At 45.5% G+C, this 144,179-nt stretch overlaps 7 protein-coding genes across 7 annotated transcripts; all 7 read right to left on the reverse strand.

The window, feature by feature from the left end:
- Nucleotides 1-29,264: 29,264 nt before the first annotated feature.
- On the reverse strand, nucleotides 29,265-30,123 carry LOC125554914 (uncharacterized). The gene has a single exon (XM_048718287.2). The coding sequence runs from the start codon at nucleotides 30,079-30,081 to the stop codon at nucleotides 29,422-29,424; it is 660 nt and encodes a 219-aa protein (XP_048574244.1). The 5' UTR covers nucleotides 30,082-30,123; the 3' UTR covers nucleotides 29,265-29,421.
- Nucleotides 30,124-46,708: 16,585 nt separating this feature from the next.
- LOC125552956 (cell number regulator 10) lies at nucleotides 46,709-47,754 on the reverse strand. The gene is made up of 2 exons (XM_048716679.2): nucleotides 47,531-47,754; nucleotides 46,709-47,424 (listed from the first exon to the last, which is right to left on the reverse strand). The coding sequence occupies exons 1-2, from the start codon at nucleotides 47,637-47,639 to the stop codon at nucleotides 47,060-47,062; spliced, it is 474 nt and encodes a 157-aa protein (XP_048572636.1). The 5' UTR covers nucleotides 47,640-47,754; the 3' UTR covers nucleotides 46,709-47,059.
- A 5,976-nt stretch (nucleotides 47,755-53,730) lies between these two features.
- Nucleotides 53,731-54,562, reverse strand: LOC125552957 (cell number regulator 10). The gene has a single exon (XM_048716680.2). It carries the CDS (start codon nucleotides 54,481-54,483, stop codon nucleotides 54,016-54,018), a length of 468 nt encoding a protein of 155 aa, XP_048572637.1. The 5' UTR covers nucleotides 54,484-54,562; the 3' UTR covers nucleotides 53,731-54,015.
- Nucleotides 54,563-55,213: 651 nt separating this feature from the next.
- LOC147976816 (auxin response factor 17-like) lies at nucleotides 55,214-57,145 on the reverse strand. The gene is made up of 3 exons (XM_087519858.1): nucleotides 56,986-57,145; nucleotides 56,671-56,818; nucleotides 55,214-56,564 (listed from the first exon to the last, which is right to left on the reverse strand). The coding sequence occupies exons 1-3, from the start codon at nucleotides 57,055-57,057 to the stop codon at nucleotides 56,068-56,070; spliced, it is 717 nt and encodes a 238-aa protein (XP_087375984.1). The 5' UTR covers nucleotides 57,058-57,145; the 3' UTR covers nucleotides 55,214-56,067.
- A 1,667-nt stretch (nucleotides 57,146-58,812) lies between these two features.
- On the reverse strand, nucleotides 58,813-59,790 carry LOC125552955 (cell number regulator 10). Its single transcript, XM_048716678.2, has 2 exons — nucleotides 59,598-59,790; nucleotides 58,813-59,500 (listed from the first exon to the last, which is right to left on the reverse strand). Exons 1-2 carry the CDS (start codon nucleotides 59,701-59,703, stop codon nucleotides 59,130-59,132), a joined length of 477 nt encoding a protein of 158 aa, XP_048572635.1. The 5' UTR covers nucleotides 59,704-59,790; the 3' UTR covers nucleotides 58,813-59,129.
- A 14,900-nt stretch (nucleotides 59,791-74,690) lies between these two features.
- On the reverse strand, nucleotides 74,691-75,601 carry LOC125554318 (uncharacterized). Its single transcript, XM_048717897.2, has one exon. It carries the CDS (start codon nucleotides 75,599-75,601, stop codon nucleotides 74,993-74,995), a length of 609 nt encoding a protein of 202 aa, XP_048573854.2. The 3' UTR covers nucleotides 74,691-74,992.
- Nucleotides 75,602-77,841: 2,240 nt separating this feature from the next.
- LOC125554317 (pectinesterase 1-like) lies at nucleotides 77,842-78,703 on the reverse strand. The gene has a single exon (XM_048717896.2). It carries the CDS (start codon nucleotides 78,628-78,630, stop codon nucleotides 78,022-78,024), a length of 609 nt encoding a protein of 202 aa, XP_048573853.2. The 5' UTR covers nucleotides 78,631-78,703; the 3' UTR covers nucleotides 77,842-78,021.
- Between the last annotated feature and the right edge of the window lie 65,476 nt (nucleotides 78,704-144,179).

Here is a 144,179-nt window from a genome sequence, read left to right on the forward strand (position 1 = left end):
TGCCCCGGGTGCCTCTCCCCCACCTCCTCCTCCTCTAGGGGCTCTCCCCCACCCCCTCCTCCTCTATGGTATCCTCCCCCGACCCCTCCACCTCCCTATGAGGTGTCATCCTCGCGTAGTCGGTAGGGAACCTTGTGGGATCGTCCACTCCGAGTAAGTCCGTTGAATTTACTGAGGAAACTAGCGCCGCTGGACTTGCCCATGATTAGCAAACCTGCATCGAGAAGAGAATAAACAACTAGTAAGGATATCAAATAAACAAGCATACAGGAAAGAACATTAATAACAGAAGAGCACATGAAGCACATTACCAACACCTCCAACGTCAAAGATCACTCCACAGAGATGAAACACCACAAATCCTGTAAAATTGACCGAGTGAAAAAAATTTAGCTCATCACATATCACATAAAGCATTGACACTATATTATGAAACAACATGAAACAACATCTCAAATTACAAAAAAGCTTCATTAAGTGTCCTATGAAACAACATGACCTAACACTAAACATGACAAATAACGTGTCATATGAAAAAACATGACCAAACACAAAACTTACAAATATTCATCAATACATCCATCTAACAAAATTTCATCATTCCATCTATCACAAATCCATCTAACAAATTCATTAATCCATCCATCTATCACAAATCCATCTAACAAAAGATAACAACATTCATCAATCCATCCATCTACCAATATTCATCAATTCATCTACCAAAATTTAATCCATGCATCCATGCACATAACAAATAGTAACAAAATGCAAAAAATAATAATGAAAAAATAGCTCACCGGGGGCATTTTGGGCACCGATGCAGCGGTCGAGCAGGGAAGAGGGGGGCAGGGGTCGGGGAAGGGTGACAGGCGCCGGGGCCGCCGCTGCAGGGGTCGGTGGAGGAGGGCTCCAAGCCCTGGCCGGCACGACGAGGGGCACCGATCCGCCGAGGCCCGACCTGGTGAGGGAGGGAGCGAGGTTGGGGCGGCGTGGATGCAGGCCGGCGAGCAGTGGTAGGGCGGACGGGGGTGGTGGTGGGGTGAGGGGGCGGCGGCGGCGGTGGTGGGGGTCGAGTGGGGCGGCGGTGGTGGCAGCGGCGCCAGATGGGGTGGAGCTGGGCGGTGGTGGCGAAGGGGGTCAGAGTCGGGGTGGATCTGGGCGGCGGCGGCGCTGGTGGGGGTCGAGTGGGCCGGCGGCGGCGACGCGGGTGGCGGTCCTGGGGCGACGGCGGAGGGACGGGTTGGGGCGGCGAGAGTCATGATGTGGGAATGAGCAGAATGAGTGGAGGGGGTTGCATCCCGTGTGGATAAGGAGGGGTATGCCGACAGCTTTGCCGTCGGCATAGGTATCTGATACGTCTCCAATGTATCTATAATTTTTTATTGCTCCATGCTATATTATCTACTGTTTTGGACATTATTGGGCTTTATTATCCACTTTTATATTAATTTTGGGACTAACCTATTAACCGGAGGCCCAACCCAGAATTATTGTTTTTTTGCCTATTTCAGGGTTTCGAAGAAAAGGAATATCAAACGGAGTCCAAACGGAATGAAACCTTCGGGAACGTGATTTTCTCATCGAATACAACTCAGGAGACTTGGACCCTACGTCAAGCCACGTAACAGGAGGCCACGAGGCAGGGGGGCGCGCCTGCCCCCCCAGGCATGCCCTCCACCCTCGTGGGCCCCCCTGTTGCTCCACCGACGTACTTCTTCCTCCTATATATACCCACGTACCCCCAAACGACCAGGGACGGAGCCAAAACCCTAATTCCACCGCCGTAACTTTCTGTATCCACGAGATCCCATCTTGGGGCCTGTTCCGGAGATCCGCCGGAGGGGGCATCGATCACGGAGGGCTTCTACATCAACACCATAGCCTCTCCGATGAAGTGTGAGTAGTTTACTTCAGACCTATGGGAACATAGTTAGTAGCTAGAAGGCTTCTTCTCTCTTTTTGGATCTCAAAACAATGTTCTCCCCCTCTCTTGTGGAGATCTATTCGATGTAATCTTCTTTTTGCGGTGTGTTTCTTGAGACCGATGAATTGTGGGTTTATGATCAAGTCTATCTATGAATAATATTTGAATCTTCTCTGAATTCTATTATGTATGATTGGTTATCTTTGCAAGTCTCTTCGAATTATCGGTTTGGTTTGGCCTACTAGATTGATCTTGCTTGCAATGGGAGAAGTGCTTAGCTTTGGGTTCAATCTTGCGGTGTCCTTTCCCGGTGACAGTAAGGGCAGCAAGGCACGTATTGTATTGTTGCCATCGAGGATAAGAAGATGGGGTTTTCTTCATATTGCATGAGTCTATCCTTCTACATCATGTCATCTTGCTTAAGGCGTCACTCTGTTTTTACTTAATAATCTAGATGCATGCTGGACAGCGGTCGATGAGTGGAGTAACAGTAGTAGATGCCGGCAGGAGTTGGTCTACTTGTCTTGGACGTGATGCCTATATACATGATCATACCTAGATATTCTCATAACTATGCTCAATTCTGTCAATTGCTCAACAATAATTTGTTCACCCACCGTAGAATACATATGCTCTCGAGAGAAGCCACTAGTGAAACATATGGCCCCCGGGTCTATCTCTATCATATCAATCTCCTACTACTTAGTTATTTACTTTGCCTTTATTTTACTTTGCATCTTTATCATAAAAATACCAAAAATATTATCTTATCATATCTATCAGATCTCACTCTCGTAAGTGTCCCTATAGGGATTGACAACCCCTATTTGCGTTGGTTGCGAGGATTTATTTGTTTTGTGCAGGTGCGAGGGACTCGCCCGTAGCCTCCTACTGGATTGATACCTTGGTTCTCAAAAACTGAGGGACATACTTATGCTACTTTGCTGCATCATCCCTTCCTCTTCGGGGAAAACCAACGCAGTGCTAAAAGAGGTAGCAAGAAGGATTTATGGCGCCGTTGCCGGGGAGGTCTAGGCAAAAGTCAACATACCAAGTACCCATCACATACCCTTATCTCCCGCATTACATTATTTGCCATTTGCCTCTCGTTTTCCTCCCCCCCCCACTTCACCGTTGCCGTTTTATTTGCCCTCTCTCTCTCTATCCTCCCTCTCTTTCCGCTTGCCCTTCTTCTGCTATGTCTGAATCAAAAAGGATTGTGGGTTCTCTCCAGAGTTTTAGTTCTTTGGACAACCCCTCTGTCCTCGCTAAACTTATAAATAAGGATATATGGAAAACCTACCAGAGTTATCAATGAGAGTCTTAATAATTTTGATGAAGAGGATTCTGGAATTTTTCGTTATTGACTTGATGAATCTTTAAAAGATGCTTGGTATAGACTATTAAGGATCAGGGCTAACTATGTTCCCCAATATCAAATTGAAGTTTACCTAAAAAGCTTTTATATTGCCCTTCCTTCCTCTTTTAAGCATGTCTTAGATTCTATATTTGAAGAAGGTTTCCTTGAAGGGGATGTCGTAGACACTTATGAAAAAAATGAAAACTATATTTGGTCACCCCATGAATGAGAAAGTTGAATCTACATCTCTTTTGCTCTCTTAACAAAATGAATCTATTAAAGAGATAAAAGCTAGCCTAGATACAAACTTCCGTAACATGCTTAATCTTTCTTCTACCATTAATAGCCATGTGCTTTATCAAAATAGAAGGATTAATTCTATAGATAGCAAGTTTGCTCTTTTCTTTCCTAATACCAAAGATGGCAATACCTAGATCTATTCTTGCTTGTTATGCCTAGCTATGGGCGTTAAACGATAGCGCTTGTTGGGAGGCAACCCAATTTTATTTTAATTCCTTGCTTTTTGCTCCTGTTTAGTAATAAATAAATTATCTAGCCTCTGTTTTGGTTGTGTTTTTTTGTGTGTTTAACTAGTGTTTGTGCCAAGTAGAACCGTTGGGAAGACTTGGGGAAAGTCTTGTTGAACTTGCTGTAAAAAACAGAAACTTTAGCACTCACGAGAACTGCTGTCATTTTTATTTGGAAAGTGATATTTAGTTAATTCCTTTTTCAGACGATTAATAGATAAATTCCACACGTCCAGCAATTTATTTTAGAATTTTTGGGGTTCCAGATCTTGCGCTAGCTACAGATTACTACAGACTGTTCTGTTTTTGACAGATTCTGTTTTTCGTGTGTTGTTTGCTTATTTTGATGAATCTATGGCTAGTAAAATAGTTTATAAATCATAGAGAAGTTGGAATACAGTAGGTATAACACCCATATAAATAAAGAATGAGTTCATTACAGTACCTTGAAGTGGTCTTTTGTTTTCTTTCGCTAACGGAGCTCACGAGATTTTCTACTTTAAGTTTTGTGTTGTGAAGTTTTCAAGTGTTGGGTAAAGATTTGATGGATTATGGAACAAGGTGTGGCAAGAGCCTAAGATTGGGGGTGCCCATGGCACCCCCAAGATAATCTAAGGACACCTAAAAGCCAAAGCTTGGGGATGCCCCGGAAGGCATCCCCTCTTTTGTCTACTTCTATCGGTAACTTTACTTGGAGCTATATTTTTATTTACCACATGATATGTGTTTTGCTTGGAGCGTCTTGTATTATTTGAGTCTTTGCTTGTTAGTTTACCAAAATCATCCTTGCTGTACACACCTTTTGAGAGAGCCATACATGATTTGGAATTTGTTAGAATACTCTATGTGCTTCGCTTATATCTTTTGAGTTATATAATTTTGCTCTAGTGCTTCACTTATATCTTTTAGAGCATGGTGGTGGATTTGTTTTATAGAAACTATTGATCTCTCATGCTTCACTTAGATTATTTTGAGAATCTTAATAGCATGGTAATTTTCTTAAATCTTAATATGCTTGGTATGCAAGATTAATAATAAAACTTTCTTATGAGTGTGTTGAATACTATGATAAGTTTGATACTTGATAATTGCTTTGAGACATGGAGATGGTGATATTAAAGTCATGCTAGTTGAGTAGTTGTGAATTTGAGAAATACTTGTGTTGAAGCTTGTGATTCCCGTAGCATGCACGTATGGTGAACCGTTATGTGATGAAGTCGGAGCATGCTTTATTTATTGATTGTCTTCCTTATGAGTGGCGGTCGGGGACGAGTGATGGTCTTTTCCTACCAATCTATCCCCCTAGGAGCATGCGCGTAATACTTTACTTTGATAACTTGTAGATTTTTGCAATAAGTATATGAGTTCTTTATGACTAATGTTGAGTCCATGGATTATACGTACTCTCATCCTTCCACCTTTGCTAGCCTCTGTAATACTGCACACCTTTCGCCGGTATCATACACCCACCATATACCTTCCTCAAAACAGCCACCATACCTACCTATTATGGCATTTCCATAGCCATTCCGAGATATATTGCCATGCAACTTTCCGCCGTTCCGTTTATGACACACTCCATCATTGTCATATTGCTTAGCATGATCATGTAGTTGACATAGTATTTGTGGCAAAGCCACCGTTCATAATTCTTTCATACTTGTCACTCATGCATCATTGCATATCCCGGTATACCACCCGAGGCATTCACATAGAGTCATATTTTGTTCTAAGTATCGAGTTGTAATTGTTGAGTTGTAAGAAAAATAAAAGTGTGATGATCATCATTATTAGATCATTCTCCCAGTGAGGAAAGGATGATGGAGACTATGATTCCCCCACAAGTCGGGATGAGACTCCGGACGAAAAATAAATAAAAGAGGCCAAAGAAGCCCAAATAAAAAAAGAGAAAGAAAAGAGGCCACAAAAAGAGAAAAGGCCCAAATAAAAAATAAAAAAGAGAGAAAAAGAGAGAAGGGACAATGTTACTATCCTTTTACCACACTTGTGCTTCAAAGTAGCACCATGATCTTCATAGTAGAGAGTCTCTCATATCACTTTCATATACTAGTGGGAATTTTTCATTATAGAACTTGACTTTTATATTCCAATGATGGGCTTCCTCAAATTGCCCTAGGTCTTTATGAGCAAGCAAGTTGGATGCACACCCACTAGTTTCTTTTTGAGCTTTCATATACTTATAGCTCTAGTGCATCCGTTGCATGGCAATCCCTACTCACTCACATCGATATCTATTGATGGGCATCTCCATAGCCCGTTGATACGCCTAGTTGATGTGAGACTATCTTCTCCTTTTTTTTCTTCTCCACAACCACCACTCTATTCCACCTATAGTGCTATATCCATGGCTCACGCTCATGTATTGCGTGAAGATTGAAAAAGTTTTGAGAATGTAAAAAGTATGAAACAATTGCTTGGCTTGTCATCGGGGTTGTGCATGATTTAAATATTTTGTGTGGTGAAGATAGAGCATAGCCAGACTATATGATTTTGTAGGAATAACTTTCTTTAGCCATGTTATTTTGAGAAGACATAATTGCTTTGTTAGTATGCTTGAAGTATTATCATTTTTATGTCAATATGAACTTTTGTCTTGAATCTTTTAGATCTGAATATTCATACCAAAATTAAGAAGAATGACATTAAAATTATGCCAAGTAGCACTCCGGATCAAAAATTATGTTTTTATCATTTACCTACTCGAGGGCGAGCAGGAATTGAGCTTGGGGATGCTTGATACGTCTCCAACGTATCTATAATTTTTGATTGCTCCATGCTATATTATCTACTGTTTTGGACATTATTGGGCTTTATTATCCACTTTTATATTAATTTTGGGACTAACCATTTAACCGGAGGCCCAGCCCAGAATTGCTGTGTTTTGCCTGTTTTAGGGTTTCGAAGAAAAGGAATATCAAACGGAGTCCAAACGGAATGAAACCTTCGGGAACGTGATTTTCTCATCGAATACAACTCAGGAGACTTGGACCCTACGTCAAGCCATGTAACAGGACGCCACGAGGTAGGGGGGCGCGCCTGCCCCCCTGATGACCCACAAGTATAGGGGATCTATCGTAGTCCTTTCGATAAGTAAGAGTGTAGAACCCAACGAGGAGCAGAAGGAAATGATAAGCGGTTTTCAGCAAGGTATTCTCTGCAAGTACTGAAATAAGTGGTAACAGATAGTTTTGTAATAAGGTAAATTGTAACGAGCAACAAGTAACAAAAGTAAATAAGTTGCAGCAAGGTGGCCCAATCCTTTTTGTAGCAAAGGACAAGCCGGAACAAACTCTTATAATAGGAAAAGCGCTCCCGAGGACACATGGGAATATCGTCAAGCTAGTTTTCATCACGTTCATATGATTCGCGTTCGATACTTTGATAATTTGATATGTGAGTGGACCGGTGCTTGGGTGCTATTCTTACTTGAACAAGCATCCCACTTATGATTAACCTCTATTGCAAGCATCCGCAACTACAACAAAAGTATTAAGGTAAACCTAACCATAGAATGAAACATATGGATCCAAATCAGCCCCTTACGAAGCAACGCATAAACTAGGGTTTAAGCTTCTGTCACTCTAGCAACCCATAATCTACTTATTACTTCCCAATGCCTTCCTCTAGGCCCAAATAATGGTGAGTGTTATGACGTTCACATAACACCACTAGAGGCTAGACAACATACATCTTATCAAAATATCAAACGAATACCAAATTCACATGACTACTAATAGCAAGACTTCTCCCTTGTCCTCAGGAACAAACGTAATTACTCACAAAGCATATTCATGTTCATAATCAGAGGGGTAATAATATGCATAAAGGATCTGAACATATGATCTTCCACCAAATAAACCAACTAGCATCAACTACAAGGAGTAATCAACACTACTAGCAACCTACTAGCACCAATCCCGGACTTTGAGACAAGAATTGGATACAAGAGATGAACTAGGATTTGGAGATGAGATGGTGCTGGTGAAGATGTTGATGGAGATTTCCCTCTCCCGATGAGAGGAGCGTTGGTGATGATGATGGTGATGATTTCCCCCTCCCGGAGGGAAGTTTCCCCGGCAGAATAGCTCTGCCGGAGCTCTAGATTCGTTCCGCCTCGGTTCCGCCTCGTGGCGGCGGAGTCTCGTCCCGAAATGTTGCTTCTTATTTTTTTCTCATCGAAAGACTTCATATAGGAGAAGATGGACGTTGGAGACCCACCAGGGGGCCCACGAGGTAGGGGGGCGCGCCCTAGGGGGGGCGCCCCCACCCTCGTGAGAAGGGTGTGGGCCCCCTGGCCTTCATCTTTGGCATGGATTTTTCTTTATTTCTTTTAAGACGTTCCGTGGAGTTTCAGGACTTTTGGAGTTGCGCAGAATAGGTCTCTAATATTTGCTCCTTTTCTAGCCCAGAATTCCAGCTGCCGGCATTCTCCCTCCTTATGTAAACCTTGTAAAATAAGAGAGAATAGCCATAAGTATTGTGATATAAAGTGAAATAACAGTCCATAATGCGATAAATATCGATATAAAAGCATGATGCAAAATGGACGTATCAACTCCCCCAAGCTTAGACCTCGCTTGTCCTCAAGCGAAAAGCCGATAACAATAAATATGTCCTCATGTTTAGAGGTAGAGGCGTCGATAAAAATAAAATACGGACATGCAGGCATCATGATTATTCTTATAACAGCAACATATATAGGTTTTGTCATATGATTACTTATGTTCAAGTGATGATCTATTCACAATGCAAAAGTATAAATCATAAACCTTATTGGGTTCCAACAAACTATAATCTCAGTCACTGAAGCAATTGCAATTTATCATAATATCGGAAAGAGTCTATGTCAGAGCTAAAAAACAAGTCCACATACTCAACTATCATTCAGTCCTCCATAATTGCTAACACTCACGCGATACTTGTGGTTACAGAGTTTTAATCGGACACAGAGAAAGATAGGGGCTTATAGTTTTGCCCCACAACCTTTTACCTCAAGGATAATGTCAACAATAATGGTTCATGCTCCCCTACATCCAATTAGATATATATATATATATATATATATATATATCATGTTCTTTCCAACATGCTGAGCTTGCCAAAGGATAAAATGAAAAAGGAAAGGTGAAGATCACCGTGACTCTTGCATAAGGTAGAAGATAATAATAAAGGATAGGCCCTTCGCAGAGGGAAGCAGAGGTTGCCATGCGCTTTTATGGTTGGATATATAAAATCTCAATGCGAAAGAACGTCACTTTATATTGCCCCTTGTGATGTGAACCTTTACTATGCAGTCTGTCGCTTTTATTACTTCCACATCACAAGATCGTATAAAGCTTATTTCTCCCACACCAATCAATCATACATATTTAGAGCAATTTTTATTGCTTTGCACTGATGATAACTTACTTGAAGGATCTTACTCAATCCATAGGTAGATATGGTGGACTCTCATGGCAAAACTGGTTTAAGGGTATTTGGAAGCACAAGTAGTATCTCTACTTAGTGCTGAGAATTTGGCTAGCATGAGGGGGAAAGGCAAGCTCAACAAGTTAGAGGATCCATGACAACATACTTTATCTCATATATAAGAAAGACATAACTCATTACGTTGTCTTCCTTGTCCAACATCAACTCTTTAGCATGTCATATTTTAATGAGTGCTTCCAATCATAAAAGATGTCAATGATAATATATCTAATAGTGAAACCTCTCTTTCCTTATTACTTCCTATTAATTGCAACAATGACCAAAGCTATGTCTGCCAACTCCCAACAACTTTTAATCATCATACTCTTTCTATGTGAAGTCATTACTCTCAATAAGATCAATATGAACTTGTTGTTTCTTTTTATTCTTTTTCTCTTTTCTTTTATTCACCCAAGATCATGGAAAAATAATCAGGCCCTTGACTCAACACTAATCTTTATTATATATAACTCACGGACTTGATTACATAGAGAGATCATAAAACAAAACTCAAAACTAGATCATGCCATAAACTTTATTCTACTAGATCAAGATACTACTAATAGGATCAAACTAAGGAAAACGGTAAAGATAGGAGATGTGATTGTGATACGATACCGGGGCACCTCCCCCAAGATTGGCAGTTGCCAAGGGGAGTGCCCATACCCATGTGATTATATCTCCTTGGTCGGTGAAGAAGGTGGTGGTGATGGATAATCGCACATCGAGCGTAAGAGGTCCTCCAGCTTGCGGATAATGCCCTTGAGTGCGGCAATATGCTCCTTCAACAAAATATTTTCTTGTGTGAGATACTTATTCTGTATACGAGCTAACTCAATCATCTTGAAAGCTTCGATCTCAGTTGGGGTAAGAAGGTTATGATCAAGTTGAAGGATGTCTTTTGCTGCCGGAGCTTGATCCTCCGTGGCCTTCTTGATCCTTTCATCCTTGTTGACCTTCGTGGGTTCTTCCCCCTTCAGATCTATCCTCATTAGCCAAGCATCGTTGTCACCATTGTTGGAGGAGGGGGACGACATGATGCCTGGCCTTGAAAACCCTAACAGAAAATAGCTTGAAACAAGAACATAGGAGATTTGCGTGATACGGGAGTCAAAGCCTTCGAGAGAAAATATAATGAATTTTTACCAACCAAAATACGTATCGTACAAGAAAACGAAGTCCGGAAGGCACACGAGGTGCTCACGAGGTAAGGGGGGCGCGCCCAGAGGGGTAGGGCGCGCCCACCACCCTCGTGGGGCCCTCGTGTCCTTCCCGGAATGCTACTTATTTTTCTATTTTTCTAAATATTCCAAAACGGAGAAATATTGCCTTAGAAATTGTTTTGGAGTCAGTTTACTTACCGTACCACATACCTATAACCTTTCGGAGTCTGAAACGTTTCGGAAAGTGTCCCTTATGTATTCCTCCGGGGTTACGGTTTCAATAATATTGGTTTCAACATTTATGGGATTACCTGAGATATAATGTTTGATTCTTTGACCGTTTACCACCTTCGGATTTGTGCTTTCGAAGTTGTTGATTTTTATTGCACCGGAACAATAGACCTCCTCGATAACATAGGGGCCTTCCCATTTAGAGAGAAGTTTTCCTGCAAAAAATCTTAAACGAGAGTTGTATAGAAATACATAATCACCTACATTAAACTCACGCTTTTGTATCCTTTTGTCATGCCATCTTTTAACTTTTTCTTTAAATAACTTGGCATTTTCATATGCTTGGATTCTCCATTCATCAAGTGAGCTAATATCAAATAACCTCTTCTCACCGGCAAGTTTGAAATCATAGTTGAGCTCCTTAATAGCCCAATATGCCTTATGTTCTAGTTCGAGAGGTAAGTAACATGCTTTTCCATATACCATTTTATATGGAGACATACCCATAGGATTTTTGTATGCAGTTCTGTATGCCCATAATGCATCATCAAGTTTCTTAGACCAATTCTTTCTAGACCTATTAACAGTCTTTTGAAAAATTAATTTGAGCTCTCTATTGCTCAACTCTACTTGACCACTAGACTGTGGGTGATAAGGAGATGCAATTCTATGATTAACATCATATTTAGCAAGCATTTTACGGAAAGCACCATGAATAAAGTGTGAACCACCATCATTCATTAAATATCTAGGGACACCAAACCTCGGAAAAAATAACTTCCTTAAGCATTTTGATAGAAGTGTTATGATCAGCACTACTAGTTGGAATAGCTTCTACCCACTTAGTAACGTAATCAACAGCAACTAAAATATGTGTATATCAATTAGAGGCAGGAAAAGGTCCCATATAATCAAAACCCCAAACATCAAACGGTTCAATAACAAGAGAATAATTCATAGGCATTTCTTGACATCTACTAATATTACCAATTCTTTGACATTCATCACATGACAAGACAAACTTACGGGCATCCTTGAAGAGAGTAGGCCAATAAAAACCAGATTGCAATACCTTATGTGCAGTTCTATCTCTAGCGTGGTGTCCTCCATAAGACACGGAATGACACTTGCGTAGGATCTGTTCCTTTTCATGATCAGGTACACAACGTCTAATAACACCATCTACTCCTTCTTTATAAAGATGTGGGTCATCCCAAAAGTAATGTCTCAAGTCATAGAAGAATTTTTTTTTCTTTTGTTGGTATGTGAAGCTAGGTGGTACAAACTTAGCAACAATATAATTAGCATAATCATCATACCATGGAGTACTACGAGAAGTACTTATAACATTTAATTGTTCATCAGGAAAGTCATCATTAATAGGTAGTGGGTCATCAAGAATATTTTCTAACCTAGATAAGTTGTCTGCAACGGGGTTCTCAGCTCCCTTTCTATCAACAATATGCAAATCAAATTCTTGTAGCAAGAGAACCCATCTAATAAGTCTAGGTTTAGCATCTTTCTTTTCCATAAGGTATTTAATAGCAGCATGATCAGTGTGAATAGTTACTTTAGAATCAACAATATAAGGTCTGAACTTATCACAAGCAAATACAACTGCTAGAAGCTCTTTTTCAGTAGTAGCATAATTTCTTTGAGCATTGTCTAGAGTCTTACTAGCATAATGAATAACATTTAATTTCTTCTCAACTCTTTGCCCTAGAATAGCACCTACAGCTTAATCACTAGCATCACACATAATTTCAAAGGGTAAATTCCAATCAGGTGGCTGGACAACAGGTGCAGAGACTAATGCTTCCTTAAGTATTTCAAATGCTTCTACACAATCATCATCAAAGACAAATGGTATATCTTTTTGCAATAAATTAGTCAGAGGCCGAGAAATTTTTGAGAAGTCCTTAATGAACCTCCTATAAAATCCAGCGTGACCAAGGAAACTTCTTATACCTTTGACGTCCTTGGGACATGGCATCTTTTCAATAGCATCAACCTTGGCTTTATCAACTTCAATACCTCTTTCAGAAACTTTGTGCCCCAAGACAATACCTTCATTAACCATAAAGTGTCACTTTTCCCAATTCAAGACAAGATTAGTTTCTTCACATCTCTGCAAAACTCGATCAAGATTGCTCAAGCAATCGTCAAAAGAAGAACCATAGACCGAAAAGTCGTCCATGATAACCTCACAAATCTTTTCACAAAAGTCAGAGAATATAGCCATCATGCATCTTTGAAAGGTAGCAGGTGCATTACATAAACCAAAAGGCATACATCTATAAGCAAAAGTACCAAAAGGGCATGTAAAAGTAGTCTTTGATTGATCTCTAGCCGACACAGGTATTTGAGAGAAACCAGAATAACCATCTAGAAAGCAATAATGTGTATGTTTGCATAATCTTTCTAGCATTTGATCAATAAAAGGTAAGGGGTAATGATCTTTCTTAGTAGCTTTATTTAATTTGCGGAAATCAATTACCATCCTATAACCTGTGATAATTCTTTGTGGAATCAATTCATCTTTATCATTAGGAACAATAGTAATACCTCTCTTCTTAGGGACACAATGGACAGGACTTACCCACTCACTATGAGCAACGGGATAAATTATACCTGCCTCCAGAAGCTTAAGTATTTCTTTTCTTACCACTTCTTTCATTTTAGGATTCAGACGTTGTTGAGGATCACGAACTGGTTTGGCATCTGCTTCCAAATTTATTTTATGTTGACATAGAGTGGGACTAATGCCCTTAAGATCATCAAGAGTATATCCAATAGCAGCACGATGCTTCTTCAGAGTTTTCAATAATCTTTCTTCTTCATGCTCTGAAAGGTTAGCACTAATAATAGCAGGATATATCTTCTTTTCATCAAGATAAGCATATTTAAGATTATCAGGCAAAGGTTTAAGCTCAAACACGGGATCACCCTTGGGTGGAGGAGGATCTCCTAAAATTTCAACAGGCAAATTGTGTTGCAGAATAGGTTCCTGTTTAAGGAATACTTCATCTATTTCCCTTCTTTCATTCATGAACATATCATTTTCATGGTCTAGCAAATAGTGTTCTAAAGGATCACTAGGAGGTACGGCAATAGAAGCAAGACCAATAATTTCATCCTTACTAGGTAATTCTTCCTCATGATGTTGTTTACTAAATTTAGAGAAATTAAACTCATGAACCATATCATCCAAACCAACAGTAACAATATACTTAGTGCAGTCTATGGTAGCATTGACAGTATTTAAGAAGGGTCTACCAAATATAATGGGACAAAAGCTATCTTGTGAAGAAGTAAGAACAAGAAAATCAGCAAGATATTTAGTTTTCCCACACAAGACTTCAACATCTCTAACAATTCCAATTGGTGCAATAGTATCTCGATTAGCAAGTTTAGTAGTAACATCAATATCTTCTAACTCAACAGGTGCAATTTCATTCTTAATTTCTTTGTATAAGTCATGAGGTATAACACTAGCACTAGCACCCATATCACATAAGCCATGATAACAATGATCTCCTATTTTAACAGAAATAACAGGCACGCCTACCACAGGTCTATGTTTATCCTTATCACACGGTTTAGCAATTCTAGCAGTTTCACCTTCGAACTGAATAACATGCCCATCAATATTATCAGACAAGAGATCTTTAACAATAGAAATATTAGGTTCTACTTTAACTTGCCCAGGAGGTGTATAAGTTCTAATATTGCTTTTACGAACAAGAGTTGAACCTTTAGCATGATCCTTTATTCTAACAGGGAAAGGTGGTTTCTCAATATAAGAAGTAGGAACAATAGGATCACTATAAGTGACAGTCTTTTCTTCAACTTTAATAGGTGCAGCTACTTTTACTTCTATGGGAGGATGATATTTAAACCACTTCTCCTTAGGGAGATCAACATAGGTAGCAAAAGATTCACAGAAAGAAGCTACTATCTTAGAATCAAGTCCATATTTAGTGCTAAACTTACGGAAAATATCGGTATCCATAAAAGATTTGACACAATCAAACTTAGGTGTCATACCTGACTCCTTACCTTCTTCAAGGTCCCAATCTTCAGAGTTGCGTTTAATTCTATCCAATAAATTCCATCTGAATTCAATAGTATTCATCATAAAAGAGCTAGCACAAGAAGTGTCGAGCATGTTGCGATTGTTTTCAGAAAGTCGAGCATAAAAACTTTGCATAATTATTTCTCTCTGGAGCTCATGATTGGGGCATGAATATAACATTGATTTAAGCCTCCCCCAAGCTTGAGCGATGCTTTCTCCTTTGCGAGGCCAGAAATTATATATATAATTGCGATCACGATGAACAAGATGCATAGGGTAATACTTTTGATGAAATTCCAGCTTCAATCTTTTATAGTCCCACGATCTCATATCATCACATAGCCTATACCATATCAATGCATCTCCCTTCAAAGATAAAGGGAAGACCTTCTTCTTAGCAACATCATCGGGTATACATGCAAGCTTAAATAATCCACAAACTTCATCCACATATATTAAGTGCTCATCAGGATGTTTTGTTCCATGTCCTGTAAAAGAATTAGCTAGCAGTTTTTCCATCATAGCCACAGGAAATTCAAAAGGAGTTTCATTAATAGGTTCAGTAGGTTGAGGAGCAACTCTTTGCTCTACTGGATAGGGTGAAGATACCCCGAACAAGCCCCTCAGAGAATTACTTTCCATAGTAACAAGTGACGGTAAATTTCAGCACACTATATAAATTTTTCCTTACCAAATTCCACTTACCAAAGGTGCTACACTCCCCGGCAACGGCGCCAGAAAAGAGTCTTGATGACCCACAAGTATAGGGGATCTATCGTAGTCCTTTCGATAAGTAAGAGTGTCGAACCCAACGAGGAGCAGAAGGAAATGATAAGCGGTTTTCAGCAAGGTATTCTCTGCAAGTACTGAAATAAGTGGTAATAGATAGTTTTGTAATAAGGTAAATTGTAACGAGCAACAAGTAACAAAAGTAAATAAGGTGCAGCAAGGTGGCCCAATCCTTTTTGTAGCAAAGGACAAGCCGGAACAAACTCTTATAATAGGAAAAGCGCTCCCGAGGACACATGGGAATATCGTCAAGCTAGTTTTCATCACGTTCATATGATTCGCGTTCGATACTTTGATAATTTGATATGTGGGTGGACCGGTGCTTGGGTGCTATTCTTACTTCAACAAGCATCCCACTTATGATTAACCTCTATTGCAAGCATCCGCAACTACAACAAAAGTATTAAGGTAAACCTAACCATAGCATGAAACATATGGATCCAAATCAGCCCCTTACGAAGCAACGCATAAACTAGGGTTTAAGCTTCTGTCACTCTAGCAACCCATCATCTACTTATTACTTCCCAATGCCTTCCTCTAGGCCCAAATAATGGTGAAGTGTTATGATGTTCACATAACACCACTAGAGGCTAGACAACATACATCTTATCAAAATATCAAACGAATACCAAATTCACATGACTACTAATAGCAAGACTTCTCCCTTGTCCTCAGGAACAAACGTAATTACTCACAAAGCATATTCATGTTCATAATCAGAGGGGTAATAATATGCATAAAGGATCTGAACATATGATCTTCCACCAAATAAACCAACTAGCATCAACTACAAGGAGTAATCAACACTACTAGCAACCTACTAGCACCAATCCCGGACTTTGAGACAAGAATTGGATACAAGAGATGAACTAGGGTTTGGAGATGAGATGGTGCTGGTGAAGATGTTGATGGAGATTGCCCTCTCCCGATGAGAGGAGCATTGGTGATGGCGATGGTGAGGATTTCCCCCTCCCGGAGGGAAGTTTCCCCGGCAGAACAGCTCTGCCGGAGCTCTAGATTGGTTCCGCCTTGGTTCCGCCTCATGGCGACGGAGTCTCGTCCCGAAAGGTTGCTTCTTATTTTTTTCTCATCAAAAGACTTCATATAGGAGAAGATGGACGTCGGAGACCCACCAGGGGGCCCACGAGGTAGGGGGGCGCGCCCCCACCCTCGTGAGAAGGGTGTGGGCCCCCTGGCCTTCATCTTTGGCATGGATTTTTCTTTATTTCTTTTAAGACGTTCCGTGGAGTTTCAGGACTTTTGGAGTTGCGCAGAATAGGTCTCTAATATTTGCTCCTTTTCCAGCCCAGAATTCCAGCTGCCAGCAATCTCCCTCCTTATGTAAACCTTGTAAAATAAGGGAGAATAGCCATAAGTATTGTGATATAAAGTGAAATAACAGTCCATATGCGATAAATATCGATATAAATTCATGATGCAAAATGGACGTATCACCCCCCAGGCACGCCCTCCACCCTCGTGGGCCCCCCTGTTGCTCCACCGACGTACTTCTTCCTCGTATATATACCCACGTACCCCCAAACGATCAGGGACAGAGCCAAAACCCTAATTCCACCGCAGTAACTTTCTGTATCCATGAGATCCCATCTTGGGGCCTGTTCCGGAGCTCCGCCGGAGGGGGCATCGATCACGGAGGGCTTCTACATCAACACCATAGCCTCTCCGATGAAGTGTGAGTAGTTTACTTCAGACCTACGGGTCCATAGTTAGTAGCTAGATGGCTTCTTCTCTCTTTTTGGATCTCAATACAATGTTCTCCCCCTCTCTTGTGGAGATCTATTCGATGTAATCTTCTTTTTGCGGTGTGTTTGTTGAGATCGATGAATTGTGGGTTTATGATCAAGTCTATCTATGAATAATATTTGAATCTTCTCTGAATTCTATTATGTATGATTGGTTATCTTTGCAAGTCTCTTCGAATTATCAGTTTGGTTTGGCCTACTAGATTGATCTTGCTTGCAATGGGAGAAGTGCTTAGCTTTGGGTTCAATCTTGCGGTGTCCTTTCCCGGTGACAGTAAGGGCAGCAAGGCACGTATTGTATTATTGCCATCGAGGATAACAAGATGGGGTTTTCTTCATATTTCATGAGTCTATCCCTCTACATCATGTCATCTTGCTTAAGGCGTTACTCTGTTTTTACTTAATACTCTAGATGCATGCTGGATAGCGGTCGATGAGTGGAGTAATAGTAGTAGACGCAGGCAGGAGTCGATCTACTTGTCTTGGACGTGATGCCTATATACATGATCATACCTAGATATTCTCATAACTATGCTCAATTCTATCAATTGCTCAAGAGTAATTTGTTCACCCACCGTAGAATACTTATGCTCTCGAGAGAAGCCACTAGTGAAACCTATGGCCCCCGGGTCTATCTCTATCATATCAATCTCCTACTACTTACTTATTTACTTTGCTATTTACTTTGCCTTTATTTTACTTTGCATCTTTATCATAAAAATACCAAAAATATTATCTTATCATATCTATCAGATCTCACTCTCGTAAGTGGCCCTATAGGGATTGACAACCCCTATTTGCATTGGTTGCGAGGATTTATTTGTTTTGTGCAGGTGCGAGGGACCGCGCGTAGCCTCCTACTGGATTGATACCTTGGTTCTCAAAAACTGAGGGAAATACTTACGCTACTTTGCTGCATCATCCCTTCCTCTTCGGGGAAAACCAACGCAGTGCTAAAAGAGGTAGTTGTATCGTTTCCACGTGGCCACCTATGCTGACGGCCAAGCCGTAGGCATACCCATTTTTCAATATTTTTTAACCTCAACTTTAATTTTTAAAAACTCCTACCATTTTTTTAAAACACCCACAGTCCTTCCTACCCTCCGAAAGCTATCGACGCGTCGGTTTCACCCCTCCAAGTGTCGGCGACATCGCCGTCTGTGAGGGGGGCCAGACCCCAGAGCCTATATATGTATACTATAGAATGTTTACCTGTGTCATTGCCGTCCGTGATCGGTGAGCCATAGCAAATAAATGGATCTTTAAGAAGAAGACAGATGCAGATGGTAATGTGACCATCTACAAGGCTTGGCTTGTCGCTAAGGGTTATCGACAAGTTCAAGGGGTTGACTACGATGAGACTTTCTCACCCGTAGCGAAGCTGAAGTCCGTCCGAATCATGTTAGCAATTGCAGCGTTCTATGATTATGAGATATGGCAAATGGACGTCAAAATGACATTCCTTAATGGTTTCCTTAAGGAAGAATTGTATATGATGCAGCCAGAAGGTTTTGTCGATCCTAAGAATGCTGACAAGGTGTGCAAGCTCCAACGCTCAATCTATGGGCTAGTGCAAGCATCTCGGAGTTGGAACATTCGCTTTGATGAGATGATCAAAGCGTTTGGGTTTACGTAGACTTATGGAGAAGCCCGTGTTTACAAGAAAGTGAGTGAGAGCTTTGTAGTGTTTCTCATATTATATGTGGATGACATACTATTCATGGGGAATGATATAGAATTCTTGGAAAGCATAAAGGCCTACTTGAATAAGTATTTTTCAATGAAGGACCTTGGAGAAGCTGCTTATATATTAGGCATCAAGATCTATAGAGATAGATCGAGATGCCTCGTTGGTCTTTCACAAAGCACATACCTTGACAAGATATTGAAGAAGTTCAATATGGATCAGTCAAAGAAGGGGTTCTTGCCTGTATTGCAAGGTGTGAGACCGATGAATTATGGGTTTATGATCAAGATTATCTATGAACAATATTCAAATCTTCTCTGAATTCTTTTATGTATGATTGGTTATCTTTGCAAGTCTCTTCAAATTATCAGCTTGGTTTGGCCTAATAGATTGATCTTTCTTGCAATGGGAGAAGTGCTTAGCTTTGGGTTCAATCTTGCAGTGTCCTTTCCCAGTGACAGTAGGGGCAGCAAGGCACGTATTGTATTGTTGCCATCGAGGATAACAAGATGGTGTTTTTATCATATTGCATGAATTTATCCCTCTACATCATGTCATCTTGCTTAAGGCGTTACTCTGTTTCATGAACTTAATACTATAGATGCATGCTGGATAGCGGTCGATGAGTGGAGTAATAGTAGTAGATGCTGGCAGGAGTCGGTCTACTTGTCTCGGACGTGATGCCTATATACATGATCATACCTAGATATTCTCATAACTATGCTCAATTCTGTCAATTGCTCAATACTAATTCGTTCACCCACCGTAAAATACTTATGCTCTTGAGAGAATCCACTAGTGAAACTTATGGCCCCCGGGTCTATCTTCATCATATTAAATCTTCCAATACTTAGTTACTTCATTTGCTTTTTTACTTTGCTTTTATTTTGCTTTGCATCTTTATCATAAAAAGACCAAAAATATTATATTATCATATCTATCAGATCTCACTCTCGTAAGTGACCATGAAGGGATTGACAACCCCTTATCGCGTTGGTTGTGAGGAGTTATTTGTTTTGTGCAGGTACGAGGGACTCGCGCGTAGCCTCCTACTGGATTGATACCTTGGTTCTCAAAAACTGAGGGAAATACTTATGCTACTTTGCTGCATCATCCTTTCCTCTTCAAGGAAATCCAACGCAGTGCTCAAGAGGTAGCACATGTCAACATAAACGTCATGTAATTACTTTACTTTATTGCTAAATCGTTAGCCATAGTAGTAGAAGTAATAGTTGGCAAGACAACTTCATGAAGACACGATGATGGAGATCATGGTGTCATGCCTGTGACGATGATGATCATGGCGCCCCGAAGATGAAGATCAAAAGGAGCAAAATGATATTGGCCATATCATGTCACTATTTGATTGCATGTGATGTATATCATGTTTTACATCTTATTTTCTTAGAACGATGGTAGCTTAAATAGGATGATCCCTCGCGATAATTTCAAAAAAGTGTTCCCCCTAACTGTGCACCATTGCGAAGGTTCGTTGTGAATACCTCTTGAGCACCATTGTGAATACCCCACGTGATGATCGGGTGTGATAGATTATAACGTTCGAATACAACGGGTGTAAGCCAGATTTACACACGCAATACACTTAGGTTGACTTGACAAGCCTAGCATGTACATACATGGCCTCAGAACACGGAAGACCGAAAGGTCGAACATGAGTCGTATAGAAGATATGATCAAAACGATGATGTTCACCGATGATGACTAGTCCGTCTCACGTGATGATCGGACATGACCTAGTTGACTCGGATCATGTATCACTTAGATGACTAGAGGGATGTCAATCTGAGTGGGATTTCATTAAATAATTTGATTAGATGAACTTAATTATCATAAACATAGTCTAAAACTTTGCAATATGTCTTGTAGATCAAATAGCCCACGCTAATGTTGCCCTCAACTTCAACGCGTTCCTAGAGAAAACCAAGCTGAAAGACGATGGTAGCAACTACACAAACTGGGTCCGTAACCTAAGGATTATCCTCATAGCTGCCAAGAAAGCATATGTCCTTGAAGCACCGCTAGGTGATGCACCTGTTTTCCCAGCAACTCAAGACGTTATGAACGCTTGGCAGTCGCGTAGTGATGATTACTCCCTGGTTCAGTGCGGCATGCTTTATAGCTTAGAACCGGGGCTCCAAAAGCGTTTTGAGCAGCACGAAGCATATGAGATGTTCCAAGAGCTGAAAATGGTTTTCCAAGCTCATGCCCGGGTCGAGAGATATGAAGTCTCCAACAAGTTCTACAATTGTACGATGGAGGAGAATAGTTCTATCAGCGAGCACATACTCAAAATGTCTGGGTTGCACAACCGCTTATCTCAGCTGGGAGTTAATCTCCCGGATGATGCGGTCGTTGACAGAATCCTTCAGTCGCTCCCACCTAGCTACAAGAGCTTTGTGATGAACTTCAATATGCAGGGGATGGAAAAGACCATTCCTGAGGTATATTCAATGCTGAAATCAGCGGAGGTGGAGATCAAAAACGAACATCAAGTGTTGGTGGTGAATAAAACCACTAAGTTCAAGAAAGGCAAGGGTAAGAAGAACTTCAAGAAGGACGTCAAGGGAGTTGCTGCGCCCGGTAATCCAGTTGCCGGGAAGAAGCCAAAGCATGGACCCAAGCCTGAGACTGAGTGCTTTTATTGTAAGGGAAACGGTCACTGGAAGCGGAACTGCCCCAAGTACTTAGCGGATAAGAAGGCCGGCAATACCAAAGGTATATGTGATATACATGTTATTGATGTGTACCTAACCAGCGCTCGTAGTAGCTCCTGGGTATTTGATACCGGTGCCGTTGCTCATATTTGTAACTCAAAACAGGAGCTGTGGAATAAGCGGAGACTGCCGAAGTACGAGGTGACGATGCACGTCGGGAATGGTTCCAAGGTCGATGTGATCGCCGTCGGCACGCTACCTCTACATTAACCTACGGGATTAGTTTTAAACCTCCATAATTGTTATTTAGTGCCAGCTTTGAGCATGAACATTGTATCTAGATCTCGCTTAATGCAAGATGGCTACTCATTTAAATCTGAGAATAATGCTTGTTCTATTTATATGAGAGATATGTTTTATGGTCATGCCCTGCTGGTCAATGGTTTATTCTTATTGAATCTCGAACGTGATGTTACACATATTCATAGTGTGAATGCCAAAAGATGTAAGGTTGATAATGATAGTCCCACATACTTGTGGCACTGCCGCCTTGGTCACATTGGTGTCAAACGCATGAAGAAACTCCATGCAGATGGACTTTTAGAGTCTCTTGATTATGAATCATTTGATACGTGCGAACCATGCCTCATGTGCAAAATGACCAAGACTCTGTTCTCTGGAACAATGGAGCGAGCAACCAACTTATTGGAAATCATACATACTGATGTGTGCAGTCCAATGAGCGTTGATGCTCGCGGTGGTTATCGTTATGTTCTCACCCTCACTGATGACTTGAGTAGATATGGGTATGTATAGTTAATGAAACAACGGTCTGAGACCTTTGAAAAGTTCAAGGAATTTCAGAGTGAGGTTGAGAATCAATGTGACAGGAAAATAAAGTTCTTACGATCAGATCGTGGAGGAGAATATTTTAGTCACAAATTTGGCACGCACTGAAGGAAATGTGGAATTGTTTCACAACTCACGCCGCCTGGAACACCTCAGCGTAATGGTGTGTCCGAACGTCGTAATCGCACTCTATTGGATATGGTGCGATCCATGATGTCTCTTACCGACCTACCGCTATCATTTTGGGGCTATGCTTTAGAGACTGCCGCATTCACTTTAAATAGGGCTCCGTCGAAATCCATTGAGATGACACCGTATGAATTATGGTTTGGGAAGAAACCTAAGCTGTCGTTTCTAAAAGTTTGGGGATGCGATGCTTATGTCAAGAAACTTCAACCTGAAAAGCTCGAACCCAAGTCGGAAAAATGCGTCTTCATAGGATACCCTAAGGAAACTATTGGGTATACCTTCTACCTCAGATCCGAAGGCAAGATCTTTGTTGCCAAGAATGGATCCTTTCTGGAGAAAGAGTTCCTCTCGAAGGAAGTAAGTGGGAGGAAAGTGGAACTTGATGAAGTACTGCCTCTTGAACCGGAAAGTAGCGCAGCTCAAGAAAATGTTTCTGTGGTTCCTGCACCGACTAGAGAGGAAGTTAATGATGATGATCAAGGAACTTCGGATCAAGTTACTACTGAACTTCATAGGTCCACAAGGACACGTTCCGCACCAGAGTGGTACGGTAACCCTGTCCTGGAAATCATGTTGTTAGACAATGGTGAACCTTCAAACTATGATGAAGCGATGGCGGGCCTGGATTCCGACAAATGGCTTGAAGCCATGAAATCCGAGATAGGATCTGTTGGGGATATTACTGTTGGACGTAAACTGGCCAGGAGTAGCGGATTAACTCCAAGAAGACGAGAAGCCCATGAAGACGTAAGGATGGTGGTGCTTTACGAAGGCCCAAAGGCCCAAAGGCGAATTAAGACCTGTAGATGTAAACTGACTTTCTCATGTAACTTACATTGTAATATAGGAAGGAAAGAGAACGAGCCGGACACGTTTATGATATGGCCTCGGGACTCTGTAAACCGGTGGGCGTCAACCTGTATATATAAAGGGATGACCCGGAAGCGGTTTAAGGACAACAGACAACAACTCGAGAGCCAGGCAAAGCGGATTCGCTCCCTGGTCATCGAAACCCTAGCAATACCAACACAACTAGACATAGGCTTTTACCTTCATCGAAGGGGCCAAACTAGTATAAAAACCCCTCGTGTCCCTTGTCCGGTTTAACCCCTTTAAGCTAACCTGTAGCGATGGCTCCACGACTAAGTCCTTTCACGAGGACATCTGCCGTGACAAACCCACGACAGGATCCATGTATGAAAACAAAGTATGGACTTTGACTGACTTGCCCGATGATTGGCGAGCCATAGAAAATAAATGGATCTTTAAGAAGAAGACAGACGCGGATGGTAATGTGACCATCTATAAGGCTCGGCTTGTCGCTAAGGGTTATCGACAAGTTCAAGGGATTGACTACGATGAGACTTTCTCACCCGTAGCGAAGCTGAAGTCCGTCTGAATCATGTTAGCAATTGTCGCGTTCTATGATTATGAGATATGGCAAATGGACGTCAAAACGGAATTCCTTAATGGTTTACTTAAGGAAGAATTGTATATGATGCAGCCAGAAGGTTTTGTCGATCCTAAGAATGCTGACAAGGTGTGCAAGCTCCAACGCTCAATCTATGGGCTGGTGCAAGCATCTCGGAGTTGGAACATTCGCTTTGATGAGATGATCAAAGTGTTTGGTTTTACGCAGACTTATGGAGAAGCCTGTGTTTACAAGAAAGTGAGTGGGAGCTCTGTAGCGTTTCTCATATTATATGTGGATGACATACTATTGACGGGGAATGATATAGAATTCTTGGAAAGCATAAAGGCCTACTTGAATAAGTGTTTTTCAATGAAGGACCTTGGAGAAGCTACTTATATATTAGGAATCAAGATATATAGAGATAGATCGAGACGCCTCATTGGTCTTTCACAAAGCACATACCTTGACAAGATATTGAAGAAGTTCAATATGGATCAGTCAAAGAAGGGGTTCTTGCCTGTATTGCAAGGTGTGAGATTGAGCGCGGCTCAATGCCCGACCACGGCAGAAGATAGAGAAAAGATGAGTGCCATCCCCTATGCCTCGGCCATAGGGTCTATTATGTATGCTATGCTGTGTACCAGACCTGATGTAAACCTTGCCGTAAGTTTGGTAGGAAGGTACCAAAGTAATCCCGGCATGGAACACTAGACAGCGGTCAAGAATATCCTGATGTAGCTGAAAAGGACTAAGGATATGTTTCTCGTTTATGGAGGTGACAAAGAGCTCGTCGTAAAGGGTTACGTTGATGCTAGCTTCGAGACAGATCTGGATGACTCCAAGTCACAGACCAGATACGTGTATATTTTTAATGGTGGGGCAGTCAGCTGGTGCAGTTGGAAGCAAAGCGTCGTGGCGGGATCTACATGTGAAGCGGAGTACATGGCAGCCTCGGAGGCAACACAGGAAGCAGTCTGGATGAAGGAGTTCATCACCAACCTAGGAGTTATTCCCAATGCGTCGGGCCCAATGACTCTCTTCTGTGACAACACTGGAGCTATTGCCCTTGCCAAGGAGCCCAGGTTTCACAAGAAGACCAAGCATATCAAGCATCGCTTCAACTCCATTCATGAACATGTTCAAGATGGATACATAGATATTTGTAAAGTGGATACGGATCTGAATGTAGCAGATCCGTTGACTAAACCTCTTCCACAAGCGAAACATGATCAACACCAGAACTCTATGGGTGTTCGATTCATCACAATGTAACTAGATTATTGACACTAGTGCAAGTGGGAGACTTGTGGAAATATGCCCTAGAGGCAATAATAAAATGGTTATTATTATATTTACTTGTTCATGATAATTGTCTATTGTTCATGATATAATTGTGTTATCCGGAAATTGTAATACATGTGTGAATACATAGACCACAACATGTCGCCAGTGAGCCTCTAGTTGTTCGGAGTCCTGGATGAGATCCCGGACATCAGAGGAGTTCCGGAATGGTCCAGAGGTGAAGATTTATATATGGGAAGTCCAGTTTCAATCACCGGAAAGGTTTCTGGGTTTGTCGGTATTGTACCAGGACCACCGAAGGGGTTCCGAGGGTCCACCGGGAGGGTCCACCTGCCCCGAAGGACCTAATGGGCTGTAGTTGGGTGGGAACCAGCCCCTTAGTGGGCTGGTGCGCCCCCCAAGTGCCCAAGGCGCCTAGGGCTGGAAACCCTAGGGGGCGCTGCCCTCCCCCCCGGGGGCGGGCGCCCCCCTAGTTGGAAACCCTAAGGGGGCCGCTCCCCCCCCCCGAGGGGCCGCCGCCCCCCTCTAGATGGATCTAGGGGGGCGCCCCTCCCCCTTCCCCTATATATAGTGGGGGTTTTGGAGCTGCCAGAGACACGACTCTCCCTCTCTCTTGGCGCAGCCCTACCCCTCTCCCTCCTCGTCTCTCGTAGTGCTTGGCGAAGCCCTGCTGGAGTGCCATGCTCCTCCAACACCACCACGCCGTCGTGCTGCTGCTGGACGGAGTCTTCCCCAACCTCTCCCTCTCTCCTTGCTGGATCAAGGCGCGGGAGACGTCACCGGGTTGCACGTGTGTTGATCACGGAGGCACCGTTGTTCGGTGCTTAGATCGGAATCGGTCGCGATCTGAATCACTTCATGTATGACTCCACCGACCGCGTTCTTGCAATGCTTCCGCATCGCGATGTTCAAAGGTATGAAGATGCACTCCCCTCTCGTTGCTAGTAAACTCCATAGATTGATCTTGGTGATGCGTAGAATTTTTTTAATTTCTACAACAATCCCCAACACCAGGGCCCCCGTCCCGCCTAACCCTGGAGCGGTTGACCACAAGATCTAACCCTTTGACTTCCCAAGGACGGGCTTTGACCAGTGGACCTGTTGTGATGGCCTGGCTTATTATGGATGATAGACTACTCATATCAATAAGGAATTCCTTCTTTTCCGGGAGCCCATTCGGACAGAACTCCAAAGTTAAGTGTGCTCAGCTTGGAGTAGTGTCAGGATGGGTGACCGGTCGGGAAGTTGCTCCCGTGTGCGCACGAGTGAGGACAAAGTGTGCAGAAAATACTAGTAATGATCTGTGGGGCCAGTCTAGATCCTTCCAGGAGTAACGACCACCGGCGGGTGTGTCCAGGGCGTTACAAGTTGGTATCAGAGCCAGGCCTCGCGGTTACACGGATGTTTGCGGACAGGTGCGCGGTCATGTTGTTCATGACGTTTGTGACCCGTCGTGGCACCCGGCATGGCACATGTACCGGACTGGATGAACAATCGTATGTGCCAAGAGGGAACGTTCTTGTGGCCTGACGAGGACATCGGTTTCTGTGAGTGGGGGTGTATTTGATGGCCTGGCTTATTAGGGATGATAGACTACTCATATCAATAAGGAATTCCTTCTTTTCCGGGAGCCCATTCGGACATAACTCCAAAGTTAAGCGTGCTCATCTTGGAGTAGTGTCAGGATGGGTGACCGATCGGGAAGTTGCTCCCGGGTGCGCATGAGTGAGGACAAAGTGCGCAGAAAAGACTAGTATTGATCTGTGGGGCCAGTCTAGATCCTGCCAGGAGTAACGACCACCGACGGGTGTGTCCGGGGCGTTACACCTGTCCACCCAGTTGTTTTAGGTCAGCCCAAAGGGACACCTGGGAGCAACATCCGGGCCAAATCCACAGCTACATCCCCTTCATGTAGACCCGACACGTCTGTTTCCCCCTACAGGTGCCGGCGGCGGCGCCGTCGATGAGGGGGGCCACACCCCGGATACGCGTGCCGCCTCTTCAGACATGCCACAACACCACCCCGCATGTATGAGGGGCCGGTGCGATGCTTCGGTGGCATTGCTACCCCCCCCCCCCCCAGGGCCCCCGTCCCGCCTAACCCTGGAGCGGTTGACCACGAGATCTAGCCCTTTGACTTCCCAAGGACGGGCTTTGACCAGTGGACCTCTCCACTTGGTTGTGTTAGGTCATCCCAGAGGGACACCTGGGAGCAACATACGAGCCAAACCCATAGCAACATCCCCTCCGTATAGACCCGACGTGTCCGTTTCCCCCCTCTAGGTGCGGTGGCGGAGGCGTCTGTTAGGGGGGCCACACCCCAGAGACGTGTATCGCCTCTTCAGACATGCCATAACACCACACGGTTGTGGTAGGTCATCCCATATAAACAGTTGGGAGCAACGTCCCCTCCGTATAGACCCGATGCGGCTGTTTCCCCAATCCAGGTGTCGGCCGCCGGCACCGGCCGTGAGGGGGGCACACCCCTCCGTATAGATTCCAAAAGTAAGGTATTTTTGCTTATATTAACACATGCTACATGTAAGTAAATTAAATAATAATACATACAACAAAAAAATCTATATAAAAAAAACTATGCCGACGGCAAAGCCGGCGGCATAGCCTAGGCCAGGGGCAGGTGGAAGGCGCGTCGCGGATCGATGACGTGGCATCTATGCCGACGGCAGCCGTCGGCATAGGTGGTGGTCGGTGCGGTCCGGATCGATGATGTGGCACGCGCATCTGTGCCGACGGCTGCTCGTTTAAGCCGTCGGCATAGATCGGACGCCATTAGCCGCACATCATGAGCGGGCCCGCCGGGCCCGCATCTATGCTGACGGCTGCCGTAGGCATAGGCTCGGGCTAAGCCGACGGTGGCCGTCAGCATAGTTCTGGATAGCCCGACGGCCGCCCTACGCCCACAACCTCGTTCCAGCTGTCGGCATGTCCTGGAGTAGGCCGACGGTGGCCGTCGGCACCGGCCCCTGTTTCGGTAGTGTGCCGTGTACGCTTCTCCACCACCGCGGATACCGCCGTCAGTCGGTCTGGCCGCACGATGTAACAGTCAAGGCGATCGCTAGGGCTGCCCGGCTCCTTCGGTCCTTCCTCTGTCAGCCAGTACAGTCGCCCTGCTCCCGAGCCTCCCCTCCATGACCGCAACGCCAGTTCATTGCCCCCCAGGCGCCCTGAGGGGTCGCAGCGTAGGCTTGCCAGATTGGCGGCGGCGGCCTAGAACATCTATGGAGGGATCTCTGCAGTTTCACGGGAAGGGTGACATGGAACTGTGGTTCCTTGAGCGACGGCAACACTGAAAACCTAGAAGTGGGGGTTGGGGAAGAGAGCACCGAGAGGGAGAGGGGTACGAGGTTTTGGGAAGATGAAAAGGCGAGCGATCCTCGGCAAAAATTTGAGGCAAGGAGTGATCGTACGTGGCAGAAAAACCAATGATGAGGAGGCGGAGACGAACGGACAACGACGTACCTACCATCACGTCCGCAGACTCCTTTAGAGTTGAGATTTGTGCCAAAATAGTATGAAAAATTGAGTCACAAAGTTTATGTACTCCCTCTGATTCATATTACTTGTCATTCAAACGGATGTATCTAGACGATCGGAGGGAGTATCAATTTGTGCATTTCGCACGGATGAGCACGTTCAGGATTGCAGATGCATTGAAGTGCTACATTTTTTCTGGGAATTAGCGAACGTATATTAGTACATTTGCACTGGTACCAGTGAGCAGATACGAAATTCAAACCAACTAATGAGATTCCATTTTATTCCCAACATTTTACGACTAAAGTCAAAATGAAGAGGATCCGTACCAAATGAACGAAACAAAACATGGAACTAAACTATGAAAAACTAAACAAAACATGAAAGAAACTATGAAAAACTAAACTGAGGATCAACAGGAATCACACGTTATTGAGCCTTTATCCATTGTTACTGAGCCGAATTGCTCGTGGCATGCCGGTGATCTAGCGGCGGCGCACCGGGGGAGGGAGGGGAGGGAGAGGGCCGGGCGGAGTCTTGGCCGCGATCTTGGTGAGGAAGTTGACGGCGATCCTGATCATCTTCTGGAACTCCACGAGGCTGGTCTCGAGGATGAGCTTGACGTCGCCGGTGAGGTTCCTGCAGCTGATCGTGCAGGCCGACACGTCGGTGATGGCCCGGTCGGCGAGCACCTTGGCGACCACGTGGGCGTGGACCTTCATGGCGGCGGTGGCGCCGTGGAGCTTCTTCATGGCGGACTTCATGGTGACGCTGCAGTTGCTGAGGCAGACCTTGAAGTCCGGCACGGAGGCGTTGAACCCGGGGAGCTTGCCCTCGAAGATGGTGGACGCCACCGCGCCAGCCTCCGTGGCCGCCTCCATGGCCACGGCCACGAGCGAAGAGAAGTCCACCGTGCCCGGCGCGCCGGCGATGAGCGCGCCCCGCGGCGAGACCGACGCCAGCGTGGTCTGGATGTCGAGGAGGCGCGGGCCCAGCTCCTTGACGCAGTGCGCCGGGAAGGGGCCCTCGTTGCACGTGGTCACGAGCGGGCTGGCGCCCGGCGGGGCGCGCCCCGCCGCCGCCGCCGCCGCCGCCGGGAGGAGGAGGACGGCCAGGGCGAGCGCCAGCACGGTCGGCGCGGCCATTTGCTTCAGCTTGGAATTGGATCGAGAACCTCGGTGGTTTCTGTCGGGATTTGCGTCGTGGTGTGCTGGAGCGGTCGAGCGCCCGGATATTTATGTGTCCGTGGGGTTGCTCGCGCGGCCAGGGAGTGGTTCTTGGTGCTCGTCGTCGGTGCGGCTGGGAGGTTTTTCCGACGGTGCATGCGCGCGGCCATGACCATGGGGGATCAGCGATCGAGCAGCGGGAGTGCCGGATCTGGTGCCGACTACTGGACTGAGCGCGAGTGTCCCGGGCGTCTTGTTGTACTCCATCTTCTTGCCAATTGGTGCATGCGCATGCATGCGTTCTTGCGTCTTGTTTCTAAGGTGACCGCGTCATGGCACCAAAAGGAAGGTATGGACGTGCGTCGATCGCACCATGAAATGCAATTGATCGAACTCGATCGCGGCGATGTTAGGGCTCATTCGGTGTATATATAGATTCTTTTTGAAGGATTCCAATGTGATTTTGAACCATGGTTTTTTTCCCTATCTACTATGACAATCGTTTCAAATGAATGAAGGTACTCTATGTCTTGTGATTGTGTTCATATTGGCGTAATTCCTAAGAATTCTTGTCACCAGGCGAGACCCATGGAAAATTCTAGGACCCTGATAACGCCTAAACGTTCATTTTTTACCATGGCAAATTGAACGTTTTTTATGACAATTTTAGTGACGCGAGGATGACAAGTTTATTTGACATGCATGGCAAATCTGTTCTCATTGTGCTTTTTGCCAGAAAATTGCCGTGCGTGTTAACTAAACTTGCCACCCCCCACTAAAATTGACATCGAAAACATTCGGTTTGCTATAACCAAATCCCAAACGTTCAAAATTTATCATTTCTGAAATTTGAAAGGATTGGATTGGACAGGACATCCAAATCATCTACTTTTCATATTCCCCTAATTTAGACATCCCGCAAAAACCGAATGAGCCCTTAGTAGGGAGTTTTAGTTGTGGCCCTAAATGTACCCCTGCTATGCAAACAAGCAACTTGTGGGTCACATTCGTCATAGTTGTCGAAAATTTTCTGAAGTCGGTGGTACTAGCCATCTAATCTCACATCGAACCCCGTCCCCACCCCTACACGAATCTTAATGTGGATACATTGGACAATTTAGAATGTCGATATAAGACAATCTCAGCCGATTTAACTGTAGTAAAACCGCTTTCATATTAAAAATTTGTTACTAAGGACAAAACAAGGATTAAGTATTCCAGAGATAGGCATGGTGTCGCTTTGTCAACCGGTGATTCGAGTCCTGCCCAAAACATGGTGCACGTGTTGTACTTTTGTAAACAAATATAAAATTATAATCTACGCAACCCTACGAAGATATGCCATATAGAGTTTATCTTGGTGTCCACATTGTGATGCACATAAGTGGATAAAATAGCATATAAAGATAAGTTATCAATACAAATTGATGTCAAAGTCTCTTAGGAAGAGTTGCCCTATATCCTCAACGGAAAGGTTGGCGACCTTCCCATACTACATGTGAAGATATGACCGTTTATTTCTTCATCTCCATATGTTTCACAGATATAATGGAGAAGGTTGGCACTTCTCTTCTTTGTGTTGCCGAAAGGATGGAGTTCAACCGAAAGAGGTGTGAATAGGAGATTGATTTGTTTGTATTTTAACTTCCAAATTTTAGGGGTAATGCGAAAAAGTACGTTATCTAGATATGCAATCTATGGTGAGAACAACCTATATGGCAAGCAAACTAGAACCAAGGTAAGCAATGCATCAGGCTAATTATCAAGCCAACACACATACGACGCAAGTAAATGAAACAGTAAAACACAAACAACAAGAGTCGGAGATGCAGAGGTATCCTGAAGTTCGGACACTTTGGAGAGTGCTAATATCCATTAGAGATATGCCAAAGCCAAATCTCAGGAGCGCCACCAAGTGGCTCACCCTAATCTTTCTTTAGGCGGAGGGATTGAGGGGAATCAAGATTTTGAGGTAGTATCAATGTTGGAAACAACTCAAATCAATGACTAGGGCATAGCCTAGTGGTGGGAAGGGGCTGATGCCTTCCCACCCACCCAAGTTCAAGGCATGGTACTTGCAATTTGGGTTTGTTGCATCAATTATACTGTAGGGGGTTCCCTTACAGTCTTTCTGTCAAAAAAAATCAATGGCTAGGGTTGGAGGTGGAAGAAGGATGGGGTTATAAATACTCCTCTCCAAATGTGATCATTGCTCACCAGTTGGCCCCATGTGCACAGGATCACCGAAGCCAAATCAGGGGCCCCGTGGGCATGGGGGCAGAGAACCCATGTACATTGGGTATCTAGGGAGTTTGGCATGCTGACCCGTGAAAATGGGTATGTGGCTCAGACCTCAATTGGAAGAGCTTTACCGCATATATTTTATGTGATAGATATAGGATGGATGGTGTACATGGTTGCCTCAATCCCTCTTAATAGTGCAGTTGTCCTATGACTCAAAAGAAAGCGAACTAGAACTCTCGGGGTGTTAGGATAACATCATATTTTTCTTTTTTAAACTGGGGTGTCAACCATCTCAATATAATAATTCCTAGAGACAGTGACATGAGATAAACTTAGTAACCGTCATTAGTCTCACTAATTACACTATCATCATACAATAATACAATCAGGGAAAAAACTTTATGCCACGTCAGTAAGTGCAATGTTACTTCTTTGGTTTTTTTTCCTTTCCATTCATTTATTTTTCAAAAAAATGTTTGGTGTGTGTTTTTCAAAAAAACAGATCATGTGAACTAAAAGACGTTCAACGTATATTGCAATATTGTTCATTGTACATTAAAAAAATAGTTCCTTTTGTATGAAAACAATGTTCACCACATGTACATAAATGCTTACCATAGATTAATAAAGTCAATGTGTACAAAACATATGCAACGTATATTAAAAAATAATACATCCTACAATAAAAAAGTTGGGTTGTATAAATGAAACCACAATACATTAAATAAAACTTGGTAATACATTTTAAATTTAATTTTCACATTATAATATACTGAAAAATATTTCTAGTATAGAAAACTATCAAAAGAAAAAAAAACTAAATAAAAACCAAATCAAAAAAAAAGAACCCATAAATGAAGAATGGGCAATCAAAAGAAATAAATAAATCTAGAGATAAAATAAAATAAAAAACACAAAAACAAAAACAAAAATCACCAACAGAAAAAAACAAAAGAAGAAGCAAACAAGACAGAGGTCCACAGGGAAGCCCCAAACAAAAGAAGAAGCAAACAAGACAGAATTTGTGTAAAATGTTAGTAAAACTAAAAAATGTTCACAAGTACATAAAAGAAGTTCAAAAAATTTAGTTTTTTTCAGAATTGCAAAAACAGCTCATGAGTTTTTTAAAAAAATTCACGAAAATTTAAAATATGCTGGAAAAAAGGAAAGAAAAGAAAGAATGCCCATGAAAAAAAATAAAGGGCATAACATAATGAAAAAAGCAGGAAAAAACTGAACAGAAAAAACTCACAAAAAGACTGGTCTGCGAAGTTTGTAGAACCTTCCTAAAAGATGGGGAAAAAACCTACTTGGGCCGTGCCAAAAATGTAGATGTTGGTGTGGAGGTTATGGTGTGCCCCGCGCGTTTGCTAACCAGCAACACACGTGCCAAATAGAATTGGCCTTTACTATTGGAAAGAAGTCCACATAACCCTCCAAGGTTTCAGGAAACGGTCACATAACCCCATTGTTGGGGATCGTAGCAGAAATTAAAAAATTTCTACGCATCACCAAGATCAATCTGTGGAGTATTCTAGCAACGAGGGGAATAGGAGTGCATCTACATACCCTTGTAGATCGCGAGCGGAAGCGTTCAAGTGAACGGGGATGATGGAGTCGTACTCGCCGTGATCCAAATCACCGATGACCAAGTGCCGAACGGACAGCACCTCCGCGTTCAACACACATACGGTTGGGAAGACGTCTCCTCCTTCTTGATCCAGCAAGGGGGAAGGAGAGGTTGATGAAGATCCAGCAGCACGACGGCGTGGTGGTGGATGCAGCAGGATCCCGGCAGGGCTTCGCCAAGCACAAGCGGAGAGGAGAGGTGTTACGGAGGGAGAGGGAGGCGCCAAGAGCAAGGTGCGGCTGCCCTCCCTCCCTTCCACTATATATAGGGGCTAGGGGGGGCGCATGCCCCCTTGGAGATCCCATCTAAAAGGGGGGGCCTGGGGGCAACGGCCCCCTTAGGGTTTCCAACCAGGGGGGCGCATGCCCCCTCGGGGGGCAACGGCCCCCTAGGGTTTCCAACCCTAGGCGTCTTGGGCCCTTGGGTGGGGCGCACCAGCCCATCAGGGGCTGGTTCCCACGCCACTTCAGCCCATGGGGCCCTCCGGGATAGGTGGCCCCATCCGGTGGACCCCCGGGACCCTTCCGGTGGTCCCGGTACAATACCGATAACCCCCGAAACCTTCCCGCTGGCCGAAACTGGACTTCCTATATATAAATCTTTACCTCCGGACCATTCCGGAACTCCTCGTGACGTCCGGGATCTCATCCGGGACTCCGAAAAACTTTCGGGTTACTGCATACTAATATCTCTACAACCCTAGCGTCACCGAACCTTAAGTGTGTAGACCCTACGGGTTCGGGAGACACGCAGGCATGACCGAGACGCCTCTCCGGTCAATAACCAACAGCAGGATCTGGATACCCATGTTGGCTCCCACATGCTCCTCGATGATCTCATTGGATGAACCACGATGTCGAGGACTTAATCAATCCCGTATTCAGTTCCCTTTATCAATCGGTACGTTACTTGCCCGAGACTCGATCGCCGGTATCCCAATACCTTGTTCAATCTCGTTACCGGCAAGTCACTTTACTCGTACCATAATGCATGATCCCGTGACTAACCCTTTGGTCACATTGAGCTCATTATGATGATGCATTACCGAGTGGGCCCAGAGATACCTCTCTGTCATACGGAGTGACAAATCCCAGTCTCGATTCGTGCCAACCCAACAGACACTTTCGGAGATACCCGTAGTGCACCTTTATAGCCACCCAGTTACCTTGTGACGTTTGATACACCCAAAGCACTCCTACGGTATCCGGGAGTTGCACAATCTCATGGTCTAAGGAAATGATACTTGACATTAGAAAAGCTCTCACAAAACGAACTTACACGATCTTTGTGCTATGCTTAGGTTTGGGTCTTGTCCATCACATCATTCTCCTAATGATGTGATCCCGTTATCAATGACATCCCCATGTCCATAGCCAGGAAACCATGACTATCTGTTGATCAACGAGCTAGTCAATTAGAGGCTCACTAGGGACACATTGTGGTCTATGTATTCACACATGTATTACGATTTCCGGATAATACAATTATAGCATGAATAATAGACAATTATCATGAACAAGGAAATATAATAATCATTTTATTATTGCCTCTAGTGCATATTTCCAATAGCCTCCCACTTGCACTAGAGTTAATCATCTAGTTACATTGTGATGAATCGAACACCCATGGAATTCTGGTGTTGATCATGTTTTGCTCTAGGGAGAGGTTTAGTCAACGGATCTGCTACATTCAGGTCCGTATGTAATTTACAAATTTCTATGTCTCCATTTTGAACACTTCCACGAATGAAGTTGAAGCGACGCTTGATATGCCTGGTCTTCCTGTGAAACCTGGGCTCCTTGGCAAGGGCAATAGCTCTAGTGTTGTCACAGAAGAGAGTCATCGGCCCCGACGCATTGGGTATGACTCCTAAGTCGGTGATGAACTCCTTCACCCAGATTGCTTCTTGTGCTGCCTCCGAGGCTGCCATGTATTCTGCTTCACATGTAGATCCCGCCACGACGCTTTGGTTGCAACTGCACCAGCTTACTGCCCCACCATTCAAAATATACACGTATTCGGTTTGTGACATAGAGTCATCCAGATCTGTGTCGAAACTAGCGTCGACGTAACCCTTTACGACGAGCTCTTCGCCACCTCCATAAACGAGAAACATATCCTTGGTCCTTTTCAGGTACTTCAGGATGTTTTTGACCACTGTCCAGTGTTCCTTGCCGGGATTACTTTGGTACCTACCTACCAAACTTATGGCAAGGTTTACATCAGGTCTGGTACACAGCATGGCATACATAATAGACCCTACGGCTGAGGCATAGGGGATGACACTCATCTCTTCTATATCTTCTGCCGTGGTAGGGCATTGAGCCGTGCTCAATCGCACACCTTGCAATACAGGCAAGAACCCCTTCTTGGACTGATCCATATTGAACTTCTTCAATATCTTGTCAAGGTACGTACTTTGTGAAAGACCGATGAGGCGTCTCGATCTATCTCTATAGATCTTGATGCCTAATATATAAGCGGCTTCTCCAAGGTCCTTCATTGAAAAACACTTGTTCAAATAGGCCTTTATGCTTTCCTAGAATTCTATATCATTTCCCATCAACAGTATGTCATCCACATATAATATGAGAAATGCTACAGAGCTCCCACTCACTTTCTTGTAAACGCAGGCTTCTCCATAAGTCTGCATAAACCCAAACGCTTTGATCATCTCATCAAAGCGAATGTTCCAACTCCGAGATGCTTGCACCAGCCCATAGATTGAGCGTTGGAGCTTGCACACCTTGTTAGCATTCTTAGGATCGACAAAACCTTCCGGCTGCATCATATACAATTCTTCCTTAAGAAAGCCGTTAAGGAATGCCGTTTTGACGTCCATTTGCCATATCTCATAATCATAGAATGCGGCAATTGCTAACATTATTCGGACGGACTTCAGCTTCGCTACGGGTGAGAAAGTCTCATTGTAGTCAACCCCTTGAACTTGTCGATAACCCTTAGCGACAAGTCGAGCCTTATAGATGGTCACATTACCATCCGCGTCTGTCTTCTTCTTAAAGATCCATTTATTTTCTATGGCTCGCCGATCTTCGGACAAGTCAGTCCAAGTCCATACTTCGTTTTCATACATGGATCCTATCTCGGATTTCATGGCTTCCAGCCATTTGTCGGAATCCAGGCCCGCCATCGCTTCTTCATAGTTCGAAGGTTCACCGTTGTCTAACAACATGATTTCCAAGACAGGGTTGCCGTACCACTCTGGTGCGGAACGTGTCCTTATGGACCTACGAAGTTCAGTAGCAACTTGATCTGAAGTTTCATGATCATCATCATCAACTTCCTCTCTAGTCGGTGCAGGCACCTCAGGAACATTTTCTTGAGCTGCGCCACTTACCGGTTCAAGAGGTAATACTTCATCAAGTTCTACCTTCCTCCCACTTATTTCTTTCGAGAGAAACTCTTTCTCTAGAAAGGACCCATTCTTGGCAACAAAGATCTTGCCTTCGGATCTGAGGTAGAAGGTATACCCAACAGTTTCTTTAGGGTATCATATGAAGACGCATTTTTCCAACTTGGGTTCGAGCTTTTCAGGTTGAAGTTTCTTGATATAAGCATCGCATCCCCAAACTTTTAGAAACGACAGCTTAGGTTTCTTCCCAAACCATAATTCATACGGTGTCGTCTCAACGGATTTCGACAGAGCCCTATTTAAAGTGAATGCGGCAGTCTCTAAAGCATAGCCCCAAAATGATAGCGGTAAATCGGTAAGAGACATCATAGATCGCACCATATCTAATAGAGTGCGATTACGACGTTCGGACACACCATTACGCTGAGGTGTTCCAGGCGGCGTGAGTTGTGAAACTATTCCACATTTTCTTAAGTGTGTGCCAAATTCGTGACTCAAGTATTCTCCCCCACGATCTGATCGCAAGAACTTGATTTTCCTGTCATGTTGATTCTCAACCTCACTCTGAAATTCCTTAAACTTTTCAAAGGGCTCAGACTTGTGTTTCATTAAGTAGACATACCCATATCTACTCAAGTCATCAGTGAGGGTGAGAACATAACGATAGCCACCGCGAGCCTCAACACTCATTGGACCGCACACATCAGTATGTATGATTTCCAATAAGTTGGTTGCTCGCTCCATTGTTCCTGAGAACGGAGTCTTGGTCATTTTACCCATGAGGCATGGTTCGCACGTGTCAAATGATTCGTAATCAAGAGACTCTAAAAGTCCATCTGCATGGAGCTTCTTCATGCGTTTGACACCTATATGACCAAGGCGGCAGTGCCAGAAGTATGTGGGACTATCATAATCAACGTTACATCTTTTGGTATTCACACTATGAATATGTGTAGCATTACGCTCGAGATTCATTAAGAATAAAGCATTCACCATCGGAGCATGACCATAAAACATATCTCTCATATAAATAGAACAACCATTATTCTCGGATTTAAATGAGTAGCCATCTCGAATTAAACGAGATCCTGATACAATGTTCATGCTCAAAGCTGGCACTAAATAACAATTATTGAGGTTTAAAACTAATCCCGTAGGTAAATGTAGAGGTAGCGTGCCGACGGCGATCACATCGACCTTGGAACCATTCCCGACGCGCATCGTCACCTCGTCCTTCGCCAGTCTCCGCTTATTCCGCAGCTCCTGCTTTGAGTTACAAATGTGAGCAACTGCACCGGTATCAAATACCCAGGAGCTACTACGAGTACTGGTAAGATACACATCAATTACATGTATATCACATATACCTTTTGTGATGCCGGCCTTCTTGTCCGCTAAGTATTTGGGGCAGTTCCGCTTCCAGTGACCACTTCCCTTGCAATAAAAACACTCAGTCTCGGGCTTGGGTCCATTCTTTGGCTTCTTCCCGGCAGCTTGCTTACCGGGCGTGGCAACTCCCTTGCCGTCCTTCTTGAAGTTCTTCTTACCCTTGCCTTTCTTGAACTTAGTGGTTTTATTCACCATCAACACTTGATGTTCCTTTTTGACTTCTACCTCTGCTGATTTCAGCATTGCAAATACTTCAGGAATGGTCTTTTCCATCCCCTGCATATTGAAGTTCATCACAAAGCTCTTGTAGCTCGGTGGAAGCGACTGAAGGATTCTGTCAATGACCGCGTCATCCGGGAGATTAACTCCCAACTGAGTCAAGCGGTTATGCAACCCAGACATTTTGAGTATGTGCTCGCTGACAGAACTATTTTCCTCCATCTTACAGCTGAAGAACTTGTCGGAGACTTCATATCTCTCGACCCGGGCATGAGCTTGAAAAACCATTTTCATCTCTTCGAACATCTCATATGCTCTGTGTCTCTCAAAACGCTTTTGGAGCCCCGGTTCTAAGCTGTAAAGCATGCCGCACTGAACGAGGGAGTAATCATCAGCATGTGTCTACCAAGCGTTCATAACGTCTTGGTTCCGTGGGACGGGTGCGTCACCTAGCGGTGCTTCTAGGACATAATCTTTCTTGGCAGCTATGAGGATGATCCTCAGGTTCCGGACCCAGTCCGTATAGTTGCTGCCATCGTCTTTCAGCTTGGTTTTCTCTAGGAACGCGTTGAAGTTGAGGACAGTGTGGTCCATTTGATCTACAAGACATATTGTAAAGATTTTAGACTAAGCTCATGATAATTAAGTTCATCTAATGAAATTACTAAATGAACTCCCACTCAGATAGACATCCCTCCAGTCATCTAAGTATAACATGATCCGAGTTAACTAGGCCGTGTCCGATCATCACGTGAGACGGACTAGTCAACATCGGTGAACATCTTCATGTTGATCGTATCTTCTATACGACTCATGCTTGACCTTTCGGTCTTCTGTGTTCTGAAGCCATGTCTGTACATGCTAGGCTCGTCAAGTCAACCTAAGTGTATTGCGTGTGTAAATCTGTCTTACACCCGTTGTATTCGAACGTTAGAATCTATCACACCCGATCATCACGTGGTGCTTCGAAACAACGAACCTTCGCAATGGTGCACAGTTAGGGGGAACACTTTCTTGAAATTATTACGAGGGATCATCTTATTTAAGCTACCGTCATTCTAAGCAAATAAGATGTAAAACATGATAAACATCACATGCAATCAAATAGTGACATGATATGGCCAATATCATTTGCTCCTTTGATCTCCATCTTCGGGGCTCCATGATCATCGTTGTCACCGGCATGACACCTGATCTCCATCATCATGATCTCCATCATCGTGTCTTCTTGAAGTTGTCTCGTCATATATTACTTCTACTACTATGGCTAATGCTTTAGTAATAAAGTAAAGTAAATACATGACGTTTATGTTGACACGCAGGTCATAAATAAATAAAGACAACTCCTATGGCTCCTGCCGGTTGTCATACTCATCGACATGCAAGTCGTGATTCCTATTTAAAGAACATGATCAATATCATACATCACATATATCATTCATCATTCATCACAACCTTTGGCCATATCACATCACAAAACACTTGCTGCAAAAACAAGTTAGACGTGCTCTAATTGTTGTTGCAAGTTTTTACATGGCTGCTATAGGTTTCTAGCAAGAACGTTTCTTACCTACGCCAAAACCATAACGTGAATTGCCAATTTCTATTTACCCTTCATAAGGACCCTGTTCATCGAATCCGATCCGACTAAAGTGGGAGAGACAGACACCCGCTAGCCACCTTATGCAACTAGTGCATGTCAGTCGGTGAAACCGGTCTCACGTAAGCGTACGTGTAAGATTGGTCCGGGCCGCTTCATCCCACAATACCGCCGAATCAAGATAAGACTAATAACGGCAAGATAATTGGCAATATCGACGCCCACAACTATTTTGTGTTCTACTCGTGTATAGAAACTACGCATAGACCTAGCTCATGATGCCACTGTTGGGGATCGTAGCAGAAATTAAAAAATTTCTACGCATCACCAAGATCAATCTATGGAGTATTCTAGCAACGAGGGGAATAGGAGTGCATCTACATACCCTTGTAGATCGCGAGCGGAAGCGTTCAAGTGAACGGGGATGATGGAGTCGTACTCGCCGTGATCCAAATCACCGATGACCAAGTGCCGAACGGACAGCACCTCCGCGTTCAACACACGTATGGTTGGGAAGACGTCTCCTCCTTCTTGATCCAGCAAGGGGGAAGGAGAGGTTGATGAAGATCCAGCAGCACGACGGCGTGGTGGTGGATGCAGCAGGATCCCGGCAGGGCTTCGCCAAGCACAAGCGGGGAGGAGAGGTGTTACGGAGGGAGAGGGAGGCGCCAAGAGCAAGGTGCGGCTGCCCTCCCTTCCTTCCACTATATATAGGGGCTAGGGGGCGCATGCCCCCTTGGAGATCCCATCTAAAAGGGGGGGGGCTGGGGGCAACGGCCCCCTTAGGGTTTCCAACCAGGGGGGGCGCATGCCCCCTCGGGGGGCAACGGCCCCCTAGGGTTTCCAACCCTAGGCGCCTTGGGCCCTCTTGGGTGGGGCGCACCAGCCCATCAGGGGATGGTTCCCACGCCACTTCAGCCCATGGGGCCCTCCGGAATAGGTGGCCCCATCCGGTGGACCCCCGGGACCCTTCCGGTGGTCCCGGTACAATACCGGTAACCCCCGAAACCTTCCCGCTAGCCGAAACTGGACTTCCTATATATAAATCTTTACCTCCGGACCATTCCGGAACTCCTCGTGACATCCGGGACTCCGAACAACTTTCGGGTTACTGCATACTAATATCTCTACAACCCTAGCGTCACCGAACCTTAAGTGTGTAGACCCTACGGGTTCGGGAGACACGCAGACATGACCGAGACGCCTCTCCGGTCAATAACCAACAGTGGGATCTGGATACCCATGTTGGCTCCCACATGCTCCTTGATGATCTCATCGGATGAACCACGATATCGAGGACTTAATCAATCCCGTATTCAATTCCCTTTGTCAATCGGTACGTTACTTGCCCGAGACTCGATCGTCGGTATCCCAATACCTTGTTCAATCTCGTTACCGGCAAGTCACTTTACTCGTACCGTAATGCATGATCCCGTGACCAACCATTTGGTCACATTGAGCTCATTATGATGATGCATTATCGAGTGGGCCCAGAGATACCTCTCCGTCATACGGAGTGACAAATCCCAGTCTTGATTCGTGCCAACCCAACAGACACTTTCAGAGATACCCGTAGTGCACCTTTATAGCCACCCAGTTACGTTGTGACGTTTGATACACCCAAAGCACTCCTACGGTATCCGGGAGTTGCACAATCTCATGGTCTAAGGAAATGATACTTGACATTAGAAAAGCTCTCACAAAACGAACTTACACGATCTTTGTGCTATGCTTAGGTTTGGGTCTTGTCCATCACATCATTCTCCTAATGATGTGATCCCGTTATCAATGACATCCCCATGTCCATAGCCAGGAAACCATGACTATCTGTTGATCAACGAGCTAGTCAATTAGAGGCTCACTAGGGACACATTGTGGTCTATGTATTCACACATGTATTACGATTTCCGGATAATACAATTATAGCATGAATAATAGACAATTATCATGAACAAGGAAATATAATAATCATTTTATTATTGCCTCCAGGGCATATTTCCAACACCCATGAGCTTCAAAACCGGGTATTTAGCCCCCTAGAGTTTGTAAAACCAGATAAAACACCCCCTGGCAGCTTTGGAGTGTGGTTTTTAGAGTGGTTTTCAACATGTGTGTTTCACTATTGTTTTGTTGGCATCAAGTACAGACTTCTGATGTTTGTTCGGCCGGAGCAACCTGGTAGGTGAAGCTAGGTTCGCTGTGGCTGATGCAACCTAGAAGCTAACTCACATACGAAGCTAGCTTGACTTGATCTCTATCTGTTTGTAATTACCGGTCTTCACTGCCTCTTGCCGTTTCTCCACTCGTCGTCTGCGCCCTGCTGCACATCGCCAGACACGCTTTGTCATCTCAGTCAGTGCCACACGCCCCATCTGTGGACGTACTGTCCACGTATCCTGCCGGGCTTGCTTTTTCTGCAACTGACCACTAAGCTTGGAGAGTAGCGCGGACAATAAGAACACCGATTTTTTTTCAAAAAATACATGGAACTAAGCAACTGCCATTTCAATAACCCCGCGTCTTGATCTCATGGCAGATGCAGACACGTCTGCATGTATCCTAAGGAGAAGGCCAATGCGTCAAAGTGGGAGGAGTGCCAGGTCCAAGCGTGTGGTGGAGAAAAGTGGCTCATGGCGGCGGAGCTCCAACACTATGCTTGTAGTTTCTTGCTGCTTGCTGCTGACCCTCCTTCAATTTTACTCCGGACTCTCTCCCCTCAAAATAAGGACATGCACGTCCAACTCAAACCAGCCACACGCCACAACAAAGTGCACAACTGAAAAACGCAAGCAATGGCGGGGGCACAACCGCACAATGTCGCAAACCTGACGTAGTTGTTCGGCCTATGCGCACCAACAAGCAAGTGAGCAACATGACGCATGTTGGTACTGTGAGCACATAGGGAGAGGCAGTGAAACAGTCCGCAGTAGCAGACGAGGAAATGAAAGAGAGTATAGTGATGGAGTTGTGAATGTTGCAGGTTATGTGATGCATGATCGTAGCTGCACTGCACTGGCTCGTGTGATATGGGTCATGTGTTCGAAACCACTCTCAAAACCACCCTTTAAAGCTATTAGGGGGTGTTATATCTGGTTTTGCAAACTCCAGGGGGTCAAATACCCGGTTTTAAAGTTTAAGGGGGTTATGTGATCGTTCCCTGAAACCTTAGGGGGTTATGTAGACTTCTTTCATTACTATTGGGGACCGTGCGATCGCTTTTTGCTCCCCTGCTTTGTTTGCTCAGTTAATGGTGGACCGACATCATTGATAGGTCGATCATTCACGAAATTCAAAAATTGTTTCTGGATTTAAAAAAATATTGAATATTGAAAATTTCATATATGTGAAAAAAATATGATTTTGCAAAAAAGTTCATTTTTTATTAAAAAAGCTGGAAATTTTGAGAAAAATATATTAATTTAAGAAAAGTTTATGGATTTGAAAAACAATTCTTGAACTCGGAAAAACTTCAGAAATTAAAAAAAGTACACGAATTGGGAAAAATTGCATGCATTTGAAAAAGAAAGTAAAATAAATTGAAAAATTTTGTGATTTCGAAAATACTTCATAGATTATGAAAGTTCAAGGATTTGAAGAAATTAATGAATTGTGAAAAAATCATGAATTTGAATCATGTTAAAAAAATTAATGAAATAGAAAAGAAGAAATAAAGATACGAACAATAAAAACAAGGCAAAAACAAAAGGAAAAAAGAACAAAAACCGGCGGGAAACCCCACGGGAAAGAACGTGAAGGAAAACCGAACCGGCGTTAAAAACAGCGCTAACATGATGGGCCAGTCCACTTAGGAACCTGCGTACACTGCTGGTGTGCGTCATTTACCGTTTCGCCTTGAAACGGCGCATCAGGCGCTTAAGGGCATATATAATGATGGTATATGGATACAAATGCTCCATGACAAAAAGTAATTTAAGATATCTATGTTAATTTATTCTTCTCAATGCAAGTTACTACTAGTGTACCTCATCAAAGAATAGAAAATGACACTCACTATACATGCATCCTCTTCATTTTAATTTTTCTAACTTTATGCACCGGACCATATTTTTTCTCTTCAAGCACCCGCCTCCTGTAGAGGATCCTGCTTCTTCATTCGAACCTACTTTTTCTGTTATCCAATTCTACATGGCATGTGAAGCATCACCCTGAGGCTATGCATTGACCATGCCCTAATAGGATTCGGGCTACTACATCATATCTGCAGGGGTGTTGGCCGGATCATCTTTCACCTTTTGTATTGGCTGGCTGTGAAAAAAATATAGACCACTTGAGCAATATATAAATACTTTCCCGCATAAAGAAAAAAAAACTAGGATTTGATTGTTTGATGGCAGTGGCAGTCGACCAACCGACCTAGCAAACTGAAGTTGAATGGCGGTCCCGAGCCGTTTTCTTTGAAGAGTCGCACGGCCAGCGCATATGACCACTTTAGTGACGTTCAGGGACGGCGTCATCCAGAACTCCAGCACCAGCTGACCTTCCATCCACTTGAACGCCCCGTTGCGTGCCAGACCTGCCTGCCAGAGGTTGGTATAACCCTGTTTGTTTAGGATATCTTCAACGCTGATCTGTAAATATCTCGTTGATCAATTATCATACTGTGATGACGGAGTACTAATTACTCCTTCCATCACGGTTTAGAAGGCACAATTAAATTTACGTGCGTTTACACAATAAACAAGGTTTATGGCGCATTGCATTTATTTCTAGTAGTTAATTAGTATTTTGATATACTATTTCTATATGCATGCGTAGTGTGAATGCTATTTTTTAGTCCATCTCATAACCAATACATAATCATTTAGGTTCCAGAAAATTTCCAAACGCGTTCTCTAAACCGTGACGGAGGTAGTAGTAAGCTCCGCCCCTTTGACCAATCAATGTCGCCGGAAATCCCTCAGTTGCATGTGCCCAACCACGCCAACTGGATTTAGTTTAGAGAACCAGCGACATCCACTCACTACGGAAGACCGTGGGCTCGACGATGATGGATTGGACACCCATGTTAGGAATTACTCAGGCTCTGTTTACACTGCGCCTAAAAATTTGGCAATGAATTTCATTAATAATATTTAAATTCTATGCCATATAAATTACACTGTTGGGATATACATTTCATTTCAAACCGGAGTGAATGGTACTATATAATCTTTGTGACATGTGAACCCACGTTTCGTTGAACATATTTGATCGTCATAATGATCGTGTGTCGTGTAAATAGGTATGGAAGAAATGGACGGGAACGTTTGGTTCCTCGGTGTATATATACCTTATATGGAAAAATAAATTAGCAATTCAACAGAAAGTCAACAAAATCTGAAAATTATTTTTGAAATAAACTTCACCTTTTATTATACCTGTGAGAAAAATTTCACAAAAATAAATCACCCTTTGACTTCTTTTCAAAAAAGACGATTTTTTGGTCAAAATAGTGTGAATATTGACCTATAATAGCAAATACATTTTGTCTTTTTTGCCCTAAACTCAATGTTGGTTTTTTTCGTGAAAATTTATATACTAGTGCAAAACAAAATCGAGTTTAATCTAAAAATACTTTTGAACTATTTTGACTTTTTGTTTAATTATTAAAAAATACCCATATAGGATGTATATACAACCAGAAACTAAAGTGTATTTCCCTGGAAGAAATACCGTATTGGAAGGCAGTAGCTTGGGCAGAAGCTCTGCTTTTTCTTGAAGAATAATAAAAGAAAGTGCATTTCGCTTTTTAGAGAGAACCTATGAGTCACTTGAATGAGTCAACTGTTTCTTTTCCTCGCATCAGCCTTTTTTCACTCCTACGTCTTCCTCTTCTTCCATCTCGGCTACCCTCCCTTAGCTTTGGCTGAACCGGTTGCCACCATCACCCGTGGTTGATGCCATTATCGCGTCGCTTCGTCGCCCCGCCCAATACGAGTCATATCCTTTGTCGAGTTGTTGTCGTCTCGGATGTCCCTCTATACCCCTCCCCTTCTCCGGCAGCGGTGATCATGCCTCACACCTCTACCCGCACCGTCGACTCTCTTACTCCCATCTAGCGGCGACACACTGCGGTTCCCATGAGTATGGAGTTGCGCATTCGTCTTCTCCACAGGAATCGGCTGAAATTGTTATTATTATTCTGTCGTAGTATAAGGAATAGCAAACATGAATTTTTATTCAAAACCAGAGGCCGACCGGGTGGCCAGCCATAGAAATACAAGGATGAAATGCAGAGCGACATTTTTTTCTGCCATCGCAAAAAGAAAAAAGAAGAAGAAAAACGTACACACGTTCTTGCCCTGACATCACATCATCAACTCACCATACAACATAAGTACATAACCCATTCACAGTATGAATTTTTTTTCCGACAAAGGGTGATTTTATTGACAAAGAGTACGAACTTAACCAAGTCTATGCAACAATTTACCAAGCACGAAAGAACGCTTGCTCGATCGACCCTCCCTTCACACGTACGGCAATGAGCAGCCGGGTTCGATCAGCGGCCCATCTCCTGCATGCCGGGCGGGTTGACGCCGCCGGCGCCGCCGTTGCGGCGCTCTTGGTTGAGGTGCCAGCCGATCTCGGGGTCGTAGCCGCGGGCCTTGAGCTCCTTGTACTCCTGGACGAGCGCGCAGGGCTCGCAGCAGTAGTGCACGCAGCAGTCGCAGCAGGGCGCGTCCGGGAGCGCGTACTGGGCGCGCATCTTGGAGCGGTAGGTGCAGGAGTAGATCCAGTGGCACCCCGTGAGCGACGCCAGCAGCACGTAGAGCGCGCCGCTCGTCCCACACGACGTCGCGCCCCGGTCCACGATCTCCGCCACCTTCCCGAACGTGATGCACGGGCACCAGCAAGTCAGGCAACCTGCACACATCATAAGTATGTATTAGACATGCATTTCATGGCGATTGAGACGTTGAGATGAGTAGGAGGAAGATGGCATGAGCCGCCTGAGAGCAAGGCTACGTACAGAGGCCGCAGTCGTCGAAGCAGTCGAAGAGGCCGGAGGACCAGGCGGTGGGGGCGCCCGGTGCGCCGCCGACGGGGACGCCGGTGGCCGGCTCGGTGCCGGGCTTCATCGCGACGACGGCCGGTGAACTGGAAAGCTGTGATGAGGTGATCTTTGTGCGCTGGTGAGGTCGCTTTGCTGTTGCCTGTTGGCTGTTGTTGTGTGCCGGGAATGAGCTCGCCGGAGGGGTGCTTATATATAGGTCGTGGCCGGGCGGAGATGGGTAGGAATGCGTGTGCTGTCCCGAACGGTTCAGCGTGTAAAATAACCCAGCCGCGTTTTCAAGTCAAAGCGGCGTTCAATTGGCGCGAAGTAGCCGTATTTACGCAGTGTACGCGTCGTTGAAGGTGACAGCCAGCTGCCTGAAACCTCACACACCGTATAGCGTAGACTCATGATCTGATCAATTCTTCTGCGTGTGGTAAAAGGTACTCCTCGTCGACTCAGTAACCATTTTGATCTGAACGACTCTTCATCTTGGATGCACGTACCTGTATAAACAGCCCATCTGTTTTTTTTTCACTGAACATTCAATGTGTTCTAGTGATGGAAAACACGATCAGTAATTACTACCAAATACGAATGGGGTGGTATATTTGCCAAAGGAAAATGTAGGGCGGTATTACTACTATGGGGACGGGAGTGTAATTCGGGCATGTATGCATGGGTGGTCGCATGTGCTGGAGCTGGACCGGCGGCCGTTGGTGTAGGACTATGGGCCGCCGGGAGCTTCGCCTACGTGCGCGTGTGTTTTCTTCCTCGATCAACGGCTTGGCTTGTTAATAATGCTCGTATATGATTGTGTTCTCGCTCTCACGTCTCAGCTATACTCCCAATCTTTTATTTGCGGGGTAGTTAGCTCAGCATCAGCCGACCATTAATCTAAAAGCTCTCTGGATAAGTAATGGTTTTTGCGCCAACTTTCAAGTCAATGTGAGTACGTACACGCTTAATTAGTACTTCATCCGTTCGAAAATATTTGTATCAAAATGGATAAAAGGGAATGTATATAGATGTATTTTAGTTTAGATACATCTTTTTTATCAATTTTGATGACAAGTATTTTCGGACGGAGAAAGTATTTCCTCCTTGGACTAATATAAGATCTTTTAAATTACTACTTAGAAGACCTTATATTAGTTTACAAAGAAAGTACCTACTGAATTTCTTTATGGCAGGTCAATAATCAGTGTTATAATCTGCTCGTGAACACGTCCACATGCTCCAGCTACACAAGATCGGTTTATATCTGACACGATACAAAGAAAAGCTTACTATTGGCTAGTGAAAGATTGGATACGGTTACATTTGTTAGTAGCACTGTAGAACTAGCTGCATGCTGTCAATTAGCTTGGTGCACCAGATACATCCCCATGATGCAGCCTGCAAGACCAGATACCGTGGATGATGAGGGGAGACGAACCGCACCAAAAACACGTGCAAAAATATACGTATAAACAACGTCATCATTTGAATTCCTACCACCACTTGCACGTCCCTGACCCGGTCACTAGCTCGTCCATGCATCTACTTCCTGCAGGGATACTTACGTAGGCCGCGACCAGCTTGACGGCTCGAACAAAGCTACACTAGTTCAACACGCCCTGCGTCCAGTCAGCACAGCATGCATGCCGAGGGAGCAACCCGGCTATAGCATGTCCTGCGTCCAGCGATCGTACTTACCGATGCCGTCGTGTCAGCGGGCCGATGTTAATTCTTACTCTAGTACACGGCGGCAAGTTTTGTTCGGAACTTGTATGTAGTAGGTCGATGGCGACAAGGCAAGCTAGCAAGGGGATCACATGCATCTACTTTTCTTTTTGGCAAATTCAAAGTTACCGAGTGATAGCAGCGCGACTAGTAATTCCACGCGGAGTGTGTCTCCACGTTTTCCCAGATTAACATTTTTTTTCTTTTAGTGCAGTCACTTTCATTTGGTCCGTAAAGATAGCCGGGTCAGGGGACGTGGATTTATTTGTGGCACACAGGTATCAAAGCACCGAGTCCCTCGTACGTGGTTTTATTTTTGACTTTTGATTTTGAAACTTCTATATCTTTTGAACGAAAAGTTCAAATTAAGTTTTGTTTTCATATTTGTATTTCTTCCGATGAGTACTCCTATATATGACCCATTTTGGAAATGTTTTGATGAATTTTGAAAAATTAATGCTAACTTTCAACTCTTGAAACTTAGTACAGGTGACCGATAAATCATGGCTTTTGTCCCTACAACCGGAAAAAAAATCTTAAAATTTTACCTATGAAACAAGCTCAAACTTCAACCAAGAAAAGCAAGAAGACGAGACACAAGACACCAAGGCTGTGTCACGACCAACATGAGGCACTCACGATACGTGGCTACGACTCAAGAACTGACCGAATCGATGTACACCCACCATGGGTGCCTAGAAGAGTCGGCAAGTGCGTTGCAGGACATGGCATGGCCTGAGAAAGGAGCCATGGAGGAAGAGTCGATGTTGTCGTACATTACACACGCCCTGAGAAGCACCCACACCAAGCATGACATGCAACAACTCGAAATCCAACACTAGGGGTACTGGAACTCTGAAGGATTGGAGACTGCCACAGTTCTCTCCCACTAACAATTTTCCTCAATTAGTTCTCTCTCCGAGTCAAAATAAGTATCGTGGTTTAGTTCAAAAAAAATCAGAGGGAGTGGTTTTGCTTTTCATTTCTTTGCGAAATATGTTTGGCGCATCTGCCACGGTCTTTGTGCAAGACGAGAGCTATCCACAGGCGAGAGACGTACTCGCACCAAGAACACGTGCAAAATAATTGACGCCCTCAAATCAGTTCCTACCGCCACACATGCACGCCATAGACCCGGCCACCAGCTCGTCCATGCAAGTTGGACGCAGTTTCTGTGCTCTTTCCTGCGGGGGCACGCAGGTCACGTGACGCGTCGGGTCCAGTTTCATGCCACACTACACGGTCCCGTGGCGGCCAGCTTGACGGCCCGAACACGCACGGACACGGTCCCCTCCCCGGCCGAGTCCTGCGTCCATCGGTGTCGTACTTGCCGATGCCGGCCGTGTCAGCTGGCCGATGTATTGAATTTATGCTTCAACTAATTCATTCAAAAGTCCGAATTGATGAAGAAAAATAGACAATATATCTTAACACGATGTCGTCTTTCGCTGTAGTGCTGCTGAAAATATCACTGGCGCGCCAAAGGAAGCGGCAACAAAGTTGCTACTCGGAACATGTACGTCGATGGCTACCAGGCAAGCGAGCAAGAGGGGTATAATACTACGACTGTTTAAAACCATTTTATGAATTTCTCGCAAAAAAACCCTATTTTACTAATGTTTTGCCTTCGTTCGCAAATTGAAAGTTGCTAGCGGGTGATGGCAGCTAGGCTAGCAATTACTCCCTTCGTTCCGAATTACTTATCTTAGATTTGTCAGATACGGAGGTATCTAACACTGAAATGAGTCTAGATACATTCGTATCTACACAAATTCAAGACAAGTAATTCGAAACGGAGGGAGTAGTTCCGTGCAGAGAGTGTCTTGGCGACTTCTGCCGTTTTTTTTTTGAGACAATGGCATGCCGTATATATAACTCAAAATGCTTGGCAAACGCACAAAGCGTGAGCGACTGGGCCGGCCCTTGTATGCGCTCCGCGATCGCAGCAATTTTCATTAAGGCTTTATAGTTGGTTTTCTCAAACCTTTTAAAAAGCTAAAAGCTAGGTTTGTCGAAAACAAAGGCTGCACTAGGAATTCTTAAAACCGTTATACTAAAAAATAAAAAATATGTTCATTGAAAATAAAAAAATTATGGAATTTTAAAAACGTCCATGTTCTCAAAAAAAATTGAATTAAAAAATCTTTTGTATTTTGAAATTTTTTCTTGATTTTTCAAAAATATTCTCAATATTTGAAAAAAACACTGGAATTGCAAAAATGTTCCTGTATTTTAAAATGTGTCAAATTAAAAAAACCAAAAGAAACCAGTGAAAAAATAATCCTAGGTGAACAGAAAAGATACCTGAGCTACCCCTTCGCGAAAAACAAAGGGGGGAAGGGGGGGGGGGATCGTCGAAACCAGAGTCAGCCCATGTCGATACGGCCCATGTCGCTATGGGTCAGCTCGACATTTTGTCATACAGAGCGACAAACAGGGATTACCATCATGGAATGTTTAGGTTTTCTTTTTTTCTAATAAAGTCCAGATTCTTATTGTTAGTTTTGTGTTTACTTGGCGTTACCGTCTCGGCGATGGAGACAACTGCCTCTGGAATATGTATCTTCCAACTCGACCATCGTTCTAACTGGTCTTCATGGCCGATGTTAGGGAGTTAGTTGTGTTTTGGTTTGTTCCCTTTTATATTTTCATTATCATAAGAACATAGCAAAGCTTAAGTGGGTAGCAGTTTGTGTCTATGCCTCGCCTGTCTGAGTTCAAGGCCTGAGGCTCGCCCCTGGCTCCGATTTCTTCTTAAATGCCGAAGCAGATGCTAGAGTTTAATTTTTTTTCATATCATGTTCTTCTTCTTTGGTGGTATAGCTAGTATTGTGATGAAGAACCGATCAATCTTGTCTTGTGAGGAGTAAATTTTCTTCTATAACCTGGGTTGTAGCCTAGTGGTAGTTATTTGGTGGTGTGTGATTGCTAAACAGCGTTTAAATATCCTTAGATGGTAAGTATGTCAACTTTGAGGTGTTTTTTTTTGTGAACGCACTGTGACACGCTCAACTTTTATGTACAAATCTTAAAGCAAGACACATGACAATCAATGTTTGCTACCATGCACCCCTTGAGGGAGTTATGAGCTAACGACACAAAATGGGTTAAGCGAACACATCCAGAATGGAAAAAAAAATTAGGGTAGCAATTTCTATTTCTTAGAGCATGCAAATTTTCACCGGGTCCTATTGATGTAACATGACAATTTTCTTCTACCAGGATGGCAAATCTTGGAGAATCGGATTTTATTTTTATTTTTTAGGATGACAATTTTCGTTGCTATCATCATGATAAATCTCTGAAAACGCATGCCAATACTCTGCTGCAGCCTAACAAATTCCTCACTATATTTCTACTAGCATTATCTTTTTTTACAAAATGTCAATCTTTTATACGATAGCATGGCAAATAAACCTATTTTAGCATGGCAGTTCCCTAGCGTTCGCTCGGAGTGTCTTTTTTTTTTTTTTAAGAAACACTCCCAGATCGTAGCGTTCACTCAGATGACCTTTCGCGCGGAACGATAGTTTCTCAGGCTACCTCTTGAGGGAACGTCAGCAAGTTTGATATACCGGATATGTTTCTACCCTAATTAAAACTCCACTTGGCTCCTCCCGTTGAACTAGTTTATGAGCTAAGGATGTGGGGTCATCCTCACCAGAGTTGAAGCATCCAAACTCGTAACTATTTTTATGACGAACCACTCTTCTTAATAAAAGGTAGCAAATCTCTGTTCTTCCTATTGTGTTAGCCTTTTTAACTCACATTCTACCTATCGCATGATTGATGACAACCATGCGTGTTGTTTTCAGTGTGAAATTACACTATCAACATTTGCTTAATATGTCTCCGAAACGGGATTAGGTACACATGGTTGACTTTGAAAGGTAACAGGGATAAAAACATTCTTAGATAATTAATAAGACATCAGTTTTTTTAGAAAAGGAGGAAGACCCCCGGCCTCTGCATCTGGGCGATGCATACAACCACTTTATTAATAAGACATCATATGTACTTGATATTTTCCCTTTGCAAATTTTTTTCGGCCTAATAAAAGGACAAAGATCCCGCCGTTTGCTCTTTTTTTTTAACAAATAATACTACAATACAATGAATAAAATGCAAATATAAGGTACATTGAACTCTGAAATAAATTGCATAGAGGCATTAGAGACTACACATGAACGTTCTGGTCCTCCTCCCACTCCTGACACCAGCTCATAAGTCATAACTCTGGTGCACGGTGTGTGCACAGTGCACTTAGCAAACCAAAAGATTATTGAAGTTGCAAGAGCAAAATATCAAGTCGTCATATCACCATACAACATATTCCCTCCGGTCGTTTTTACTTTGCATATTATGTTTGTCCGAAGTCAATCTCATCCAACTTTGATCAAGTTTATATAAAAAATTATAGACATTCACATAACAACACCAATATCATTAGATTCATCTTGGAATATATTTTCATACTATATTTATTAGATATTATAGATGCTAATAATTTTCAATATAAATTTGGTCAAACTTAGCAAAGTTTGACTTTCGGCAAATCTAATGTGCGGAGTAAAAAGCACCGGAGGGAGTACTCACACAAGTTACCACGGATACTTTTTTTGACAAGTTACTACGGACACTAGTACCATATATGCAATAGTAATTTATGAAACATAAACGACGCATGACACAAACGGCAATAGTAAAGCAGCAGCTGAGTTCGACCAGCTAGCCAGCTAGCGGCCCATCCCCTGAACGCCGGGCGGGTTGACGGCGCCGGCGCCGGCGCGGCGCTCCATGTTGAGGTGCCAGCCGATCTCGGGGTCGTAGCCGCGGGCCTTGAGCTCCTTGTACTGCTGGACGAGCGCGCACGGCTCGCAGCAGAAGTGGACGCAGCAGTCGCAGCAGGGCCCGTCCGGGAGCGCGTACTGGGCGCGCATCTTGGAGCGGTAGGTGCAGGAATAGATCCACTGGCATCCCGTGAGCGAGCACAGGAGCGCGTAGAGCGCGCCGCTCGTCCCGCACGACGTCGACCCCCTGTCCACGATCTCCGCCACCTTGCCGAACGTGATGCACGGGCACCAGTAGGTCACGCAGCAGAGGCCGCAGTCGTCGAAGCAGTCGAAGAGGCCGGAGGACCAGGCGGCGGGCGCCGCGCCGACGGGGACGCCGGTGACCGGCTGCGCGGCGGGCTTCATCTCCATGACGGCCGGTGAACTGGAAAGATGTGATGAGGTCTTTGTGTGTTGATGATGTCGCTCGCTAGCTGTGGTGCCGGGAATGGGCTGGCTTGGAGTGCTTATATATAGGTGGTGATCAGGCGGGGGGTGGTCGGGGTGGGTATGAATGTTTGCACTATTCAAAACAGTTCAGTACGTTAATTAAATCCATCCGCGTTTGCTTGGTGATAAGCACCAGGAAAATTAGCTGCACGTCAAAGTGGCGTTCCCTTAGACCTGAATTAGCCGTCTACGTCGTTGAATGTGACAGCCAAGCTGCCGCGAAGCTCACACCGTAGACTTGTAGTGTATATATTTTGCGAGATCATTTCGTCCGCGTGTGGTACTATATACTATAGGTTCTAAAAAAAAGCTATATACTATACTCCACTAATAACGCGGCTAATTGACTTTTTTCAACTGAAAAAAAATTCTTCGCTGTCTACATATTTGTGTAATTTTGTTTGTTTATTTTTTCTTATTGCTCCAGAGGGAAATAACACGCGTAATAATTACCAAACTACGGCAGGTGCAATTGTTTTGCCTAGTTTCAACTACTTGCGTGCTTGTTTTCTTCCCCCGTTCATGTGGCTTGACTTGTTGATTAAGTACCAACTCCGTATATAATTGTGCTTTAAGCCAGCCTCTCACTCTCACGTACGTCTCAGCTAACCCCAAATCTAATTGTTTGTTGTGCAAACTTTCAAGTCCGACGTAGGAGTACGCACGCACGCACAGAGTATTGTTTCCTGGCAGATCAATCATTGAATCTTTCTCGCAAAAAATAAATATCATTGAATCTGTTTCTAAATTATGGCATCTACATCTTGCAGTTGGCCAGTTGCACAAATTAATATTGCTAAGCTCGACGAGAGTTTATTCAACGTAACCATCCTGACAGAAGGCTCTTGGCCGGCCTGAAGTGGAAGATTGACGGTGATTATCACAGTGACAATGAAAAATTATCGCAGAAAAAACCTTCGATAAATATGATGAAGGGTTTTTAATCAATATAAAGCCAGGACATCTGGAGGCGGCAAGATGACTAGGGTTACAGCCAAACCGGTAATGGAAGGGACCCCTTATAAATGGGAGAGATGAAGGTGAAGGGGCATGAGTGTAAGCCGAGTGCTTTCTTTTGGGCACTCGGCTTACATTTTTGCCTTTAAAACAAATAAAGGAATGGATGTAGGCGAATTATACCGTAAAACATCACTCATCTTATAGCGCTCGCCGTCACAGAGCCGTCAAGGGCGGCGAGGATGGCCCCATGGTAGGTGCTTTGCCAAGCCTCGTGTATAAGCTAAAGTTTTTTTGCAGAGTATGTTGAGTTCTCTCTATAAACCTAGGTATTTTTTTTTTGAGGTAATAGCGCTGTAGGTCCCTGAACTTGTCATGGAGGTGATGATTTGGTCCTCAAACTTGAAAAAGTGGATTATTTCGTCTTTGAACTTGTCATGGAGGTGCAAGTTTGGTCCTGGGCCAATCACAACTCGCTAAGTGGAGCCAGCTCGACTGGGCCAGTCAGCGTCGTGCATTTTGCAAATTGCCCCCTGTCTTTAGCTCTTATCAATGGGGCCACGATCCAGGGCCAGGATCAGTTTGAGTTCCTTCTATGCGATTGCTGCTGATTTGATTCTTGCTGTTGGAGAAGCTGTGGCTTTTTCTCATTGAAGGACTGGCACCGTTGGAGCTTCTGTTGAAGGAACTCGGACTGAGCTGGCCCTGGATCGTGGCCCCATTGATGTTTTGAAGGTATGACTGCTGCCGAAACTGAGGTTGCATTTGCTGCAAAATCCGACTTTGTAGAAGTGGCGTAGCTCTAACAACCATGTTTTGTGGCTGCTGGAACTGCAACATAGTAGGTGACATCTTTGTTGGGTCCTGAAACCCAGCCGCAGCCATCGTTTGGTAAATGTCAGGCTGTAAACCAAATAACGACGCATCCAGCCTTGGCTGCATCCAGGGATTCATACCAGCATCTCTGAAATTCAGCGACTGGAAACCAGGGTTTGCGCTATCTCGAAGCCACATGAGCGAGGAAGTCAAGTCATCATCCTTACCACCTACAGAAAGAGATAGATAATTTATAACACTCCATATTGAAAGCATACTACACAATTATTCAAGCACAACTATTTATGAATGCTAGAGACCAGCTGTCCATCATACCATGCAGAGAAGGCAAGCCTGTTGGCCGCGGTCGCTTCAGTCTGAGTGGAAAAGGAGTAGGGTACATCGGGAAAGTTGTCAGGGGTTCAATCTCCCAAAGTGACACCCTTGGCTGCCTCTCTCCAGCAGTTGATTCATCCCAGCCAACCTGCATTTTTCATAGACAAAGTTTTCTGTCATGCTAAATTGTGAAGTTATACCAAGCAATCTCAATAGGAATTTGCGTCTCATCTAACAATACATGGGTAAGCAACAGGCAATGTTCATGTACAGACTTGACTGGATACAATAATAAGTGTTAGCCAGTAAATATACCTTCACAGACCGCCAATGTGAGTTTGGCCAACGGACAGCATCAAGATCACTAATTCCTGTAATTGCCCCCATGTATCTGAACAATAAGAATTGGTCTGGTTAAACAATTAAATATTTTTAGATAAGTCTGCTAATAGTTAATACAATAGATGTTTTTAGATAAGATTGCTAATAGTGAGTGCGGGTTGATAAGGGCTAAAGAAAGGGGGCAATTCACAAAATGCGCGACGCTGACCGGCCCAGCCAAGCTGGCTCCAGTTGGCAAGCTGTGATTGGCCTAGGACCAAACTTGCACCTCCATGACAAGTTGAAGGACGAAATAATCCATTTTTTCATGTTTGAGAACCAAACCATATCACCTCCATGACAAGTTCAGGAACCTGTAGTGCTATTACCTCTTTTTTTTTGGAGTTGTACTCTGTTTACTCTTGTCTATCAGAGGGCCCTGCAATTGTCATGTTTTTTTGACAAGTACTTCTTTTATACTGGGCTAAGCTGAGTACCCAAGAAATAGCATTTGGCTTATGCCCAAACACTAGGCAACACGCGTTTCCGCGTAGTGTGACAACCATGTGATGTTATTTTCAGTGTGAACTTAGAGCACTTACAGCCGCATATAGTTAATGTCCGCAGACAATAACAGGTCACACCTCAAATTCTTTCTTCCACAACCGGATACCACAATTATGAATCCTCAAATCTATACAATTACATACAACAAAAAACGTAAACTAAATATTCGCCAACGCTCATTCAGTTCCACATTTGTGCCCATGTTCGACGGCCGACTGAGCCCCTACGAGTGAAGGTGCGGTATATGACGAGTTAGAGTAGGACATGGGACACAGACCGGCTCATGGGATTCGAGGCGCCACTGCCTCCCATGCCCTACTCTTCCTTGTCAGAGCCCATGGGTGGCGCCTCCCATGCCCTACTCTTCCTTGTCAGAGCCCATGGACTGGATGTCGCCGGCCGATGTGAGGTCCATGATACACCTGTCGTGGTCGGAGCCCGATAGGTCCACCGCGAGGGTTGCCGGTCACCCACAGAGGCTCTGCCGTCATGGCGTGCGACTTCTCCTCCCCGACATTTGCCGCAAGGGTGATGTGGCCTCCCATGCCCTCTGCCTCGCATGGCGAGCACATCGCGCCATATTAGCCTCCGACGTGGACGAGCCATAAGTGTCGACGCTTACCTCCGACTCGGAACCCGGCGTGATGGCGAAGACGTGCCAACGAAGGGGTCGTGTTGCCGCCATGGCTTTGGGCGCCAGACGGACCACACCCCATCCAGGGAGGCAGCGGCGACGTGCCTCGCACCAGATCCAAGTGATATTAGGGCAGACGAAATGGATTCCCGCCGGTTGAGTCCAACCGCTGTGGGTGGACTCCTCTCGGGAGGGTCAGAGCACAATGCGGGCGACCACCACCTCCTCGGGCACGCTTGGGGCGTGGTCTTAGTTGAGAGACCAAGGAGTTAGATCCGATGCCCGTCATGTCAGAGAAGGCCGCAGGTCGCCCGGAAGGGAGCTTGGGGACGGAGTGGAGTGGCTAGCGTTTGGTTCAGGATGCGGATGACGACAAATTTATGGACGCTTTGGGTGTGCCAACTTGGCCCGGATCAAACGTGACGGACACGCGTGGATCCGCTTGCACCTCCCATGTCCGCCTCGGATCTGGGCTGAATACGAGGAGGTGCTGGTTAGCTCGGATCTATAAGGCCGGTATGAGCTTGTCTGGGTCGGGACTTTGTGATCAGTCATTAATCGGGCCACCTGCATGGGCGTATAGAAAGGGTTTGAGTAGACCAGTTATAGATGCTCTGGCCTAGTAAAAGTACGGTGATCCCGTCGTTTGCTCGATTTTATTTGTACAAATATACAATACGATGAATAAATACAAATATACAGTACATTGAACAAAATGCATCGTGGCATTACTCCTGTCCGCTTGCTCCTCCTCCCACTCCTGACGGCAACTTATCACATCACCATGTACTCCAATACAACATACTCCTCCACCGCACCACATGCATTCGGAACTTAACAAAGCTACAAGTACGTACTACTATGCAATAACTTACCAAGCACCTGGAACACTTGCTCGAGCGATCCTCCACCCACACGTACGGCAGAGTTTGACGATCTAGCGGCCCATCTCCTGCATGCCGGGCGGGTTGACGCCGCCAGCACCGGCGCCGCCGTTGCCGCGCTCGACGTTGAGGTGCCAGCCAATGTCGGGGTCGTAGCCACGGGCCTTGAGCTCCTTGTACTGCTGGATGAGGCCGCAGGTCTCGCAGCAGAAGTGGACGCAGCAGTCGCAGCAGGGCTCGTCCGGGAGCGCGTACTGGGCGCGCATCTTGGACCTGTACGTGCAGGAGTAGATCCAGTGGCACCCCGTGAGCGACCCCAGCAGCGCGTAGAGCGCCCCGCTGGTGCCGCACGACGTCGAGCCCCTGTCCACGATCTCCGCCACCTTGCCAAACGTGATGCAAGGGCACCAGCACGTCAGGCAACCTGCATGGATCATAGGTCACATGTGTTAGACACGCATGTGAGACATGGAGACGAGTTGGAGGAAGATTGGCACGAGAGGTAGGGTATATGCGCGTACAGAGGCCGCAGTCGTCGAAGCAGTCGAAGAGGCCGGAGGACCAGGCGGCTGGGGCGGGGGCGCCGCCGACGGGGACGCCGGTGACCGGCTGCGCGGCGGGCTTCATCTCGACAACGGCCGGTGAACTAGAAAGATGTGATGAGCTCTTTGTGTTCGATCGATGTCGCCGGGTAGTTGTTGTTCTGTGCCGGGAATGGGATGCTTATATATAGCTCGTGTCTACTGGTTTCGGATCGAGGCGGCGGGTTTAAATTTTTGCACTGTACCGAATTGTTCAGCATGTTAATTAATCCATCCGTGTTTGATTGGTGATAAGCACAAGGAAAATTAGCCTCAAGTCAAACCGGCGTTCCCTTGACCCGAATGAGCCGTACGTCTATACTCTATACAGGAGGGTACGTCGTTGAAGGCGACAGCCAGCTGCCGCGAAGCTCACACCGTAGACTTGTAATCTGTCTGATCTGATCTGATCATTTCTTCAGCGTGTGGTAACAGGTACTATATACTCCACTAATAACACTGTCAATTGACCTTTTTTCAGCCGAACAATACTTCGCCGTGTACGTGTTTGTGTAATTTTGTTCTTTCTTTTTCCTATCTGCTCGAGAGAGAAATAATTGCGTAATTACCGAACTACGGCGGATGTAATCGTTTTCTTTACATATAAAGTTTGGCGGAGATGAGGTGGAGTAATAAGAACATCTAAAGCCGGACCTCTTAAACCCGCTTCATACGCTCGGGCGGGCTGCTCGGTCACTGACCGGTCACGTTTTTTCGACTCAGACGGACGTCTCAAACGGGTCTCAAACGCCCGGACTGACCGGCACCTCCATATCCAGCCCAAATATGGGATTGGTATAGGGGCGCCCGGGCACGCTCGCCACGTCAGACCTGACCCATGCTGGCCACGCGACCCCACTTATTTTCGTCCCCATCCTCTCGTTGGAGCAAACCCTAACCGCTTCACTCCACTCCCTCCCTCCCCTCCGCCACCCAAACTCGCCTCCGGCGCCGTCTCCGGCATGGCGGGCAGTGAATTGGACTCCGGCCAGTCTGGATCCGTCGACTGGGGATGTCATCCCGTGTGGGTTGGAGGAGGCAATGACAGTCCGCGTTGCACTTCGCTGCTCCCGTGAGGACAGCGCCTGGCCAACGGACGGATCCGTCCGCCGCGACGCCAAAGCGTAGGCTCGCCTGGCGCTCGAGTCCTCTAGTGCTGGATCCTAGCGGTCTCGGTCTGAACACCTCTCCTTCCCTATCACCGAGCGGGCAGACTATGAGTCCCACCGGGAATGGGCGGCCCGCCGTGGGAAGGAGAAGATAAGGGCCGCCGAGGCTCGTATCGCGACAGAAATGACGGCGGCGGAGGCGGCTGATGTGGCAGCGCGGGCGGCCGGAGAGGAGGAAGCCATCCGCCCCGCATTGTGAAGAAACGGCGGCAGAGGAACACACTCGCCCTCGCCCGATAGCAGAATCGAGCGGTCCATGCCATGGCCGGACTACCACCGAAGGAGGACAACTCCAGCGACGAGCAGATCCGCCTCGGTCCGTACTGCATCTTAGACTGGTACTTCCGCGAGAAGGACGACAAGGGCGCCGGGAAAGGAAAAGGGTAGCCGTGGATGAACTCCATCATAACCAAACATGCCAAATTTTTGTAGTCCGATGGAATGTTTAGTGTAGTGTGATGGAGTTGCCGGATGACGCATGTGCATCGACATAGTTGCATGAGTTTGTATGAATTTAAGATATGATGATTTAGGTGTCCGGATGTGGATTACATTTTTTGAGAAGCGCCCGGTCAGTGCCCGCGGACGCGTCCGGGCGCGTCCGCGGGCGTTTGAGGGGCCAAATTTACCAAGTCCGGTTGTATGCTATAAGCCTGAGCTAAGGTATGTCAAACTAAATGTGGATGCAGCATCCTTTGTTGATAATGATATGGGTGCTACTGCAGCTATTATAGGGGATGAAAAAGATAATTTCCTTGCCGCCCAATGAAAAGTTATACAATATGCAGCTGATGTGATCACAACCGAAGCACTAGCAATGAGAGATGCATGGATTGAAGTTTGCAAATTCCCTTGGTTTTAATCGCCTTGAGGCAGAATCAGATTCTTCACGATTAATTTACTTTTGCACCGGGCAAACACAATGATGGGATGAAGCTTAGCAGTATTTACAGTGTGTGGATTTAGTGTCGACGATTGGAAAGATCATGTTTAAACATTGTTCTAGAGCTGCTAATGAAGCGACTCATGTGCTAGCAAATCATAGTTATTATAATAATAACTCTTTTACTTGGCTAGACGAGCTGCCTGATTTTATTATCAACGTACTCTTGAGCGATGTAACCTTATTTGAGACGGAATAAATCTAGCCATGATTGCCTTCGTAAAAAAAATGTTTGGCCAAGGTGCATGCTTGTTTTCTTCCTCGATTAATAGATTGTTTTAACTCCTTTTATTTTAAAGAAAACTATCAATCTATTCTTCAAACATTATGAAAGTACAAAGAGCATGAGAAGTATCAAAAATTAAATTCATATTCATAGATCACCTAATGACGACTACACACAGATGAGATAGCTGAAGGCACGCCCCCGTCATCTTCCCTTTCTCATAGGAGCCGCGCAAACCTTGTTGTTATGGATAGTCAAAAAGTCGTCGTGCTAAGACTCCTAAGAACCAGCACACCAGAACAGTAATCATCGCCTACGAAGAGAAACATAGATAGGAAATATCCAATACATAGACACAAGAACACAGACGAACAAAAACTGGTCCATGTGGATCCACCGAAGACAAAGACCGACATAAACCTGCAAAATTTGTCGAAGACACACCTCCACACATCTTTCAATGACGCGAGAGGCACCGTCATGCTAGGGGCATGGCAGGGTGGAACTTATTTCATCAAGATGTCACCGCCCCCTCACCTTCCCGAAGGACACAAAATCCTAAACAGATTTTAAAAACCGAAGTTGGAGCCTTTTCATTGACAAGGCCCGGGATTCATCATGCCTTCATGGCCCTGAAAGCAGTAGCGGAGCTACAGATGGAAAGTTGGGCGGGCCGGCCTATAGGAAACCTAAATTATTTTTTTCATATGGCTCAATTTACTCTAACACCTCACTGATTTCAGACTGGACAGAGCGGGCCATGGCACAGTTTTACTTGCACATAGCTCTGCCCCTGCCTGAAAGCACAGGAGACGAGGCAGATCAATGACGGCACGCATCGGAGATGAGAAAACCCAAGATGCGTAGGACTCTCTTGTGGGGAGGAGAAAACCTTTTAGAGGTACTAACTCCGTATATGACTGTACTTTAAGCCGGCCTCTCACTGTCGCATACGTCTCAGCTATCCTCTAATATAATTGTCTGTTGTGTAAACTTTCAAGCCCGATGTACGTACCTACGCACAATATATTGTTTCCTGGCAGATCAATCATTGAATTTGTCCCTAAACTTTGGCATCTACATCTTGTAGTTGGCCAGTTGCACAATAAATATTGGTACTAATCTTGACGAGAGTTTAATCAGCACACGTATTGTGAGGCTGGTCACAATAAGATTATCATACATGTTTTTTTGAGGAAAAAGATTATCATACATGTTAATTAACTAGACATTTTTTGTTAAGGTGTCACATAATTAAATAAGGTGAGAGAGGATTGAGTATCGTGATGTAATACCGTACCAATATTACATGATGTACTAGTACATGTCATGCATGACAATAAATGATGTCAATATGAAACCAAAGTATGATACTATATATTGTGGAGGTAGTATTATACACTAGTATATACTTCTCATTGTGACCAACCTAATACAAGATCACTCCCAATGCTTTTATCATATCATAGTTTCATAGGTAATAATCTAATTTAGAATCTATTTAATAATGAAAGTGAGAGCAACCATATATCAATCTATATACAAGATACAAATCATAGTGCCGAAACCAAGATATCTCATAGCTAGGGCTGGAAAAAAGCTCGAAGCTCGTGAGCTAAACGAGTAGCTCGTGACTCAGCTCGAATCGATTCGAACTTGAAGAATAACGAGTCGAGCCGACCTTTAGTTTAAGATCGTTAATAGACCAAGTTAAATGAGCCAATCTCACGAGTACTCGTGTAACTCGTTAGGCTCGGTACAAAAGATCAGCCACTCCCAATACAAAAAAAGATCAGCCACTCAGCACCCTATGTCCCATGCGCACAACACAAGGGTTGGCCGTTGAAGGCCCAGCCACCTAGGAGACTCATGTGTTACAAGGAATTTGATATTGTTTAGTGATATATATGTTTAATATATACATAATCAGTTTCATAATATTTGATGATTTTATGTTCATATTTTTAACGAGCTTAACAAGCTAAACGAGTCAGCTCGCAAGTTAAACGAGTCGAGCCAATCTTGGATTTGAGCTCGTTATAATAACGAGTCGAGTCGAGCTAGCTCGTTAGCGACACGAGCTCTAGCGAGTCGAGCCGAGCTGGCTTGACTCGGCTCGAATTCCAGCCCTACTCATAGCTTTTCTCTCAAAAAAGACATTAAATAAAGGTTCTTTTAGATATACACAAATATATACTGCACCGATGCTATATCTAAACATCTGTTCATGGGAGTGCACTTAATACTTTTTAGTACCTTCTATGTCAGCCCACCATATATTTTCGACCAGCAGATTAGAGTACCTTGATTTCGGACGAGGATTAGAGTACCTTTTAGTTGTGTAAATGCCAATCTAGGTTAATCAAGTCGTTATGTAGGTTTGTTTGAGAACATTTACGCTTAATGTGGCAATCTTATGTATAACTATCAACTAAGTTATGTTAACTGTGTTTCAAATAGTGTTTGACAAGACTAGTTTGTGCAAATTTGTGTCTGGGAGTTCAATTTTGGACGAGGACAAATTTGGGTGCTAAAAAGGTGAACTTACCAAAATTTGAAGAGGAGGTGCTAAATTGTTTGAACTTCTTAAAATTACTACCTCCGTCACGGTTTAGAAGACACCGTTAAATTTGCGTGCGTTTTCATAATAGACAAGATTTAAGACGTATTGCATTTATTTCTAGTAGCTAATTAGTACTCCAATATACTATTTCTATATGCATGCGTAGTGTGAATACTATTTTTTAGCCCATCCCACAATCAATAGATAACCACCTAGGTCCTAGAGAATTTCCAAGCACGCCTTCTAAACCGTGACGGAGGGACTAGTGTAGTTGAATGTGAGGAGGTGTTTCTGAGATTGAGGAGTTAAGATTGAGAGAAAAACGCTCTTAATTTATTTTTTTAATGTAAAAAAATGCTCTTAATTAGATGGAGAGACGACGTACTCACCTAAAAAACGTGGAGAATACATGGCGTCATCGATTGCGTAGTTTCATTGCTCGTACACACTGTACACATGCCGGTCAACTTGGAGAGAGATGCAGTTTCTGTGCTATTTCCCCTGCGTCAGGTCAGTGCCGTGTCAGCTGGCCGTACCCACCGATGTCGTCTCAAACTGTAGTACTGGTCAAAATACCACTGGCGCAAGAAAGGGAACGGCGACAAGTTTTGTTCGGAACATGTCCATGGCGACGAGGCAAGAGCTAGCAAGCAAGGGGGAGGACTGAGGAGCATCATATATATAAAGCCCGTCCGATTTGACTAATGCGCTTTGAAGCGGAGCTCCACAGAGACTGAATTTTTTTTAAAAATCCAAACTTTCAGTTTCATAAAATTCCACTAAAAATCAGCGCTATAGCGTTTTAAGAATTGCCTCACTAAATATATCAATGTGCAACGTCTCGTTAATAGCATGCTATAGCGTGATATGGCACGCTAATAGCATATTTTGAGGTTGGCGCTATTTTTGTTGTAGCACGCTATTATTTTCCAAATTTCAGAAAAAACATATAGAGGCATACAAAGGATGTAATGCATATGGATGTAAAATTTCACGAAGAAATACCTTGAATTGCGAGCTGTATAAAAAAATTGTCGTGAACTTTGAGAATGAACAGTGTGTGTGCGCGCACGCTGAAAAGCCACATATTTGTTTCTAATTCTCCAACTGTCATTTTAATCTATTTTCATGATAAGAATTTCCAAAATGTACATTATGTCTTTTGGTGTACCTATATTTTTTCCTAAAATAAAATAAAATGTGAAAGTATGAATTTCAAAATTTTCAAATTCGACCTCCATGGAGCACAACCTCCGTTCAACATTTTCATTTAATTTGTCCCTTCTTTGGAAAATTCATAGTTTCTTGGGAGTGATGGCAGTTCCATGCGGAGAGTGCCTTGATTGTTTTAGCAAGCGCCTTCTCTTTGCTCTTCTACATGCAATAATATATAAAAGAATTGTTTTTAGGGGAGACAATTTCTTTTCGGCCAGTCTTTTTTTTATTGGAGGGAACTATTTCCAGGGACTCGCTATGTGTGGCTCGCTGTGGAATGTTGCGGAATGCGGAGCAAACTTACATAGGTGATTGCCTCTACTCCGCTCGAGTTTAGACTGTAGCAACCCTAGCGACCTTTGTTTTTTGGAAAATGCGATACTTTTTAAAATTTGTGAATCATTTTTGAAACGGGAAATATCTTTAAAAAACCGTGACTATTTTTTAAAATTCTCAAACAATTTTTGAAAACAAGATCATTTGTTGAATTTTGTGACCAATTTTTTTAAAAAGAACACTGTTTTATATTCTGAACAGTTACAGAAAATATTCCAGAACATATTTTTAAAACATGACCATTTTGAACTTGTGCAAAGAAATTGAAAACGGGAACATTTCTCAAAAATTTGAACAATTTTTAATAAAATAAAAATACTTTGAGGACTGTGAATATTATTTAAATTGTAAAACATTTTTAAAAAGGAAATTCATTGAATTTTTAACAAAACTTATACACGAATATTTAAGAAAATTATGAGAAACTATTGTAAAATACGATTTTTTAAAATTCTTGGACATTTTGATAAAATGTGATCAGTTTTTTAAAATTGGTGAGATTTTTTTAATACGGCAACATTAAAAAAATGTGAACTAGTTTTGTTTAAAGAAACATCTTCTGAAATTCCTGAACTTTTAAAATTCAGGGACATATTCTGAAAACAGGAACATTTTATGAAATTTTGAACAACTTTAAAAAACTACAAGTGTTTTTTGAATTTCCAAAGAAGTAAATAAACATAAATTTGAAAATAAAAAAAGTAAGAGGGAAGAAAAAACGGAAACAGGAAAAAAACCAAAAAAGAGAAAAGAAAGAGTAAAAACTGAAAGAAAATCAGGAAACCCAAGAAACCAGTTCAGAACCTTGTAGAAGGTTTCCAAAACCGGTTGGCTCGGAAGTAGGTTACACACGCGGGGTCTCAGACAAAGGTGCAGCGTGCCCCTACGCCTTCCGCCTGCTATTTCCCCTAAATTAAAGTATGTAAATGTAAATACTCATGTCAAGTTGTCAACCAATTAAAAAATTCATTTTGAGAATTGGCTTGTAGACGACTGGTGTGTCCTTGCCGAAAATTCTATAAGTTCGGTATGTAATATTCGCTTCTACATCAATTAAAATTTTATGGGGCTCCTTCCTATTAGAAAAGTTTATGAACTGCGGCTATTTTTTTTCGAAAAGCATTCAAATCTATTATAAATGTTCATCAGAATAACAAAGGACCCCAACCATAATAGTATCAATCGAGATCTCTGGATGATCGAACAACCACTACCACTGTCAAAATAAGCAGTCGACACACCACTGTCCTTGCTCCTATATCCAAGCCGACCTGACCTTGTCGATGATAACCGAAAGTCCTCATGGACATGCTCCAAAGACTAGCGCCCCGGAGCCACAGTCGTCTTCATTGAACCCTTGAATGGATCTGAATAACCTGACACCTGTTCTCACCATCACGTACACACGATTTGAAATTCTAACCTCGCTGCACCAAGTAGCCGACATGAATCAACAATAGAGCTTCATCGATTCCGTCCCGACTCAAAAAAGGAGCGGCATCATCCAACCGAATGTTACCCTTACGAGGACAAAACTTCTAATCTGTCTATTAGTTGAAGCCAAGGCACCAGGACTCCCATCCCCACCATCAGCCATCAGAGTGGCAGGCAGAGTGGAAACGAATCCACGGCCTCGCCGGCGGAGATCATGGGAAGGAAGTACTTTGTCTTGGCCGCAGAGCGGGAAAGAAAGTCACATGTGAAATTTGAGGTAATTTGGATGTTAAGGACATGTCATCTTAGCCACCGGAGTCTGAGCCCCTGATTTCATCATTTCTGATGACAAACAATTTTAAGTGAAAAGCCAACGGTTATATTTTTTGTCTATTTTTCTCTCACACAACTCTCACACCATCCCTATCGCATGATTGATGACACAAATGTCATCTTATTTAGAGCGTGAACTCATCTTTTTTTTGAGAAATCTTGCCACTTTATTGGATAGTAATGTTCATAGGTACACGGTCTGGGTCATGAGGAACCGAGATTATGAGCCTCAAAATTATGACTCCTATGCTCATGAACAAAATTACAGAAATTGAAGCTAGTCCTACGACCTACTATTTCATGAACAATTGCCGAATGTGGTCCTCCCGTGCCCTGATTTATGTCCTTGACTACATTCTGGCAATCTGATGCTATCAGTAGTTGCTGAATATCCAGGTCCTCTGCAAGTGCAAGCCCCTCCCTACATGCATAAGATTCCAGGATCACCGCATCATTTACTCCTCGAAACACCACCGCCGACGACCCCAAGTAAGCTCCAGAGTGTGTAAAACAAGAGATTTGGGAAACTGCCCGACACCCTAAACGGGGTGTGGCTTTCTCATTATATAAAGGTACCAAGGGGTATAATACAATGTTACAATGTTTATACAGAGGCTACGTATATACACAGTCTAACACCCTCCCTCAATCTTAACTATGGCCTGAAGTACAAAGCAAGTTAAGATTGCGCCTACAACCTACAAACTGTGGTTGTGGAAGAGGCTTTGTGAAGATGTCAGCAAGTTGATCCTTTGACGAGATGAACTTGATACAAAGTAGCTTCTGTGCAACACGTTCTCGAACAAAATGATAGTCAACCTCAATGTGCTTCGTCCAAGCATGAAACAGCGGATTAGATGAAAGATATGTAGCACCGATGTTGTCACACCACAGAACTGGAGGATGAGCTGGAGAGACTCTCAACTCTCTCAATAGAGACTGTACCCATATGATCTCAGCAGTCGCATCAGCAACTGTTTTGTACTCAACTTCAGTACTACTACGAGACATTGTTGCTTGCTTGCGAGCATTCCAGGCGATCAAGTTAGAACCCAGGAATACCGCATAACCCCCTGTGGATCGCCTGTCATCAGGACTACCAGCCCAATCTGCATCTGAAAAAGCCGAGAGCTCACAAGACGGTGCAGGCTGAAGAAACCATAGGAGGCAGTAAGACAGATATAACGCAAAATACGCTTCACAACTGACCAATGGGAGTCCTGGGTGCATGAAGAAACTGACACACACGGTTGACTGCATAAGAGATATCAGGCCTAGTAATAGTAAGGTATTGCGGGCCACCAACGAGACTGCGATACTCAGTAGCATCATCAGGTGAGAGAGAATCTCCATCAAGAGCAGACAACCGATCAGTAGCAGACATCGGAATGATAGCATGTTTGCATTTCAGCATCCCAGCATGACGCAACAAGTCCAATGAGTACTTCTTCTGTGTAAGAGTCAACCCAACAGAAGAACGTGACACCTCTAAGCCAAGGAAAAAATGCAAAGCACCTAGATCCATAACAACAAAGTCACCACTGAGTGCAGTCACAAGACGATCAGCAGCAGCATCGGAGGAACTGATGAGAATGATATCACCAACATAAACCAGGAGATACATCGTAACCTCAGGACGCTGAAGAAGGAACAACGACGTGTCTGCAGTGGTGGGAGTAAACCCAAGAGCCCGAAGAACAGAGCCAAGGCGAGCATGCCATGCACGAGGAGCCTGTTTGATTCCATACAGTGCCTTAACCAGACGATGGAGATGATGAGGACGTGCAGGATCAACAAAACCAAGGGGCTGACGCATATAAACCTCCTCCTCCAGAATTCCATGTAGGAAAGCGTTCTGCACATCAAGCTGACGAAGAAACCATCCTCGAGTAATAGCAAGAGACAACAGCAAGCGAATGGTAGTAGGCTTGATGAATGGACTGAACGTGTCTTCATAATCAAGACCATACCTCTGTTTGAAGTCCTTGTCAGCGAGCCGTGCCTTGTAGCATTCTATAGAACCATCAGCATGTCTCTTGACTTTAAAAACCCACTTGGAATCAATGACGTTGACGCCAGACACTGGAGGAACAAGTTGCCAAGTGTCATTTTTTTGTAGAGCCTAAAACTCCTGTTCCATGGCGGCACGCCAGTGAGGAATACTCAGCACAGCCTAGAAGTGACGAGGTTCTGCAGTGGGATCAACAACAATATGAGCCATGCACGCAGCGAGCCATGCCATAGTCCCATCCGTGCGTTCCTTCGGACGAAAGATGCCGGATTGACTCCGTGTGCGAGGACGAAGGGGGACAGCAGGTTGTGCTGGCGATACCGATGCAATAGGTGACAGCGGCGAGGCCGCTGCATCTGACGAGCTCGCACCAGAGCTCCCTGGTGACGGCGAGCCGGGGGAAGCCAGCCCACTGGAGGCTGAGGCGGGGCTGACTGGATCTAGCTCAAGGCCGGTCGAAGCAACAGCCGGCCCGAGCGAAGAAACCGCCAGGTCGGGCGAGGCCGACACCGGGCCAGGCGAGGCAGCAGCCCTGGGCGAGACGGCAGCCGTTAGGCCGGGCGAGGCCAGCGTCGGGCCGGACAAAACCGGCGCCCGCGTGGCAGCCTCCACAGGCAGTGCAGAGGCGGGTTGGCGGGTGCCACCCGACATGCATGTCGCATGCACGTCCCGATCGTGAGCCGTATCCGTTGCCTGTTCATCAAGAAGCTCAAGGCGAGCGCCGCGTCCAATACCTGCAGTATGATTAGGAAGCAACGTAGGGGCATATGCAACATCCACAAATTGATCAGGCAAAGGTATTGACGATGCACCGGTGGCGGGGGAGTGGTAGAGTTTGGCTGAAGTGCACGAAAGAGGGACACGTTTTCATGGAACACAACGTCACGAGAGATGTAGACGCGATTTGTAGGAACATGAAGGCACTTGTACCCTTTGTGAAGGGAACTATACCCAAGAAAAACACACTTCTTAGACAGGAACTCTAGCTTACGCTTGTTGTATGGATGTAGGTGAGGCCAACACCCACACCCGAACACTTTGAGGAAAGTGTAGTCTGGAATTTCTTTGAGCAAGAGTTCAAGCGGGGTTTGTATTTTCAGAAGTCGTGAGGGAAGCCTATTTATGAGAAAACAGACTGTGGAGAAAGCATCACTCCAAAACCGAAACGGAACGGATGCATGAGCTAGCAAGGTTAGGCCAGTTTCAACAAGATGATGATGCTTACGTTCGGCAGTTTCATTCTGCTGATGTGTATGAGGACAAGACACACGATGCGAAATCCCAAGTTTGTTAAAAAAAAGAGTTGAGATTGCAGTATTCACCCCCCAGTCAGATTGAACATGGATGATTTTCTTCTTAAGGAGACACTCAACATGTGCTTGAAACTGGATGAAAACATTGAACACATCAGACTTGCGCTTAATAAGATACAACCAAGTAAACCGACTATAAGCATCAATAAAACTGACATAATAATTATGACCACTAACAGACGTTTGGGCATGACCCCATACATCAGAAAACACAAGCTCAAGAGGATGTTTCACAACACGACTAGACTCTGAAAACGGAAGTTGATGACTCTTGCCCTGCTGACATGCATCACAAATAGTTTCACCAGTTTTATTGGACACAACTGGTAGTTCATGACGATGCCACACATGATGAACTATACGAGCCGCATGATGACCAAGGCGTGCATGCCAGTGCGTAGGCGACACACGAACGCCACTGAACGCCTGCGGAGAAAACTGCATGGGAGGTGTGCACGGTGCGTCAAGTGCATACAGGCCATGGCGAAGATGACCGCTAAGCAGAACGGCCCTCGTGTCCTGATCCTTGATAAAGAAACGAAAAGGATGAAACTCAGCAAGGACATTATTATCACGAGTAACGCGTAGCAGAGGGAACTCGAAGGACATTGGAAAGATGCAATTTACAAAAACTGTGTGTGAGAAGAGAAGCCTGACCAACATGGGAGATGCGCATACCTGCTCCACTGGCGGTGTGCACCTAATCATGACCACGATACGGCTCCTGATTAGACAGCTTGCCCATCTCGCCGGTGAGGTGGTTGGTAGCTCCGGTGTCCATGTACCACGTGGGATCAATGGAATAGGATGGAGTGCGACCGTGCTCATGACTCGTCACCGCGACTGCGGCCTGCTTATCATTCCCTTTGCCATTATTGCCCAGGCCCAGGAAGTCTTGCTTGTAGCGACGATGACAACGGGAGGCAATGTGGCGCTCAATGCCACATAGCTGACAGGCCTGCTGAGCACCACAGCAGGGACAACAAGCAACCGGCCGGCTACCGCCAGTGATGGTCGGCGTGTTGCCCCGCGTGGCCTGCTGTTATGAGGGCGCCGTTTTGCCACCGGATGGTGACGACTTTGGAGGTTTACCGCGAGTCGCGACGTGGGCGGAGATGAAGCCGGGGGAGACACGATGCGCCTTGATGCGCTGCTCATGGCCGAGGAGTCGTGCATAAAGCTCACGAGGTGGGAGTGGATCATCCCGGCCATGAACGTTCTCAATGAGATTGTCATAATCATCATCGAGCCCGTTAAGCACGTAGGTGGCGAAATCCTCATCCTGCAGTGGCTGGCCAACGGAGGCCAACGTGTCGGCGAGACCAGTCATCTTGTTGAAGTAGTCCGTGATGCTGAGGTCACCAAGCTTGGTCTCACCCAGCTCGGTGCGTATAGAATGAGCACGCCCCTGAGACTGAGAAGCGAAGCTAGTGTGAAGCGCCGCCCATGCCTCTCGGGACGTAGCGGCAAAGATGACCAGCGATGAAACGCTCGGAGTGAGCGAAGACTGGATGGCGGAGAGGATGGCCTGAGCCTGGGCCACCCATGTGTGGTACGCCGGATGATGAGGGGGCGGACACGGGATGGATCCGTCAACATAGCCCTCCAAGTAGCGGCTCCGTAGAAGAGGCAACACCTAAGCACGCCAGGACAAGTAGTTATCCGGCGCAAGCTTCACCGGCAGCAGGTGCTAGAAGTAGAACGACGACGACACCGCGGCCTGGTCAGCATGAGCATGTGTCGGTGGTGCATAAAGACCCATCAACAGAGCCATCTCGGCATGAGCAGCAGGCGCCGAGTACGATGCTTAGAACCCGGGAGGACCAGCGGCGAGGGCGCCATAGTTCGGCGCAACATGAGCCCCATAGTTCGGCGCAACATGAGCCCCATAGCGCGAGGCGGCCGCGGCCACGTGAGGCTGCAGTTGTGGAGTCGCCGCGGCCCCGTAGGACTGCTGCAGCGGAGCGACCGCGGACCCGGAAGGCGGCTGCGGCGAAGGGGCCGCGCCCCCCATGTTGTGCTGGATAGGGTTGAGGTGGCGGCGCGGAGTAGGACGGATGTGGTGGCGGCGGCCCGCAAGGATGCCGCGGGGGCGCCGCGTAGAGTTGGTGAAGCGGCGGCGCACCATACGACGCCACCTGCCATGAAGACGACGGCGGCGGCGGTGCACCATGGGCCACCGAGAAGGCGTCGTACGAGTTAGAAGTGACGCCGTAGGGCGACGGCGGGGCGACGCCGTAGGGCATTGGTGCGGCGACACTGTAGGGCGGTAGCGCAGTGATCTCGGTCGAGGCAGGGTCCCCCGAGGCGCCAGATCCGATCGGAGAACCTGGCGGCGACAGGGCTCCATAGGCCGTCGCGAGAGGCCGAGAGGCGAGGAACGGCGATGTAGGGGCGAGGACCGGCGGCCGCGGCGGGAGCAGCGGAAGACATCGTAACCTACTCTGATACCATGTAAAACAAGAGATTTGGGAAACTGCCCTACACTCTAAACAGGTGTGGCTATCTCATTATATAAAGATATCAAGAGGTACAATACAATGTTATAATGTTTATACAGATGCTACGTATATACACAGTCTAACAGAGTGGTCTCGACAAATCGCAGCTACTGCTCCTCCATGTCGATGGCGGGCCACAGCACCATCTAAATTGATTTTCTGGGTGTGAATCGGTGGAGGTATCCAACGTTGCTGCACATTACTGGAAGGTACACTCGCTGGTTTAATAGCCCCAGCTTTCGGAAGTTGATCTAGCTCATTTATGTAGGAGTTGACAAAAGAGAAAACCTGATAATGGACTTTGAAAGATTGCTTCATGTATTGCCTTTCGTCTCGCATATCATATAGACCATAATGTGATAACCATCCGTGCAAACTCCTTCTGGTCCAACACATCATTCATTTCAAAAAGCCAACTCTTAGCACTGGATTCAGTGTTCACTGTCATTTTAGATACTAGATTGTCATCAGTGAGTGCCCAAGTGCATCTGGCGTTTGTACAGGATATTAATGCATGGCGCCATGAATCTACACACTCGCAGAGTGGGCATGCATCCTGCTCAGCCATGTTGCGATGCTTCAGCACATCCGTCGTTGGCAAGGAGTGTCGAGCTAATCTCCAGACAAAGACCTTCGAAGGAACTACGATGCTCCAAAGCGAAGACCACGAATTCGCTTCCCTCTCCGTGTCCGACTGACCCGCTCTTCCTTCCAACCAATTCTCTCGTTGAATTTTTGTAGTGACCATGAACTTATATGCTGAACTGACCGTAAACAGTCCCCTACCATCAGGGTGCCACGCCCAGAAATCAGAAATGTTCCTAAAGCGTGAACTCATCTGCTACCAACATTACGTACACTACAAGTTTTGACTTTGGAAGGTAAATGGATGAAAATAGTTGTACATATTATGTGGTAAGCAATCTCAAAACAAATAATGTAAAAAAAACAAGGTTTCATGTGTTCTTTGATATTTTCGGCAGGTTTTATTTTCTGCTCAATTCTTTTTCTATCTAATAAAAAATAGAGATCCCACGGAAAATAAAATTTACGCATTAATAAAATGTCCCAAATTGGCAAGCACCAAACAATGTCTCAATAATGACAAAAAGAGATCACAAAGCTAATAAATGATGTAAACTAAAAGAAGCACTATGAACATATAGCTAGCATAGAAAACCTGGTCGATCAGAAAAAAAGAACATCAAGAAGTACGTTACTCTGTGTCGACAACAAAGTATGTTACCGCAACACGTGCGAGTGGGGATTAGTATTATTTCTCGCGGCGAGTTCAGGACGGGCCGGGCGCTGGCGCCGGCGCGGCGCTCCCACCGGCCCGCTTGATGAGGGCAGTGACGGCCCCCATGACCTTCTCGAACTCGTTGCCTTTGGGTAGCCGCCCGGTCTTGACGGGCGCCGTGAGGCCATCCCGGCACTGGTCGCAGTTCCACGTCAGCCCGTCCTTCTCGGCGCTCTCCACGTAGTCGCGCGCGTCGTTGAACTTGGCGTCGTCCATGGCGGTGATGCCGCCCTTGCCCCTGTCGACGTCGAGGTGGGAGACGGCCTCCTCCAGGTCGGCGACGCACGAGTCCATGCACTGCCACTGCGGGCCCTTGATCGTGACCAGGTTCAGCTGGGTGCGCGCGGCCGTGCCCTCCGCGGCGCCGATCTTGGCCGCGGCACGGATGCCCAGCTCCGCCAGCCCGCGCGCGTCCACCGTCATGCTCTCCGGGATGCCTGCCAGGAAGGCCACACAGAACTGCTGGTCTGGCGCCTTGGAGCAGGCGTCCTTGGTGGAGTTGCCGGCGGCGGTGACGAGGAGTGCGCTGGAGAGGAGGAGGAGGAGGAGGAGGGATAGGAGGTTGACACTAGGAGTGTTGCAACGCGCCGCCACGGCCATGGTCGATCGATGAACTCGCTCCGGCCTGAGGATCGATTTGTCTTGGGAGTGGTGACGAGAGCTGCATGTACGTACGTATGTGCATGTGCCCGCTCGGTGCGCGTGGTCAGGAGTGTTTTGTGAGCGAGCGGTGGCTGAGTTTTAAGGAGAGCAACGCGCGGACTATGGATTACCAGCACTCCTAATATTAGTAAAAAAAAGAGAGTATATACTAGTATTTTGCAAACGAATGCAATCATATTATTTCATCATGTTCAATACATGCATAGTGTAATTTTACACATATTAAAGGGCATATCTTTGTCTATGTGGATTAAGGTCATGAATCTCATTTGCTTTAGAAAACCATAGGTTCAGTTTAGTGAAGATTGCAACTTGCGCCTGCTCTAGTCTCTCTTTTTCTAAGAAAAAGTGCACTTTTCCAAATTTGAATGAAACTTGAGAAAATTATACTCAGATGGTTAGGTTACTTCGATGGAACCAACCCACACGGTTCAAGTCATAGATTTGGCATTGGTGGTCGCATTTTTTTGTATATATTTCAGGCCTTCCGGTGATGTGCGTTCAGTGGGGGGAGACGTTCCCATTAACTAAGAAGGTGTCTGTGGCGAGTTCGTCAATTTCAAGATGATGTGTCGGCTCAATCTCTCGGAGGTGCTCATAGGGTAGGGTGTGTGTGTGCGTGCGTTTATAAGGATGAGTGTATGCATGTATGTATGAGCATCTGCGTCTGTACTATGTTGAAAAAAACGTAGTTAAGAGCGCCAAGTACATAGCAATGATATAGTAACGACATGCAAGTTATATCACACCAGATTGAAAACCATTTGATTATTGTTCAAAAGTACTCCTCTGATAAGAAATATATGCTGTTTTTGGATATAATGGGCGAAGTTTTATGTTTTTTTTGGGAAACTTAAGAATAGCGAGCAAATACTAAAACAACCTACGAAAGCGAGTTTTTTTTACAACCATATTTTTCTAGCTGCACCTAGCAAATCAAAAAAATTATGGTCTAATCTTGAAATTGATTTACGAAATTAACTAAAATGACAAGATTTCTAAGCATAAGGAGTAATGATAATGCTGACGGCTGAAATTTAAATTTTTACAATGGTATCTAAGTTTATTTTCTATGATATAAACTCTCTGTAAAGAAATATTGGTAGTGATCTAAATGCTTTTATATTTTTTTACGGAGGGAGTGGCAAACAATCTTATTTTTGTTCCAATTTCACTTATAAACTGGATCGTTCTCTTTTCAAAATGAGTCACACTCAAGTATTCATGTGAGGAGCCCCCCCCCCCCCCCCCCCTCTTCCCCAGTGGTTGTTTCAAAATAAAGAAAGAAAACAAGTTTGTAGACTTATGCAAATTCAAGGATCCATGTTATGTGAAAAATAATCACTTCCGCTTGACTCCAATAAATTCAGTAACTTTGATATTTTTTCACAAGTCATATATTAACAAGCAAACTGATTCACAAAAATGATTAACAAGCAAACTTTTGTGCAAATTCAATCCTTTAGGATTCCGGTGAGCACAACATTGTTATCTTATTGTTTTTTCCTATTTTAGAGTATTTGTTGTCGCGCAAATAAAATGAGCCATTAGAATTCTCATGGGTTTTCTATATGTATTAGTTGTTTAGCTTTCTTACTAATTTTTGGTTGTCTCTCCCCACGTAAAGATTGTTTAACTTGCAGGATTATCTTCCTTCAACTTGTTCCCCCAAGAATTCCTTTCCACCAAGAAAAAATTTTGATTCAGTCAAACAAATGTTTTTTTGTTTTTCCTTTCCTACAATCAAACAAGCATTGGTGCAAATTTATTCTTGTTGAATTTAGTGGTGGTCATGTCCTTCTGCGGAAATATTAAATGTGGACGATGTTGGCCTAGTAAGTGAATTATTTTGTAACAATATTATGTACTCTCTCCTTCCTTCAAAGAGTGTACTTTCAACTTTGTTGGAAGGTCAAATTATTTTAAAGTTTGACCAAGTTTGTGTAAAAATATATCAACGTTTGTGAAGCCAAATTGGAGTACGATGAAAATATATTTTATCATGAATCTAATGCTATTAATTTAATGGCATAAATGTTGCTATACTCTTGTATAAATACAGTCAAATATAAAAAAGTTTGACTTTTTAGCAAAGTTAAAAATACATTTTTTTAAGGACGGAGGGAATACACAAAAGCTTTGTTATTCGAAACACGTCAAGAAAGACAGAGATAAGCTATTCGCCAACCAGTTTAATTTATTGATAAGAGACATTTTTGCAGAATAAAACAAGTACTACGTACAATTATGACAACCTATATATAGCTAAGACGGAGTAGTATGTAACACTTGTGGGTGCGTACATATAATATAAAAGCACATCAGGAATGGTATATCGCTAGTGCGAATTATGCATCTCATGGCAGAATAGCGGGTTTCGGCGGCACCGGCGAGGCGCCCCCGTCGGCGAGCTTGATGAGCTGGCGGGTAACGTTCATCATCCTCTCGAAGTCGAGGTTCTTGCGGAGCAGCTCGGTCTTGACCGGGCTGGGCGGCGTGTCCCGGCAGGTCTCGTCGCAGGACCAGGTGTCCTGCTCGGAGAGGTCGATGTACTGGCGGACCTGGTCGAACTGGGCGTCGTTGACGCCGCCCAGGGCGTCGTCCAGGTGCGACAGCGCGTCCTCGATGTCCTCGGCGCACTCGTCCAGGCACTGCCACGTCGGGTTGTCCTTGACCAGATCCAGCTCGCGGCGCGCGTAGGCCCCCACCAAGCCGCCGAGCTTGGCGGTGACCTTCATGGCGATCTCCGCCAGCCCACGCGCGTCCGCCGTCTTGGTGTCCGGCTCGGGCCCGAGGAAGGAGTTGCAGGTGATCGGAACGTCCGTCTTGGCGCAGGACGCCTTGACGTCCACGACGGGGCCTTTGGCGCGGGCGCCGAGGAGGGACGCCGAGGCGGAGGCGAGGAAGAGGAGGACGAGGAGGGAGGAGACGTGGCAGCCGCCCGTGCTGCTGCGGCGCGTGGCCATGGTCGACGTATGAGCACGATCCACTCCGGCCGGCCGGGAGGCGGTCTCTGATCGATCGATCGATCACGAGAATGCGAGTGGGACGTGGGTGAGTATATATACGCGCGCGCGCGAGCGACCAGAGGCTGGCTGGCTGCACGCATGCATGCATGGATGCGCGCGGCCGTTCAGCGAGTGTGGTCGGGAGTGTGTCGTGGGTCACTGCTCTATGCATGCCGCTCGTTTGAAAGCGGCTATTTCTGGCGTGCACCCGAACACCATCATGTTTGCACACCACCCAAGATGCCGCATGCACTATGTTCCATGCCTAATTTGATCGTGACATCGAGGGCTAGGTGTGTATGCGATTTCAAGAGTTTTGTTTTTCTTTGTCTATTTAAAAGAAAAAAAGTCCATTTTACTACGCTGAATAAAGTGAGTGGTTCACTTTACTCCCTGGTTTATTTTTCAGTTCTTATACCTCCCTAAACAATCTCATACCGGACAAAAAAGCACCCTAGGTGGTTTACCCAGACCAGATGATGACGTGGACACAGTCAAAGGTGGTATTTGACCTGCTGGTGGGTCTCACTCATCAGTTTTTTTAAAAAAACAAAGAAATAGAAAAAAGAAAAAAAAAGGGGTGGCCCCCTACTGCAGTAGCAGCCAGCCATAGCGGCGGTAGCCGGTGCGCGCGGAGCCGGCAGGCGGCCGTGGCGGGCGGAGTCGGCGCGCGCCGAGCGCGACCAGGCGCAGCGACGGGTTCGCGCGCACGAGGGCAGAGCGGCACGGACCGGCTTGGGTGCGGACTGGGCTGCGCGCGCGAGGGCAGAGCATGCGTGGTCGGAGCCGGCGAGCGGAGCCGGTGTGTGTCGAGCGGGGGAGGATGGGCGCGGCCAGGCTCAGCGTTGGGTTCACGCGCGCGAGGGCAGAGCGGGGGCGGTCGGAGCCGGCGGGCGGCTGGGGACGACGACGCGAGCAGCGCGCGAGGGCGGCTGGGGTCCAGAACGCAAGCTCGGGGAGGAGGCGGGGTGGCGCAGTCGTGCGGCCAGAGCGGTGACGGGGCGGACGGCGCCGGAGCCAATGCGGCGGAGGAGGGAGGCGAGGCCGAGCGGGGTGCTCACCGAGAGCGCCATGGCGAACGGCGGGGCGGCGTAGCCACGGGAGGAGGTGGGCCAGCGCGGGGTGGAGCAGGTGGCGACGCGGCTCGTCGGCGGGGTCGCGCTGGAGCCGGAACGAAGCGCAAGGGAGCGACGGGGATGCCCATGCCCGACCTAACAAGGGGGGCCCACCGAGGTCAAAACCACCGTTGACTAATGCCACATCAGCAGCGAGTGGAGACAAACCAGTTAGGGAGGTGTTTTGTCCAATTTTAATTTGTTTGGGATAGAAAGAGCCAAAAAATAGATCGGGGGTAAAGTGAACCACCCACTTTATTCAGGGTAGTAAAATGAACTTTTTTCTTTTAAAATGATGGTTGTTTTCACCGGCAGTACAAACGAAGGTTTATTTACACTTAACAACAGTGGACAAAGCCGCCACAAAAGCAGGAAACGGAAAGGAGGAGGAAACGAGCTCATCACTACGTGCACTTCTTGTCCAAGGTCGCAAGTGCTATTTAGTACCCAAAAAGGTTTTTACCTTGCTTTATATTTTTTTAAGGGAAAACCAAATTTATTCAGCAAAATCCACATGGAATGGGATACAACTTTGGTCATGGGGTGCGCCCAACCAAACCTGGCGACCCGGACCTCTAGATAGTGCAAGCTTAGCTAAACTATGTGCCTCATAATTAACGGCACGAGACTCAAAAGGAAAAATACAATGAAAAGTGACAGCTCTAAGGTTTATTTCAGTAACAATTGCACCATATGCACCCCGTGCACCTACGTTGATGCCAGAGACAACTTTCTGGCAATATGAGGTCACAACAAATTGCTGGATGCCCAGGTCTTCTGCAAGGGGGAGAGCTTCTCGGCAAGCTATTGCTTTTAGAGTGGCTGGGTCATGAACTCCTTCAATTACAAGTGCTGCGCTCCCCATGTAATTTCCTCCATCGTCTCTCCATACAGCAACTGCAGTTCCTCGCTGTCCTGCTACAACATCCGCATCAACGTGAATCTTATAGAAACCCAAGGGCGGCTTCTTTGGCTTTTGAGTGACTTGTGGGGCAGCTCTTGCATGCGTGTGCACCTGCCTATTCCTGATGATGCCGAGCTCCTCAATAAATCTGGCAATGAAGCTATGAGTAGCCTGAGGGCTCTGGAAAATTGACTCGTGGATAGCCTTACGTCTCGCATGCCATATTGACCACAAAGTCACCGTCATGAGAACGAACTGATCATGAGGTAAGGCCTGCAATAATTGTAAACAGCCACTGTTTTGCGTTGGGCTCCATATTCGCTATGATTTTATGTGTAAACTCATCGTCCGCCAATGCAACAGCCAACACACAGGCCCGGCCCCTAGCTCTCTATACTGCGTATAGCCTACTAGGCCTGGCCCAAGCAATTCCACGCAGCAGCGAAGTCCATCGGCCTGGTTAACTCGGGAAAAGGAAAACGTCTAGGTTAGCGATCTGATGCATCGTATAGCCGCCGAGGTTTCTCGCACAGAAAACAAGCGCTCGATATTTCTTTTCCCCAGTTTTCTAAATTATGTATCTAGGTTTTCTAGTTCTTCTCCAATACGCCGGCTACTTCTTACTTTCCAAGAACTCAAGATCTACAGTAGCAATCAAAAGTAACACCGCGCCAGTGCTCTCCCAGAAGTTCTGCTCGACGGACCCAGAACAAAATCAATCTAGGTTTGTCAAATATCTGTGGCTGTTCTTTCTTTACCTAGCATGTATTGTTTTGACTACTTCGTTGTCATATACAATTGTTTCAGAGGAAAATCTTTGTTCCAATGTACTAATTAAAAACAAGAAAAGCACAATCCGGATTCACAGATTATTTTCCGTGAAGAACCGTGTTGTATACCCATTGGCAATTATATATATTTTATTAATTAGACTCCTGGCCATAAATGATAAGCTTTCTTGATCTGCTCTTTCAGCTCATCAACATTTTCATGTAAGGATTTAGGTAATCGTGGTCCAAGATGCAAATTCAGTCCTATACTACAAAAGAAAATAAATTGACGCAACTGTTGGAAATCTTTCATCGCCTAAACCTTGAGCTCTAAATCTCTTTTTTTTTTGTAGAGTACTAAATCAGAATAGTTCCTTTGACATGGCATTTCGTGAACCAATTTACATATGTGCAATACTAATGTTCGTACTGTTAAGCAATCGTTCATGCCTTAACTATTTGTCACACACTACCACCATGCAGCAACATTGCCTTCCTAGCACGGTTCACCCTTATGATTGATATCTTGTGCGCCCTACTTGTGATGGTGTCACTACCGCTTGATCTCATATGCACCCTGGCTGGAGACGCCCCATTTGCTAGGCCTACTCTGCCATGCATCACCGAGAACAGATCACGAAACTAGAGAATGTTGGAACCGCAGCCCTCTCCCTCTCACTCAAGACTAGAGGTAGAAGGAGACGGATACAGGAGTTTCACCCGGCTGCACACACAGCCCCGTTTTTCTATTCCAGAGTGCCAAACTCATACAAGCACACACCCACGGCTGTAGTTTTGTAGTCTTAGCAAACGCAACGCTCACGTTTTTTCCTGCGCACGCACGCACGAAACACCCAGCCAGCTTCTGCTTGTGAGAGAGCGATCCGGCCGGCCATGCGCATGACGCGCGATCCACAGAACCGGCCTCCACTCGTACACGGAGTACGAAGCGGCCGTTCTCCGAGCTGATCGCAAGCCACCATCTACTCCACTACCTAAGCATGCAACTAACCACCTGAAGACTCACTTCACTAATGCATGCAACACACGCACACCTCACGGGCACACACACCCTACACACATACGCACGTGACACCAACCGGAACACGGACGCGGCACGCACCGGCGTCGACGCACCCGACGAGCCCGACCACACACGCCGTGGCTTATTCCAACAGAGAAGGTATGTCTCCAATTTGATATCTATAAAAACCCTATGCCATACCCCTTGTGATTTTGCAATAAAAAAATGATAACCATTATTAGAAGGGCCTTGAGTCTTGACTTCGCCCCGAGCCCCCGAAATCTTAGGATCGGCTCTGCCAACACATCGATCGATACAAACCACAACACAACACACAAACACAAACTCCCAAGGCCGGATACATAGGTGCCAAAGGCTTACAACAACACCACCCCGGATGAGATGAAATAGACACTAAGGAGCAGTCGGAGCTCTTCCGAGAGAACCCGCGAAGAGGTGAAGTTGAAAGACGACGAACCGAGAGTTCCAAGACGGTGCCTTCAGGAAGGACACAACACCAAAGCACCGCCACCGTCGATCCAAAGTTCTGGATGTTCGTCTAGAGCATGATGAAGAGAAAAGGAGTACCCACAACGGAAACTTCAGGAAGATGACGATGCCCACGGGTGTCGCCTCCGTCGGCCTGGCCAAGCCAGACATGGTTTTCACCCGACAACAAACTCCGTCTTCACCAGCACAGATCGTCAAAATACCAGCCATCACGCCACCCACACGGCCATGGTCGCTAACCACCCTCACCTGAGCAGCAAGCTCAGCCCACGAGCACCAGACCTCATACCACCCGGACCGCCTCCCAGGGAACAAGACACACCATAGGCCCTCACTATTGGGAAAGGCCTTATTCGTGAACTAAATAGAGTGGCGGGCGGGCTGAGGCACCCGCCGCAGCTAGTTAGGAGAAGCAGTAGTGGCGGGTAGCATAACGTGACCGCTAGAGATAGGGGCACTACAATGGCAGGCGGTACACTACTAAGAAAAGGCTAATTAGTGGCGCACCTGTTTTGGCCATTAATGGCGCACTACAGGTGCGCCACTATTATCATGCCACTAGTAATAAATACTAATGGCGCACTGTAGGTGCGCCATTAGTAATGACGCACCTATAGTGTGCCATTAGTATGCGTAGAAGTGCGCCATTACTATCTGACTTAGTAATGGCACACCTCTGACTTAGTAATGGCGCACCACATAGAAGTGCGTCATTACTAACAATTTTTTTTTCATTTTTTTTTCGTTTTTTCTTAATCTCGGGTCACTATGGCTTAATCTCGAGTCAATATACTTAATCTCAAGTCAAATCACACTAAGTGGTCAAACTTCCCAGAAGGTCACCCATCCTCACACTACTCCAGCCCGAGCATGCTTAACTTCGTAGTTCTATCCAACCCCAACACCATTTCACTTAACACACACTTGTTGATATATCTATCATATCAATCCTATTAAACCTTGTTGATGTCTAGGACTTTGTTCATGTTCATGAGTGATGAAATTTTTAAAAAATATTTCAAACTTCCCGGTCATATTACGTATTATAATTTGAAAAAAAATCCAAATTTTTTTGAAACCAATTTTTTTGTTACTAGTGGCGCACCTAGCAAATGGTGCGCCACTACTAAGTTTGAATTTTTTTTCATTTCCCCTCCTCTAGATCTTAAAAAGCCCTGTATCTTTCGTTCTGTTAGGTTTTTGGGGATTTTGAAAATCTTGAACATTTGTTCCCCCAGTTCAATTCGGATGTAACTTTTCGAGTAGATAATTTTTCATATAAAAAACTTTTTAATCCGAGTTTGTATGCAAAAGTTAGGCCATTTTACTAAATTCAGAGATTTTGCAAATAAAGTCGAAATTCATATTTGTAATTTTTCCCAGCAACTAGACCACATATCACATGAGAAACTTATTTTCTTTTATTTTTTTTGACATTTCCATCATTTTCTTTTATTTTTTCTAAAACTGAAAAGGCGGTCAGGGGGGTGGGTGCAAAGAAAGTTAGTAATGACGCACCACCTAACAATGCGTCATTAGTAATCCTGGTTACTAATGGCGCACTTGTTACGTGGTGCGCCATTACTAGTTTTTGCAAAAAAAATAAAAAAAATTGTTAGTAGTGGCGCACCGTGGTTGTGGTGCGCCATTACTACTTTGAACTAGTAATGATGCACTATACACTGGTGCGCCATTACAAGTTTTGAAAAAAAGTAAAAACAAAATTGTTAGTAGTGGCGCACAAAGTGTGTAGTAATGACGCGATGTGCCTTGGTGCGCCATTACTAGTTTTGAAAAAATAAAAAAAATGTTAGTAATGGCGCACCGTGTGTCTGGTGCGTCATTAGTAATGAGGGCACTAATGGCGCACCTGTATCTGGTGCGCCACTGCTATATACATGGTGCACCACATATATGGTGCGTCATTAATGTCCATATTAGATATAGCCCTTTTCCTAGTAGTGGTACACGTCACCTGACGTAAACAAGCACCGCCGAGCGTGGCTATGTTATGAACATTTTTTGTGGCGAGCGGCTAGGCTTACCCGCCATTGTTGTAAGAGGCAACAGTGGCGGGCAGGACATAGTCCCCGCCACAGCTAAAGGCCTCCAACTGGCTATATATATATATATATATATATATATATATATATATATATATATATATATATATATATTCTTTTTAATGTAGGTACTAGTTGTGGCGGGTACCTGGTCATACCCGATACCCGCCACAGGTAGGTTAGCGGCAGACTGTTCAGATTCAACTGAACTATTGCTGCCCGCCACCCCAAATTAGCAGTGGCGGGTCGTGTGGCGCGCCTGTCGCAGCCACGACCGTCCAATCCAAAGATTCTAGATTTTCATCTGGAGCGCGACAAAGGGAAAATGAGTAGCCACAACATAAACTTCAGGAAGATGACGACGCCCACGGGTGTCACCTCTGTAGGCCTGGCCAAGCCAGATAGGGTTTTCACCCCGGTAGGAAACTCCATCTTCACCGCCACAGATCATCAAAACACCAGCCACCACGTCGCCCATGCAGCCATGGCTGCTAACCGCGCCCTCACCTGATCCGCTCAGCCCATGAGCACCACACCTCCCACCACCCGGGACGTCACGCGGGGAACAACAGTCACCATAGTCCCTCCATGGCAGCAAGCGATGCACCGACCGACAAGCTCTGACCGCCTACAAGGCCGCATCGACCAAAATGACCAGATCGATCGAAGAGCCAACATGTCAGAGAAGAGGTGAAGCAGGAGCGGACCATGTCGACGTCTGGCACCCCTGCCGGTGACAGGAGGCCCTACCTCATCAACGACAACCATCTCTCCCGCCACCTCTCCCAACATCACCCCCTGCAGCACCCAACCTCGGCTCCCGGCCTAGATATGCATATGGTAGGTACGGGACACTGATACGTCTCCAATGTATCAATAATTTTTGATTGTTCCATGCTATTATATTATCTGTTTTGGATGTTTTATATACATTAATATGCTATTTTATATGATTTTTGGGACTAACCTATTAACCTAGAGCCCAGTGCCAGTTTCTTTATTTCCTAGTTTTAGAGTTTTGCAGAAAAGGAATACCAAAATGGAGTCCAAACAGAATAAAACTTTCACGATGAATTTTCTTGGACCAGGAGACACCCAGGAGACTTGGAGTGCAAGTCAGAAGAGCCACGAGGTGGCCACAAGGGTGGAGGGCACGCCCCCAACCTTGTGGGCCCCTCGGTGACCTCCTGACCTAGATCTTCCTCCTATATATTCTCATATACCCCAAAAACTTCCAGGGGAGCCAAGAAACCACTTTTCCACCGCCGCAACCTTCTATACCCGTGAGATCCCATCTTGGGGCCTTTTCCGGCGTCCCGCCGGAGGGGGATTTGATCACGGAGGGCTTCTACATCAACACCATTGCCTCTCCGATGAAGTGTGAGTAGTTTACCACAGACCTACGGGTCCATAGCTAGTAGCTAGATGGCTTCTTCTCTCTCTTTGATTCTCAATACAAAGTTCTCCTCGATGTTCTTGGAGATCTATTTGATGTAATACTCTTTTGCAGTGTGTTTGCCGAGATCCGATGAATTGTGGATTTATGATCTGCTTATCTATGAATATTATTTGAATCTTCTCTGAATTCTTATATGCAAGATTTGATATCTTTGCAAGTCTCTTCGAACTATTGATTTGGTTTGGCCAACTAGATTGGTTTTTCTTGCAACGGGAGAAGTGCTTAGCTTTGGGTTCAATCTTGCAGTACTCAATCCTAGTGACAGAAGGGGAACCGACACGTATTGTATTGTTGCCATAGAGGATAAAAAGATAGGTTTTCATCATATTGCTTGAGTTAATTCCTCTACACATCATGTCATCTTGCTTAAGGCATTAATTCGTTCTTTATGAACTTAATACTCTAGATGCATGCTAGATAGCCGTCGATGTGTGGAGTAATAGTAGTAGATGCAGAATCGTTTCGGTCTACTTGACACGGACGTGATGCCTATGTTCATGATCATTGCCTTAGATATCGTCATAAGTTTGCCCTTTTCTATCAATTGATCGGCAATAATTTGTTCACCCACTGTAATAATTTCAATTTGGAGAGAAGCCTCTAGTGAAACCTATGGCCCCCGAGTCTATTTTCCATCTTATAAGTTTCCGATCTACAATTCTAGTTTCTGATTTACTTTCTTTGCAATCTTTTACTTTCCGATCTATAAACCAAAAATATTAAAAATATTATTTTACCATTTATCCATCTATATCAGATCTCACTTTGCAAATAACCGTGAAGGGACTGACAACCCCTTATCGCGTTGGGTGCAAGTTGGTGTTTGTTTGTGCAGGTATTCGGTGGCTTGTCGCGTTGTCTCCTACTGGATTGATACCTTGGTTCTCAAAACTGAGGGAAATACTTACTCTACTTTGCTGCATCACCCTTTCCTCTTCAAGGGAAAACCAACGCAAGCTCAAGAGGTGGCAGGAAGGATTTCTGGCGCCGTTCCCGGGGAGATCTACGTCAAGCCGAGACATACCAAGTACCCATCATATACTCTCATCCCTCGCATTACATTATTCGCCATTTGCCTCTCGTTTTCCTCTCTCCCACTTATAAAATGATTTTCGAAAAGGTTCGCCTTTTCTTCGCCCCTCTACTGTTCGTCTCGTTCGTTTACTTCTTGTGTGCTCGTGTGTTGGATTGATTGCTTTGTCATGATGGCTCAAGATAATACCAAATTGTGTGACTTTTCCAATACCAACAACAATGATTTTATTAGTACTCGGATTTCTCCCGATGCTAATGCGGAATCTTGCGAAATTAATACCGCTTTGCTGAATCTTGTCATGAAAGATCAATTTTCTGGCCTTCCCAATGATGCGCATCCCATCATAATAATTTTTGTTGATTTGTGTGATATGCAAAATAAAAAAGATGTGGATAATAATATTGTTAAATTAAAGCTATTTCCGTTCTTGCTTTGGGATCGCGCTAAAACTTGGTTTTCATCTTTGCCTAAAATAGTATTGATTCATCGAACAAGTGTAAATATGCTTTTATTTCCAAGTATTTTCCTCCCGCTAAGATCATCTCTCTTAGAATGATATTATGAATTTTAAGCAACTTGATCATGAACATGTTGCACAATCTTGGGAGATGATGAAGTTGATGATTAGAAATTTCCCTACTCATGGTTTGAATTTGTGGATGATTATACAATTTTTTTTATGCCGGATTGAATTTTGCTTCTAGAAATCTTTTAGATTCGGTCGCAGGAGGCACTTTTATGGAAATTACTTTAGGAGAAGATACTAAACCCCTAGATAATATTATGGTTAATTATTATCAGTGGCATATCGAAAGATCCCCCACTAGTAAAAAAGTGCATGCAATTGAAGAGATTAATGTTTTGAGTGGAAAGATGGATGAGCTTATGAAATTGTTTGCTAATAAGAGTGCTCCTATTGATCCTAATGATATGCCTTTGTCTACTTTGTTTGAAAACAATAATGAACCTTTGGATGTGAATTTTGTTGGTAGGAACAATTTTGGTAATAACGCGTATAGAGGTAATTTTCCTAGGCGGTTTCCTAGTAATTCCTATAATAATTATGGTAATTCCTACAACAATTCTTATGGAAATTATAATAAGGTGCTCTCTGATTTTGAGAATAGTGTTAAAGAATTTACAAGTTCATAAAAGAATTTCAATGCTTCTATTGAATTTTTTTTGCTTAAGATCGATGATTTGGCTAGGAACATGGATAGAATTTCTCTTGATGTTGATTCTTTCAAACTTAGATATATTCCACCTAAGCATGGTATCAATGAGTCTCTCAAAGCCATGAGAATTTCCATTGATGAGTGCAAAGAAAGAACCGCTAAGATGCATGCTAAGAAAGATTGGTTTATAAAAGCGTGTTCTTCTAGTTTCCGTGAAAATAATGATGAAGATCTTAAAGTGATTGATGTGACTCCTATTGAATATTTGTTTTCCAATGTTAATCTTCATAAAGATGGGACATGAGAAGATTCAACTTTAGTTAGAACTTAGAAGGCGTCCCAATATTCGGAGTTTTTAGATCTTGATGCAAAAATTGATAAAAGTGGGATTGGAGAGGTCAAAACTTTAAGTAGCAATGAACCCACTCTTTTGGATTTCATGGAATTTAATTATGATAATTGTTCTTTAATAGATTGTATTTCCTTATTGCAATCCATATTGAATTATCCTCACGCTTACAATTAAAACAAAGCTTTCACTAAACATATCGTTGATGCTATGATGCAATCTTTTGAAGAAAAGCTTGAATTGAAAGTTTCTATCCCTAGAAAATTTATGATGAGTTGCAACCTACTATTAAGATTAAGATTTTTTTAGCAAACACAGTGGGGTAGACCCCCACTATAACTCTGATTTTCATTAATATGAGGTCACAAATTACATTACTGTACAAGAGTTACATGTGAAGAAAAGAGTCTACAAATAATCTAGCCAACTCTGCATCCCTTCTTTCAAACTAGGTTTGGCTTTTTAATGATCATCTCAAAGGTCTCCTTGAAAGTACTAATACAGTATTGCAATCTCTTGGGTTCATGATCAAAGAGACGCGGTTCCCGTGCTTCCAAATACTCCAACACCCTGCTATGAGGCATTCCTTAAAACATACAACATTATAATACCTCTTACCCTCCATGAGCATTTCCAATAGCTCAAAATCTGTGTTCCATTGAAAGCCAATAGCCATCCAAAAATTCTGGCTGAAATCACAGCTAAAGAACAAGTGAGTAAGATATTCCTTTGGTTCATCATCACACAACACACATCTGGTAGACTCAATATGAAAACTTTTACTGGTAAGCAAATCTCTAGTATTTAGTCTGTCCTGTAGAAGTAACCAGAAGATTTTTTTTTGCTTAGCTAGGGTGCAAGATTTCCATATCGAATGGAATGGCTTGGGTGCATCATCAGGGTTCCCAATATATTCCAGATATATTCGTTTATTGGAATAGTTAGTACCACCCCAATAAAATTTCCATGAATCCTTCTCAGTCTGATTCCCCTGACATTAATCAGGTCTCTAAGTTGAGAACTCTGTTGGACAACAATGCTGGACATTGGAAGATGAAACATCTCATAATAGTTGATGTCATCCAGATTGGTGGCAGCCTCCAGAGTGATATATATGTTCATTTTTTGCATAGGAAAATAGTTGAGCCATCATGTTCATCATCGACTGAGAGCACCATTTATCATACCATAGGCTAACAGTGTTACCAATTCCTGCAGAACAAACTGTCATGCTTTTATAATCTTGGAGAATAGAGCAACAGTCTCTCCACCAGAAGGATCCCATAGGTGTGGGAAATTTTGGTAATTCCCCATTAGGATAGTAATTGTTCCAAATCAAATTCACCTAGGGAATATCCTTCTTATTGAAAAATTTGTATAAGTACTTTGTAAGGAGAGCTCTAATTTGCATTCTTAGATGTAGCACTCCTAGTCCTCCTTCTTTTTTAGGTAGACATACTTTCTCCCACTTAACCAAGCCGTTTCCATGTTTGTTGATCCCTTTCCCATATGAAAGGAAGCTTCTCCCAGATTTCTCAAAGTGATCTAGAATGGTAAATGGTACTCTGATACAACACATGTCAAATATGTGCAATGTAGATACAATGGCTTTGAGATGTGTGAGCCTTCCAGAATATGACATCAAGTTGGCAATGTCAGATAATTTGTGGTCCAATCTAGATACCATAGGCATGAGATCATTGACTTTAGGTCTGGTAGTACCCATAGGCAATCCTAAGTAAGTGAAAGGCATGGACTCTGTCGGTGTCAAAACCGGCGGATCTCGGGTAGGGGGTCCCGAACTGTGCGTCTAAGGCGGATGGTAACAGGAGGCAGGGGACACGATGTTTTACCCAGGTTCGGGCCCTCTTGATGGAGGTAAAACCCTACGTCCTGCTTGATTAATATCGATGATATGCGTAGTACAAGAGTAGATCTACCACGAGATCAGAGAGGCTAAACCCTAGAAGCTAGCCTATGGTATGATTGTATGTTGTGTATCTGATCTATCGACTAGCCTGGCCTCGGTTTATATAATGCACCAGAGGCCTAGGATAACAAGAGTCCTAGCCGAATATGCCGGTGGGGAGGAGTCCTTGTCTTGATCACCAAGTCTTGCGGAATCTTCCATGTATGCGGCAGTTGTCTGAACTGGCCCATGAGTATACGGCCATGGGGGTCCTCGGCCCAATCTAACAGATCGGGAGACGACATGGTGAGTACCCCCTAGTCCAGGACACCGTCAGTAGCCCCCTGAACCGGTCTTCAAGTTAGGGACGCTCCTCGATTCTTCCGAACTATTCTTCATCTTCGGTTGTCGGTCTTGAAAACTGGTTCAACAGATCTTCTCATCTTCGATCTTGAGGATCGCCGAAATGCATTCGACGAGTTTACACGTCGGGTATCCGAGGAGCCCCTTTATGTTTCCGGCCTTTATCAATGCCTTGTTATTTTTATGCCACACCTCGGGTTTGAAGTTGTTCCCGGGAGGCAGTGTCCTCTTGCGTCCGAGCTCCAACGCCGGACTGCATTCGATGTATCCTTTGCATCCGAGCACCAATGTCGGACTGCTTCCAAGCTCCAACACCGGACTATGTCCAAGCTCCAACCTTGGACTACTTCCGAGCTCCAACGCCGGACTACGTCCAAGCTCCAACGCTGGACTATGTCCAAGCTCCAACGTCGGACTGTATCCGAGCTCCAACGTCGGACTATATCCGAGGTGTCATAAATCACCTTGGTTCAAAAAAGTTGAAGGAGTTTAGCCAAGCTTAATACCGGAAATGCCCTCTATGGAGCCAGCCACTAGCGCCCGAGCTTTATGCCGGACTGCTTCCGAGGTGGTGCACCACCCCGACTGTGGGCCGATTTTTTGTCAATATTTTTTATTGGTGCAATTTATTCTCTGCCGAGATATATAGCTAGTAGCCCTCAAGGTCTGTATCGGTCTAAAACCCGAGATGCACTTGAAGGATGACATAAGACTGCTGGTCCCAGTAGCCGCTGAGACTCAGGTTGATTTGCAAAATTGGTCTGAGGATCAAGTCCTAGCTCGGCAGAATACTTTGGGACACAAAAAGCGGCGTGCTCAGTCCTCGAGACTCAGGTTGGGTGTGGCCGACCAACCTGAGGATCAAAATCTCCTCGGAAACTGTATTACACTTAAAATTTTCTGCATTGGACAGGCAATGCAGTAGCCCCCGAGACACTGGTCGGGTGGCAACACCAGATCAGGGGATCAATGTGCCCCTTTAATATTTGTAAATAATAAGCCCGAAGCCCAGTAGTCCCCGAGCCTTAATGCGGGCACGGGTGGCCGAATTAAGGATTGATATCCATAGTAAAATCACAAATTATGTGTAACGACTCTATGTATCCAAGTACTTTATGTCATTAATGCTCGGATCCGCATTGTACAAAACTTTGGTGACCGACCATCGGCTTCCACCTCCTCGGCTAGTAGCCGATGAGTGTTTGTCCTACTTTATAAAGCCTTTATGAGGGCAAAGATTTACAACAAATAAGGCAATCTGGCCATACGGTTTTATAAACAAAGGTGCGTAGAGAGATATGTTATATTACTGTTTAACATAAGAAATGTCTTCCAAAGAAAATAGTCCCACTATCGGTTCCTTTCTTTGGGTTGTCATGCTAAGCATGATCATGAAACCTCAACTCTAATGTGAGAGCAAAATATCGAGGATTTAGTTTGGGAGGCCAGTTAATAGCCCCCGATAGTGTTCGGCGACAGACGAGGTCAAGCCGTAAACACTTCGGCCATTGTTATGAATGGCCCGTCATTTAACACAGTCATCGGATCGCTGACCAGTTTACGCTTCTTGTGACAGTCAGTTTTCGGCTTTCTCCACTGAGGTGGTTAACCATGTGAGCTGGAAGCACAATCGCAGTGGTTCTCCCTTTGCACACCTAGCCGAACAAAGTGGAACGTAGGAGGCAACCGCAGGAGCCGGGCAACCCAACTATTGACCGAAGACACAATTCGAAACCGATGCATATATAACAATATCCGAGAATGTTTTTGCCGAATTTCTAAAGGTGTCCGACGTTGCACTGCAAGATTTGTGCTGAAAACACACAAATAGTTTAAAAGTGCCATAAGCTTGAAAAACCAAAAAACGTCAGTAAAAACTTGACGTCCGAACAAGATCAAGTGTTCGGTGCCAATCCAAAAATTGGACTTTAGAAAAAAGTGCTTCTATCGTGCTTTAAAATGACACATCCTATCTCAAGACTTCAAGCGGGTCAGCCTACGGCTTCAACCTCCTATCCCGAAGGCGGAGTACTTCTCATTAGGCCAGTTTAGCAAACTAAACTCTAGCGGCTTTGAGAGAGAAATTAGGCTCCCCAGCTAGTGACCACACGCTTGTGTCGAAAAAAGGAGTGATAAATAATAATAGTAATAAAAACTTTGCAACGACTAAGAAGAAGAACACTTATTATAAAACGGCTCAAATAAACTTAAGAGCCCCCAAGTGACTTGGGTAAAAGAATGATTGCATGTACCAAAGTACTTATATCATATCTATGTTCAACCGAACTTTAAACGCGTCTTAACCGACCGTCGGCTTCTCCCTCTTCGGTCAAGGACCGAAAAGTGTTATGTACTCCATCTGTCGAGAATATCGATGGTGTTTCCAATAACCAGGCAACCAGGCCATACGGGTGTAACAGACAAAGCGCGCTCAGGGAACTTATGCTATATTACTGCGAAGTGTAAGAAGCATCTTCGAAGAAAATAGTACCCCCACTGATACCTTTCTTTGGTGCTCATTGTTATTATGAGACTTGTGCAATAGATTTTTTTGTACTCATGAGTTCCGTTGTGTGCCGACCATCATTGAAAACTATAAGAGCGCTAGCTTTCGGCTTCACCGAGTCTGAGGTTCGGATCGGATGACCCGATCGCGACAATCGCAGAGGTGCTCCCTTTACTCCCTAGCCGAACAATCGGGAATGTAGGGGTAAACACAGGAGCGAGGCAACCCAGCTTGCAAATCGCTTAAGTCAATATGGTGCATATTGTGGCGTAATACACGAACAAGGAACGAAGCCGTACAAGTATAATCATATGCAAGAGGAAAAACTTCATGAAGGAAGCCCCCAAATGAATTGGGTATTTAAATTTATGTGTCACAGACAAGGTTATGACAAGGAAAAAATTTTACAAGCAATTTTTTTTTCCAAAAAAGGTATAATGTTTGGTCGAACCGAACACAAGTTAAAAATTAAAGCTTTGAGCATGAAAGCGACTTAGCTGGTTAATATGTTCGGTATTGATGACGCGGTCTGAGCTTGATGCGGGACAAGGTTCCATCCCCCAAGCTGGTCCCGAGGTGGCGGAGCGGAGAGCTCGACACGCCGAAGTGGTGACCTAGCACGGTCAATGCAGACCGGCAGAGTGACGCCGAAGTCCCCGGATCATTCTCCTGTGCACAAAAAATAGTGCAAACCGGAGATAATAGTAATAATAATAATTAAAAAAATCATTGCATAATAAATAATTTATGCAAAGTGAGTAATAAAAGAAATATGGCCTGGTGCCAAAGTCAATGTCGATGCAGGGCGTCGACGTGGTCGACGTGATGCGGTAAAGGCGTGGTAAAGCCCGAATTCACAGGTCGGTCCGAGTTCCGGATGCGGCGTTCGCCGGACTATGTACGGAAACTGACCGAACCACCATGCGACTGTCGTTAATGCGGCCACCATTTGATAGACCTGTGTATATATGATGGACAAACTAGAGTAATAATTCCTTGGGAAGAATGAACCCAAACAAGCAAAAAATACTAGGATTAATAGCACCTGGTTTATTTGTTGTAGTGATCCGAAGAAAAGGTGATTCCCAAAATTGGGACTCGATCCGCACACCCATTGCCAGATGGGCGATAAAGCGACGGCATGGCGATGTTGGCAAAGGTTGGCTTGCCGAGGCGAAGCCCTCAGTCCAGCTAATGTGATGAAGCTAGTCGGCCGGTGACGCCGAAGTCATCGGAGTATGTTGATGAAGAGATGATGAAGCCCCCGGTCTAGTCGAGGTGTTGGAGCGGCTCGCCGAAGAGATGCCGGAGTCTACCAGTCAGCCGATGTGTCGAAACAGGTCGGCGTGTTTGATGATGAGTTGAAGAAGAGGCAGCATGGTGATGCCGACGCAGGTCAAGACTTGTGACACGATCGACGCTGCTTGATGCAGCTACTGGGTGGCGATGCCGGTGTGCCCGCTCCGTGTAGTCCTTGGGGCAGCGACGTTGATGATGATTTATCCTTCGTGATGCCGAACTCTTGTTCAGCTTGCCGAGATGATGATTGAAGGAGTTGAGCTCGGCTCAATAAAGCGGCGATGTGTCTAACACAGCTCGGCAGCCGTGGAGCTATATTGCCGGACTTGTTTGACACCAGCGTGATGGCGAAGATTACCTCAGAGGAGGATTAAATTTTTATGGGCATGTGTTAAAAACAACGCACAATACCTTAGAAGAAAATTCCTTTTAATAAGGTTGTCAAATATCACGTTCATAAAGAAACACGAGTTCAGGTTGGATCCGTATTCGCGCAGGAAACAGATCTGAAAAGTGATGCACTAGTCGGAAGGTTCCCGGAGTTTGAACGGTCGGATCGAGCTGAAATTTTGAGGGGTGGTAGATACAGGAATTCTGCAGCCGATCAACGGTTGGATCTTCCAAAGTATGTCCGAGCTAGATGCTGGACTCCATGCTCCAAACTCGTCCAGATTCCCATCCAGATTCGAAACGACTCCGGTATATCATAGATTGCTAGAGATTCCTCCATCAGAACTCGATGAAATTTGGCATGGTTGACGTAGAATCAATTCCGCACAATCCCGCCGAAGCAATCATCAAAGCGATACTCGAGGGGGTGGTGGCGGCAGATACGAGTTCGCTGTCTAGGAAAATAGCACGGTCGCTTGAGGGCAATGTTGACGTTGAGCCCCCGAACTCCATGGATGATTCCTCCATGATCTTGATAGAGATCGGAGTTGATGTTTGATGAAGGCCCTCGTCCAAACATGGTGATTCGAACCAAGGTGACCAGTCGAGCTGGTGACGAAGATGCCGAAGTCGCAGTTGATCCGCAGGCGAGCCATCAATACTTTTGCCGATCACACAATGGAACTCTCAATGAAAGCACGAATGTCGGTGTCAAAACCGGCGGATCTTGGGTAGGGGGTCCCGAACTGTGCGTCTAAGGCGGATGGTAACAGGAGGCAGGGGACACGATGTTTTACCCAGGTTCGGGCCCTCTTGATGGAGGTAAAACCCTACGTCCTACTTGATTAATATCGACGATATGGGTAGTACGAGAGTAGATCTACCATGAGATCAGAGAGGCTAAACCCTAGAAGCTAGCCTATGGTATGATTGTATGTTGTGTATCTGATCTATCGACTAGCCTGGCCTCGGTTTATATAATGTACTAGAGGCCTAGGATAACAAGAGTCCTAGCCGAATACACCGGTGGGGAGGAGTCCTTGTCTTGATCACCAAGTCTTGTGAAATCTTCCCTTTATGCGGCAGCTGTCCGAACTGGCCCATGAGTATACGGCCATGGGGGTCCTCGGCCCAATCTAACAGATCGGGAGACGACGTGGTGAGTACCCCCTAGTCCAGGACACCATCAGACTCCTTCTTACATTTAAGAATGTCTGCTAATTCTTGGGCTCTGTCATCAGAGATATTGATTGGAACAAGAGATGATTTCTTGTAGTTAACAATTAGCCCAGTGAACCTGGAGAAACTGTCCAGTATGCCAGTGAAAATGTTAATTTGTTCCTTATCTGCAGGTAATATGACAAGTGTCTCATCATCATACTGGATAATGGGATAACTTTCAGTATAATTGGTGTCAATAGGTAAACTAAGAACACCACTTCTCCAAGCTTCATTGACCAAAATTTGCATTAAATCTCCAACCAGTACATATAAAAGAGGTGAAAATGGATCCCCTTGCCTAACACCACATTTACAATGTATATTTTTCCCAGGCACACCATTAAGAATAATAGAGGTGGAAGCAGTAGACAAAATCCTGTTGACCCATCTGATCCGTTTGTCACTAAATCCAGAGTGCTTCATCATGAAAAGGATATCAGTATAGTTAACCTTGTCAAAAGCTTTCACAAAGTCAATCTTGGAAATGATGATTTCCTTTTTTGATTTCTAACACATGTGGATGTATTCAAAACTCCAAGCAAGACAGTCCTGAATGTTCCTAGTTTTAATAAACCCATACAGATTTTTGCTAACTCTTGATAGAATAACTAGCTGAGCTATGTTGGCAAGTAATTTTGTGAGAATTTTGATAGGCATACTCACTAGGGAAATATGCCTAAAATCAATGGGTGATTCAGGGTTGTCCTTTTTAGGGATAAGGGCAATATAAGCAGTATTGATAGGCTGCAGAGATACAGATTCTTAATGAAAATCATTAATGAATTTATAAAAACAATGCTTGGTGATGTGCCAACACTTTTTCATAAATAAACCATTAAAGCCATTAGGTCCAGAGGACTTATCATTGGGCATGTTTTTAATAATTTCATCAATTTCCTCAGTGGAAAAAGGCCTATCCAGATCTAAAGGTATACTATTCATGCTCAAATGGGAAATGTCAAAGTCCCTATAACTGTCATTCAGTGTGCTAATTCTCTCCTTAAATGAAGCCCAGATTATGGCAGCCTTTTGATCATGATCATAACCGTATTGACCATTTAAAGATATCAGGAAAGTGATGTAATTATGTCTAAATACCTGTGATGCAATAGCATGAAAAAACTTAGTATTCTCATCACCAAGTTTTGCCCATCTAATATTTGCTCTTATTCTCCAATATATTCTTTTAGCCTCCAAAAGCTTATTAGTATGGATGATGAGGATATTCATGAATCCCCCTGGTAAGTAACCTTTGATCTTCCACACCATTAATAAGGTTGACATAGAAACAACAGTTCTCAATAGTTTTACTGAGCTGTGAGAATTTCTTACTCCACTTTTTGAAGCCTCTTCTAAGTGCCTTAAACTTGGCATTGAGATGTTTGGCAGAATTAGAGAAGTGTATTGAATTGTACCAATGGTTTTCTACTACTTCAATGAAACCATTAACTCTGTCCAAAATTCCTCAAATCTGAAGATGTTGCATTTAGGAATGTTATTGTCTATCATGACTTTGATGGGTCATGGTTAGATGAGATCTTGGCCAAAGGGATTGCCATGGTAGAAGGATGAGCGGTAGTCCAATGGGAACTAGTGAACAACCAATCCAACTTTTCCAACAGTGGGTTGTCCTGTTTATTACTCCAAGTATATGATCTTCCTTTCAATGGTATTTCCACTAAATCAAGATTTATGATGATATTATTGAAGAGCATCATGCTGTTTGGGTCACCACCTGGCTTGTTTCTGTTATCAGGGCCTCTGATAAAGTTGAAATCCCCCAATATCATCCAAAGCTTGTTCTGATTGATATTAAGATTTTGCAGCCAAGACACAAATTCTAGTTTGCCATCCACAGAGTTAGGTCCATACACATTTGTGACATACCGGCAACTATTATCTATTGGGTAACGTAGTAATAATTCAAAATTTTCCCACGTGTCACCAAGATCAATCTAGAAGATGCTAGCAACGAGAGAGAGAGGGAGTGCATCTTCATACCCTTGAAGATCGCTAAGAGGAAGCGTTACAAGAACGCGGTTGATGGAGTCGTACTCACGGCGATTCAAATCGCGGAAGATCCGATCCAAGTGCCGAATGGACGGGGCCTCCGCGTTCAACACACGTATAGCCCGGGGACGTCACCTCCTTCTTGATCCAGCAAGGGGAGAGGAGAAGTTGAGGGAGAACTCCGGCAGCACGATGTCGTGGTGGCGGTGGAGCTCGTGGTTCTCGAACAGAGCTTCGCTAAGCACTACGGAGGAGGAGGTGTTGGAGGAGGGAGGGGCTACGCTTGGGGAAGGGGTGCAGCTGCCCTCTCTCTCCCTCACTATATATAGGGGGAAGGAGGAAGGAGGAGGCGCCCTAGGGTTTCCCTAGTGGAGGGGCGGAGGCCACAGGGGAAACCCTAGATGGGTTTGGGCGATCCGACCCCTAGGAAACTTGCCCCCCAAGCCGGGAGGGGCGGCTGCCCTAGGGGAGGTGCCCCACCTCTCCAGGTTATGTGAGATGGGGTGGGAGGGGCGCATAACCCCTTAGTGGGCTGGTGTGCCCCCTCCCCTTGGCCCATAAGGCCCCAAACGCTTGCCAGGGCCTCCAAAACTCCGTCACTCGGTACTCCCAGAACAATTCCGGACTCCAATACCCTTCGTCCAATATATCGATCTTCACCTCCGGACCAGTCCAGAGTTCCTCATCACATCCGGGATCTCATCCGGGACTCCGAACAACCTTTGGTAACCACATACTATTTTCATTACAACTCTAGTGTCACCGAACCTTAAGTGTGTGGACCCTATGAGTTCGGGAACCATGCAGACATGACCGAGACACACCCTCCGGCCAATGACCAATAGCGGGATCTGGATACCCATATTGGCTCCCACATGTTCCACCATGATCTCATCGGATGAACCACGATGTCGGGGATTCAATCAATCGCTTATACAATTCCCTTTGTCCATCGGTATGTTACTTGCCCAAGATTCTATCGTCGGTATCCCCATACCTTGTTCAATCTTGTTACCGGCAAGTCTCTTTACTCGTGCCATAATGCATGATCCCTGGCTAACTCCTTAGTCACATTGAGCTCATTATGATGATGCATTGCCGAGTGGGCCCAGAGATACCTCTCCGTCATACGGAGCGACAAATCCGAGTCTCGATTCGTGCCAACCCAACAGACACTTTTAGAGATACCTGTAGTGCACCTTAATAACCCACAAGTATAGGGGATCACAACAGTTTTCGAGGGTAGAGTATTCAACCCAAATTTATTGATTCGACACAAGGGGAGCCAAAGAATATTCTCAAGTATTAATAGTTCAGTTGTCAATTCAACCACACCTGAAAGACTTAATATCTGCAGCAAAGTATTTAGTAGCAAAGTAATATGGAAGTAACGGTAACGGTGGCAAAAGTAACAGTATTGGTTTTGTAGTGATTTTAACAGTGGAAACGGAAAAGTAACTAAGCAGAGATCAATATGTGAATAGCTCATAGGCAATGGATCAGTGATGGATAATTATGTCAGATGCGATTCCTCATGCAACATTTATAATATAGGGTGACACAGAACTAGCTCCAGTTCATCAATGTAATGTATGCATGTATTCCGAATATAGTCATACGTGCTTATGGAAAAGAACTTGCATGAAATCTTTTGTCCTACCCTCCCGTGGCAACGGGGTCCTATCGGAAACTAAGGGATATTAGGGCCTCCTTTTAATAGAGTACCGGAACAAAGCATTAACACTTAGTGAATACATGAACTCCTCAAACTATAGTCATCACCGGGAGTGGTCCCGAATCCCGGTTATTGTCACTTCGGGGTTACCGGATCATAACTCATAGTAGGTGACTATTGACTTGCAAAATAGGATCAATAACTCACATATATTCATGGAAACATAATAGGTCCAGATCTGAAATCATGGCACTTGGGCCCTAGTGACAAGCATTAAGCATAGCAAAGTCATAACAACATCAATCTCAGAACATAATGGATACTAGGGATCAAACCCTAACAAAACTAACTCGATTACATGATAAATCTCATCCAACCCATCACCGTCCAGCAAGCCTACGATGTAATTACTCATCCACGACGGTGAGCATCATGAAATTGGTGATGGAGGAAGGTTGATGATGACGATGGCGACGGATTCCCCTCTCTGGAGCCCCGAACGGACTCCAAATCAGCCCTCCCGAGAGAGATTAGGGCTTGGCGGCGGCTCCGTATCGTAAAATGCGGTGAATCCTTCTCTCTGATTTTTTCTCCCCGAACATGAATATATAGAGTTGGAGTTGAGGTCGGTGGAGCCTTAGGGGGCCCACGAGACAGGGGGCGTGCCCCCACCCTCGTGGACAGGGTGTCGGCCCCCTGGTGTTGATTCTTTCACCAGTATTTTTTATAAATTCCAAAAAAATTCTCCGTGAAGTTTCAGGTCATTCTGAGAACTTTTATTTCTGCACAAAAATAACACCATGGCAATTCTGCTGAAAACAACGTCAGTCCGGGTTAGTTCCATTCAAATCATGCAAGTTAGAGTCCAAAGCAAGGTCAAAAGTGTTTGGAAAAGTAGATATACGATGGAGACGTATCAACTCCCCCAAGCTTAAACCTTTGCTTGTCCTCAAGCAATTCAGTTGACAAACTAAAAGTGATAACGAAAAAACTTTTACAAACTCTGTTTGATCTTGTTGTTGTAAATATGTAAATCCAGCATTCAAGTTTTTAGCAAAGATTATGAACTAACCATATTCACAATAACATTTAGGTCTCATGTTTACTCATATTTATATATAATCAACTAGCGAGCAATAATAATAAATCTCGGATGACAACACTTTCTCAAAACAATCATAAGAAGATATAACAAGATTGTATCTCGCTAGCCCTTTCTGAGACCACAAAACATAAATACAGAGCACCTTTGAAGTTCAAGGACTGACTAAACATTGTAATTCATGGTAAAAGAGATCCAGTCACTGTCATACTCAATCTAAACTAATAGTAATGCATGCATATGATAGCGGTGCTCTCCAACTGGTGCTTTTTAATAAGAGGATGATGACTCAACATAAAAGTAAATGGATAGGCCCTTTGCAGAGGGAAGCAGGGATTTGTAGAGGTGCCAGAGCTCGATTTTGAAATAGAGATAAATAATATTTTGAGTGTTATACTTTCATTGTCAACATAACAACTGAGAGATCTCGATATCTTCCATGCTACACACATTATAGGCGGTTCTCAAACAGAATGGTAAAATTTATACTCCCCCACCACCAACAAACATCAATCCATGGCCTATCCGAAATAATGGGTGCCTCCAACTAACAACAATCCCTGGGGAGTTTTGTTTGCAATTATTTTAATTTAAGCATGGGACTGGGCACCCCGGTTACCAGCCATTTTCTCGTGAATGAGGAGCGGAGTCCACTCCTCTTGAGAATAACCTACCTAGCATGGAAGATATAGACAACCCTAGTTGATACATGAGCTATTCAAGCATACAAAACAGAATTTCATTTGAAGGTTTAGAGTTTGGCACATACAAATTTACTTGGAACGGCAGGTAGATACCACATATAGGAAGGTATGGTGGACTCATATGGAATAACCTTTGGGTTTTATGGAAGTGGATGCACAAGCAGTATTCCCGCTTAGTACAAGTGAAGGCTAGAAAGAGACTGGGAAGCGACCAGCTAGAGAGCGACAACAGTCATGAACATGCATTAAAATTAATCAACACTGAGTGCAAGCATGAGTAGGATTTAATTCAGCATGAACATAAATATCATGGAGGCTATGTTGATTTTGTTTCAACTCCATGCGTGAACATGTGCCAAGTCAAGCCACTCAAATTGTTCAAAGGAGGATACCACCCTATCATACCACATCACAACCATTTTAATAGCATGTTGGCACGCAATGTAAACCATTATAAACTCCTAGCTAATTAAGCATGTCATGAGCAACTATAATCTCTAATTGTCATTGCAAACATATTTCATTCATAATAGGCTGAATCGGGAACAATGAACTAATCATATTTACAAAAACAAGATAGGTCGAGTTCATACCAGCTTCTCTCATCTCAATCAATCCATCTGTCGGTGGGAACGACACCTATGGGATCACTGGGACCCCTTCTACGGTTGGCGGGCACGGAGTTGTGCAAAGAGCGGGTCTAGTAGGCAGCACAAGGATCATTTACCCAGGTTCGGGCCGCATGGATGCGTAATACCATAGTCCTGCTTTGGTGTATATTTGAGTGTTCTTGAGCCTTCGAACTAGCTGCGGTGCGTGCGTAGTCCAAAAGATCCGAATCCTTCTCTAGTACGCCTCGGGCCTCCTTTTATAGTCAAAAAGGGGTCGCCACAGTGGCACACAGGAGGTGGAAAGGTAAACAGTGTACAAGCTTATCGCCTGTCATTACGGGACTAGGCACATTAAATGTGCTCCTTAGGTGTCCCATTGCTTTATTGGGGACAGTAATGAGGCCCGTCCCATCCGTCGCCGTTCCATCTCGCTCCGACGCGCATCCAGGCCAATGAGGCATGCAGCGCCATGCAAGCTGGCAGGCTGCTGAGATGGCCTGGTGGTAGAGTCTTCACGAAGATCTGCATGCCACCACGTAGGTGTTTGCTGAGTTGGCCTGGAGGCCACACGTCACCACGCAGGTGCCTGCCCAGCTGGTTGGGCTGGCAGCTGTATGGGAATGGCGGTGGGGTCTTGGCAGACGTGGGCCTAGCTGTGGCCCCGCAGGTGTCCTCGGCAAGGCCCTTGCCGGGGCCCCGGCAAGGGTCTTGCCGTGGCATCACGGTCGTCCCCGGCAAGGATCTTGCCGGGGGTCTCATGGATTTCCTTGGCAAGGATTTTGTCGAGGATCGTCGTCTTCTGGTCCTCATCTAGTCTTGTGCGCCTATGATCTTCTCGAAGATCTGCATGCCACCAGGGAGGTGCCTCCCGAGCTTTGGTTCCGATGTGGTTGATGGTGTTGGAACCCTTGGGCTCAAGGGTGGCGCGCTCTGTTGGCATTGGGCAAGTTGCCCCGGCAAGAGCCTTGCCGGGGCCGCGGAGGCCGCCCTGGCAAGGGTCTTGCCGGGGGAGTCCACCTCACCCTCTTGCTCTTCATGTCTCTGGCATTGGCGTTGTTTGGTTTGTCTTGTGCTCCTGGCTGGAGCACTGCTCTAGTATTCCCGTGCTTCTGCTTCCTCTGCCCCGCTAGGTATGGCCGTAGGCGCGACTCTTACTGTCCGTGCACAAGTAAAGGGGTACAAAAGAGAGCCCCTACTTTTGTGCACTGGCAGGAGCCCTTGGGCCTGTGCCATACATAAGCGCGATGCGTTGTTGGGCTGGCACCAAAACGGTGCGCGGACATGCGGGCTCGAGTTTTACTGCTGTATCTTCCTCGCCCGTCGCACTTCCCCACGACCCACGTCGGATGCGTGACGTGGGGGTCGTGTGCGGAATGAGGCGGCTTGCGTGTCCTCTCGAAACGGCGGAGCCGCCGCTCATTTAATCTCTCCACCTTGGAACCGTCATTCCATGTTTCCCATTACGCCTGATCCTTACGCCACGTAAGCCGCATGCACGACGCGGGGTAGGTGACAGATGCATGGAGTATGGGAAGGCATGCGGGGGTCGATACTCACGTGCCTTCGATTGGGCGGGGAGGGCGGTCGATGGCCTCGCTCGCTGAGGGAGTCCTTGATTAGGGGGTCCTCGGACAGCCGGACTATATACTTTGGCCGGACTGTTGGACTATGAAGATTCAACATTGAAGACTTCGTCCCGTGTCCGGGTGGGACTCTCCTTTGCGTGGAAGGCAAGCTTGGCAATTCGGATATGTAGATCTCCTCCCTTGTAACCGACTCTGTGTAACCCTAGCCCCCTCCGGTGTCTATATAAACCGAAGGGTTTAGTCCATAGGACAACAACAATCATAATCATAGGCTAGTTTCTAGGGTTTAGCCTCTACGATCTCGTGGTAGATCAACTCTTGTAATACTCATATCATCAAGATCAATCAAGCAGGAAGTAGGGTAGTACCTCCATCGAGAGGGCCCGAACTTGGGTAAACATTGTGTCCCCCGGCTCCTGTTACCATCAGCCTTAGACGCATAGTTCGAGACCCCCTACCCGAGATCCGCCGGTTTTGACACCGACATTGGTTCTTTCATTGAGAGTTCTGCTGTGCCGTCACGATAAGGCTTGATGGCTCGTCTTGTTGTCAAGAACAACATTACCTCTGGGGGAGCCCTGGCTGTAGGCCAAACTCTTCGACTAGGTGGCTTCGTCTTGACCGCCAGCTCGTCCGTCACGCCGACGGTGACTTCTCGGGTCATCAAAAACAACCTCCACGTCAGCTCAGGATTCACTGAGTAGATGGACCCAATGGAGCTCTCTTCTTTGCATGAGCTCTTGGATCGCATCGCCGCCTTGGGAGTCGCTACGGACTATGATCGGATCGGGCTTAAACCCGACCAAAGGGAGATTAACGCCGGTCACCCATCAAATAGCGGTGGTGGAGGAGCAATACAGTGATTCTTCCTCTATTTTGAGGACAAACTAAGTCCGGATTCCCGAGCTCTCTGAGTCGGATACCCATCTACGGGAGGACATGGCCCAAGGTTCGAACCTAGAATCGGACAGTGGGCCAGAACCATTGGGCAACGTCCTGGAGCCTGAACTGCCAAGCTCGGAAACCCCTCTGCCCCTGGGTCTCAGATCGGGTCAGGGTTTGGACCTAAATCTACCCACCCACCCTCACATAAGTGATCTTTCCCACATCAGACAAGAGCCCCAAGAGACAGTACATCACTATTGGGCCAGATTCCTCCTTGTAATGAGCAAGGTCAAGGACTGTCGTGAGGAAGCCGCAATTTCATTCTTTTGCAAAAATTGCACGGACAAGGGAATCCTCGACGCCATAAGTCACTGTGACATAGCACACTTCACTGACTTGGCGGCCATAGTACAGAAGTACTGTGCGATGGAAAGCACCTGGAAAACCCAAACAAAATTCCGGGATCCTCCGGCTCTCACTAAACCCTTCATCCGAACTAAAAGGGTGTACTCTCGTAAGTCACCCAATCGAATTACAAAGAAACCAAAGCCCACTACAGGGTGTGGAACCATATTGGAGGGATGGCTTAATGGGCCGTGTAAAATTTACAGTACACCGGATACCATGCCAACACATAGCCTTCAAGCATGTTGGATACTCCGGAAGGTGGCCAAGAGCGGCGAGGATCTCCTCATCAACAATATCACAGAGCACCATCTCGTGGAAAATAACAATACAGTACTGACAGTCTTCGAGACTTTTGCCTCAAATAATAGGCGCAAGCGAGCACTCCACAGCCTCGCCAAAGTCTGCCATGTTGCAACAATAAATCCATGGAACTATACGGCTATAACCTTCAATGCCAGTGACGAACCTCAATTCCGAACAGCCCAAGCACCAGACGCTTTGGTCCTTAGTCCAATTGTGGACGGCTTCCGGCTTATTAAAGTGCTCATGGACGGTGGCAACGGATTAAACCTCATCTACGAGGAGACTCTCAGCAAAATGGAAATAGACAAGAGCCGCATTGAGCAAAGCAGCACGATCTTTAGAGGAATCATCCCTAGTCGGGAGGCACGATGTGCGGGAAAAATCACACTAGATGTTGTATTTGGCACATCGGAGAATTATAGGTCCGAAGAAATCACATTCCAAGTGGTACCATTTAGCAGCGGATACCACACCCTTTTAGGGCGGTAGGCATTCACGATCTTCCAAGCTATACCCCATTACGGGTACATGAAGCTCAAGATGCCCGGGCCCAATGGAATCATCACTCTAGCTAGTGATCCGGACATAGCACTCCGCGCCGAAAATAAAACCGCCGCACTGGCCCTCGAGGCGTTATCCAAAGCCCTCGTGGCCGAAGAATTAACTGCGATGTGCTCCACAGTGGACAGGGACGACGTGATACTCGACAAAAGACCCAAGTCCACCTCTTTTAAACCAGCGGATGAAACAGTCAAATTGCAGGTCCACCCAACGGACCCTACAAAAACAGCATCCATTGGGGCACAGCTGAACCCCACAACAGACGCCGCACTACAGGAGTTCTTGCGCGAGAATTGGGACATCTTCGCCTGGCATCCTTCAGACATGCCAGGAATCCCACGCAGGCTGGCCGAGCATAGCCTAAACATTCTAAAGGGATTCAAGCCGGTCAAGCAGACTCTTCAACGTTTCTCTGAGCCTAAGTGACAAGCCATGGGAGAAGAGTTAGCCAAGTTACTCGAGGCCGGATTCATTAGAGAAATAAAACATCCGGACTGGCTAGGAAACCTGGTGATGGTACCAAAGAAGGAAAAATCATGGCGCCTATGTGCCGATTTCAAGGACCTTAACAAGGCTTGCCCCAAGGATCCCTTCCCCCTCCCCCGCATCGATCAAATTATCGACGCTACCGCAGGACACGACTCATTGTGTTTCCTCGACGCATACTCCGGATACCATCAAATTAAGATGGCAAAGTCCGATCAAGCCGCAACGACATTCATGACTCCATACGGCCCCTTCTGTTTTAACACCATGCCTTTCGGGTTAAAAAAACGCCAGTGCAACCTATCAACACATGATTCAGACATGCCTTGTCGTGGTATTCTCACGGGGGTCTTGCAAGTCGACAGATGCCACAAGGGCTTAGTGTGTGGGTAAGACTGCTGCTGATAGGACCGGGAGCGGGTATGCGAGTAGCAGGCGGTGGTTTACCCAGCTTCGGAGCTCTCCGGAGAGATAATACTCCTACTGCTGCATGTCTAAGTGTATCTATCTGGGGTGTACATCGGGCAGTACAAAGTGCTCCTGGAGCTGTATCTGGGATCAGTGCCAAGTGCATCTGATCTGGTATATGCCTACGTGAAGCATGCTAGTGGCCGGCCATGCTCATAGCCGTGAGCATATGAGTGCTCATGTGTGAGTGTGTGTGAGTCCATTCTCCATGGATGGATGGATGGATGTGTGTGAGGCCTTGTGGCCGTGCCCGTGTGAGCCTCCCCTGGTGCTCCTTATAAAGGGGAGCCCAGGGGACAAGGGATGGCCCACGTGACCAACTTCACTATTTGGGGGACAACAATGTGACATCTCACACCTGCTACAGTGTATCACTATTGCTCAACAGTGTCCGGGTACAGCCGTCTTGTCCGCGGTATGGCCATCGTGTCAGGGTCTTGTCGGTGTCGGGTCGTGCTGCAGTCGGCAGCCGGCCGGCTGGCGCAGTCGGACTGGGGGGCTTTGCTAGCCCCGATGTCTTGAAATATCGTCTTGCCGTCCTCGGGGTACCCGTGGTCGATTACTCCGACAGTAGCCCCCAAGCCTCCGGGCAACTTGGCAAAGTTGGGCGGAGGTTTTTTGGCGAGTGTTCATGGAAATGATCATGAAAAAAGACAAAGTTAGTCCATGCGGATATATCAAATGTTCACTTTTAGCATTGCAAGTTTTATGCGGAGGGTGCCGACTCAGTTTCGTCCGAGCCCCCTTAATCTTTTTCATGTTCCCTCCACTTTTTGGCTTGTGCTCTTGCTTGCCGGACAGCCGCTCTGCGGTCTGTGGCTGAGAGTGGGCCGCGAAGTGGAGTGTACAGTACTCAGAGTCTGGGAGCAGATTCAACCGAGTAGATACTTGTAAAGGAAACGGCCGGATCGCCCGATCCGTTTTTCTTCCCGGACGTTTTTCGCGTGGGTGACCTCCAGCGTTCACTCTTGCTAGTCGGACAGCCGCTCTGCGGTTTGTGACTAAGAGTGGGCCTTTGGTACCGCGCATGGTACTAAGCCGTCTGCGGGAACTAACGTCTCAGGCCAAGCGGCCAGCCCCCGGGCCAACTCTGGCTGGCGCCGGGGCAAACAGTGATGCAACCGTAATTAAAATGCGGAGATAGTCCCCGAGCATCGCTCGGGGTTATCCGTGCTTGCATGATGCAAAAATATGCGGGCGAGGAGCTCACATTGATTTTCGTGTAGTTGTGATCATCGAAGACAGCCGACACGACTCGGCGCTCGCGGAGCGTGTCGTCGCACCCGCTGGGTGTAGCCTTCGAGCCCCCGGGTGCTCGAAGGGGGGTCCCGGCCGGTCAGGCCCGACCGGCCAGGCGGCGAGGTGTCTGCAATGCCTTTTTCTTCTTTTCTGCCGGCTGGGGGAGCCGGACAGAACTCTTCTGTTGTCTGCAATCTTCGCGGGGGCGCGCCAGCGCACCCGCTGGGTGTAGCCCCCGAGATTCGGGCCGACTGCTGAGCAGTCGGGCCGGATCTCCCGGCAACTACTTTGTCTTCTTCTTCGCGGGGGCGCGTCAGCGCACCCACTGGGTGTAGCCCCCAAGATTCGGGCGGACTGCTGAGCAGTCAGGCCGGATCTCCCGGCGACTAGTTTGTCTTCTTTTCTTTTTCTTGTCAACCGGCTGTGCTCAGACGGACCGACTCGTCGGTCGGCCAGCCAGCAAAGCGGGCAGACGAAACAGTCGACCCAGCGGCAGCGCGGGCTGTTGACCGAAGCAGTCGGCTGGACTGCAGTCTGCAAAGTCAGATCCTCCTTTTTTTTGAGCAGCCGGTAGGCACCCGACCCTTGACTTTCCTTCAGCCGGCTTGGCCAGCCGGATGCACACACTTCTTTTTTTACATGGTCAGCCGGACACTGACTTTTCCTCCCCTGCACCCATCTGGCTGAGCAGTCGGCTTCTTTTTGTTCAGGAGCAGCCGGCCACAGGATGCGCTGGTCGCAGCGGGCAGGCTGGGAGGCGGGGCAGCCGGCACAGCCGGTGTGGCCAAGGGTGGATCTGCCAGAGCCGGCGCGTGGCCGCGGCAGGGGCACGAGCCGACGAGGCGCGGGCGGCCAGCCGACAGGCCGGGCGGAGGCGCGAGGTTGGGGGTGGCCGGGACGGCGGAGCCGGCCTGCGCAGGATGCGTAGGAGGCGGCGAGCCGGCCTGGGCCGGGTGCGCTGGAAGCCAGCACGGGGAGGCGGGAGGCCTGCCGGGATGCGTAGATGGCGTGAGGCGATTACCCGCTGGAGCAGCAAGCCGACAGGCAGGCGCGACCGGGCGCGGGAAGCCGGCGTGGAGGGCGGGCGGAGCCGGCCCGGGGAGGTGGAGAGCGCCGGGGCCGGGTCGCGGAGCGGCGCACCCGGCGGGGGCAGCCCTCGATGGGTGGTGGAGCAGCCGGACGGCGGCCGACGGGCGCGAGGAGGCTGGGCGTGGCCGGGTCGCGGGCCGTCGCATCATGCGCGGCTGGACGGAGCCGACAGAGGTGAGGTAGAGTCGGCAAGCGCTAGTGCACGGCCGTGCACGGAGCTGGCCGGCGACGAGCAGGGCCGGGCGCGGTCGAAGCAGAAGCTGGGCGGAGCCGGACCCGGTAGCGACGGCGAGCCGGACGCGGCACAGGGCGAAAGCGGAGCCGGCGGGCGCGGAGCAGGCCAGGGTGGTCAGCCGGCTGGAGTCGGGGCCCCGCACGCGTGCTTGCTGGAGGCGCGATGACGAACCGGGCGACGCATGCGTGGGGTGAACGCGAACGAGGTCGTGGTGTAGCAGAGGCGATGCAGCAAGGCCATCAGGGCCGCGCGCGAGCGCACTGAGCCAAAGCGCATCAGTGCGGAGGCGGACCAGAGCGGCGGCGGGGCCGCTGGCAGGAGCAGTGACGGCCTGGCGCTGGGCAGAGGAGGCCAGGCGCAAGGCGGACGCAGACCACGCGCGGTCAACTGTCCAGGCGCGGAGCGACCGGAGGCGGGGCCAACCGGCGCCGGTGACAGGAGCCTGCCGCGGGTGGAGGGCCGGACGCGGTCTATCCCTGAACGGCCGGGCGAATGAGGCAGGAGCCAGAGAAGAGGAACAGGGGGTCCGGTGCAAGCGCAGCGGCGAGGAGCACCGCCAGTGGCTGCGCGCGCCGGAGCGCTGCCGTTGGCAGCACGGATAGATCGGGCGTCGAGGTCGCGCCAACGCACGAGGTTCATCCGGTTTGCATCTCGGTAGTGTATGGGCAGCGTCTGACTAATGCATAGGTGGTGTTTGGCTAATGGTTTGACCCTGATTTGACTTGTATCTAGCTTGCTTGCATAGATGAGATATGGAGTGGCAAACGCGCGCTTTGGCCGGAGCAAGGCACAATGCGGAGGGGAGCAGACACGAGCGACGCGGCACGGCGCGCGCACGGATGCGGCCGACCGAAGTGAGGCACCGCCGTGCACGGACGGATGGCCGGCGTCGCAATGGTGGTGACGACGATGCACCGCCCAGCACGGACGCGCCGAGGGCGTGCTGATGTCGAGCCCTCGACAGGCGCCGGAGAGGTGGCGACGTTGCAGTGATGATGAAGATGGCGAAACCGACGGCGAGGACGCGCCGTCCCGCACGGCCGCTCCGGGGACGGGTCGAAGTCGAGCCCCCGAGCGCTACTGGAGAGACGACGCGACGCTGCGGCGGTGATGGCGAAGATGGTTCCGCCCGGACTGCGAAACCAGCAGCAGCGCGGTAGCATAGTAGTAGTATCGCCCCACGGTGGGCGCCAACTGTCATGGTATTCTCACGGGGGTCTTGCGAGTCGACAGATGCCACAAGGGCTTAGTGTGTGGGTAAGACTGCTGCTGATAGGACCGGGAGCGGGTATGCGAGTAGCACGCGGGGGTTTACCCAGCATCGGAGCTATCCGGAGAGATAATACTCCTACTGCTGCATGTCTGAGTGTATTGTAACACCCTCGATGCGGCTATATCTCCCACGTGTCGAAGCACGACTTAGAGACATAACCGCATTGAAAGCAATGTCGCAAGAGAGGTAATCTTCACACACCCCATGTAATACATCAGGGAAAAAGATACATAGTTGGCTTACAATCGCCACTTCACACAATTACATGAATAAAGCATTACATCATCCAGATACAATTAAGGTCCGACTACGGAACCAAAATAAAAGAAGAACCCCAAATGCGACAAAGGTCCCCGATCGACCCCAACGGGGCTCCACTACTGATCAATTAGAACGAAACCACACAAAGGACAAGATCTTCATCGAGCTCCTCCTAAGCTTGGTTGCGGCATCTGCACGGACTCATCGGCACCTGCAAGCTGGTTTTGGAAGTATCTGTGAGCCACGGGGACTCAGTAATCTCGCACCCTTGCGATCAAGACTATTTAAGCTTATGGGTAAGGTAAAGGTATGAGGTGGAGCTGCAGCAAGCGACTAGCATATATGGTGGCGAACATACGCAAAAGAGAGCGAGAAGAGAAGGCAAAGCACGGTCGAGAATTTATCATCAAGAAGTGATCCTAGAACAACCTACGTCAAGCATAACTCCAACACCGTGTTCACTTCCCGGACTCCGCCGGAAAGAGACCATCACGGTTACACACGCGGTTGACTCATTTTAATTAAGTTAAGGTTCAAGTTATCTACAACCGGACGTTAACAAATTCCCATCTGCCCATAACCGCGGGCACGGCTTTCGAAAGTTCAAATCCCTGCAGGGGTGTCCCAACTTAGCCCATGACAAGCTCTCATGGTCAACGAAGGAATAGACCTCCTCCCGAGACATTCCGATCAGACTCGGTATCCCGGTTCTTCAAGACATCCTCGACAATGGTAAAACAAGTCCAGCAAAGCCGCCCGATGCGCCGACATCCTGATGGGAGCTGCACATATCTCGTTCTCAGGACAACACCGGATAGGTCAAGCTACGAGTAAAACCAGCCCTCAAGTTTCCCCGAGGTGGCCCCGCAGGCTGCCCATTTCGGACCAACACTTAGACAAGCACTGGCCCAGGGGGGTTAAAATAAGATGACCCTCGGGATGCGCGACTCCCAAGGGAAAAAGGCTAGGTGGCAAATGGTAAAACCAAGGTTGGGCCTTGCTGGAGGAGTTTTATTCAAAGCGAACTGTCAAGGGGTTCCCATTATAACCCAACCGCGTAAGGAACGCAAAATCCGGGAACATAACACCAATATGACGGAAACTAGGGCGGCAAGAGTGGAACAAAACACCAGGCATAAGGCCGAGCCTTCCACCCTTTACCAAGTATATAGATGCATTAATTAAATAAGATATATTGTGATAACCCAACGAGTAAACATGTTCCAACAAGGAACAACATCTCCATGTTCCAACAAGGAACAAACTTCAATCTTCACCTTCAACTAACAATGCTATAAGAGGGGCTGAGCAAAGCGGTAACATAGTCAATCAACGGTTTGCTAGGACAAGGTGGGTTAGAGGCTTGGTTCAACAATTTAGGAGGCATGATAAGCAAGTGGTAGGTATCGCAGCATAGGCACAGCAAAAGAGCGAGCAACTAGCAAGCAAAGATAGAAGTGATTTCGAGGGTATGATCATCTTGCCTGAAATCCCGCAAGGAAGAAGAACGAGTCCATGAAGAAGACAAACGGACGTAGATGAACGGGTCCTCCCAAACGCGACGTTACCGGAACCAACCCGAAGAAGCAAACACCGTAAAGAAGCACACAACATAGTAAACAACCAACACATGAACATGGAATGATATGCGGGATGCGGTATGCGATGCATATGCAAGATTTGATAAGGAATGCATGAACCTGGCCTCAACTTGGAATTCCAAGTGTGCCACAGGAAAGATTAGGTGAAATCGCTTGAAAACGATATAAAGATCACCGGAATCGGAGTTACGGTTTGGAAATGGCAAGCGATTCAAATATGACACCGGTCTGCGATTTACAGCAAGTAGCCATCTAAATGCAATGAGATGAACAAGCTACATCACCCAAACATGGCATAAAAATACATGGCAGGGATGCATTCATGATGCTTAACAAAAGTCTAGCACTGAGCTACGGCCAATTCATCCATTAACAGGTTCAAACAAGCATGGAAAAAATGCATATGACAAACAGATTTCAGACTTAGTGAAATTAACACTTGTCTGGAATTTCAGATCAGGTAGCACTCTTCGGAGCAACACAACTACATGCTACAGGACCTGAACATGGCCAAGTAAAGCATGGCATGGAGCTACACAAAGAGCTTAACAAAAGTCCCTTAGTGACCTTGAGCCAAAAGGGATCAGAAAATACAATTGCAAGCATGTGAACATGGCAAAAACATAATCAGATCACAGACTTAGTGAAAACTGGAACATGCTGAAACGTAACTCAAGTAGGCATGTTTACGAGCTCGATGCACTCACTACGGGGCAAGTCATGATAAGCTAAGCATACATCCATCAAGAACACACAAAATTCAAGCTAGACATGGCAAGAACAATAGCATAGCATGGACGGATCAACTACAACATCATCGGCAAAATTGCAAACAAGTTGACAATCTGCCCAGATTCACAAAGTAGCAAAAGTAGAGCTCGATTGACTCAAGCTAGGTTGCTCCATAATTGCAAACAAAGACATGGATGGATAGAGCACTACAAGATTAACACCGCCCGATGCGCCAACATCCTGATGGGAGCTGCACATATCTCGTTCTCAAGACAACACCGGATAGGTCAAGCTACGAGTAAAACTAGCCCTCAAGTTTCCCCGAGGTGGCCCCGCAGGCTGCCCATTTCGGACCAACACTTAGACAAGCACTGGCCCAGGGGGTTAAAATAAGATGACCCTCGGGATGCGCGACTCCCAAGGGAAAAGGCTAGGTGGCAAATGGTAAAACCAAGGTTGGGCCTTGCTGGAGGAGTTTTATTCAAAGCGAACCGTCAAGGGGTTCCCATTATAACCCAACCGCGTAAGGAACGCAAAATCCGGGAACATAACACCGATATGACGGAAACTAGGGCGGCAAGAGTGGAACAAAACACCAGGCATAAGGCCGAGCCTTTCACCCTTTACCAAGTATATAGATGCATTAATTAAATAAGATATATTGTGATAACCCAACGAGTAAACATGTTCCAACAAGGAACAACATCTCCATGTTCCAACAAGGAACAAACTTCAATCTTCACCTGCAACTAACAACGCTATAAGAGGGGCTGAGCAAAGCGGTAACATAGCCAATCAACGGTTTGCTCGGACAAGGTGGGTTGGAGGCTTGGTTCAACAATTTAGGAGGCATGATAAGCAAGTGGTAGGTATCGCAGCATAGGCATAGCAAAAGAGCGAGCAACTAGCAAGCAAAGATAGAAGTGATTTCGAGGGTATGATCATCTTGCCTGAAATCCCGCAAGGAAGAAGAACGAGTCCATGAAGAAGACAAACAAACATAGACGAACGGGTCCTCACAAACGCGACGTTACCGGAACCAAACCGAAGAAGCAAACACCGGAAAGAAGCACACAACATAGTAAACAACCAATACATGAACATGGAATGATATGCGGGATGCAGTATGCGATGCATATGCAAGATTTGATAAGGAATGCATGAACCTGGCCTCAACTTGGAATTCCAAGTATGCCACTGGAAATATGAGGTGAAATTGCTTGAAAACGATATAAAGATCACCGGAATCGGAGTTACGGTTTGGAAATGGCAAGCGATTCAAATATGACACCGGTCTGCGATTTACAGCAAGTAGCCATCTAAATGCAATGAGATGAACAAGCTACAGCACCCAAACATGGCATAAAAATACATGGCAGGGATGCATTCATGATGCTTAACAAAAGTCTAGCACTGAGCTACGTCCAATTCATCCACTAACAGGTTCAAACAAGCATGGCAAAAATGCATATGACAAACAGATTTCAGACTTAGTGAAATTAACACTTGTCTGGAATTTCAGATCAGGTAGCACTCTTCGGAGCAACAAAACTACATGCTACAGGACCTGAACATGGCAAAGTAAAGCATGGAATGGAGCTACACAAAGAGCTTAACAAAAGTCCCTTAGTTACCTTGAGCCAAAAGGGATCATAAAATACAATTGCAAGCATGTGAACATGGCAAAAACATAATCAGATCACAAACTTAGTGAAAACTGGAACATGCTGAAACATAACTCAAGTAGGCATGTTTACGAGATCGATGCACTCACTACGGGGCAAGTCATGATAAGCTAAGCATACATCCATCAAGAACACACAAAATTCAAGCTAGACATGGCAAGAACAATAGCATAGCATGGACGGATCAACTACAACATCATCGGCAAAATTGCAAACAAGTTGACAATCTGCCCAGATTCACAAAGTAGCAAAAGTAGAGCTCGATTGACTCAAGCTAGGTTGCTCCATAATTGCAAACAAAGACATGGATGGATAGAGCACTACAAGATTAACAAAACATCCTTACTGATCATCCTCAAAAGAGGCACGGATCACTAGGAAACAACATGAACATATGGCATCATGAGATAAATAGACCAAGGACTTAGTAGAAATTTATACCCTGTGCAAAAAGTCAACGAGACGAGGATATCCCGGGACAAAGGGATCCGGGTCGAGATGACGGTGTTTGGATCGGGGGACGGGTGGATCTCATCCACCCGCCCGGATCTGACCGGAGCGGATTCCGGCGAGATGGCGCGAACTCCGGCGATGGACGGCAGAGGCGAGGCGGCACCGGCGGGGGTGGCGACGTCCGGGCGGCGGCGGCGCGGGATCTGGGGCGAACGCCTCAGGCGCGGCGCGGTCCGGCGACCGGAGCCAGGGCGGCGCGGAGGCGGAGGCCGGTGAGGCGCGGGCCGGGCGGCGACGGAGATGCGCGGCGGTGGCGGCGAAGGTCCGGTGAGCGCGCGGAACTCCGACGATGCATGGGATCCGGCGGGCGCGCGAGTGCGGCGGCGGGCGGCTCCGGGCCCAGGCGGGCCTGCCTCGGGCCCCGCGGGCCGCGGCGGCGCGCTGAGGAGAGAGAGGGAGGCGGGGCTGAGGTGGCGCGAGGGGAGTGGTCGAGCGGTGCGGTGGAGCTGAGGTGGCGGGCTCCTATTGGTGGGAGTGAGGTGGCCAGCAAGATGGACACGTCCGGCGCGGCGTGGACGCGTCCGGCAGTGCAAGAGGAGGCGTTTTTAGGGTTCATCCGCGAAAATTTCAGGGATGGCCACATATATATAGGTAGAGGGAGCTAGGAGAGTCCAAATGAAGCACGGTTTTCGGCCACGCGATCGTGATCGAACGCTCTAGATGATGGAGAAGGGTTAGGTGGGTTTTGGGCCAAATTGGAGGGGTGTTGGCTGCAACACACATGAGGCCTTTTCGGTCCCTCGGTTAACCGTTGGAGTATCAAACGAAGTCCAAATGATACGAAACTTGACAGGCGGTCTACCGGTAGTAAACCAAGGCCGCTTGGCAAGTCTCGGTCCAATCCGGAAATGTTTAATACCCCCGCACGAGAGAAAGGTAGAAATGACCATCGGAGGAGAACGAAGCGCCGGAATGCAAAACGGACAACGGGGAAAATGCTCAGATGCATGAGACGAACACGTATGCAAATGAAATGCACATGATGACATGATATGCAATGCATGACACGCAAGCAATGACAAGGCAACAACAGCGAATAACTGCACGACACCTGGCACATCGGTCTCGGGGCGTTACAACACTCCACCACTACGAGAGGATCTCGTCCCGAGATCTAGAATGGCACCGGAGGGAAAACGGAAGAGAAAGAGAAGAGGTAGAACTAAGTTGCTTCTTTGAAAAACGAGTGAAACCAAATAACCTTGAGAGGTCGAACGAATACAACGAAGGTGAACAAAGTCGAAAACACTCCGTTAGCAAGGAGGGACAAAGAACATTGCGAAAAATCTTGAGGTTGAAGGGGCAAGATATATATTGAAAATACTCCGGTTAGAACAAGATAGAGGAGGATTAAGAATGATATAATTTGGACAGCATTTCGACTGTAAATGGAAGGCATTTAACACGGATTTAACAAGACGATGGGATACTTGATGAAAACAACAATACACTGCCTCCGGAACTATTGAAAGAATGGCACAAAGGGTAAGAACGATTTCAGGCGGCACTCCGGTTGAGAAGGGAGGCAAAACTTGACAGGATGGGAAGAGCTCGAAAAGCGGGTACGACACTCCGGTTAAATGGATAAGAATGATCAAAACATGGCCCTGACAAAGCGAGAAGATGGGTTGAGGATAGCAACATCACAATGCCTCCGGAAAAGAATGCTAGAACGGAGTTGTTGGAAAACCAACAATGAACGGAGAAGCTTGATATAGACTTATAGAAGACATCTCAAAATTATGAGGTGACAACTCGTCACTAACGGGAACAAGATTGGATAAGAACAAAGAGAGGAGAAACTATTTCACCGGGAGGATAAAGAAGAACTTGGGTCCTTTATAAGCACCATAATTAGCAACAATCCTTAGGGAAGGCTTTAGGTGAAAAATAACCCAAGATAACTCCAAAGGAGGGATTGATGGATTTAAAATACCTCATTCCTAACAACATGTGAATCATGAAACATGAACCCGAATTATCAAGAATGACATAATACCATCTCCAACAATATGGTAGAAAGAATTGCACTCCGGATTGCACGAAGAAGAATACTTGAGCTCCTTAGAAAAGAATGTTGATGAACACTTCGAGAAGGAAAATAAATCCTTGATGACCCATCATGTAGACACTTCATGAAGAACTCCGGTAACAAAGAGTAACGACAAGAAAAAGACGTTTAAAAACACAAGGTGAAACCTTGTAATGATTTAAGATGGAACTTCGTGATGATGAGAGCTTGGAACTCCGGGGAAAGAAAAGATAAAGCAAAAGAAAACAAGAATTTGATGAGTCTCCGGAATAAGGAATTAACCACTTGGATGAAACAAAAATAAGAATTACGTTATGCGTATCTTTCACCAACTAAATTGATGCCAAGCAACGGATTTGGCGTATCACTTATTCTCGTATCAAGGATTAAGAGAGATATAACATAAATTTGAGAACGTCTTCAACAAACCACCGGTAGGATTGGAACAATGCATGAATTGATATGATAACGAACGACGAGAACTCTTGCACGAACCACCGTAAGAATTGAAAATGAACGAAGTAAAGATAAAGAAACACTGGGAAGAATTAGCAAATGACAGAAGATGCTTGAGAGAATTTATATATGAGAGAACGAAGAGATCAAGAACTGATTAGAGGATATTTGATTGATGCACCGGTGAGATAGGAGAATGATAACTGACAGCTGCGAATGAATAAACCTGAATTGATGGACTCCGGATAACAAACTGAGAAGACTCTTGAATTACTCCGGATAGGTGAAAAGAATTGTCATGATCAAAACAATTATGAAAGGATGGTCTCGAATTAGAACCACGAATATCTGAGAGAACAGATAAGATATAGAGGTAAAACTCTTCTTCAGTCTTCAAAATCCGAGAATGACGACGAGAAACACCACCAAGAATTATTTAGACACTCCGGAAGAATCAAAACGAAGAGGTTGAGCCAACAATGAAAAGAATTCGACAGATCTTGGAGAAAAGCATTTGACTGATGATAAATCATTCTTACGTCAAACTTCAAAAGGAAATTTGAGGATAGCTCCAGGAAAATAAGAAGAGTCAGGTAAGATCCTGGGAAAAGACCTGTGGGTTAGGGCCCACTCAAAAGGAACACCGTTGAACGATTACTTGAGAAGAGATATTGCACCGGTTGAATTAAATGGCTTGAATAAGATAACATCCTCAAAATAGCTTGAACGGATTAAGAGTGGAAACACGAATCTTTTGAGATATCTTTAGCATTTCGGAACAAATGAATAGCGAGAGGTGGATGATAAAGAGGTGCACTGGTAAGAAAAGGTATTTGAAACGAGGAAAAAGGATATGATCCACAAAGCTTGACTTGGTTCCACCGGAGAAGAAATGAGTGACGAGATATGAACTTGAAGCTTTGTTAGCATCTTCTTGAGAATCACCGGATAAGAATATTGACGGAAAGGAATGGAGAATCTTCCCATCAATAAAAGGATACTTGAATAAGAAATCTGAGTCCTCGAAGAAGAAGGGTGGGTGGGCGGGAAAACAAAGGCAACTTGGGAAGGAAGAAAACGACACCGTTGAGGAAGCTGAGATTGGATCTTGCGGATGTTGAAATGTTCGGATCCACTTGAAGAGAAACACACCGGTGAAAAGGATTGACATGACAGACTCGATGATCGAGAAGGATTAGTGATTCACATCGGAGTATGAGAACACCATTTGGGGAAGGTATGGAATCAACACTTGTCATTGAAGCAACTCGAATACCACAACTCAAAACAAAACAAAGGATTGGCTTGCAGAATAAGCCGGAACAAACATATGATAGAGATTTCGTCCGAAGTTTTCGTGGTGGGGCCTACATGGGCTCGATCGTACAGCACCATCCTGTATAAGGCAGTGCACATGACATACGAAGCGTCCCCGAGTCGGCATAGCCAAGGACTCTTTAAGACACAACGAGACCACTGTAAAACCAACCATGAATAGGCGGACCACTAGACGCCGAACCCCAATTTCATATCATACATCTGTCGAAAAGATATCCTAAGAGCTACTTGAATTCCCACTTATAAACTCCCGAAATTTTCTGGTTATGCAATCAGGTGTTGGGGGTACAGGGGAAGCATAATATCTCACCCAAACTAGCAAATCCTACATCCAGCTGTATCCATCCTTCAACACATAACCAAGAAACCTTCGGAAATCATCTACCTCAACCTTCGAAAAGCATCCGTTATACGAGTTATGTCAATACTGCCGAACTCCCGCCCCAGTACTGGGTGGCGTCGAGGTTATCTCACCAACGAACTGCATAAAACAGATTTTCGATGTCGGCGTACTAAACTCAGGCATTCCAGAACTGCAACGATAAAATTATGACGACAACACCTCGGAGCTCAACTCCCCGGGACACTTCCACAAAACCCCTGACAGGAGGCACCAACACAATTTTCTCGTCATAAAACCATCGGAACGATTCCAAGATACCCGCGTGATCCTAAATTTTTTTTAGTGAAATTTGAGAAGAGAAGAGTCAAAACTCTACATCAAGATGCCTTACCAGAGCGATGAAGGGACTGAGGAGTAAAAAGAATTCCTAAACTCTCCGATATATAATTCCTAAATGACTCAAAACATTTTTTTCTAGACACAACTCGGCCGCTATAAACGATCAAGCAATGGGGCTCCTAAGGTCGAGGTAGGCTCTGATACCAACTTGTAACGCCCTCGATGCGGCTATATCTCCCATGTGTCGAAGCACGACTTAGAGACATAACCGCATTGAAAGCAATGTCACAAGAGAGGTAGTCTTCACACACCCCATGTAATACATCAGGGAAAAAGATACATAGTTGGCTTACAATCGCCACTTCACACAATTACATGAATAAAGCATTACATCATCCAGATACAATCAAGGTCCGACTACGGAACCAAAATAAAAGAAGAACCCCAAATGCGACAAAGGTCCCCGATCGACCCCAACTGGGCTCCACTACTGATCAACTAGAACGAAACCACACAAAGGACAAGATCTTCATCGAGGTCCTCCTAAGCTTGGTTGCGGCATCTGCACGGACTCATCGGCACCTGCAAGCTGGTTTTGGAAGTATCTGTGAGCCACGGGGACTCAGCAATCTCGCACCCTCGCGATCAAGACTATTTAAGCTTATGGGTAAGGTAAAGGTATGAGGTGGAGCTGCAGCAAGCGACTAGCATATATGGTGGCTAACATACGCAAAAGAGAGCGAGAAGAGAAGGCAAAGCACGGTCGAGAATCTATGATCAAGAAGTGATCCTAGAACAACCTACGTCAAGCATAACTCCAACACCGTGTTCACTTCCCCGACTCCGCCGGAAAGAGACCATCACGGTTACACACGCGGTTGACTCATTTTAATTAAGTTAAGGTTCAAGTTATATACAACCGGACGTTAACAAATTCCCATTTGCCCATAACCGCGGGCACGGCTTTCGAAAGTTCAAATCCCTGCAGGGGTGTCCCAACTTAGCCCATGACAAGCTCTCACGGTCAACGAAGGAATAGACCTCCTCCTGAGACATTCCGATCAGACTCGGTATCCCGGTTCTTCAAGACATCCTCGACAATGGTAAAACAAGTCCAGCAATGCCGCCCGATGCGCCAACATCCTGATGGGAGCTGCACATATCTCGTTCTCAAGACAACACCGGATAGGTCAAGCTACGAGTAAAACTAGCCCTCAAGTTTCCCCGAGGTGGCCCCGCAGGCTGCCCATTTCGGACCAACACTTAGACAAGCACTGGCCCAGGGGGTTAAAATAAGATGACCCTCGGGATGCGCGACTCCCAAGGGAAAAGGCTAGGTGGCAAATGGTAAAACCAAGGTTGGGCCTTGCTGGAGGAGTTTTATTCAAAGCGAACCGTCAAGGGGTTCCCATTATAACCCAACCGCGTAAGGAACGCAAAATCCGGGAACATAACACCGATATGACGGAAACTAGGGCGGCAAGAGTGGAACAAAACACCAGGCATAAGGCCGAGCCTTTCACCCTTTACCAAGTATATAGATGCATTAATTAAATAAGATATATTGTGATAACCCAACGAGTAAACATGTTCCAACAAGGAACAACATCTCCATGTTCCAACAAGGAACAAACTTCAATCTTCACCTGCAACTAACAACGCTATAAGAGGGGCTGAGCAAAGCGGTAACATAGCCAATCAACGGTTTGCTCGGACAAGGTGGGTTAGAGGCTTGGTTCAACAATTTAGGAGGCATGATAAGCAAGTGGTAGGTATCGCAGCATAGGCATAGCAAAAGAGCGAGCAACTAGCAAGCAAAGATAGAAGTGATTTCGAGGGTATGATCATCTTGCCTGAAATCCCGCAAGGAAGAAGAACGAGTCCATGAAGAAGACAAACAAACGTAGACGAACGGGTCCTCACAAACGCGACGTTACCGGAACCAAACCGAAGAAGCAAACACCGGAAAGAAGCACACAACATAGTAAACAACCAATACATGAACATGGAATGATATGCGGGATGCAGTATGCGATGCATATGCAAGATTTGATAAGGAATGCATGAACCTGGCCTCAACTTGGAATTCCAAGTATGCCACTGGAAATATGAGGTGAAATTGCTTGAAAACGATATAAAGATCACCGGAATCGGAGTTACGGTTTGGAAATGGCAAGCGATTCAAATATGACACCGGTCTGCGATTTACAGCAAGTAGCCATCTAAATGCAATGAGATGAAGAAGCTACAGCACCCAAACATGGCATAAAAATACATGGCAGGGATGCATTCATGATGCTTAACAAAAGTCTAGCACTGAGCTACGTCCAATTCATCCACTAACAGGTTCAAACAAGCATGGCAAAAATGCATATGACAAACAGATTTCAGACTTAGTGAAATTAACACTTGTCTGGAATTTCAGATCAGGTAGCACTCTTCGGAGCAACAAAACTACATGCTACAGGACCTGAACATGGCAAAGTAAAGCATGGAATGGAGCTACACAAAGAGCTTAACAAAAGTCCCTTAGTGACCTTGAGCCAAAAGGGATCATAAAATACAATTGCAAGCATGTGAACATGGCAAAAACATAATCAGATCACAAACTTAGTGAAAACTGGAACATGCTGAAACATAACTCAAGTAGGCATGTTTACGAGATCGATGCACTCACTACGGGGCAAGTCATGATAAGCTAAGCATACATCCATCAAGAACACACAAAATTCAAGCTAGACATGGCAAGAACAATAGCATAGCATGCACGGATCAACTACAACATCATCGGAAAAATTGCAAACAAGTTGACAATCTGCCCAGATTCACAAAGTAGCAAAAGTAGAGCTCGATTGACTCAAGCTAGGGTGCTTCATAATTGCAAACAAAGACATGTATGGATATAGCACTACAAGATTAACAAAACATCCTTACTGATCATCCTCAAAAGAGGCACGGATCACTAGGAAACAACATGAACATATGGCATGATGAGATAAACAGACCAGTGACTTAGTAGAAATTTATACCCTGTGCAAAAATTCAACGGGACGAGGATATCCCGGGACGGAGGGATCCGGATCGAGATGACGGCATTTGGATCGGGGGACGGGTGGATCTCATCCACCCGCCCGGATCTGACCGGAGCGGATTCCGGCGAGATGGCGCGAACTTCGGCGATGGACGGCAGAGGCGAGGCGGCACCGGCGGGGGTGGCGACGTCCGGGCGGCGGCGGCGCGGGATCTGGGGCGAACGCCTTGGGCACGGTGCGGTCCGGCGACCGGAGCCAGGGCGGCGCGGAGGCGGAGGCCGGTGAGGCGCGGGCTGGGCGGCGACGGAGATGCGCGGCGGCGGCGGCGAAGGTCCGGTGAGCGCGCGGAACTCCGGCGATGCATGGGATCCGGCGGGCGCGCGAGTGCGGCGGCGGGCGGCTCCGGGCCTGGGCGGGCCTGCCTCGGGCCCCGCGGGCCACGGCGGCGCACTGAGGAGAGAGAAGGAGGCGGGGCTGAGGTGGCGCGAGGGGAGTGGTCGAGCGGTGCGGTGGAGCTGAGGTGGCGGGCTCGTATTGGTGGGAGTGAGGTGGCCGGCGAGATGGACATGTCCGGCGCGGCGTGGACTCGTCCGGCGGCGCAAGAGGAGGAGTTTTTAGGGTTCATCCGCGAAAATTTCGGGGATGGCCACATATATATAGGTAGAGGGAGCTAGGAGAGTCCAAATGAAGCGCGGTTTTCAGCCACGCGATCGTGATCGAACGCTCTAGATGATGGAGAAGGGTTAGGTGGGTTTTGGGACAAATTGGAGGGGTGTTGGCTGCAACACACACGAGGCCTTTTTGGTCCCTCGGTTAACCGTTGGAGTATCAAACGAAGTCCAAATGATACGAAACTTGACAGGCGGTCTACCGGTAGTAAACCAAGGCCGCTTGGCAAGTCTCGGTCCAATCCGGAAATGTTTAATACCCCCGCACGAGAGAAAGGTAGAAATGGCCACCGGAGGAGAACAAAGCGCCGGAATGCAAAACAGACAACGGGGAAAATGCTCGGATGCATGAGACGAACACGTATGCAAATGAAATGCACATGATGACATGATATGCAATGCATGACACGCAAGCAATGACAAGGCAACAACAGCGAATAACTGCATGACACTTGGCACATCGGTCTCGGGGCGTTACATGTATCTATCTGGGGTGTACATCGGGCAGTACAAAGTGCTCCTGGAGCTGTATCTAGGATCAGTGCCAAGTGCATCTGATCTGGTATATGCCTACGTGAAGCATGCTAGTGGCCGGCCATGCTCATAGCCGTGAGTGTGTGTGAGTGTGTGTGAGTGTGTGTGAGTCCATTCTCCATGGATGGATGGATGGATGTGTGTGAGGCCTTGTGGCCGTGCCCGTGTGAGCCTCCCCTGGTGCTCCTTATAAAGGGGAGCCCAGGGGACAAGGGATGGCCCACGTGACCAAATTCACTATTTGAGGGACAACAATGTGACATCTCACACCTGCTACAGTGTATCACTATTGCTCAACAGTGTCCGGGTACAGCCGTCTTGTCCGCGGTATGGCCATCGTGTTAGGGTCTTGTCGGTGTCGGGTCGTGCTGCAGTCAGCAGCCGGCTGGCTGGCGCAGTCGGCAGCCGGCTGGCTGGCGCAGTCGAACTGGGGGGCTTTGCTAGCCCCGATGTCTTGAAATATCGTCTTGCTGTCCTCGGGGTACCCGTGGTCGATTACTCCGACATGCCTGGAAACACAAATCGACAAAACAGTGGAGGCATACGTAGACGATGTGGTCATTAAAACCAGACACATCGAATCTTTAATAGACGACTTGAGGCTTACGTTCGACAGTCTCCAAACATATGACATTAAGCTCAATCCGGAAAAATGCGTTTTCGGCGTGCCCGCCGAAAAACTCTGGGGCTTCATCGTTTCCAGTAGAGGAATTGAAGCAAATCCGGATAAAATCCGAGCTGTGTCACAGTTGGCTGTCCCAACAGACCTCAAGCAAGTCCAGAAATTAACCGGATGCGTGGCTGCCTTAAGCCGCTTTATCTCCCGATTGGGAGAAAAGGCATTACCTCTTTATCGCCTTCTTCGACGCACCGAACACTTCCAGTGGACGGATGCAGCCACGACTGGATTGGAAGAAATAAAAGCCCTCTTGGTAAGCAACCCGATCTTAGCCGCGCCAAATATTGGCGAACCAATGCTGTTATATATAGCGGCAACACGCCAGGTTGTAAGCGAAGTGCTCGTCGTCGAACGAGAGACGGACGGACATAATTTCCCGCTTCAAAAGCTGGTATACTATGTATCCACTGTCCTCACTCCATGCAAATCGCGGTACCCACATTATCAAAAGATAGCATACGCGGTCTTCATGGCATCTCGAAAGCTATGACACTACTTTCAAGAGTGCTCAATTATGGTGGCCTCTGAAGTACCACTCAACGACATAATAAATAACCGCGATGCCATGGGCCGGATAGCCAAATGGGCTATTGAGCTCCTCCCGTTTGACATAATATACAAACCATGGCGAGCCATTAAGTCGCAAGTTCTGGCTGATTTCGTCGCCGAATGGACAGAAGCCGAACTCCCTAAAGAGTACGGCGCGTACTCCAATTGGATCATGCACTTCGACGGCTCTAAGATGCTGGCTGGTTTGGGGGCAGGCGCCATCCTGACATCCCCCACCGGAGATACAGTCCAATACGCACTCCAAATATTATACACAGACTCCAACAATGCAGCAGAATATGAGGCCCTATTGCATGGTCTTCGGATGGTAGTCTCCATGGGCATTCAACGCCTAGAGGTGCGTGGGGATTTGAACCTCGCAATATCTCAAATAAATGGAGACTTTGACGCCAAGGACCCAAAAATGGCGGCTTACCGCAATGCCGTCCTCAAAATTTCAGCTCGGTTCGAGGGGCTCGAATTCCACCATGTGGTCTGAGAAAACAATCAAGCGGCAGATATCTCGCATGCATCGGCGCTAAGTGCGACCCTGTCCCACCTAATATCTTCTTGGAAAGGCTGTTTAAGCCATCCATGGTGTGGGAAGGGGAGACCGGCAACAACAGTCCGGATCCGGCCACAACACCAGATCCCGAACACTCTGACGTAATCGGAGGCTCCGCCACCGAAATAACACCTTCGGCCCACGTGATTATGGCTGTCATCGCCCTGTGGACAAAACCCTTCTTGGCTTACCTAAATAGGCAAGAACTTCCAGAGGACCCAAACGAGGCATGTTGCATTGTGCGGCGGTCTAAAGCCTACAAGGTCCACGAGGGAGAGCTTTATAAGAAAAGCGCTACCGGAGTACTTCAAAGGTGCATCTCCGATGAGGAAGGACGACAACTTTTGGCAGAAATTCATGCTGGACTCGGTGGCCATCACGCCGCAGCTCGCGCCCTTGTAAGCAAGGCCTTCCGTACAGGTTTCTACTGGCCGATAGCCCAGGCAGACGCACAGGACCTCGTCCAACATTGCGTTGGTTTTTAGCTTTTTGCAAATCAAAGCCATATGCCACCTACCGCTCTACAAACAATCCCCATTACTTGGCCCTTTGCGGTCTGGGGGCTTGATATGGTCGGACCCCTTAAAGGAGGAAGCCATAAGAAAAAGTACCTGTTGGTCATGGTGGATAAATTCACCAAATGGATAGAAGCCAAACCAGTTACAATGACCGAGTCCGGACCAGTGATAGACTTCATATCCGGGGTTGTACACCGTTACGGTGTCTTCTACCTCTTGAGCACTGCGTTGGATTTCCCCGAAGAGGAAAGGATGATGCAGCAAAGTAGCATAAGTATTGCCCTCAGTTTTTGAGAACCAAGGTATCAATCCAGTAGGAGGCTACGTGCGAGTCCCTCGTACCTGCACAAAGCAAATAACTCCTCGCAACCAACGCAAGGGGTTGTCAATCCCTTCACGGTCAATTACGAGAGTGAGATCTGATAGATATGATAAGATATTTTTTTTGGTATTTTTGTAATAAAGATGCAAAGTAAAATAAAAGCAAAGTAAATAACTAAGTATTGGAAGATTAATATAATGAAGATAGACCCGGGGTCCATAGGTTTCACTAGTGGCTTCTGTCAGGAGCATAAGTGTTTTACGGTCGGTGAATGAATTACTGTTGAGCAATTGACAGAATTGAGCATAGTTATGAGAATATCTAGGTATGATCATGTATATAGGCATCACGTCCAAGACAAGTAGACCGACTCCTACCTGCATCTACTACTATTACTCCACTCATCGACCGCTATCCAGCATGCATCTAGAGTTCATGAAAACAGAGTAACGCCTTAAGCAAGATGACAAGATGTAGAGGGATAAACTAATGCAATATGATGAAAACCCCATCTTGTTATCCTCGATGGCAACAATACAATACGTGCCTTGCTGCCCCTACTATCACTGGGAAAGTACACCGCAAGATTGAACCCAAAGCTAAGCACTTCTCCCATTGCAAGAAAGATCAATCTAGTAGGCCAAACCAAACTGATAATTCGAAGAGACTTGCAAAGATAACCAATCATACATAAAAGAATTCAGAGAAGATTCAAATATTGTTCATAGATAGACTTGATCATAAACCCACAATTCATCGGTCTCAACAAACACACCGCAAAAACAAGATTACATCGAATAGATCTCCACAAGAGAGGGGGAGAACATTGTATTGAGATCCAAAAAGAGAGAAGAAGCCATCTAGCTAATAACTATGGACCTGTAGGTCTGAGGTGAACTACTCACACTTCATCGGAGGGGCTATGGTGTTTATGTAGAAGCCCTCCGTGATGGATACCCCCTCCGGCGGGGCTCCGGAACAGGCCTCAAGATGGGATCTCGTGGATACAGAAAGTTGTGGTGGTGGAATTAGGGTTTTGGCTCCTTATCTGATCGTTTGGGGGTACGTAGGTATATATAGGAGGAAGGAGTACGTCAGTGGAGCAACAAGGGGCCCATGAGGGTGGTGGGCGCGCCTGGGAAGGGGGGCGGGTAGGTGCACCCCCTACCTCGTGGCCTCCTCCTTTGTTTCTTGACGTAGGGTCCAAGTCTCCTGGATCATGTTCGGTGAGAAAATCACGTTCCCGAAGGTTTCATTTCGTTTGGACTCCGTTTGATATTCCTTTTCTTCGAAACCCTAAAATAGGCAAAAAACAGCAATTCTGGGCTGGGCTTTCGGTTAATAGGTTAGTCCCAAAAATAATATAAAAGTGGATAATAAAGCCCAAATGTCCAAAACAGTAGATACTATAAAATGGAGCAATCAAAAATTATAGATACGTTGGAGGCGTATCAAGCATCACGAAGCTTAATTCCTGCTCGTCCTCGAGTAGGTAAATGAGAAAAACAGAATTTTTGATGCGGAGTGCTACTTGGCATAATTTTAATGTAATTCTTCTTAATTGTGGTATGAATATTTAGATCCGAAAGATTCAAGATAAAAGTTCATATTGACATAAAAATAATAATACTTCAAGCATACTAACTAAGCAATTATGTCTTCTCAAAATAACATGGCCAAAGAAAGTTCATCCCTACAAAATCATATAGTTTAGTCATGCTCCAGTTTCGTCACACAAGAATGCTCTCATCATGCACAACCCCAATGACAAGCCAAGCAATTGTTTCATACTTTAGTAATCTCAAACCTATAAACTTTCACGCAATATATGAGCGCGAGCCATGGATATAGCACTATGGGTGGAATAGAATATGATGAGGGGGTTATGTGGAGAAGACAAAAAAAGGAGAAAGTCTCACATCAATGAGGCTAATCAATGGGCTATGGAGATGCCCATCGATTGATGTTAATGCAAGGAGTAGGGATTGCCATGCAACGGATGCACTAGAGCTATAAATGTATGAAAGCTCAACAAAAGAAACTAAGTGGGTGTGCATCCAACTTGCTTGCTCACGAAGACCTAGGGCACTTGAGGAGGCCCATTGTTGGAATATACAAGCCAAGTTCTATAATGAAAATTTCCCACTAGTATATGAAAGTGACAAAACAAAAGACTCTCTATCATGAAGATTATGGTGCTACTTTGAAGCACAAGTGTGGCAAAGGATAGTAACATTGTCCCTTCTCTATTTTTCTCTCATTTTATTATTTGGGCCTTTCTCTTTTTTATGGCCTTTCTTTTTTTCCTCACTTGGGACAATGCTCTAGAAAATGATGATCATCACACTTCTATTTATTTACAACTCAATGATTACAACTCGATGCTAGTACAAAAGATGACTCTATATGAATGCCTCCGGCGGTGTACCGGGATATGCAATGAACCAAGAGTGACATGTATGAAAGAATTATGAACGGTGGCTTTTCCACAAATACTATGTCAACTACATGATCATGCTAAGAAATATGACAATGATGAATGTGTCATGATAAACGGAATGGTGGAAAGTTGCATGGCAGTATATCTCGGAATGGCTATGGAAATGCCATAATAGGTAGGTATGGTGGCTGTTTTGAGGAAGATATAAGGAGGTTTATGTGTGAAAGAGCGTATCATATCACGGGGTTTGGATGCACCGGCGAAGTTTGCACCAACTCTCAATGTGAGAAAGGGCAATGCACGGTACCGAAGAGGCTAGCAATGATGGAAGGGTGAGAGTGCGTATAGTCCATGGACTCAACATTAGTCATAAAGAACTCACATACTTATTGCAAAAATCTACAAGTCATCAAAAACCAAGCACTAGGCGCATGCTCCTAGGGGGATAGATTGGTAGGAAAAGACCATTGCTCGTCCCCGACCGCCACTCATAAGGAGGACAATGAAATAACACCTCATGTTTCAAATTTGTTACATAACGTTTACCATACGTGCATGCTACGGGACTTGCAAACTTCAACACAAGCATTTCTCAAATTCACAACTACTCAACTAGCACGACTTTGATATTATTACCTCCATATCTCAAAACAATCATCAAGCATCAAACTTCTCTTAGTACTCAAAACACTCATAAGAATTTTTTTACTAATCTTGAACACCTAGCGTATTAGGATTATTTAAGCAAATTACCATGCTATTTAAGACTCTCAAAATAATCTAATTGAAGCATGAGAGATCAATAGTTTCTATAAAACAAATCCACCACCGTGCTCTAAAAGATATAAGTAAAGTACTAGAGCAAAACTATATAACTCAAAAGATATAAGCGAAGCACATAGAGTATTTTAAAAAATTCCAAATCATGTATGGCTCTCTCAAAAGGTGTGTACAGCAAGGATGATTGTGGTAAACTAAAAAGCAAATACTCAAATCATACAAGACGCTCCAAGCAAAACACATATCATGTGGTGAATAAAAATATAGCCCCAAGTAAAGTTACCGATAGAAGTAGACGAAAAGAGGGGATGCCTTCCGGGGCATCCCCAAGCTTTGGCTTTTAGGTGTCCTTAGATTATCTTGGGGGTGCCATGGTCATCCCCAATCTTAGGCTCTTTCCACTCCTTGTTCCATAATCCATCAAATCTTTACCCAAAACTTGAAAACTTCACAACACAAAACTTAAAGTAGAAAATCTCATGAGCTCCGTTAGCGAAAGAAAACAAAAGACCACTTCAAGGTACTGTAATGAACTCATTCTTTATTTATATTTGTGTTAAACCTACTGTATTCCAACTTATCTATGGTTTCTAAACTATTTTACTAGCCATAGATTCATCAAAATAAGCAAACAACACACGAAAAACAGAATCTGTCAAAAACAGAACAGTCTGTAGTAATCTATAGCTAGCGCAAGATCTGGAACCCCAAAAATTCTAAAATAAATTTCTGGACGTCAGAAATTTTTCTATTAATCATATTCACAAAGAATTAACTAAATAGCACTTTCCAAATAAAAATGGCAGCATTTCTCGTGAGCGCTAAAGTTTCTGTTTTTTACAGCAAGATATCAAGACTTTCCCCAAGTATTCCCAACGGTTCTACTTGGCACAAACACTAATTAAACACAAAAAACACAACCTAAACAGAGGCTTTATAAATTATTTATTACTAAACAGGAGCAAAAAGCAAGGAATAAAAACAAAATTAGGTTGCCTCCCAACAAGCGCTATCATTTAACGCCCGTAGCTAGGCATAAAAAGCAAGGATAGATCTAGGTATTGCCATCTTTGGTAGGCAATCCATAAGTGGCTCTCATAATAGATTCATAAGGTAATTTAATTTAATTTCTAGTAAAGTGTTCCATGCCTTTCTTTAACGGAAATTGGAATCTAATATTTCCTTCCTTCATATCAATAATTGCACCAACCGTTCTAAGGAAAGGTCTACCAAGAATAATGGGACATGAAGGATTGCAATCTATGTCAAGAACAATAAAATCTATGGGTACATAATTCCTATTTGCAACAATAAGAACATCATTAATTCTTCCCATAGGTTTCTTAATAGTGGAATCCGCAAGGTGCAAGTTTAGAGAGCAATCATCAAAATCACGGAAACCTAACAGATCACACAAAGTCTTTGGAATCGTGGAAACACTAGCACCCAAATCACGTAAAGCATAGAACTCATGATCTTTAATCTTAATTTTAATAGTTGTTTCCCACTCATCATAAAGTTTTCTAGGGATATAAACTTCCAACTCAAGTTTATCTTCATAAGATTGCATCAAGGCATCAACGATATGTTTAGTAAACGCTTTATTTTGACTATAAGCGTCAGGAGAATTTAGCACGGATTGCAACAAGGAAATACAATCAATCAAAGAGCAATTTTAATAATTAAAATCCTTGAAATCCAAAATAGTGGGTTTAGCAACATCTAGGGTTTTAATTTCTTTAATCCCACTTTTATCAAATTTAGCATCAAGATCTAAAAACTCAGAATTCTTGGAACACCTTCTAGGTAAAGGTGGATCATATTCAGTCCCATCATTATTAATATTCATATTGCAAAACAAAGATTTAATAGGGGACACATCAATAACTTTTAGATCTTCATCTTTATTTTCATAGGAACTAGAAGAACACGCTCTTATAAACGCATCTTTCTTAGAACGCATCCTAGCGGTTCTTTCTTTGCACTCATCAATGGAAATTCTCATGGATTTGAGAGACTCATTGATATCATGCTTAGGTGGAATAGATCTAAGTTTAAAAGAATCAACATCAAGAGAAATTCTATCAATGTTCCTAGCCAACTCATCAATCTTAAGCAATTTTTCTTCAATCAAAGCATTGAAATTCTTTTGCAAAGTAATAAATTCTTTAATATTAGATTCAAAATTAGAGGGCATCTTATTATAATTTCCATAAGAATTGTTGTAGGAATTACCATAATTATTAGATGGATTACTAGGATAAGGCCTAGGACTAAAATTTCCTCTATACGCGTTGTTACCAAAATTGTTCCTACCAACAAAATTCACATCCATAGATTCATTATTACTCAATCAAAGTAGACAAGGGCATATCATTAGGATCAGAAGAAACACTTTTACTAGAAAATAATTTCATAAGTTCATCCATCTTTCCACTCAAAACATTAATTTGTTCTATCGCATGCACCTTTTTATTAGTAGATCTTTCAGTGTGCCATTGAGAATAATTAACCATAATATTATCTAGGATTTTAGTAGCTTCTCCTAAAGTGATTTCCATGAAAGTGCCTCCCGCGGCCGAATCTAAAAGATTTCTAGAAGCAAAATTCAATCCGGCATAAAAAAATTGTATAATCATCCACAAATTCAAACCATGAGTAGGGAAATTACGTATCATTAATTTCATCCTCTCCCAAGCTTGTGCAACAGATTCATGATCAAGTTGCTTAAAATTCATAATATCGTTTCCAAGGGAGATGATCTTAGCGGGAGGAAAATACTTAGAGATAAAAGCATCTTTGCACTTATTCCAAGAATCAATACTATTTTTAGGCAAAGACAAAAACCAAGCTTTAGCACGATCTCTAAGCGAAAAAGAAAATAGCTTCAGTTTAACAATATCATTATCCACATCTTTCTTCTTTTGCATATCACACAAATCAACGAAGCTATTTAGATGGGTAGCGGCATCTTCACTAGGAGGGTCGGAAAACAGATCTTTCATGACAAGATTCGGCAAAGCGGCATTAATTTCACAAGATTCAACATCGGTAAGAGGAGCAATCAGAGTGCTAATAAAATTATTGTTGTTGGTATTGGTAAGTCACACAATTTAGTGTTATCTTGAGCCATCGTGACAAGCAAGCAATCCAACACACAAGCAAACAAAAAGCAAGCGGGCAAAAAGAGGCAAATAGAGAAAGAGAGGGAGGATAGAGAGAGAGGGCGAATAAAACAGCAAGGGGTGAAGTGGGGAGAGGAAAACGAGAGGCAAATGGCAAATAATGTAATGCGGGAGATAAGGATTGTGATGGGTACTTGGTATATTGACTTTACGTAGACTCCCCGGCAACAGCGCCAGAAATTCTTCTTGCTACCTCTTGAACACTATGTTGGATTTCCCCGAAGAGGAAAGGATGATGCAACAAAGTATCGTAAGTATTTCCCTCAGTTTTTGAGAACCAAGGTATCAATCCAGTAGGAGGCTACGCGCGAGTCCCTCGTACCCGCACAAAGCAAATAACTCCTTGCAACCAACGCGATAAGGGGTTGTCAATCCCTTCACGGTCACTTACGAGAGTGAGATCTGATAGATATGATAAGATAATATTTTTGGTATTTTTGTAATAAAGATGCAAAGTAAAATAAAAGCAAAGTAAAAGCAAAGGAAATAACTAAGTATTGGAAGATTAATATGATGAAGATAGACCCGGGGGCCATAGTGGCTTCTCTCAAGAGCATACGTATTTTACGGTGGGTGAACGAATTACTGTTGAGCAATTGACAGAATTGAGCATAGTTATGAGAATATCTAGGTATGATCATGTATATAGGCATCACGTCCAAGACAAGTAGACCGACTCCTGCCTGCATCTACTACTATTACTCCACTCATCGACTGCTATCCAGCATGCATCTAGAGTATTAAGTTCATGAAAACAGAGTAACGCCTTAAGCAAGATAACATGATGTAGAGCGATAAACTCATGCAATATGATGAAAACCCCATCTTGTGATCCTCGATGGCAACAATACAATACGTGCCTTGCTGCCCCTACTGTCACTGGGAAAGGACACCGCAAGATTGAACCCAAAGCTAAGCACTTCTCCCATTGCAAGAAAGATCAATTTAGTAGGCCAAACCAAACTTATAATTCGAAGAGGCTTGCAAAGATAACCAATCATACATAAAAGAATTCAGAGAAGATTCAAATATTGTTCATAGATAGACTTGATCATAAACCCACAATTCATCGGTCCCAACAAACACACCGCAAAAAGAAGATTACATCGAATAGATCTCCACAAGAGAGGGAGAGAACATTATATTGAGATCCAAAAAGAGAGAAGAAGCCATCTAGCTAATAACTATGGACCCGTAGGTCTGAGGTGAACTACTCACACTTCATCGGAAGGGCTATGGTGTTGATGTAGAAGCCCTCCGTGATGGATACCCCCTCCGGCGGAGCTCCGGAACAGGCCCCAAGATGGGATCTCGTGGATACAGAAAGTTGCGACGGTGGAATTAGGGTTTTGGCTCCGTATCTGATTGTTTGGGGGTACGTAGGTATATATAGGAGGAAGGAGTACGTCGGTGGAGCAACAGGGGGCCCACGAGGGTGGAGGGCGCGCCTGGGGGGGGGGGGGTAGGCGCGCCCCCTACCTCGTGGCCTCCTCCTTTGTTTCTTGACGTAGGGTCCAAGTCTCCTGGATCATGTTCGTTTGGAAAATCACGTTCACGAAGGTTTCATTCCGTTTGGACTCTGTTTGATATTTCTTTTCTTCGAAACCCTAAAATAGGCAAAAAACATCAATTCTGGGCTAGGCCTCCGGTTAATAGGTTAGTCCCAAAAATAATATAAAAGTGGATAATAAAGCCCAACAATATCCAAAACAGTAGATAATATAGTATGGAGCAATCAAAAATTATAGATACGTTGGAGACGTATCAGTGTCCCCCACAACATCATCACCGATAACGGCTCGTACTTTATAGCTGACGAGGTAAAAACTTGGTGCGGCAACATGGGCATTAAGCTCGATTATGCCTCTGTCTGTCACCCCAAACAAACTGTCAAGTCGAATGAGCAAATGGTCTTATTTATGAGCGGCATTAAAGCCAGATTAGTGCGATCCTTGAAGGAATCAGATACGCACTGGGTTGAGGAGCTTGACTCCGTACTATGGGGGCTACGGACCACGCTGAATCGCACTACCAGATACACACCATTTTTATGATGTACGGCGCAGAAGCGGTACTGCCCTGTGACATCATTCATGACTCACCTCGAGTGCACATGTATGAAGAGAAAGAAGCCGAGCTTGATCGGCAGGACAGTTTAGACGCCGTGGAGGAGGAGCGTGACGTTGCAAAAGCCCGCTCCGCATTCTATCAGTAACAGGCTCGACGGTATCAAAGCAGAGAAGTACGGGACAAAACTTATAACATGGGCGAACTCGTTCTACACCTACCAGAGAAGAAAAATGACAAGCTCAATCCCAAATGGGAAGGTCCCTTCGTCATTGACAAAGTTCTAACCGGTGGGGCGTACCGTCTGCAGGATGCATTGGACAATCGACTCGAGCCGAACCCATCGAATGCGGCCAGACTCCAAAGGTTCTACGTCTAGTGCCAGACTCTGTGTTCGTCTCCTTACCTCCGCCTTATATATATATATATATATATAGGAAAAATACATCCTACCACTAGGTGGTAGTTACCTCCATCTCTATTGCCATTAGATTCTTTAAGATTCGTGCATTCCTAAACTGATCGGGCACAGTAAAACGTAATTAATCTTGAACCCGATTAGTTGTTGGCCGGATGTCCCGATTTTTATGGCGCAGCCTTTCCTGGATCGATGCCATCCAAAGATCTCTCTCTCTCCAAATCACATCTGCACCGAAATAATGGGATCTGGGGCAATTATCAACAACAAATAAGGTATTCCGTATGGCCCTGCAATTTCCATCCATGCATCCCGTGAGATTCTTTCTTTGTTTGTGATTTCCGTCGTTTCATGTATAATCTTCATGCTAGATTGTCTCCTTTTATCTCCATTAATGTTCCGGAAGTACTAGCGAGCCACTTACGTATTTTATTGGCTGGTGGATTTTTCAGCTATCCGATATGCACCCCGCCATCCGGCCTGCCAGCGTGGCTGACGCCGACGCCGACGCCGACGACGTCCCTCAAATCCGGTATTGGCTCCGCGTTTGCAGCACAACGCTAGCTGCATGGACTCACTCCTAAGGAACCAAGCTGCGTAATCCGTGGCGGCCATCGAGTGCGCAAGGTGTCAGTGATCACTCAAATATACACCGTCTTCATCAACACCAGATACATACCTGATCTGCTGCCCCATAATCCAGCGGCAACAATGGCTACAAGACATGCATACGTATCATGAGTATCTAGCTAGATGTTTTGCACGTTCTAAATCTCCATGGCTTGTCCTTAGTAGAACTAGTTCGTTTTGCCTTGTGTATATCAGCAGGCCGGCGGCCAGGATTGTACAGATACAATCGATCATTGGACTCCACTATCGTTCATGTTAGTAAAATGTACTGATTGTAGCCTATGATGACAATACCTGTATGGTCACTAGAATGGTGTTCGGAGTATTCTTTTAGGACGGTTTACATACAACATACTTCAAGTTGAGGTATATATACATATACATGATGTGTACACATGAATGATAAAATATACTACTCCTTCCGTTCCAAAATAAGTGTCTCAACTTTGTACTAACTCTAGTACAAAGTTGTACTAAGATTGAAACATTTTTTTGAGACGGAGGGAGTATGTTAATCCTATAGTTTTATATTTTTGCAACTTAATTGAAAGAAAAACTCTCTTGTTTTTGTCGACATTCTCCATACCATTCTTGTTTATATACTCCATACTACCTTTCTAGAAATATACTTCGCACTATTAAAAAAAGATACTTCATACTCCAGTTCGGTCATATACTACCTTTCTAGAAAAATTGTTCAGTGATATACTACATACTATATGAACTCCATACTACCTTAGTTCATATATACTCGATACTACCTTTCTAGAAAAAAATGTTCAGTGATATACTGCATACATTTTTTGCATGATGTGATATACTACATACTATATGAAACTAAGGGAGTATGATAGTATGAAAAATACTCCCTTTTCAACTTCCTTTTTGTGATATACTCCTTTTTAGATTCATATACTCCTGAGATTAGATGAATATACTCATCTCTTCATTAATCCCTTTAACTAATAACTTGAAAATTCTCTGTTAAACATGCATATTTCTGCACCATGGCCGGCCAACAGCACTCTAAGCTAGTAGAAATACACATAATTCCAAGACGTGTTAATCCAGTTAACGTGTCAACATACTACTCTATAGATTCTATAAAAAAATGATACTACTATGGATCGAACGGACTAGCGCATGCAACAGGCATGCATGCAGCGACAATCAAGTGAGTTGTTTAAACTAGCTAGTAAATCGGCCGGATTATTTAATTAAAAAACTAGGTTGCATGCGAATAACAGATTCATGCGCGCCCGCAAACCCGATCTGTCCTGTTGCACATCGACGGTGGATAATTAGGAGATAACTACCACTGATTGTAGATAAAATTTGTCCTATCACTATTCTAATCCTGGAATTATAATAGTTATTTGGATCACATCAGCCTCTATATAGGGCCCAACAGGGCCCTCCCGAACTTCTGAACTGCCGCCGGCCCGACAGGATCCACTGGATCCCGAGGCTCCCCGACAGGATCCACCTGATCCCGATCCCGAGCCGCCCCAGCCCCCCTCCTCCCCTCGATCCCTTGACCTCCCCCGTGGTCGCCGCCGATCTTCGCCGGATCCGCCTCCTCCCCCCGTCTCCAGCTCCTGGCCGGCCGGATCCGCCGCCTCCCCCCCCGTCTCCAGCTCCTGGCCGGCCGGATCCGGCCCCTCACCTCCTTCCCCAGATCCTGGCCGACCACCGGCGCGGGCGAGCGAGCGATGGCGGACGCCGGCGCGAGGGAGCCCGCGTCGCCTGGATGCGGCGAAGCCGCCATGGACTTCCGGAAGCCGCATCCTCCTTCCATATTCACCGCCCGACACATTGGCAGAGAAGATGACGGCCCCGACGCAAGCTATGGAGAACGGCGCGGCCAACGGGGCAACTCCGCGGCGAAGGCGGCATCGGAGGCGCCTTCAAATCCAGCAGCGGTACATGAACTTCCTCCCACTTGTCGCCTTCATCTTCAATCATCCCTTGCCTGACCTTCTTGCTTCGTGCAGATGAACTTCGCGCCCTATGCAAGTCATGGATTGCCATGCGGTTCCTCTCCTAGCTCTTCGACAAATTGCTCACAAGCTGGCCTATCAGCTGCTGGAAAAAGGTTGGCCGAACTTCTAGCCAGGGTATGGTTGAACTTCTTCCCTCTGCTTGTTATTTTCTTACTGCCATGAGAAGTTCAGGTGGTGTGTAGCATCAATCCATGAGAAGTTCAGGCTGCCAAAAATAGTAGTAAATCTGCATGAACTTCACATTCATGAGAAGTTCAGGTACATCGGTGAGCATCAGTCCATGAGAAGTTCAGGCTGCCAAAAATAGTAGTAAATCTGCATGAACTTCACATCCATGAGTTCATGTACATCTCTGAGCATCAGTCCAGGCTACAAAAGCTTTTTTAAATCTGCCTGCTATAACATGTGAAGTTCATGTAGTCTGTGAGCATCAGTCTAGGCTGCAAATAGTAGAAAATCTGCCTTCTTACAGCCATGCGAAGTTCAGGTAGTTTATGAGCATCAGTCCAGGCTACAAATAGCTTTATATATGAGAAGTTCAGGCTGTGAATAATGCTAAGTTCAGTTAGAAAGGTATAGGCAAATGTAACTTGTGTGCTAATAAACATTTTTTTTCTTTTTTGACAGGAAGACGAGAGACGCATGAAGAAGCTCAGAAGTTCCCAGCAGCAAGTACTCAATCCCAAGCCCGTACGCGTTGCACCGACCCCCTCCCCCCTGCTCGGCCTCGCGCTACCGCATTTGTCAATAGGCCCATTTAAATCCTAAAATAACAAACATAATTATAATTAAAGAAGTTCAAATAGAAAAGATATAGAAGTTCAAGACAGTTATTCAATGAAGATCTTGAGCATTTTAAAAACAGACCCCGACCTCGATGCTTTGAATGGTAAAGAGCCTCTGCAAAGCATTATCTAGAAAAATTGAGCAAATCTCCCTTCTAATGCGGAAATAAAGGTGAACAGAGGCCTATCAGAATAGAGAACCAACTTGGGTCATAAACAAACTGCTTTTGTCCATTGTCATTCCAAGAAGAAATAGCCATTATCGTCCTTCAATACCACCACAACAACAATTACAGTAACGTAATTAAACACACTTGATATTTATTCATTGTCTTGACATGTATAATCAGAGTACAATTGTAACATACTTGTCAGTATCAAGTAATTTCGCTGCAGCCTCGAAGTAGTCAAAGAAATTTGGGGCGATCTCCATGTCATATGTTAACCAATTAACCATGGAAATGAGATGGCATGCGGAAACATCTAAGAACAAGAACCATCAAGGAGATCAGACCTTCCAGAATGATTACTCGACGGAAATCATGCTTAATGAATAGCTCATCCAAGGCCCATTTATAGTTGTCTAAGTTAAGAAACATCGTTAGGACAAGAACCGATCATATCATCAACTCTAAAGAAAACACTCATCAATTCAGGACCACCTACTAGCTATCTTGTAATATGCAACTTTTTCTCCTGGTCTTTCAGTGCGCACAGGCTCAAGATCCACATGCTGCAACACATCAAAGGCAAAAAGAACACCGAGTTCTAGCTAAACAAAAACAAATCTACACTGAGTAATTTTTTTTTTCAAAACCTCAAATTAACATTTTAAAAACGATTAGCATACAGTAGTTCAGGATAGTTATTCACTGAAGATCGAACAACTACTATAAATATGAAAACATACTAGAAAAAAATAAGAAATATACGCATATCCGTAGGCCAATTACATGGTTGCTCATGGGACTATCAAAAAAATCCAAAGCAATGCAAAAGAATGAAAATAACATAAAAAGAAAGAAACACATAGGGCTTGCTCCATTACCTTGCAAAGAAGGAAAAACAGAAGTTCAAGTATGAATAGTACAGAAGTCCAGCTTGTACAATGACCCTTAGATGATCTGGAAAAATTGCATGCATTCTTGTACTAATCCCATGATTGACCACGAGACAAACTCTAAAAATAACATCTCAAGAACTAAAATTATAAAAAAAATGGAAAAAATAAAATATATAGCACCATGCACGTTTGCCTTGCAAAATATGGAATGCAATGTGGAAAACCAGAAGTTCAGCCATTAATTAGAAAGAAGTCCAACATCTACTGAAGATAGTCGATCATCAAAAATAACAAACCATCGACTGAAGTCAAGCATCTACTTACAGCATAGAAGTTCAGGTGCGAAAGTTCTAGCAGTCCAGCTTGTACAACAGAACGAAAATTGATTGAAACAACAACCCCGATTAAATTGGGTTCCCAGATTTAATCGTTTGGGTCAATTCCGACACGTCAAAAGCCATTTCGAATGTTGTCATACTCCAGATAAAACATCGAAAAAAGATCCGCCATCAATCAGTGCGCTCGAACAACAAACCGCGACGGGAGGCAGAAAGTGCAATCCGCAATTTCAGAATGAATGAGCCAGCCAAATCGAATTGACAAAACGGGGAGGATTCAACCGTCATTTCGAATGTCATCATGCTCCGGATAAATAAGAAAATGATCCCCATCATACTGTCCCTTGAACAAAAAACCACTGCGGGAGGCAGAAGATCCAATCGCCGGATTTCGATTTGTATGAGCTCGCATATTCAAATTAACAACATGGGCAGCATTTTGTCTCACTAATGCACACAAATCCACACCCAATTTGAACAGAAAACCTACAAATCTACAACAGCGGCCAAAACCAATCCCGCAGACGAAGAACAAAGGTGGCGGAACACCAAATCGAATTCGTTCGAAAATAACAACAAATCATGAAGTAAACTCGTACCTAAAACCAATTCTCAGCCTATTAGGGATCCTAGAACATCCAGTACATGCAAAACACTTGTGACAGACCCATGTTCATCACCGTCTGAGAGCAAATTTGCCAACGAGCTATATTCCTAATCAAAACAAGCATTTAGAGTCTAAAAACCGTGTAAAAATTACACTTACATCACCAACAACACGAACGATCAGAAAAACTCGCGGTAGAAGGCACGGTTGAGAAGATAGCCCAAAGGTCGGGTTCGTACAGAGGGAAGGTCAGGCGCGTTACTCAGGCAGTTCAGGTTGTGATCAGAATATTATTCTGATCCCGTGATCAGAATAGTGTTTATATATATATATATGCTATCTGTCTTTCTTTCTTCCGTTTTTCTTCACGGCCTTAAAAGGTTAAAATGTGTCTTGACTACACAATCTTGACGCGCCATGCGTGCTCATATACCTGGGGGCTTCTTATAAAGAAGCTTAATATAATTATGTTCCGGGCTCTATGCCCCCTGCACATGTGTTACTTTTCCACATGTACCTTTTCTTCACCATTATATGCATCGATATGACTTAAGTTTTGGCCAAGCTGGGTTGCCTGGCTCTTGTGTTTATGCCCTAAGTTCCCGTTAATTCGGCTAGGGCATAAGGGGAGCACCTCTGTGATTGTTACTGCCGGGTCAGCCAGATGTGTACCTCAGACTGGGTGAAGCCGAAAGCTAGCGTTCTTAAGGGAATATTTGGTCGGTGAACAAAAGATGACTTTTACTTATTGCAATACATGCCCCCAGATGTTTATATCCTGCGTCTCTTTTCGCAGTTCGAACATGCACATCAATGCATGCGTACCCAGGGAAAGGAACCCTTAACGGAACTATTCTCCCTGGAAGATGTTTCTTACTATCCATGTAATATAACATAGCTAGTTGGGTACTTGTCTGTTCAAGCAGTTATGACCCCCACGCCTGGTTTCCACGCGTACCCCGGTTTTTACATAACTGAGTGGGTATTCGGATACACTCCGGACTGTCGAGTCCGGATGTCGAAGCGAAAAGGTCTGCCATGGCAAATGATTTACAATCCGATTAGGGACAAAATATGTCACTTGAAGTACACTGTCACTTAGACTGACTAAATTCTTCTTCTATACCATCCAACAGGTTGTCTAGCCTATAGTCCTGTTGGGAATACTTTGCGGCTAATTTTACCTTGTCATATACCAGACTAACGGGGATCTCTTTCCCATCAGACCCCATAGGTTCGACCTCGGCCATGTGGTTCGGGTCAGCCCTAGTATATCGCGTCTTCACCATGGCCCAGGCTTACCTTGCACCTTGTCGGCAGGCAGATATCTTCTATAATTGGAAGCACCGCCACGCTCCCTTGAGCATCTCTACGAGCTCCCCCATGCCTCCTAGCAGGGGGGCGGATGGCCACAAGGACTAGGCAATGCCCTGCATCACCTGCCGAACTTGTTCGTGCAGTTGTGAGAGCTCTGGCAGAAGATCGCCCGCAGATCTGGGCATCTCCTCTTTGGGACGACACGTCAGCATACCTACAGATATAACTCTGTTAGCCGGTTTCTTCGCCGAACTCTATAAAAGGTCGTTCAAGCACTTACTAAAAATGCCGTGTCGAAGCCTCTTATTCTCCTTTACAGAGTCAGCTAGCTGGGCCCGAACATCTTTCAGTTCAACGCCCAGCCGGGTATTGGCATCTTGGAGATCATTTTTCTCCTGCTTAACCTATGTAAGCACGCGCTCGCCAGCCTCTAGCTATCGTTGAGCATGTTGCTCCTCCCCTCGCACGATCTTCGGATTCACTCCGGGATCATCTGCAGAATCTATTGTTAGATTTGCATGCATGCCGAATACTAACTGGTACATGTCATTTCATTCTTTTCTATCAGAACAAGTGTTACCAGATGGGGCCTTCTTGGACTCCTTCATTTCGGCAACTGCGGCCCGTAGCTGGGCTTTGCACTCCTCCAGCTCTCGAGACAACTGGGTATTCTTCTCCGTTAGAACCTACGCATATAATGATACTTAAATCAATTGTGCCAACTGTTTCAAGTTTAGGGGTTACTGATATACATAATTATCAGATTTTCTAACCCGTATATCCTTTATATACTGGTCTATGGCTCTGGCAAGACCATTTTGAGCAGCTCGGATGTACGCGTCTCCTGAGTTGAAGGCATCGAACGCCTCTTCGGAGAAACCAGGGTCGCGGAGTACAGCCCGGCGACGCCTGTGATTCATGGCACTCTCCACTTTGGAATTCGTAGCAGAAAACCTATCCGCATCCTCTGTAGGAGGAA

This window comes from Triticum urartu, chromosome 4A (genome assembly GCF_056163025.1).
Source record: "Triticum urartu cultivar PI428250 chromosome 4A, HENAU_Tu73, whole genome shotgun sequence".
Classification (NCBI taxonomy): Eukaryota; Viridiplantae; Streptophyta; class Magnoliopsida; order Poales; family Poaceae; genus Triticum; species Triticum urartu.

Bases quoted from the DNA above. Each gene is read 5' to 3' on its own strand.
- LOC125552957 (XM_048716680.2), bottom strand. From the start codon at position 54,483: ATGGAGATGAAGCCCGCCGCGCAGCCGGTCACCGGCGTCCCCGTCGGC.
- LOC125552956 (XM_048716679.2), bottom strand. From the start codon at position 47,639: ATGAAGCCCGGCACCGAGCCGGCCACCGGCGTCCCCGTCGGCGGCGCA. The intron at 47,425-47,530 runs GTACGTAGCCTT...TGATGTGTGCAG, and splicing joins CTTCGACGACTGCGGCCTCT to GTTGCCTGACTTGCTGGTGC.
- LOC147976816 (XM_087519858.1), bottom strand. From the start codon at position 57,057: ATGGGGGCAATTACAGGAATTAGTGATCTTGATGCTGTCCGTTGGCCA. The intron at 56,819-56,985 runs GTATATTTACTG...TGAAAAATGCAG, and splicing joins CACATTGGCGGTCTGTGAAG to GTTGGCTGGGATGAATCAAC. The intron at 56,565-56,670 runs GTATGATGGACA...CTCTTTCTGTAG, and splicing joins AGGCTTGCCTTCTCTGCATG to GTGGTAAGGATGATGACTTG.
- LOC125554318 (XM_048717897.2), bottom strand. From the start codon at position 75,601: ATGGCCGTGGCGGCGCGTTGCAACACTCCTAGTGTCAACCTCCTATCC.
- LOC125554914 (XM_048718287.2), bottom strand. From the start codon at position 30,081: ATGGCCGCGCCGACCGTGCTGGCGCTCGCCCTGGCCGTCCTCCTCCTC.
- LOC125552955 (XM_048716678.2), bottom strand. From the start codon at position 59,703: ATGAAGCCCGCCGCGCAGCCGGTCACCGGCGTCCCCGTCGGCGGCGCC. The intron at 59,501-59,597 runs GTACGCGCATAT...TGATCCATGCAG, and splicing joins CTTCGACGACTGCGGCCTCT to GTTGCCTGACGTGCTGGTGC.
- LOC125554317 (XM_048717896.2), bottom strand. From the start codon at position 78,630: ATGGCCACGCGCCGCAGCAGCACGGGCGGCTGCCACGTCTCCTCCCTC.